The following is a 144,179-nucleotide window of genomic DNA, read 5'->3' as shown; positions in this document are numbered from 1 at the left end:
GGCAGAAAGTGCCTAGGCCACCTAAGCCCCTTGCACTGGCTCTGCTTCCCCCTATTGTGAAGGCTTATTACTTAATGTCTCAGTCTTCCTGGGTAGCAGGGAAATTGCTTTCACCCTCTCCGGTATTAGAGCCTTTGTGAAATTAAGCAGTCAAAAACAATCCTTATGATTGCATTTGTTTCAGAATCCAGTAAGAACTGGGTGGCACATCTATTCTTTCTAAACTTCTCCAAGAATTTCACAAGTATGAAAATTAAACTATTCCTTGACTCATGATGAACAAACATTATGTCATAGTGCTCTGGTGTATGAAAATGGGTGTTTTTCTTGTCTTTAGTGCCTGGAGATTTCAAAATATATTCCTGCTCCCTGGCTAAAATTTGTATGGGTGAATCATTGCCTGCACAAAATTTAGTTGGGTAAAAGGAGGCAGTGTGGGGGGTGTGGCCGGAGAGGGTTAAACTTTAGCTAGCGAGTGATGATATATTCAGCACTCCCTGATTAATGTTGGCTGGGTAAGTCAGTGGTCAGAAAAATTATCTGCCCTAATGTCACTCAAGTAAGTTTCACAAGATAATTTTAGCCTCATATATTCAATGGAATATTTATACAGGCATGCTCCACTGAAGATCCAGGTAACTTTCCCATTCACCGGTCACTGAATACCAACTTCTCAGTCTTTGAGTGAAATTAGTTCTAAGGTTGATATTCAGCAGGCCAGAAAGTGGGAGCAATGAGATGACAGGTGGGGGAGAGAGACTGGTTTGGTTGGTGATTGGTGAGAGAGAGTCAGCCTGATGTGTGTTGGGGGTGACTTGTGAGATAGTAAGTGAATGGGGTGAATGCATGAAATGACAGGTGGAAGAAAGACTGGTTAGGGTGGTGACTGGTGAGAGAAAGGCAGCCTTGTGTGTGTGTAATGTAACCTGTCATCCCATACAGTCGTCCCCCCATCACACACACACACACATACCAGGCTGTCTCTCTCTCTCTCCCTCACCAGTCACCAGCTCAACCAGTCTCTCTCGTTGCCCCCCCCCCCCCATATAGTCACCCCAGTAACTTTCCCTCTCACCAGTCACCCCCATACATATTAGGATGCGTCTCTCACCAATCACCACTCCAACCAGTCACTCTCCCACTTGTCACCCTATACAGTCACCCCAGTCACTCCCCCTCTCACCAGTCACTCTCCCCCCCCCCCCCCCCCACACACACACACCAGGCTACCTCTCACCAATCTCCACTCCTCTCATCAGTCACCCCCATAAATACTAGGCTGCCTCTCTCACCACCCCAACCAGTTTCTCTCTCACATATCAACTCATACAGTCACCCCAGTCACTCTCCTTCTCACCATTCACACCCCACACACACACACACACACACACACACACACACACATACACACACTCCAGACTGTCTGTCTCTCACGAATCTCCATCCTAATTTGTCTCTCCCACCTATCAACCCATACAGTCACCCCAGTCACTCACCCTCTCACCATCCCCTCGCCCCCCCCCCCCCCCCCCCATACACACACACACAGCAGGGGAATTCAAAGTATGCATATCCCAAAATGCCAGGGCCTCTTTCCTAAAATATAAAGGATTTGGCAAATTCAAAATATGCATTTGCATTATATGCTTTTGCTGACTAAAACTTGATGCCATCATTACATCATTTGTTTGTTTACACTTGTTTCTAGGGATGTGAATCGGGTGCCCAATCGTTCCCACTTTCAGGATCATCTGGCCGCAGGAAAAAATCGTTTTCCTGTGTTTCCCGTTTTTTTTGTGAAAAATCATTTTTCGTGTTAGTGCATGCTAACGGGAGTTAATGTGCACTAACTCCCCATTAGTGCACGCTAACTCATGTTAGCACGCACTAACAAAAAATAACAAAAAGTAACAAAAATAAACAGTTTTTTGTTAGTGTGCGCACTAACCCAAAAAACGATTTTTATGAAAAATCAGGGGTAAAATTGATCGTTTCTTTCTTTTAACCGATTTCTAATTAATTTAGAAATATCGTACGATATTTCAATTCGTTAGAAAAACGATTCACATCCCTACTTGTTACCAGGCACTGGACCTTCCCCAACAAACACCAAAGGAGACAGCCAATAGGAATGCAGAGCCATGCCTCTAGCTAACAAATTGTTCCCCCAATTGACACTTTTTAACTTATAGGTAACATTTTCAGTTAATGTGCACTATCTATAGTTAATGCATGCTAACACCTAGTTGGTGCGCACTAACATGAAATACCACATTTTATACAATTTCGGCAATTGTCTATTTCATTTAAAATGATTCTACACCCCTACCGAATAGCACTGCTCACCAGCTAAAGTTTAGGCCTTCCCCAAAACATGCCCAGCACGGCTTTTTTACCCAGCTGAATTTTATATGGGCAAGGAGTTAGCTAGACAAAATTTGACCATGAAGTTGGGAGGAAATTTTGTTTTTTTCTCCAGATAACTCCAAATGTTTCCTGGGCAAAGCTTTTGAATATCAAACTTACTATTTCTGCAGACTTGCCTAGAAATTGGAGAATTTTCTTGGGGATTTGGTTTCTTTTTTCTTTCCTTTGTTGATTTCTTGTGAGAGATAATGCTTGGCGGATATCACTTTCTTTTGGGTTTTTGTATTTAATATTAACATTTTGCTTTTTTTCTACTTCCTCTCTTATTTATGGATGTCTTTTTAAAACTCCAGTTTATACATTTGCTAAATTTTATTACATGTTTTTTAAATTGTAGATTTATGTATATATGCCTGTTGTTCATCTGACTATAAAAATTTAATAAATGGAAGGTTTTTAAAAAATGGCAAAATGGTGCCCATGAGCATAAAACAAGAACTTCCAACCAGAACTAAAGGAGCCTACATCCCAGGATGTGCACTAATATAGGCTAAAGAGATTTCATTTTATAAAGGGAGAATATGGAACTCTCACAAAAGCTCAGGATCAAGATCCCATAATATTCTACTGCCGTCAATAAGATGATCTTGAAAGGAAACATCCTTTCTTCAACAAGAACCAAATAATAAGCAGGAGTAATACAGTTTGCACTATGCTGATTTCTTGTGCTTTTCCTACTGAGATATATGTTTTCTTTCACAAAACATCATAGCTATCATACAAAATATGCATTTTTACATTCTCATCATAAATGGCCCAAGCTATATAAAACACAAAAGCACAGTGCTAAAGAATTCAAATCAGCTATTTCAGAACTGCATTCCACTACCTGTTAAAACATATTTCCCACCTTTCCGAAGCAGTGACCTTAATTGTAAATTGCTTCATCTTTTTTCAAAGTGAAAGCATTTCAACTGATATGGCAATAAAAATATTATCAAGCAAGCACCAAGTGACAGAGGAGTAAAGAATAGGTCTATTGGTTTCCTATCTACTGATAATAATGTAATGAAAAGATCCATCTAAAATGCTTAGGTTGTATGATTTCACTTCAAAAATACTGTTGTTCCTTTATGCATCATCTTTAAAAAGCTTAATTTGAGTGTCAATGGTCCATAGACATGATTGTGATACTTTTTTTTTTAAATCCATAAGTAACTGTCTGCCTAACTTCTATTACAAACCATAAATATGATTGCTATTAAATCAGTGCAACTTAGCTCAGATAGGCAAGAAAGTGATATATTAGAAAAAAGCCTTGAAAAAAATTGTTGAGGTAGTTTGAAATGTGTTTAAATCAAGCTTGTCAATGGATTTCATTTCATCCATTTAGTATATTTAATTAAGAGCATTTTTATTGGATTGTCAAATGTCTTTTTGAGAAACTAAACATTTAAGTCTACTTTATAATTAGATGTCATCTCATGAAAACTCTGATGGCATATGCATTAGCAGATTTCAAAATTAACACTGCAGAATTTAATAGAAAATGCTAAATAATCGTTAATGCAATCTAAAAAATATGATCAAAGTTGCTAAATAAAATATTTTTGGCTTAAAAAGTTATGTATAGTGGTTACTGATAGATCATGGCCCCAATTCTTGCACAAAATGCTTTTTCCTTGATTTTGTGACCTAAAATTGAAATTCTAAGATTCTAAATTAAAAACAAAAAATATTGTTTTAAGGATTAGATTCCTTTTTTTTAAGAGTATAGTACAGAAGGATTTAGGGAACAGGTAGCAGCAATTTATGTATTAATTGTACTTATATTCTGCAATATCTAAGATACTTGTTCAACGAGGTTAAAACTATAATACTTTATAATTCATACTGCTGCTGGTAAATGTTATTAATTGTTGGCAGTCGTCATTATTAGCTGTGCTAGGAGCTATTGGTAGTCTTGTTGCACCCTAATAAACCTTGCTGGCAGCTCAGTCTAGTTGACAGCTGTTTATAGCCCTGCAAATATCTGTTGGATGCTATTACTCTTGCTGAGAACTAGTGTTGGCCATGCTGGCGGCCCGTGGTAGGAAATGCAAAGCAAGAAGCTCAGCATGTCCCCATCACCTTGTAACCATGCAAACAATTTGCATCTCTGCAAGGTCTTGCAACTGTGCTAAGTAACATCCACAATCACTGGACAGTGCCAGGACAGCTGTAAATCAAAAGTGCACTTATTCAGCTAGCAGCAGTGGAGCGAAAGATGGAGGCAGGGAAATGCTGACTGCCTGGGTGCATTCAAGATTAACTTTTTCAATAGCTGGCAAAGAGGAGCTTAGGTGACTTTGAGGTAACTTGGGTGACCTCCTCCTCTTCAGCATGAACAGCAGCTGCTGCTGCCATGGCAACTCTGCGTGCATCTCCTCCAACTCTTACACTGGCCTATAGGTGAGGAAAGGGAATTCTGTACTGGGCTGCCTGGGAGAAGAGATTCTGTGAGGGAGAGGATTTCTGCAGGAGAACCATAAATTACAGACCCACATTGTTTTTTCTGGACCTTCACGTAGTAACATAGAAGGTAACAGCAGATAAAAACCAAGAGGCCGATCCAGTCTACCCAATATATTCTGACCACACTGCTAAGGATGTATTCTATCTGTCTTACATATCATGTGACCACCTGTAGGTATTACTCCTTATTCAAGAAACCTTTTGTCATTTTCTTCCACTGGGCCAAGCTGAGCATGCAAGATTCTCTTTTCAGTCCAATATTCCCATTTCAGTTAGTGTAGCTGGGTTTCAAAAAGGTTTGGATAAGTTCTTGAAGGAGAAGTCCATTAACTGCTATTAAGCAAGTTAACTTAGGGAATGGTCTCTGCTATTAATTGCATCAGTAGCATGGGATCTACTTAGTGTTTGGGTACTTGTCAGGTTCTTGTAGCCTGGTTTGGCCACTATTGGAAACAGGATGCTGGGCTTGATAGGCCCTTGGTCTGACTGAGTATGGAAAAATTTGGTTTCGAGTTAGTGCGCACTAACCCCAAATTCAGGTCCCCCCGAATTTCAAAGGCCCGAACAGCGGGAAATAAGATATTTCCCACGGTGGGCCAAACACGAAGCCTGAACCAAAAGGTTTGGGCTTTGCACATCCCTAATTTCTTATGTTATTATGTACTCTGCACCCTTCCTCTCCCATGTTCAATCACAAAGTCCCACTAAAGATTCAACAGCCACAAACCCCAATGCAGCTATTATCGAAACCTCTATCTTCCCAGGTCCCAATGGAATTTCCAGTTAGTGACCCACTATCAACCAAACCATACCAGCCAATATGAGGAGCATGCAGGCTGCCAAACAGATGTGGCTACTTGAGCATCTGCATTTCCACTAGAACTTCTAGATTTTCCTATAATTGCTTCCTATCAGACAGATCTTGCTGCTAATTAATTCTGTTTGCTCAGTGTGTTTTCTTTTCATTATCTCTATTATCCCTACATAATTAAACATTAAACATCTCTTCTACCATATTAAAATAAATGCTGTCAGTTTGCTATGAGGGTCATTTTATAACAACCCACATATTTATGGATTTCAAAACTGCATAAGTTGCACCAATATTCAAAGCAAACTTATATGCATAAGTTCCCTTTGAAAATTATCTAAAACAATGCTCCCAAACTAACCTGTTCAAAAGTTACAATTGCAGTTTGCAGAACATAAATTGCATGGGTTTATTTATGCACATCCTTTAAAACTAAAAATTGTGCATGTAACTCCCTACTTTACCCCAACTCCAACCATTCCCTCCTCTCAGAATGTCTATGTTGTATGCATAGAAAAAGAATGTGCAAAATTGGATTACACGCACAAGTTGAGTATTTGTAGGCAGAATATAAGTAGATTTGTTTGAGTGTAGTCCCCCATTTAGGAGGATTCAATGGTGGAGTCCTAATCCTATAAAAACTAGTGCCACCATGTCAAAGTGTGGATTTTTAGGTATCCCTTAGAGGAGGCAAGATGTCCTTGCTCCTTCTCCTCTGTTTTGATTTTGGAAAAAGAACTTTGGGTTTCATAGAGTGAATCATGAGAATGTTATTCCTGTCTTTTTTTGTTTATCCACTCTTCCATCCTCATGTTTCACTATATTTTGAATCAGATTTTTATTTTTTTTTTGCCTGAGTTCCCTCGGATCCATGTGTAATGCAGTGTTTCCCAGTCCTATCCTGCAGGCATACCTAACTGGTCTGGTTTTCAGGATATCTGTAATGGGGAAGAGGGAATTTCAACCATTGCTCAATGGTGACGCCCATTGGCTGGATGTAGGGGTTCATGCATCCCGGGATCTGGAAGGAATCACTATCTGTAGCTCCAGGCCAAAGACACACCCTGCAACAGCTGGGCTAGGGAAGGTTCTAAAAATAGGAGAAATATCCAAGGTAGCTTTGCAAGAAGGCTTATCACACCTTTGCCCAACAGAGGCCAGTTCTGATTCAAAGGAGCAGGAATGTACTGTAGCAGGACTATTGTTCATATTGTTCAGATCTCAGCATCAGTGAAGCAGGACTGAGAAGCCCTGCCTCCTTCCTCCAACCTGCTTTAAGACGACCTCTGAAGGGGTGGTGGACCATGGAATGGATTGAGGCTGTGGATACCTTGGAGAGGGGGGCTTCTCCTAAGCTTCCAGCACTTGATTTGGGGTTTTGGAGGGGTGAGGGACTCACTAAATCTTCTATTACTGTGGCCAACAATGGGCTTGCTCATAGGTGTGTTTATGGAAGAAATGTTTGCTTGTGTTATTATGCCATTTCATTTCAGTTTTATGACATATGTATTATTTTGTTTGCCCATGTTTATTGTTGATTATATTCTAGTCTTCATTATATTTTTACAATGCATGTACAGTGTACACTGAAATGCATTGTAAAAATATTCTGGTCTTTATTATATTTTTACAATGCATGTACAGAGTATGCTGAAATGCATTGTAAAAATATTCTAGTGTTCATTATATTTTTACAATGCATGTATAGTGTATCCTGAAATGCTTTACCATGTGCTGAAACAACATAAACAAAGGCAATATTTTGCTAGTTTTTATCTTGTTTGGGATAGAAAATGACACAAAACAATATAATACATATAAATATTTTCATGTCTTAAAATATATCCCAACCTTGCGATAGCCTCCTAAGGCTGCCATTACAACTCAACTACACCGCCTGAGGTGTAGTTTGGTGTTAGCTGGTGGGTTAACACAAATCATGTTGTTTAATGTGATTTGTAGAAACATGCTTTAATATTAATGAGCTAATGAGCTGATTGTCATGAATTTGCCCACAGCACAGCTCATTAAGATATGTTTTGCAGTGGTTTGCATTAACTCTACAGTAATGTTAATGCAGACTAATGCACTAAAATGTATTAAACAATATAGGCATTAGCACTTGTTATAGCACAATAACATGTGTCAGCAGGTGTTTAACACATCTTATTCTTGCTTTAGCATTAGTGTGCTTTAGTAAGTGGTAATGTAGAAAGCACTCTTTGATTAGTTTACTTGGCATTCATTGCTAGATTTGTCTTTTCTTTGCATGTGTGATTATAGAGTGAAAGAAAAAAAATCTGCTCTCGCTTATTCTTTCTCAAAGGTTCGCAGTGGCTTGGAGGAAAACCTGCAAGTCCTGCATTGTAATGATGAGGGATGGATTAGGATAATAAAAATAACCCCTCAATTTGTTATAGATAGAGGTAAAGTTTAAGACCCGCACTTGGGCGCACATGGACGCGGCAATTTTAAAATATATGCACATATACATGTGTGAGTTTTTAAAATTGGTGTGTACATGTGCGCGTGATTTCATATTGATGCACACATGTGCGCGCAAATGCCACCTCGCTAGAATAAGTGGGAGGGGATTTTACTAGGCACACACGCTGACACAATTACCTCTTTTTCCAGTTCGGCACAGTATAGGAGAGGACTTCCTAACCCACCCCCAGCTAACTCACCTCCCTTTTACCCTATTAACCCTGACCCTTAAAATCCCGCTGGCTACCCTATTTGTTTTTTATTTCACAACTTACAAGCCGTCTATAGGAGAAGTAAAGTTATGCGGTGGGGCCCCCGCTTGTGTGCATAATGACTTCATGGTAGAGAACTGGCCCACCCATGCCCCTACCATGCCCCACCCAAACTACGCCCATGCCCTGGCCCTTTTTCTGAAAAATTTGTTTTGCGTTCCTACCAGGAGGTACGCGCGTACTTGCATGGTTTTCAAAATCCGCGCGGCTCGCGCCGGACTGAGTCGCGTGCACATGTCCCGGCTTCGGCACACATGGGGATTTTAAAATCGACCAGATAGAGCACTGTACTCCTAATACAGGGGCTGCATGTGAAAAGCACGGGCGAGAGGTCAGATCGTGAGCAGCACTAAGTCATGCTTAGCACAGAGCCACAGAACAAGAGAGAGAAGGAAAAAAGGAATAGTCACCCGGGTTTGAACCATGTAGAAATTTGGTTAGGAAAAAAACCTATGCAAATTTATTGATAGCAGTAAGACTTTTGAAATGTAAATAAAGTCCAGCCCCTAATAGCAGGTTGTGTATTTTCCTCTACCCATCAAATTATATGGTAAAGTAATCTTTGCAACTGAAATGCTTGCATAGTAATACCTGACTGGTAGTGTGCAGCTAATGTGGTAATTGGGTGAGTCATTGTGCGCCATGAAAGCTTCAATAGTACATTCTAGTTCTGAATGTTAGTACACCTAGGGTAAATGTCACATTGCTTCTTTATTATAAATACTGATGAGTCCTTAGAAATTCCAAAAAATAAGAGCATACATTTATGTTGTAGATTTAATCTACTGAGGTGCAAATAAAAGCTCAGGAGTTGGTGAAATGCCATGATTTCTCCAGATAATTGATAATGGCATAAATCTGCCTCAGGGCTTGTGGCCATGAATTTGAGGGGGGAATCAAATCCGTAGATTTGTTTTTAACAATCCAAAATCTGCACATGAGATGTTACATCCAAGTGACACAATTAAAGAAAACCTGCAACTTCAGCCTTTCTGTAGAACTTAGTCTGGATTCCCCTTGCTCCCATCTTCTCTCTTTCAAAATACCTTTCACTCTCTGTGGTTAATTGTTGAAGAAACACTAAATTGTCCCAAAAGAACTGACAAATTACTTAAGAAGAATTTTCAAAGCCATTTACTCAGGTAAAGAGCCATTTGTGTGAAAATTACCCTCAGAATAGCTGCAAAGTGCACACAGGTTCACAAGGCATGTACTTCAACTACATTAAAAAGGGGCATTCCTGGAGATATAATTATTTATTATTTATTTCATTACCTTTGATATTCTGCATTTCCATTGAACAGCACAAGGTAGATTCCATGAAAATAAATATAAGGAGGCCGATATTCAAAGCGCATTTAGCACTACTTAGCCAGATAAGTATATCAGCAGGCGTCACATAGCAGGATAAATGATTTATCCAGTTGTTATAGCCGAATAGTGGGTGGGCAGTTGGCAGGCATGCAGTGGGCGGATCTGGACAGCACTACTTATTTGGTGAGCTTAACCAGTTAAGTGGCGATATTCGCAACCTAACCAGTTAAATCACATGGATACGATAGACCTGCCATAGAGCAAGATATAACCAACTAAGCTGCGACTTTTACATGGATATTCAGCAGCTTAGTTGTGCCAGACAGATTTAAATATTGGGCTCAGGGAGCTTAACTTTCAAACCTGTCCATGGTACAGCATTTGCATGCATAAGTGGATGCACGGAAATTACGCTTTGTATTTTATAAACTGTGCGGCGGAAGCTGCACATTATATAAAATACATATTTCTGTTTCGAAAGTACATACATATGTTTCAGCACGTTTGATCATTACCAAAGCAAGAAAATGCATACTTTCTCTACCTATTTTATAAACACATTTGCATATATCTTTGTGTGTGAAAAAACCAAATTGCACGTGTAATAACCCTGATTTATACATGGAGGCAAGTATTTTATAAAGTGCATGTATAATATATACTGTTTTCAAAATACTTTCTTGCATACATATTTGGAATTACTAGTTCGCCGATACTTCTATCAGTTCACCCAGACCTTCTCTAATACACCTAGCCTTTGGGCAGGCGTTAATCTCTGAGAGTAAAATGTGCGGCTTGGCTGCACATTTTACTTTCTGTATCGAGCGGGACTAACTAATAGGCTCATCAACATGCATTATCATGTTGAGCGCGCTATTAGTTTCAGGGGGGGGGGGGGTTGGATGCGCATTTTCCACGCACTATTACCCCTTACTGTAATACACCTGGACACCTGGACACTCTCACTCACTCTCTCTCTCATGCAAAAATGCACACATGCACACACACACACACACACACACACACAGGCACTTTCCCACACAGGCAATCTCTCTGTCTCTTACACATACACACACACAGACATGCAGGCACTCTCTCTCTCTCACACACGCATACATACACACACACATGCACACACAATGGCCTTTTACAAAATTGTCCTTCATATTGTGTAGTAAACCTATGCATATAAATAATGCATACTTGTAAGTTTACCCAGTACAAGTAGAGGCATTCTAGGGGCGGGGGAAGGAGAGTAGTATAGATTTACATGCATACTTTTGGATTTTTTTTTATAAAAGCTCATGCATAAATATTCACAGAAAATTTGTGTGGATGTGTTAATAGGTGTAATTTGTGCAGGTAGATTTGGTGGGATAATTTTCAAAGCGGACACAGTCGGGCGGATTTTAAATGCCCTGCTCACGTAAATCCGCCCGGATTTATGCGAGCAGGGCCCTCGCGCGCCGGTGCACCTATTTTGCATAGGCCGCCGGCACGCGCAGAGCCCTGGGACGCGCGTAAGTCCCGGGGTTTTTTTAAGGGGGCTTGTTGGGGGTGGAGCCGAACGGCGCGGCATTTCGGGGGCGGGATGCGGCGTTTCGGGGGCGGGACTAGGAGCGTGGCGCCGGCCCGGGGGTGTGGTCGAGGCCTCCGGACCAGCCCCCGGGTCGGATGACGGCGCGCCAGCAGTCCGCTTCTAGCAGGCGTAAATCGAGGGACAAAGGTAAGGGGGGGGTTTAGATAGGGCCGGGGGGGTGGGTTAGGTAGGGGAAAAGAGGGGAAGGGAGGGGAAGGTGAGGGGAGGGCGAAAGAAAGTTCCCTCCGATTTCGGTACAGCCTCGGAGGGAACGGAGGGAACGGAGGAAGGCTGCGCGGCTCGGCGCACGCAGGCTGCCCAAAATCGGCAGCCTTGCGCGCGCCGATCCAGGATTTTATAAGATATGCGCGTATCTTATAAAATCCAGCGTACTTTTGTTTGCGCCTGCTGCGCGAACAAAAGTACGCAATCGCGCTCTTTTTTAAAATCTACCCCAGTATGTACAGAAGTCCACTTTGAAAATAGGTGTAACTTAAGCACATTTTTGCTGACTTGTTTATGCACAAGTGTTACAAAATTACCCCCTTAATGTTCTATGTATGTATCACTGTTATAACTAAAAGTAATGTCACAACCAAGGTAATTAAAATGCAAAACTTGTCATGAGCATAGCTGTAAATGATAAAGGTGAGTTACAAGATACACATGTGGTTTGTACTTTGCTTCTATAGTACTATAGACAAGAGCACCTGCTTTCTGAGGTGGTCCCCATTGAAGGACTAGCCAAGCTTGGCTCTTCTTAGATCTAACAGGACAAATTCTCATAGGGAAATTGCTGAACAAATAGCAATGACTCATCAAAATAGACTTTTTTCACCTAAATATTTTGTGAATTTATTGGGGGTTTAGTTTGTGTGACTAAATCAAGGGAACATTTCACCATGTACAGTGTGTTTTACTCTAATAGCCACATGCCTTAAGTGCTTTATGAAATATAACTAAAATTTAATTATTGCACCTGGGTCCACAAATCCTGATATACCTTACTATGCTTGTAAATTACAGGAAACTGATAGGACCATAAAAAATGTGGACGGGATTCTCACCTTCAGGGCCAACTTACATCTTCCATATAGAGAAAGAGAATTTATATGCTAAAAAAAAAGGTCAAATTACTTAATCAGATTAGTTGATTAATTCTTTCCCAGCATATAAATATACTCTGTGAGGGAGACAGGTACTGGCCTTGAACATTTGGAAAAGTTCTGAGGATTATGCTGTGAATACTAACGGCTAGTGGTAAGAATTTGTTTTTCTACAGCATTCTCTCCTGAACTGGAGTTTATAAGCACGCCATCAGTTCTGACCCAGAAGACCTAGCACCTGGTTTGAATACTTGAACAATGTATGAGCGGTTCTAAGACAAGAAGTAAGAAAAGAAATCACATAATGGTGCATTTAAATAATAGCTGAATGGTGCAAATGGAAATGGGAAAAAGTTTGGACATCCGTCGATCATGTGTTGTTGGATAAGACGAAGTGTCTGAAAAGATGCGGTTTGCCCTTGTTGTCAGTGGAACTGAATGCTGATGCATTATATTTATTGCCTTTGGCCCTCCGTGATTCAGTGGCCGTGGGAAGGGTTGCAAGGTCCAGTCCTTGCTACAGAATTGTCATTCTCTGCAATATCACCTTGGAAGACCAGGAACTGAGCTGGGGAGGGGAGGCAACTGCACACCCATTTTGTAAGTCCTTTGCTTTCCCACCCTCTTCACCAGTCAATGCTCCGTTCTCTCACCGGTCAGCAGTGAGAAGAGGTGATCAGTGGCACCTCGGGGCGTGTCCTCCTCTCCTGCTGTCTGGGGCCTGACTGCCACTGAGAGACAAATTTTCAAAGCCATTTACGCTTGAAAATAGTGATTTATGTGTATAAGTTGGATGTCGGAAAATTGCCCTCCCTCAAAATTGCTAAACATGCTTCTCCTTTAAAGAAGGCATTCCTGGAAGTGTATTTTAGTCAGGGGAGGAAAATAAAACACATAGGGCCTGGTTTTCAAATGCATTTACACGCTTAAAAATACATTTTACATATGTAAATGCACTTTGCACATGTAAGTGGACTTTTGAAAATTGCTATAATATATGCCATTGAAATGTCCATAGAATTTACCCTCGTAAGTGCACTTTATGCACTTAAATGGCTTTTGAAAATTGCTACAGTGGCATATTTAAACACACAACTCCTTTGAAAATTCATCTGATAGAGTGTATTTTCAACTCTACTCACCTTGGCGTTCACATCTGAAATGATTTGTCCAGGTATTTTTTCAGTTACCTGGAGTAAAGCATTCCCCCGTTCTCAACAGCAACATTTTACCTGGTTAATATTTTACCTGGGTAAAACTGAGTTTGGTAAAACGAGGGTGGGCAGGGGGTTTTGGGGGTGCAGCTTAATTTTATTGGGTAGCGCTGATATTAATAAGCACTACCTGGGTAAGCTTAGGCGGGCAAGTCTGGTAGTAAAACATGGTGTCGTCGAGTTACCTAGGTAATGTCAGCTGAGCGTATTCACTTGGGTATGTCCCACTGCATTTCTTTCCTAAAGTTACCGAGTTAACCATCGCCGTGCTGCTGAATAAGGACCTCATTCTTTTCCATGAATAAACATACCCACACAGAAAGCAGATGAAAAAGTTCCGCAGAAAGTTTCAACCTTAAAATGCACAGGGATTTTCTTTTTGAAAATGGGCGCAGAGCCGGTGGGAAGAAAGTACCCGCAGATCTTATCCAAAGTGGACAGTTGGAAAATTGCCCCTTTAAATGTTGTGGCCCTATGTCTGCTCACCTTCTCCAACTGGCAGCGGATCTGTGCAGGGAAACGGAAGGATGGGAAATGGGGAATTAATGGCCTTTGAAAAGGGGTGGAGGGATATTCGGGCTGTTTGGAAGAGGAGATGGGGTTGGGATGAAAGCCGACTGGGAAATGGCTGTGTGAAAGGAGGGATGGGGTTGAGTGAAAGAGGGCCTGAACTGAGCATGGGAAAGTAGGAGTGGGGGAAAGTGTGAAAAAGAGGCTGGGGAGTGTAGGAGAAGGACTTGAGGAGGGGTTGAGAGAAAAGGCACCTGGAAGGGGAGAGGAAGGGAGAAAAAATGCATAGCTGGGGACAGGTGAGGAGAGGAGAGAAAGATGTAAAGGGATGGGAAGAGGAAGGGATGGGAAAGAGGACTAGAGTGTGGATAGAAGGGAGGTCCAGATCGGGGGAGGAGGAGAAGAATGAGAGGGTAAGGATACAAAGGAGAGAAAGAATGGAGTTGGGGAAGAAACACTTCCCTTCAGATCCCCCAAGCTCCAAAACCTCCCCCCCCCCCCCCCCCCATATTCATATTCTTCTCCCCAACTCTATTTTTAAAACAAAACCTTTACTGACTAACCTCATAGTAAAAAGCTATTCATTTACTTATTTATTTAACTTCATTTCTAGTTTGCTAGTCTACAAGTCTTAGCAGTTTACAGTGATGCACTCATAATAGTTACATAGATAAACAAACTCAGTTCCACAAGTTGCACAAACAGAGCCAAGCATCCAAAACATTATCATTGCTTCCTTTACTCTGCAACCCAAAGCTTCCTGAACTGGAGTAAATCAGTTTCTGCTCTTAACCCCTCTGGTAGCTCATTCTCAAAGCATGGGAGCTGCTGCTGTGTTAAACACAACAGTCTTTCCTGAATTGTGGAAAGCTTAGTTAATCTGAGGGGTGGCACCTCCGGAAGGTTTTGAGACGCTGAACATAGAGGGCATAATGGGTGGTGCCTCTGAACAGCAGATGCAAGACAGCAAGGGGTCAAATTATTAAGTGCTTTGAAAACCAGGCAGAGAATTTGAAACCGCACTTGAAAGCTGATGGGAAGCCAGTGCAGCTTGAACAACACTGGGGGGGATATGATCGTGCAGTGCCATAGCAGATACTTGTCGGACAGCTGAGTTTTAGATTAGATGTACAGACCGAAGTGATCAGGCTGTTAATACTAGAAACAAGGCATTGCAGTAATCTAACATATGGGGATATGTTTAATGCCCGAGTTAAAGCATGAAACTCAACTGTACTGAGAAAAGGTTTAACTGAGCATGACATTCGCATTTTGTAATAAGAGAACTGAACTAAGGAATTACAATGAGGACATAAGGAGAGTGAGGAATCAACAAGTACTCCCAAATTCCTAGTCTTTTGGGATATGGGGATGGACGCTTTCAAATCAGTAAGAAGTCAGACATCTCATTCCATGTCATAGCTAAGATCTCCATTTTTTTTAACATTCAGTTAAAAGGTTATATTGAGCACCAAAGCCAACAAACAGGTGAGGTACAGTATATCTAAGACATACTGTACTGTATTGTTTCTTATCTAAATGACAACAGTACTCAAGAAAAGCATAAATACCCGTGACAGACACAGTCATATGTGGACAAGAGGCCCAGAGAGAAAGGGTGGGGTGGCACGGAAAATGAAATGAAGGCTGTGGGTGCCAACAGTGCCATATATTTCACCCAATCTGTCAGTTCAGGTGGCCCAGGGAGGAAGAGTGCCTGGTAGCCCACTGCTCGCTGCCGCAAACAGCTGACAACCCATGGTAACGATAAGAGGCAAAGTCAGTATGGTACATGTGAGGGTGCCATGTGCTCACAGACCTTATGGTGGCTTTGACCCCCCTCCTCTTTTAAGAAACTTGAGTTCTCAAGGAGACACATGAACATCAGGAATGCTGCTGGAGCTGTGAGCAGGCTTCCTCTGAAAGACCCCCAGCTTGACTTTTCCTTGCTGCCAGGCCAGGCCCTGGACCAGCCAAAAGACGTACGGAGAGGGAAGGACTGGAGATGGAGGTGGGGGAGCATACTGAGGATCTGGGAAGGGGGCAATGGAGGAGGTAGGAGAGAGGTGACCCAGGAAGGAGCCATGGAGGCACAGACCTGAAGGATAAGAAGACTCGTGAAATGGCCATGGCGGAGGGGAAAGAGGAAGAAGATCCATGAAGGGGATTGTGAGGGAAAGAGGACCAGAGAAGTGAAAGGGACCATGGTGGGGTGGGGGGTGGGGGAGCAGGAGAGAAATCCCACAGCCCACAGCTAGGACCTTAAACCCCGTCTGGACCCATTAAATCACAGTCCAGGTCTTTCATGACCCAACTGAGTCAAATAATGACCACAATTTGTGGATTTCCCTTTACTGGTCTACTGCTGAGCCCAAATTCTGGTGTAAAATCTGCATTTTTATTAGTTGAAGTGTGAACTGTAATAACTGAGAACTGTAATTTTAATAATTGAATCTGTGATTTGTAACATGCTTGTCCATCGGTAACTTCTGCTTATACTTGCTGAATTCTGGTGATCACTCTACCCTCTACACTTTGTAATGACCGGTCCTGTAGTGATATGCTTTGAACTCTGTTGCTGGAAAAGCATGATATAAATAAGTGATGATGACGGTGATAAAAGATTTGTGTAGGCAGGAGGGAGAGAAATCAGGAAGATGCTATTGGGGAGCAAGAAAGAGAGCGAGAACTGGAGAGGTGGCCATGGTGGGGTCGGGAGGAAATGGCCATTGGAAGGGGCGGGAAAGAGAGATAGGACCCAGGAAGGGGCCAAGATGACAACAGGAGAAAGAAGATCTGGGAAGAGGCCATAGGTGACAGGAGATGAATCTTTGGAGGACAGAAGGGAAAGGACTGCTTTTGTTTCACTTGCAGCTTACTTTTGTTTTTGGTTACTATCGATACCGGCAAAAATTGTTTTACTTTATTAAATTGCTTGTTTTATTTTTGAAACTTGTTTTATTATTTTACGGTTTGCTTTATTAATGTCCATTCCTTTGATTTCAATACAAGGAAAGCGATCCATCAAGTTTAATTATCTAACTAAGGACTTGGGAAGGGGCTGTTGTGGGAAGGAGGAGCCTTTTGTCCTTACCTGCTCTCTTTTCTTCTCTCCCACTCACTTCTACCTTCATGATCTTAATATACCAGTCATGACTTCTCCTCTCACGATCATTCCACCTTTCTCCTTCAGCTCACCACTCACCTTCCTAACCACACTCTCAGCACTCATGCTCCCAGCACAGTGTTTCCAACCCTTTCCTGGAGGCACACCCAGCCAGTTTTCAGGATGTCTATAATGAATACGCATGAGACAGATTTGCATATTCTGGAGACCCAGGGACTGCAAATCTCTCTCATGCATATTCATTGTAGCAATCCTGAAAATCTGACTGGCTAGGTGTGCCTCCAGGAGAGGGTTGGGAAACTGTCCTAGCACGCCCATGCTCTCTGACTGTTGCACGCCTCCTGCCTTATTCCATTCTTTTCACTCTCATCTAGTCGCTCTTGCCATGCAAACCTAACACAAAGTAAGACAGAGACCTGCAGAGAGACACTTGTCCTTACAAAAACAGCAGAAGACAAGAACTAAAGAATATAGAGGGAAACAGAAAAGAAACCAAAAGCACAGGATACTCCCCGCAGAACTCTTGCAAAATATCCTTCACTTTCACCTGATTCTAAGCCCTCATGCCTGAGTCCACTTATACTCCTTTAGTCCACACAGCACTTATGGCCAGAGTATATGCTAGCCTCCATTTTATATATTTTTGGAAGGAGAAGGTAGAGCACTGTGCTGCACTAAATAGCATGCAGCCACTAAAAACAAAGAGGTAGATATTCAAAAGCATTTTAGACGAATAACTGAAAGTTATCCATTTAAATGGAAAATGTTTGTATAGTCGGTTATCTGGCTAAAATCTATCTGGATAGAAAAGGGGCCTTCTGGGGGCATAACTAGGAGGAGTTACTTATCCATCTTATTGGGTTATTCATCAAAGTGCATTAGGGTCCGAACATGCATCAAATGGGGTCTAATGCGATAAATAGTGCAATGCAAGCTAGCATGCAAATTTTAAATGTAGTATGCATGTGAGAAGAGTTAATGCAAATTAAGGTGTCCTACCACGTTCTGCGATAGCTTAACGCACACTAACGCAGGATTGAATGTCAGAAATAACTACACCTTTTTTTGCAGTACAAGGGGAAAAATCTTTTTTTCACGCACTCTTGGCCGTTATCGTGGATTGCAGCTATTATCACGCGCGATGAAAAGTGGTCTTCTACCAGACCCTCCTGGGCCAATCAAAACACCTGTTATTACCTGGCCTGTCTTCCTAAACCCATAATGTTTGTGGCAAGTTCACTTGTTGGGGGATTCGTGATGTTTCAGGAGGCTCGCCACAGACAACAACAAGAGGAACAACAACAAACACAAGAACAGGCAAGGGAAGTTCCAACCCCTCCTAGGGAAGTCCTTACACCAGAGCCTGACCCACTGGGCCCACAGGGAGGGGCAGGGCCCATGGCAACACCTGGCATACAGGCGGGCATGGCGGACGAGATACAGGGAGCACATCTTTCCTCCACGAGCCTCATTGCTGGGCATGTCAGAGAATTGTGTGGTTAGCAGGTATTGCCTCAGCTCTCAGCTATCCTGGAATTATCTGAACAAATTAGAGGGGATTTGGATCCAGTCACGGAAAGGTCCCACGCTGTTCTGAGCCTCACCAAATTATTGGCCACCCTGCATTTCTTGGCAAGCGGAACCTTCCAAATGACAGTAGGGATCATGGGGGGTATCTCCCAAACCACTTTTTCCCACTGTCTGGACCAGGTCATAACATCTGTATCTGACTGCATGAATCACTACATAGCATTTCTCAGGACAGGCAGGACTTGATGGAATTGAAGAGAGGCTTTTATGCCATAGATAACTTTCCCAATGTTCTGGGAGTTATCGACTGCACTCACATAGCCATCATCCCACCCCATTGACAGGGAGGAGATCATCCACAACAGAAAGTTCTTCCACTCCATCAATGTGCAAGTGGTCTGTGACGCTTGAATATGCATCTTTGACGTGGTGGCCAGGTACTCAGGAGCTGTGCACGATTCCTTTATACTTAGGCCTATATGAACATTTTGAGGAAGGTGATGGTTGACTTGTAGGTAAAAGTGATGGTTGGCTTGTAGGTAAAAGAGATGCTTCTTTTTCTATTCCATCTCTGGCTATGTGTTTGCAGCAAATGGCACGACATGTGGGTAAGCTGTAATAGCATAATTGACATGACAAGTGGCTTGTGAAGTTAGGTCTGCACGCCATTCCACCAGGGCCTGGCTTTGTTTCCCCATGTTCCAGAGGCTTGTCAGTCTTATGAGGCCAAACAATGCACTTGCCATAAAGCTTGGTGTATGAGCAGGGACTACACACTTTCAATGGCTTCACTAGAAAAAGTGGCCTTTTCCAATCCTCCCATTTTAGAGCAGTTGAAATCTCTCAGGTCAATCATAACCTTTAAGTGTCTGCACTGCTGGTACTTGCAGATCAGGTGTGGCCTGTTAATGATGGATCAGCACTATTTCTGCTATATTTATAGCATTTTCATGAAGCATGGCCTTAGACAGATAAGTAGCGATATTCAAACTTATCCAGCTAAGGTATCCGTCTAACTTTAGACCTACTATTTAGCTAACCTACTTAGCCAGCTATGTCTGAATATTGACCTCAAAGTTATTTTACATCCTTGCTTGTGTCTGTATAATTTATTTTCTTTTTACTAGTTGGGAAAATGGGATCTCAAATATCAGTACAGTGAGAAGATCTCAGGGATGGAGAGAGGATAAGGGAGATAATGAAAGGGCCAGGGATGAGGAGAAAGAAGGAGGTTCAAGAATGGTGTGAGGAGGAGAAGACTGGAGATGGGATGCAGCAGTATGAGATGGAAAGAGGACTGGGAATGGGGGAAGAGAGAAGATGAACAAGAATGGGAGATGGGAAGATTGAGGAAAGGGGGAAAAAGGAATTTGGAAAATGAAGGAAAGGAAAGTTCTGGGATTGAGGAAGGGGATGAGGTTGAAGAAAGTGTTTTAGAAACTGGGGAGAAGGGAGACGAAGGAAGGAAGAGAAGTTCCAGGATCTGAGAGATAGAATCTGAAATCAAGGGAGAGAGGATCTGAATTGTGCTGGGAGAAGTAGGAGGCAAGTGTCCATCTGGTTCCAGTCTCCTTGCATCCCCTCTTTAACCTCCCACCCAATCTGGCATACGCACACATATACACACTCACTAGATTAGGAAGCAGAGAACTGTTCTTTGCTAAGTGAGATTCAGCACAGCTGGAAGGCAACAGCTTGCTGCCGCCAGATTTTTGCCATCCTAGACACAGGCCTAGTGTGTCTATTGGCAAATCCAGGGTTGCTGGTCAGATCAAAAAAGAACTTCTAAGAGCACCACAATATATTTTCTGTATGCATTATGCCTCATGTGCTCCAAAAGGAAGCTTCTTTGACTCACTGTAAGTATTAAGAAGAGTACAAACAGTAAGTTTGAGACTGAGATCACACCCAACTAGAGATATGAATTGGAACAAGGGTCTGTGGGAAATGCATTTATTGTAGAGAAGTAGCAAGGTTTTAAAAGCAGCCTCAAAAAAGTGAATTTTTTTAACTGGACTTGAATGTGTCCAAATCAGGAAGTTAATTCTAGGCATACGGCGCGGCAAGGTGGAAAGCATAGAGCCAGGAGTTGGCCATAGAGGAGACGGGCATAGACAAAAGCAACTTGCCCAGTGAACAAAGTTCACGAGAAAGGAAATAGGGAGAGAGAAGATAAATAATGAGGAGCTACAGAGTGAATAATAAAATGTGCCTTCTGGAAGATAGAAGAGATAGATGGTTAAGGGATAAATGTTCAAATAGCTACTGGGTTTCAGTAAAGTACATGAAGGTAGCATTTTCCATTGAAAAAGAAACTCAGGTACATGCAATCATGATAAACTGGTAGAAGGACAATTAGAGGAAATATGGGGAGTGAGGTGGCACAAATGGGTGGAGCCAATGACCCTTTGCTGCTGATATCATCTACCTTTGTATGGATACCTGGAATAGCTTGCCAGCATATGCAATATAGCATTAAACAAAAGAGAATTCAGGAAGCTTGGGACAGATACAGAAGCAAAACTGAGGAGTGAAAGAAAATGCTTTTTGGAATTTATATGGAGGTAATATAAGGGATTGGAATGTTTTTATTCATTTTGTATTTATATGTTTTTGTGATATTGGTTTATTTTTACGATGTGATGCAAATTGTACTATATGGACTGAAAGGGAGTGTTTTATTTTAATTATGCCCTGTGCTCCATTGTTTCCATATTGAGCTCCTGTTATTATGGATGCATTTTTTCTTCTGGCATAAACCACCTTGAGTCTTTATGTGGAATAAGGTGATATATAAGCATAAAAATATAATAGAAATGACCAGAGATTGATTAGAGTCTGTGGTCACTCAGTCGTCAGGGGCAGCTGGGCAGACAAAATGAGCTAAATTAATATTATCTGTCAATACCTACTGTGCCACTGTATGATTATATTTATGCAGCTCTCATTTGCCTTCTAATTTTTAGTGCATTTCCAATAGGAAATGGTGAATGTATGCACGTCCTGTTTATCTCTCGGAGTCGAAGGCATTTTCTTCACATAATTTATGCAAGAGGCAATGACTTTGGTAATTCACAAAGGGAAATCTCTTACGTTGAGCAGATTTGCAAGTCATGCAAGTGTAACAAAATAATGAACGCCTCCACTCTTGTGTGGAAAAGGGAAAATATGCAGATAGCGAATTGGTGCAAAAAAAGATTAGGAGATCCATGTTTAAACCTGTTCAGTTTTGGCCCCCTCATAAATGACTACTCCTTTGAGAGCCAAAGAAATCAATCTATGCAAGAGTATTTTCCAAGGGTAATTGGTGCAAACATAATAAACAGCAAGCTCACAGACCAGTGCATAAGTTGAATGGTTTTGTTTCTCTTTGGAGGGATTTAATTTCTTTTTAGTATCACAGGTGAATTCAGGCAAGCTGCAAGCGTGTCTTTCCTTAGTCTAATCCATATTCTTTCGCTGCTCAAAAAATTCATTTCTCTCTTAAACTGGAAGTCGTACTTTATTTTGTTCGATGTCTGTTTTACAAATACAAAGAATGATGTCGAAAACTGGTTAAATATTTCTCTGGATTATTTTTTTCCTTTGTTTGGGTATTTAGTGAATACACCTATTAGGAATCTGTCAGTTCCCCCTTTCAGTTACAGGAGTTATTTTTGGTTCCCTTGTTATGAAGAAATAAATAGGCTCTTGTTTGAAAGATGTATGAGGTTTTTAAATATGTTGTCCTCTGTTAGACAACAGAATAATGTGTGGGTGTCCATGTGTTTGCTCTCCAGTGTTTCATATTTCTACTAGAAAACAACTCTGGAGAAATTCCAAAAGCAGTAGTGACTCTTTACTATTGCGTGAAACATCATTTAGAGATTCCGACATCATTATGAGGATAATTTTCAAAGCATTTCTGGAGGTAAATAGCGATTTATCTAACAAGGCAGTTTGAAAATCACAGTCTATAATATGTATGTTTGCTGTAACCTGCCAAGTACATTAGATTGTGCAGACTAAAAAGCAGTTTAAATTAAAAAATGATTAAATATATATTATATATATTGTTCCATGAGTGGCGCGATAGCTTAGTGGTTAGAGCAGCAGGCTGCAAACCAGGAAAGTCAGGGGTCAAATCTTGGTGCTGCTCTTAGTGAGTTCTGGCAAGTTACTTCGCCCTCTATTGCCTCAGGTACTTACCTAGGCCTAGATGCATTAAACAGCAATGTTTTTTTCATGGGCAGGTCCTACCACAATAGTGGGGCCCCACCCTCAAAAAATCATTGCGGTTCTATGCCACATTCTTTTGTCTTGCGGCCAAACACTGTGGGACAAATAAACATGGTGAGCAGCATTTTGACATGATGGTGGCCTCAAACTCAAGGGACTGACATCGCCTTAAAGGGCCACTACCAAAAAGAAAACCTTCCCACAGCTCAAGAATAGGTTGAGCAAGGTCAGGGTTGACCCCCAGCTCAACCTGGGGCTGCTTCTTGAGGTGGCTCTGACTCACCAAAAGAAAAAATTACAAGAATGTGCCCATGCGTTGATGGGTCCCCCCAACCCACTTCCCCAAAGGAAAATTTACTCCATGGGGTTCGGGGGTCCCTAATCCTTCATCTCTCCCCCTCCCCCCTAAAAGGTGCATCATAAAAAATACCTGGTCCAAGTCCAGGCCCCCCCACACCTTCAGGAAGCTCCCTAACCACCACCCCCCTCACACACACACACACACACAGAAACACATCCCCCAAAGCTTACAAAACTGCTTCTGATCCCTCATTGTGGCCGAAGCGCCCGCTTGCAACCGGCCTGGCCAGCACCATTTTTCAAAATGGTGCCAACCTGACCTTGCCCCAGTCACATGATAGGGACAAGGTCTCTACTTTTGGGGAGTTGGGGGGTTGCCTTGAGTAGCAGCCCCAGGTTGAGTCAGCCCTGATCCCCACTCAACCTTTTCTTCAGCTGTGAGACTTTATTCTTTTTTTTACCGGCACTTTAAATGCCAGGTGGGAGCCTTGGGCTTCTGCCTCCCATTTACTGCATTTCAAAGAAGGTTATTATTTTATCGCAGCTGACTACTTTCTCAGTCAGCCTCAATAAAATATAAAATGTGGCTTGATGTATCAACCAGCTAGAATGTGCATCCTCTGGGGATTGGGAAATACCTACAATATCTAAATGTAAATATAGAAACATAGAAACAAATAAATGACGGTAAAAAAGGACCAATGGTCCATCTAATCTGCCCAGCAAGCTTCCCATCTGCCATGCCGTGCAGGTTCCCCCATGCATCAGTCAGTTTTGCTTGGTGTGCTTTGCTTACGGACTTGACCATAGAAGCAGGCCCGTGTGTAAGAACATAAGAACATAAGAAATTGCCATGCTGGGTCAGACCAAGGGTCCATCAAGCCCAGCATCCTGTTTCCAACAGAGGCACAAACCAGGCTACAAGAACCTGGCAATTACCCAAACACTAAGAAGATCCCATGCTACTGATGCAATTAATAGCAGTGGCTATTCCCTAAGTAAAATTGATTAATAGCCATTAATGGACTTCTCCTCCAAGAACTTATCCAAACATTTTTTGAACCCAGCTACACTAACTGCACTAACCACATCCTCTGGCAACAAATTCCAGAGCTTTATAGTGCGTTGAGTGAAAAAGAATTTTCTCCGATTAGTCTTAAATGTGTTACTTGCTAGCTTCATGGAATGCCCCCAAGTCCTTCTATTATTCAAAAGTGTAAATAACTGAGTCACATCTACTCGTTCAAGACCTCTCATGATCTTAAAAACCTCTATCATATCCCTCCTCAGTCGTCTCTTCTCCAAGCTGAACAGCCCTAACCTCTTCAGCCTTTCCTCATAGGGGAGCTGTTCCATCCCCTTTATCATTTTGGTTGCCCTTCTCTGTACCTTCTCCATTGCAACTATATCTTTTTTGAAATGCGGCGACCAGAATTGTACACAGTATTCAAGGTGTGGTCTCACCATGGAGCGATACAGAGGCATTATGGCATTTTCCGTTCTATTAACCATTCCCTTCCTAATAATTATTAACATTCTATTTGCTTTTTTGACTGCTGCAGCACACTGAGCCGACAATTTTAAAGTATTATCCACTATGATGCCTAGATCTTTTTCCTGGGTGGTAGCTCCTAATATGGAACCTAACATCGTGTAACTACAGCAAGGGTTATTTTTCCCTATATGCAACACCTTGCACTTGTCCACATTGAATTTCATCTGCCATTTGGATGCCCAATCTTCCAGTCTAGCAAGGTCCTCCTGTAATGTATCACAGTCTGCTTTTGATTTAACTACTCTGAATAATTTTGTATCATCCGCAAATTTGATAACCTCACTCATCGTATTCCTTTCCAGATCATTTATATATATATTGAAAAGCACCGGTCCAAGTACAGATCCCTGAGGCACTCCACTGTTTACCCTTTTCCACTTAGAAAATTGACCATTTAATCCTACTCTCTGTTTCCTGTCTTTTAACCAGTTTGTAATCCACGAAAGGACATCGCCTCCTATCCCATGACTTTTTAGTTTTCATAGAAGCCTCTCATGAGGGACTTTGTCAAACGCCTTCTGAAAATCCAAATACACTACATCTACCGGTTCACCTTTATCCACATGTTTATTAACCCCTTCAAAAAAATGAAGCAGATTTGTTAGGCAAGACTTCCCTTGGGTAAATCCATGTTGACTGTGTCCCATTAAATCATGTCTTTCTATATGCTCTACGATTTTGATCTTGAGAATAGTTTCTACTATTTTTCCCGGGACTGAAGTCAGGCTCACTGGTCTATAGTTACCCGGTTCGCCCCTGGATCCTTTTTTAAATATTGGGATTACATTGGCTACCCTCCAGTCTTCAGGTACAATGGATGATTTTACTGCCAGTTTAGCAGTGTGTTCTTTTCAAGGAATATACTTTGATTTATAACATTCTTTATAGCAAGGACTTTCGTTGCTTTGCCATCCTGGTAAAGATGGACGTTAATACCAGCATGGCAATTGCATTCAGCAGATAAATATCAGTTGGTGATTCCTTCTATGTGAGACTCCAAGAAACACAAGTCAGATTCTTCTTAGCTGCTGCTCCATTCTTATGAATTCCCTTCCCACATACTTGTGGAGTGAGTGTGATTATTTGACTTTTAGAAAATTGTTGAAGACAGGGACAGCATAAAAGGAAGTCTTTCCTTCCTGGTTTTCCCCCTAACATCTGGGAACCAGCTGCCATTGCTGGATGACATCACCATGAGCACCAGGGTTCCGCTGATAAAAAATCGTAGTGCGCACCAAAGCCACATACCCCTACTATATCTGTGCATCAGTACCCCAGACTGTAAAAACTCATGGCTCATGTTGGTTGTTTCTGAAACCAAATTCCTCTTTCTTTTCACCCCCACCCCCTTCCTTTGAAGCAGAGAGCGATGTTGCAGTTGCATCAAAAGCATCAAAAGTATTGGTTAAGGTTAGTAATCCCATGCCTTCTCTTAAGGGTAATAACTGCTGATCTGTGCTGGTTACCCCATGCTTATCAATTCCCTAGACCATAAGAGTCAGGGCCCTCATTGGTTGCTGTTTAAATCCAATTCCTCTTTTCCCCTGCTGTTGAAGCAGAGAGCAATGTTGGAGTTGCATCAAAAGTATCAAAGCTTATTGGTTAAGGGTACTAACCACCACACCAGCAAATTACCCCCATATATGTTTTCTTCATTTCCATTAGGACTTGGACAAAGAAGCAGTCATGTGCTTTTTCCCTTACGTCTGCATATCAGTATCCCAAACCATGGAAGTCGGTGTCCTTGTTTGTCGTCTGAATCCACTTCCTCTTTTCTCCCTGTCATCTAAGATAGGAAAAATGTGTTGCCTTAAAAGTATCAAAGCTTATTAGTTAAGTGTATTAATTTCCATGCCTTCTTCTAAGGGTAGTAACCACCATACCAGCAAATTACCCACCTGCACACTTATCTCATTTCCGTCCTCTAGCCTTTAGAGATCCACAGTGTTTATCCTATGTCCCTTGGAATTCTTTGACTGTTTTCTTCTTTACCACCTTCTCCAGAAGGGCATTTCAGGACTCAACCACCCTCTTCGTAAAGAAATATTTCCTATTGTTGGTTCTGAGTCGTCCCTGACTTCTTCTCACCTGGTTTAGGGAATCACTGCTGTATCTCCCTATTGTTTCATTTCATGACCACCTAGTTCTATTGTTTTCTTTCCAACAGAAAAGGTTTGAAGTCCATACATCATTGAAACTTTTAGGTAACTGAAGGTCTTTATCATATCTCCCATGCATCTCCTCTATTCCAGAGTATACTTATTCAGATCCTTCAGCCTCTCCTTATGGTCTTCCGAATCAGACCCCACACCATTTTTGTCGCCCTCTTCTGGACAGTCTCCATCCTATCTCTATCCTTTTTGAGATACTGGCTCCAGAACTGAAGACAGTACACCAGTGAGACCTCAACAAGGACCTGTACAAGGGCATTATCACCTCCTTTTCCTTACTGGTTATTCCTCTCTCTATGCAGATTAGCATTCTTCTGGCTTTAGTTATCGCCTTGTTTCATTGCTTCACCATCTTCAGATCCCCAGATAGTATCACCCCAAGGTCCCTCTCTTGGTCCATGCACATCAGTCTTTCACCTCCCATCACATACAGCTCTTTTGGATTACCGCATCCCAGATTCATGACTCTGCACTTCTTGGCATTGAATCCCAGCTGCCAAATACTTGACCATTCTTCCAGCTTTCTTAAATAACATTTCATCCTTTCTACTCCTTCAGATGTGTATACTTTACCTTCTATCTCTTCCACATTGGCACTTTGAAGTGCCTGAAAAAGCAAAATATAAAAATATAAGCGTGTACTTTTAACTTCATTTAGGGGATTTGTTCCCAGTGGACATATTTCAGGAAGAACTGGAAAATAATGCTTGTATATTTCATTTTCACTTTTGCACATGTTTCGTCCATAGAAAATCTACTGGTAGAAAAAAAGCAGACTCAAATGTGCACAGGCATTTTGTATTGCTGACAAGTTTCAAAGTAAAAACATGCACATATTTTTTTTTCTTTGAAAACTGGTGTGAAATGTACCCACAGTGTTTGTCCCAATGCAGTTTGAAAATTGTCCCCTTAAAGCCAAAACACATTTGTAACTCAATATTTATCCAAGTAAATTTTTCAAAAATGGCTATATTGTAAGTTGATGGGATAAAAAAATCCAGGTGTTATTTCCATGGTGATATACTACTATATCAAATACATTGGGGAAAATACACTTATTGGAAAAAAATTTGACATGCCCACAGCTTATAACTAAATTCTGTTGAAATTAAGTAGAAATAATTTGAAGCTGATTCTATTCCTTGATGGCATCATTATAGAATATGAGGCCCTAATGCATAGAACATATGTGCTTCAAATTATCAGTGTTGATTTTATCTTGTTTTTCATCAGGATTTAGTACCCTCTGTGCTAACATAATGATTTCCAAAGTATGTGCTGAAATAGCCATGTTAAAGAAAGCTTAATTCTTTGAGTGTACACACCTTTTACATATCCTTTGAGCTTTCCCACACTAACCAGCCCAGTGCTAAAGAATTGATTAACTGGGGGAAACTTCCCACCAATGGTTAACACAAATGTCCACCACAGATCACCCGCAGCCAACATATACCCTAACTCCCAGGCCAATCTAGAAGGTGAATAGTGCCTTATCTCCTCCTATTTGGCCTTTATTATTGTTTGGATGCCCAATAGACGCCCCAAGTCTGTCAGCTAATTTCCTATGCACCCTTTACATTCTGCATTAAAAGATGTACTTGTCATCCCCACTGTCAAAATGATAAGCCTGGCCCAATCCTGTGAGCAATGTTCACCATCGTGGGTTTTCAGTTGTGGAATGAGCTCCCTGCCTTCCTCAAGGCAGAGAAGGACCTTCTATGCTTCAGGAAACATCTAAGAACCTACCTGCTCCAAGCTGCATTTCTACCCTAGTCACTGCGCTATATGGGGTTGTGATATTTCAAGTTAAATGAAAAGCTTTCCTATATTTTCACCGTGTATTGTTTTGTTATGTTGTTGTATTTGAATTGTTTTAATTGTAATTATTTTATTTTACATATCTATTATGGATGTTTACTGTAACCCGCTGAGCACTGTGGATCAGCGGGCTATAAATTTTATAAAAAAAATAAATATAGCAACACTGGAGGCTGAGCCAGTTGGTGTTAAGAAGCTGTTCTTCAGTTGGCCAGCCTGGGAGGTGGGAGGATCATAAGAACATAAGAATATAAGATAATGCCATACTGGGTCCATCAAGCCCAGCATCCTGGGTCCAACAGTGACCAATCCAAGTTACAAGTACCTGGCAAGTACTCAAACATTAAATAGATCCCAAGCTACTATTCCTTATTTATTAATAATAGTTTATGGATTTTTCCTCTAGGGGCTTTTCCAAATCTTTTTTTAACCCAGTTACACTAACATCCATAACCACATCCTCTGGAAATGAATTCCAGAGTTTAGCTATGCATTGAGTGAAAAATAATTTTCTCCATTTTGTTTTAAATGAACTATTCACTAACTTCATTGAGTGCCCCCTAGACCTTCTATTATCTGAGAGAGTAAGGTAACTGATTTACTTTAACCTGTTCAAGTCCTTTCATGATTTTGTAAACCTCTATCATATCCCCCCTCAGCCGTCTCTTCTCCAAACTGAACATTCCTAACCTCTTGAGCCTTTCCTTATAGGGGAGCCATTCCGTGCCCTTATTTTAGTCGCCCTTATATCTTTTTTGAGATGAGTCGACAAGAATTGCACACAGTATTCAAGTTGGGGGTCTCATCATGGAGCGATAGAGGCATTAAGACATCCACATTTATTTGCCATTTCCTTCCTAATAATTCCTAAAATTCTGTTTGCTTTTTTGACTGCCTCAGCACACTGAGCCAACAATTTCAATGTATTATCCACTATGATGCCTAGATCTCTCTTTCCTAGATGGTAACTCCTAAGATGGAACCTGACATCGTGTAACTACGCAAGGGTTATTTTTCCCCGATATGCATCACCTTGCACTTGTACACATTAAATTTCATATGCCATTTGGAAGCCCAATCTTCCAGTCTCACAAGGTCCTCATGCAATCTAACACAATCCGCTTGAGATTTAACTACTCTACATAATTTTGTGTCATCCGCAAATTTGATAACTTTACTCATCGCACCCCTTTCCAGATCATTTATAAATATATCAAAAAGCACCAGTTCTAGTACAGATCCCTGAGGCACTCCACTGTTTACCTTTTACTACTGTGAAAACAGACTAGTTAATCCTACTCTCCGTTTCCTGTCTTTTAACCAGTTTGCAAACCACAAAAGGACATTGCCTCCTATCCCATGACTTTTTAGCTTTCTTAGAAGCCTCTCATGATGGACTTTGTCAAACGCCTTCTGAAAATCCAAATACACCACATTTACCAGTTCTCCTTTGTCCACATATTTATTCACCTCTTCAAGAAAATGTAGGAGATATGTGAGGCAAGACTTCCCTTAGGTAAATCCATGTTAGCTGTGTCCCATCAAACCCATGTCTATCTAAATGTTTTGTGATTTTATTCTTTATAACAGTTTCCACAATTTTTCCCAACACTGAAGTCAGGCTCACCGGTCTATAGTTTCCCAGATCACCCCTGGATCCCTTTTTAAATATCGGGGTTACATTGGTCACCTTCCAGTCGTCAGGTACAATGGATGATTTTAATGATAGGTTACAAATTAATTGTAAGGGAGGTATGTGTTAGCTATAGGGAGATTTCCAGCATGCTGACTGCTATGCCAGGTTAGCACCCCAGTTTATTACAGCCTCAGACCAGAAGTTAAATCAAAGATGGATTTTTCAAACTTCAAACACTTAAAAAACTCAAACCTCTCCTCCATCCGCATGATTTCCGCACAGTACTGCAATCAATTATTTTCTCAAAACTCGACTACTGCAACTCCCTCCTCCTTGGACTTCCGGAAATCCACATCAAGCCTCTCCAAGTCCTACAAAACGCCGCCGCCAGAATCATCACCAACCACAGTAAATCCTCACACATCACTCCCACTCTCAAAGACCTCCACTGGCTGCCCATCACACAAAGAATCCAGTATAAAACACTCACCCTTATACACAAAAAAATAAACAATAACAAAATGGTCTGGCTAAACAACACCATCCAACCATATATCACACAAAGAACTCTCAGATCCTCCAACTCAGGTCTCCTCTCCATCCCAAATCTCAAAAATGCTCACCTCAATGCAACACGCAAACGAGCCATTTCAACTGCTGGCCCTATCCTGTGGAACTCCCTCCCCACACTTCTCAGAAACGAACCCTCACCCCAAGCCTTTAAAAAACAGCTCAAAACATGGCTGTTCTTAAAAGCCTTCCCTCCTGAACCCCAACATCCTAAAATACATGTTCTTGAAAGCCTCTCCACTTGACTACTACCCTGCACTAACGCATAACCCCCCCTCCCCACTTCACCTCCCCTCCCCCCTCCTTTCCCTCCCTCTCCCCCTCCCTGCACTCCCTCCTCCCTGTCCCCCCTCTACTCGTAACCAAATCATATTGTACATTTTGTATATAGGCTATAGGCCATTTCTCTATACCCACATTTAAGTATATTCAGCTGTTACAATGTTTCTTGTATTAATTGTTTAATTAATTATCTTGTTACAATGTAAAATAGGGCAGTTCTCGCCCTATTCAACCTGTTATCTGGAAACCGATGTGATATTTCGATCGAATGTCGGTATACAAAAGAAATAAATAAATAAATAAAATAAATATGCTAGGTAGGAGCATGAAATATAACTTCTGGTACTAAAGGCTTTGGTGCTGCAGGCTTTGTATATAGGATGATAACTAATAAAGTCATTTCTACACTATATAAGTGTTTGGAATTTGCCAGCATATTAATTTTTAACACACTCATGTATTCGCTAAATAACACAGATGGGTGTCTTAGTAAATAACTTACCATGAGCTCTAAAAAGAGCTTGGATTAAGTACATAGGCCTCAGTGCACTTTAATAGAGTTGCTTGTGTCTAAATAATTACTGTGTGTGCACACAGGTACCCACTAGAACACGAGCAATTTATTGTATGTGGCTAAATATATACATAATTTTATCCACTTTCAAATTATAGTATATATAATATTACATGTAAGTTACATGCCCACTGGCTATGTATATACTTTTTGAAAATTAAAATTACATGCATAGAATAATAAAATGCCCCCCAAATGCCTGTTTTTTATGTAACAAAGTTTCTGCACTTTAAGGTGAATTTTTAAAGCCTGATATGTGTCGAAATTAGAGGATGCACTAACATGTCAGGCCTTCACTTGCTGAGCAGATTTTAAAAGCCAGCTGGGTACACGTGTATTTACCACTGCACGCACAAGCGAAAAGTTCCAAAAAAGAGACAGGGTATGGGTGTGGTCTAGGTGAGGCATATGCATTCCTGGATTTTAAATAGAAATTAGCGCGTAACTACTTACGTGCACTAGCGCTATGAAGGACATGTAAGTAATAAAATAAAGATAAATTGCTAGATTGGTGGGTTTTAAAGCTTGGGGCTAACGGGGGGAACGGTGGCTATAAAATTAGGTGGCTTTGGAAGTCCTATCCTTTAATTGGGTGAACTGGGAACGAACTGGAAATGTGGCCAATGGCATCAGCACGCGTGGCTATTAAAATTCCTCCATTTACATGGTAGAAGTGGCATTTGCGCCAACAGGCATTCATCTACTTAAAACTGTGTGCACATGTGCGTACGGTCAGGCTATTTTATAACACGCGTGCAAAGATACATGTATATTATAAAATGGCCACGTCCCTGAGTGCACTATGATGATCGTGCACACATGTGCGCCTGTGCGCTGGTTTAAAAGTTATCATCCCTATTAACATATGCACATGTAGTTAGTATTGAGGAGCGTGGGGAGGAGGAAGAAGGTATATTCAGCAGGACTTAACTCTGTAATTCTCTTGCTGAATATACCCCCTCTGGAGAGACCATACCACTAGGGTAAGAGGGTAACTTTACCAGGTTAGCTTTAGGACAGCATTTGAAAGAACTGGGTAATGCTCAATACTGGCATTACCCCACTAAATTTAAGCCCTGCTGCCTGAACCATCCTGACACCACATTCTTTTGTCCAAGTAAGTATTAGCTAGGTAATGACTTACCCCTATAAAATCCAGTTATGTCTTGAACTTGGCTAACAAACCTCTTGGAGTATCAACTTCATAGTTTTAAGCAGCTGAAAATCTACTTAAGCGCATTCAGTCAATCTAACTGTGCACTTCCTTATTTTACGCCTGTATGTTCCAACTTAGCTTTGGACGATTCTGTTTTGGGTAGCAGTTACACTGCCACTTTGCTTCAACAATGCTCTGGAGAGACTTTGCCACTAAGGTGAGAGGGTAATTTATTTTTCATGTTTCTTTAATAAGTGGCCTTTCTACACAGTCTAGCAACTTAGGTTCCAATTAGTGCATGTTTGATTGCACTATTAATAATATGGAAATATGTCTGCTGGGAACTGAACTAGGACCATCAGCTCATCAAGCAGAAACAAGAAGATAATGAATTTCAGTTGCTCTTTCTCTAGATTCAAACAAGTGACCTAATATGAAAGGTTCTGTATTCTTGCATTAATGAATTAAGCTCTTTCATCAACTTTGGAATTCTGTCTCCGCTGTTGTATTAAATTTCTTTTGGACCATTTTCATTTTTATGCTTTAGGATTTTCTTGCGATTTTCTCTCAGTGTTATTCATTATGATACTCATAGCATTGTGTTTAGTCTAAATGACATTTTTCTTGCAGCTTGCATTTATTTGTTAGATTCTGTGTGAAAAGAATTATTGTAACATGAATATAAGCTGCATTGTCTTGTAGCTCAGTAGAAATAATAACATGGGCAGCTTGGGCTATACCTCATTTACAAAATCAAACCCCTTTACTCACTCACCCTACAATGAAAACAGAAACAGAACTTGGAAATAAAGGGTCAGAATTGTAGTACCATTGACCATTTCCACCTAGGAATAATACAGGACCAGCAAATGCTGGAATTAGACAAACACTTCATAAGCATGGACAAGTACTTCCTAATAGCATTGATGAACTATTGGCAAGACTACTCGTTCAGGTTACTGCCACCCAAGCATACAATAAAGCTGAGCGGGTGAGCCAGCAACCAAGTCTTCTGCCAAACTAAAGGAGGCAACTGTTCCAAGTGCATTCCCTTATGACTGAATGACTGTGCAGACATGCTTTGATCAGTCAAGTCCAGATGACAGCCATACGGTCTCTGGTATGCTTGCCAATGTGCAAAAAAAAAAGCCTGATAATCCAGGCAGTTCACCCTCCGAGCTGGATATCTACAAAAACAAAAATATTACACAAACTCCTTCTGCCTGCCATGCAATGACATAGGAAGCAATATTCCCTCATGGCATCATTAATTAAACCCCCAACTAAGTAGCATTAGGGGCCACCTCAATTTAGAAGGAGTAGTTCCCAAATAGTCACAAATTAAGGTGGATTAGAGAAGTGATGAAACGTAGAAACATAGAAATGTGACAGCAGCAAAAGACCATATCGCCCATCTAGTCTGCCTATCCACTAACTAATTTAGCATTACAATTCCCATCACTCCCAAAACCATGTATCAAGAACTGGTGACCCCACCGTCAAAGATTTCCTTGCATTCTAGTTGAGGAAATTGCCAACACTATGAGATAAGGATCTAAATATGTATACTCTAGAGGAGAAGAGGTATGATAGAGACATTCAAATATCTGAAAAAGTATTAATGATGCACAGGATGTGAGCCATTTTCAATGCAGAAAAGTTCTAGAACAAGGGGGTCATGATATGAGGCTCTGAGAAATTGGACTAAGGATCAATGTCAGGATATATTTTTTCACAGAAAGGGTGGAGGATGCATGGAATACCCTCCTACTACTACAACTTAACATTTCTATAGCTCTGCTCGACATGTGCAGCTATACAAACAACAACACACAAAACATTCCCTGCTCAACAGAGCTTACAATCTATTCAAGACAAACATACAAGTCAACTGATAGTTGTTATAATTAGTTAATGAGGCTGAAGGCGAACCGAGAGGCTTAAGATTTAAAAGCAGCCTCAAAATGATGGTTTAATGGAATTTAAACAAGGTGAGAGAGGGAGTATGATGCACCAGCTCAGGAAGTCTATTCCAAGCACATGGTGCAACGAAATGGAAAGCACGGAGTCAGGAATTGGCATTATAGGAGAAGGACAGATAGGAGGGCCTTGTCTGATGAGCAGAGTGAACAAGGAGAGATAAGAGATGTCAGGTAGTGAGGAGCTGCAGAGTGAAGGCACTTATAGGTGAGTCAGAGGAGCTTGAACTGTATGCGGAAGTGAATAGAGAGCCAATGCAGTATCAGAAGAGGAGTTATATGGGTGTAGCAACTTTGGTAAACAATAAGTCATGTAACTGGTTTTAGGATGGAGTGTAGTGGAGAGAGATAGCTTGCTGGGAGACCTGTGACAAGCAGGTTGCAAATAGTCTAAGTGGAAGAAGATGAGAAAGTGTATAAGGGTTCTTGTAGTGTATTCAGAAAGAAGGGTTGGATTTGAACAATGTGATAGAGAAAGAAATGGCAAGTTTTAGTAGCATTTTGGATATGTGTAGAAAAGAGAGAGAGGAGTCAAAAATGACTCCTAGGTTATAGGCTGAGGAGACCGAGAGGATGACTGTGTTATCCACAAATATAAAGAAAAGAGAAATTAGGCTTAGGGGAAAAGATAAGGAGCTCAATCTTAGCCACGTTGAGTTTAAAGTGATGGTGGGAGTCACAGTGAAGGAAACTGCCTATCTTCTCTCTTCCTCCAAACTCACTACTTGTTCCTCTGACCCTATTTCCACCTAGTTCTTCAGCTCTATATCTACTGTAGTTTATCCCTTCTTCTATCACATCCTCAATCTATCTCTCTCCACTGCTATTGTTCCTGCTTCTTTCAAACATGCTGTGACCATATCACTCTTCAAAAAACCCTCATCAGGCCCTACCTTTCTGCCAACTATCATCCTATCTTCCTCCTCCCTTTTGCCTCCAAACTATTTGAACATGTATTCACTGCCACAGTCTTGACTTTCTTGCATCTCAAACCACACTTGATTCATTCCAGCATGGTTTTTGCTCTCTACATTCAAATGAAATAGTCCTTGCCAAAGTATCAAATGACCTATTTATGGCTAAAGCCAAAAGCTTTTACTCAGTCTTTATGCTTCTTGACCTATCTGCGGGTTTTGACTCTGTTGATCACCACCTATTTCTTGATACCCTGTCCTTACTTGGAGTAAGTACAGAGAAGGACAACCAAAATGATAAAGAGTATGGAAAGATTCCCCTATGAGGAAAGGCTAAGGAAGTTAGGGCTGTTCAGTTTGGAGAAGAGACAAATGAGGGGAGATGTGATAGAACAAGTTAATGTAAATTGGTTATTTACTCTCTCAGATAATAGAAGGACTAGGGGGCATGAAGTTAGCAAGTAGCGCATTTAAAACAAATAAAAAATTATTTCGCTCTTGAATTCATTGCCAGAGGATGTGGTTACAGCAGTTAGTGTAACTTAGTTGAAATAAGGTTTGGATAAGTACCTTGAAATGTATTTTATATTTGGGTACTAGCTGTACCCGGCCACGCGTTGCAGTGGCAGAGCCAGGTTAAGTGGAAAAGAAAGAAAAGAGAATGGGGATAACCGCCCCCTGTCCCCCCCGAACATGGACGCAAGAACATCCCCACGCCCCCCCCCCTGCAGGCCCGCCGATACCTGTCAAAAATGGTAGTCGGTGGAGCGGGCATTCATTCCGGCGTGGAAGTATTGGCGCCGGGCCCTCGGCAGCCAGCACTGAAACTGTCTCCGACGGCTGTTAGAACTTACTCTGTCAGTGGGGTGGAGCAATGGGAGTGGTCGTCTCGCTCAGATAGTAAGGGCGAAGGTGCGCCGGTTGCCAGTCCAGAAAATGGCGTCGACGGGCCCTCGCCCTTACTATGTCACATGGGCTACTGCCGCCATTGGCGTTCCCAAGTGTCCTAGTAAGGGACAGAGCTGTCAGTGCCATTTTGATTGCTGGCAGCCGATGGCCGTAGTGTATGCGATGTGACACGGAGCGGTGTTGACCCCCCCCCCCCCCCCCCCCCCCGCTGGAGCAGCCCGAACTATTCTGCAGTTTTGCGTGCGTTCGGAGGGTGTGGGCAGTAAGTAGAAAAGTCATGTGCGTGGGGGGTGTGAGGAGGATGTTTTTGTGTGAGTTCGTAGGGTGTGGGAATTGCAAACATGTGGCATGTGAGTGGCCTCCCAGTGTAGCATGCTGGAATTTTGTGGGTTTTTTTGTGTTTTGGGAGGGTGTGTGAAGTAAGTACAATTGGCATGTGTGCGGGGGTGTGTGAAGAGGGTGGATTTGTGTCTGGTCGGAGGGTGTGTGAATCCCAAACATTGGTCACGTGTGTGTGGGGTGTGAGCGTTTGTGCAAGGTGTAAGAGCTTGCGCTTACGTCCAGCAGATGTCGCTGTTTTGTGGAACCAAATTTTAAAACTTTTTTACCAGCCCCCGCTGTGACATATATGTAATGTAAGTATAGAAGAACCTTGCCGTATGTGAGGTGAAGCTTGTGTCCAAATTTGAAAGCAATCGGTTCAGTGGTTGCTGAGATTAGCGATTTCGTAGAAACTATTTAACATTTTTATTTATATAGATTTGCAGGTACTTGTGATTTGGATTGGCAACTGTTGGAAACAGGATACTGGGCTTGATGAACCCTTGGTCTGACCCACTGTGGCATAACTTATGTTCTTATGACTTTTACCAGATCTTGAAAATGAGGCTAGACTTTTACCAGATCTTGAAAATGAGGCTAGAAAAAATACATGAGCCACCATTGAGAGAGGAGCAGAGCAGTGATTGTCGTAGTTGCATTGATTAGAGCCCCTTCCATGCCAATATGAACTCCAATGCTTAAATTGAGGCAGTATTGGCTTGCATGTCTCTGTCTTTTATAACTGGCTTTAAACTCTATTGCTGTCAGCCAGGACCGGGGGTTTGCTAATGAGGCTGCTGTTTCCAGAAGGTGGAATCTCAACTTGGGTTGCCTTAAAAGGGGCAATCCAGAGGGAGTTGTACTTTGAAGAGCTCCTTACAGAGCATCAGAAGGGGAGGGGAAGAGTGTTTTTTTTATGGAAATGGGGTGGATGGGTCTGATTATTTTTAGAGGGTTTGGGCTTGCCAGTTTGCTAATTTGTTATTTATTTAATTGGATTGAGTTGGAGTTAGCATGGAAACAGGAGGAGGAGATGTCCTACCCTGCCCTTCAGTGAGAGGGGAGGCAGATTGGGGACATTTTGGATTGTGGAGATAATCATTGTATTTATATGCCTGTAACCCTTTGCCAGGGGGCTTGCTATTTCCCCTAGGGCCATAAAAGTATTTGTTCTATGGGGCTACTCTTTCCATACTATTATCTCTTGTTTCAGATCCCGGTTGGGGGAAAGGAAATCCTTCTTGGCCCAGGTGATTGAGTGTTTCTCCATAAGTGTGTGTACCTCTCTAGTAAGGAATTTTCCTCAGGGGCAGAAAGGCTGACACAGACTGGATTTTCAAATAGAATTTACTGATTAGACTTCTGGTGATGCCACACAGCTGAGAAGTTGCAGGAGTGAGAAGTTCTGTTCAGTTCTACTATAATTTTTCACCTAGATTCATCAAAATGCTTTGTTTATCGCACACCTATAGCGTGCACGATAAACAAAAGGGGGGTGTTTATCCAAATTGGCAGCTTACCGCAGTGCACCTCGAGGTAATGCATGCGGCGGTGCGTTAACATACGCGGCGATGCATCATCGTGGCACCTGGTGCGTCATCGCACACCGCAATATTTTTTCCTAGTGTAAATGCTCACTTCCTGCTCCTCCTTCTTTGAGGGCATATCGGGTATTGGAGTGAAAGGAGAGTAGGTTAGTGGTATTAGAAGAGTTCTGGTGGTGTAGTTTTGTGATTTCTGATTGAGTTGTGATGTTTTTTGTTGTCATTTCTTTCCCTTTCCCTTTGTCTTTTGTGATATTTGTTGGAGTGAAAGATAGTTAGTCCAGTTTGTCATTTTCTGTGGCATGGAGGAGGAGTGTGAGGAGCAGAGGAGTGTGAGGCTACTGCCAGCAACACCCACACCGCCACTATCAGGGCCACTAATAGCAGCAACAGCACCTGCAGCAGGTGCTGTTGCTGCTATTGCCGCAACTGCAACTGCTATTGCCGCTCCCTGCAACTGCCGGACGTCAAGAGACGTCCGGCAGTTGCAGGGAGAAATAAGGATCCTGCGAAGAAGTGTACAGCATCAAAACAGGATCCTGCAGCAAAGTATGGAAGCCAGCACACAAAACACCAACACGATAGCTGCAGCCATCAGCAACCTAACAAATGTGATGACACAAATACTTCAGCTGATACCAGACGAGCCATCTGAATCGTCAGCTACATCCCTTGGCTCGACATCCTGCAGCAGTCTGGGAGAATCACAATGCCGCAGGGGTCAGCCCCCCTAAAAAATGCCCTCCCCCCAAGCGGAAAGTCACAGCGTGGCAAGGGGCCTTGAAAAAAGAAAAGACATGGCAAGTAAGGGCCAAGAAGTCAATTTTGGAAAAAAGACATAGGCTCTTAACAGACTTGCTGTGCCATCTAGATGCAAGAAACCAGCTCAGTGTGTACACACAATAGAGTTGCTGTGCTGTCTAGATGCAAGAAACCGGCTCAGCGTATGCTCACTAGAGATGTGCATTCTTTTATCACGAATTACGCAATTTCAATGAAATTGCCTAATTTGTCCTGGTTCGGGGGACCCGAGCCCCAAAACGAATTTTCCCTGAACTTCGGGGAAAATTCGTTTTTCAGGTTAGTGCGGGGGGGAGGGGGCACATTTATTTAAAAAAGAAAAAAAACACCCCAACCCTTCAATTTTAGTTTATTACAACCCCCCCCCCCCCCACCACCACCATCCCGATCCCTGCCCCAAGACTTACTAAAAGCCCTGGTAGTCCAGCAGGGTCCCGCAAGCGATGTCTCCCTCTCGGGCCGTCTGGCCGTTAGGCCTACCATGAATCAAAATGGCGCCAGTGCCCTTTGCCCTTACGATGTGACAGGGGCTACCGGTGCCATTGGTCGGCCCCTGTCACGGGGGCTACCGGTGCCATTGGTCGGCCCCTGTCACATGGTAGGAGCAATGGACCGCCGGCACTATCTTAGAAAATGGCGCAGGTTGTCCATTGCTCCTACCATGTGACAAGGGCCGACCAATGGCACTGGTAGCCCCTGTCTCATCATAAGGGCAAAGGGCACCGGCGCCATTTTGATTCGTGGTAGGCCCTACAGACCGAGAGGGAGGCATCGCTCGTGGGACCCTGCTGGACCACCAGGGCTTTTAGTAAGTCTTGGGGAGGGATCAGGATGGTGGGGGGGTTGTAATAAAGTAAAATTGAAGGGTTGGGGGTGGTTTTTTTCCGATTCATTTTTTTTTTTATTCGTTTTCCGCCTCGTTTTTCCCGATCCATGCCGCCAAAAAACGATCCACGGGAAAACAGAATTTTTCAATGAAGCGCCCGAACTGAAATCCGACCCACCACAGAAAAACTAAACTCATCTCTAATGCTCACTACAGAGGTGCTGTGCCATCAAGCATATTGGATGCTGTTTTGTCAACCATTTTCAAGCAGCACAGTCACTAACAAGCCATCCTTCAGCCTCTGGGTCTATTATGGCCTACTTTAAGTAGCCTACAATATCTTCGTAGATGCTGTCTCTTGTGGGGCTGTCCCGTCTCCTGCTCCATGCTGTGGGGTGTCATCTCTTCTTATCTCCTGCAAGTGCTGGCTCCATGCTGCAGCATCTCGACATCTCTTCTCATCTCCTGCAAGTGCTGGCTTCATGCTGCGGGATGTCATCTCTTCTCATCTCCTGCAAGTGCTGGCTCCATGCTGCAGGGTGTCATCTCTTCTCATCTCCAGCAAGATCTGGCTCCATGCTGCAGCATCCTGAAATCTCTTCTCATCTTCTGCAAGTGCTGGCTCCATGCTGCAGGATCCTGACATCTCTTCTCATCTCCTGCAAGTGCTGGCTCCATGCTGCACGGTGTCATCTCTTCTCATCTCCAGCAAGATCTGGCTCCATGCTGCAGCATCCTGAAATCTCTTCTCATCTCCTGCAAGTGCTGGCTCCATGCTGCAGGATCCTGACATCTCTTCTCATCTCTTGCAAGTGCTGGCTCCATGCTGCTATGTCTTGTCCTGGGCCTACTGCTTCCATGCTGCTGGGTCTCTGCTGCTCCTCCGGTGGTGATACATCACTCTGAAGTCCTACTCCTGCTGCCTACATGCTGAACTGTTTGCTCGTTCTCCTGCTGCCTTCATGCTGACTTGTGCTGCCCTGGCCCTTAGGTTGTCCTCTTTGAGTGCACTCTTTCAACATGCCCTGTCTGGGGCCTTAGTATTTACACACATTGTTGTGCTTTTTGTAGCTGTTACTTCAAAGCAGTACTCTAGCTTTTGGGGTGCCACTTCTTTCTGGGGCATATTTACTAAAGGGTTTTTCCCATTCTGTGTCTATAGGAAAAATGCTTAGTAAATGACCCCCTATGTTCTTTGTTGTAATCTTGATTCTGCATTACCTGTATATATCATGATGCTGTTTGCATATTTTACTGTGGTTTACACTGAATGTGCCATTCATGAAATGGTCATTGTTGTGTGCTATTAGCTATCTTATCCTAAGAAATTAGCTTAATTTCAAACAGTGCACTACATGTGTTTGACGTACTCACTGTTTGGAAAGATGAACTTTTTGGTGGTGTTGTTTCACTGTGTGGTTTTTGTGTTTATGGTAGCAGTGCTTAAAGGTTTGCTCTCAACATGACCTTGCACGCTCCAGTGCCCTGCCACATTCCAAATGTGCATTCATGGAGCAAGCAAGACTAGAGATGTGAACCGGAACCGGAATCGGTTCTGATTCCGGTTCCGATTCACATCGTGGGGGTTTTTTCGTCCGGCCCGATCGCGGTTTTGTTTATCGGCTGCGCCCGAACCGATAAACAAAAAACCCACCCCGACCCTTTAAAACTAATCCCTTAGCTTCCCCCACCCTCCCCACCTTCGGGCGATTTTCAATCGCCCGAAGCCCGATTCACATCCCTAAGCCAGACCTTATGGGCTATGCAATACAGTGAAAGCTCCATGTATGCTGGTTAACAAGACATCCAGAGGCAAATAAGAAGACCTTTACTGTGGCCCTTCACTATTGCCTCTTGTTGCCTTTTTCACATACCATACTGTTTGCTAACTCCTCCTTACATGGACTTGTATGTGACCTGCCCTGAACCTTAAAGGCCAACACATGATATAGTGTGCATGTACAGGCTGGGTGGTATAAAGGGTGAACTTAGAGTGTTCAGGACCCAACATTTTCTTTTCTGTCCCCTTACTTCAGTCAGGGTATGTGACTGAAGTAAGATTAGACCAGTGCTGTTAACTTGGCTATTTCTCTGTAAGTGGAACAATGCAAAGCCATATGCTATGGAATTGATAGAATTAGAAGGAGATCTATGTTTTACTCCAGGCTTAAGTAATTTGGTGTTTCATAAATGAAGAAGGAATGGTTTGATAAATATAGCAAATTTTTATTGTATAAGCCATTTTCTCCTTTGAACAGTTACAAAGCAAATATGATGTGACACATAGTCAGTTTTATATGTACTTACATGCTAAACATTACATTAAGGGGTCAATTTTAAGACCCGCGTGTGCGTGTCCATGTGTGCGTGGTTCCCGGCGCACATACATGGATGTGCAGATTTTATAACATGTGCGTGTCGGCGTGTGCATGTTATAAAATACGGGTCCTGTGCGCGCATGTGCACCGGATTTTCACGTCCCCGTGCACATGTGCAGGTGAGAGTCCAGCTCCGCACGCAGGTAGAGAGTCCATCAAGCTAGGTTGAGAGAACATTGTACTAATCTCATCTTTGTGTGAGTTTCCTCACGCCGAAGGGCATCAAATCTTCACAAGAGTGTACTGTTCTTTTCCTACATCTCATGCTGCATGTCAAAGTGGCCCCTAACCCCTACACTATTACCTAAACTTCAACTCGAGTTACTATGTAGGCCTCCTATAGAGATATAAATAGCTAACTACTAAAAGGGCCTTATAGCTAGTCTCTCTCTCTCTCTGTCTCCTGCAATAATTGTGGAATTACTGCAAAGTGTAAAATGCTTATTGCAGTAATACCTATGTGAGGCACACATTGCAATAAACAGGCTATTATCATAAAACATGCCCTTCTTCCTTTCCCATGCAATAGTTTGATGAATCTAGCCCTATGTCTTACTCCTTAATGAATAAAAATTATTAGCTGTCAAGACAATACCTGAAGTGGTGGTTCCTAAACCTGTCCTGGGGGATATCCAGTGAAATAAATTTGCATACATATTTATTCACTGCAGAAATCCTGACAATCCAAATGGCTGGTGGTCCGCCAAGTCAGGTTTGGGAACTACTGATATAGAATATTTTACAGTCACTCTCTTTCTCTTTAGCCAAGTAATTAATATGCACAAAATTAAAAAGAAATATAGATTATTTGGATTAATACATTTGAAAAATGACTTTGAATAACCAAAGTGTTCCGCTTTATAATCAGTCCTATTGTTTTAAAATCAATTGTCTCTTTGTTATTTGCTTCCTGTGGCTCTCCTTTGGCCTTCTTTTGGGTTGATTCTTGAATAAACAAAACTATTTCAACCAAAATATAAAGGATAATAAAAGCTGGGAAAGCCTACAAATAGTACACATTAATTGGGGACCCTGCCTTTAAGGAGGAAAGCTAGTTCTTAAGTATTCGTACCCTCTGGCCAATACACTCTCCTGATGTATGAACTCAGAAGCATAATTATTTATCCTGAGCCAAAGGTCACTTTATCCAAGCCATTCTCACTTTCAGGTTCAATGAAGCAGATTGTAGTAAATTCCATCAAATCTGAATCAATTTAGAAAAAAGCCAAAGGTGGAACCACCTCATTTAAAAATGATCTAAATTCAGGATAGACAGTCTCCTTCTGAAGTAAGGAATGTATGGGCAACAGTTCTCTTCATAAAACAAATGTGCAGCTGAAGAATTAGAGAGGACAGGTTGGGTGCTTTTAACAGTGAGTGGTAATCTTGGCTGTTCCAGAATCACATGATTATCACTTGACTCAGGTTGTCCACCTGTAACATCCTTAGCCTCATGGGGCTTGATTCACCCCAGAAGGGTTGGGGCCTCCACCAAATGAACAAGAGCAAAATATCAGGTCTTTTTGAATATCTGCAGCCCAAAGCACTTCATGCTTTTTAGAAAGTCTCCAAAAGTTATCCTGAAGGAAACTCAAAAAACATATTATTAGCACATAAGAGAAGTATCCAGCCTATAATCTCTAGGGTTGTGTACTGACATTTTTAGGTTTTTGTTGTTGTTGTTTCACTTGTTGTTTCTTTTTGCTTCTTTAAAATGAAAAAAAAAAAAACACACCCTAAAAAATGTCATCCACAGCCAACGAAAAAATCCTAGATCACCTCCCTCCCCATCCCCCTAGATTCTCTTAGTTGAACATTTCTTCACAGGGCAGAAGGGATCTGTGCTCTCTCCTTCCCTACTGCTGCTACTATTGGAAATGGGGCTGACAGACCAAGACCAGTGTCATTGCTAATTATGAATTCAAAGGGGCCAATGCAATAAATTTGCATAGAAAGCGGGTGCTGAACAGTCAGCGCCCACTTTCTTAACCTGCCCCAGGCGCCCACAAGGGGGTCGCCATGCAATTTTTAAATTAGGGGTTGCATTAGCAAGGAGGCGTGCCCCTAGCATCTCCTTGCTAATGGGAACCCGCTCGGCGTCAGCAGTCCGCCGGTTAGGAAAACCGACGCCGAGTTTATTGGCGTCGGTTTTCCTAAACGCCGCACAGCCACACAGTCAGGGGATTGAAATTCAAGTGTCTGTTTCCTGCACCTGACTGCCAATGTTTTATTTTTTTTTCTATTTTTTAACTTTATTTAATTTTGTTTTTCCTCCTACTTAATATCGCAAGGATATTAAGTAGGAGGCAGATGTTAATTTCTGAGCGCTAAATGTGCGTCCTAGATGCACATTTTTTTTTCCATCTGGAGTGAATGCTAATAGCCTCAGTCACATGCATTTGCATTTGATTAGCTCTATTAGACTCACTCCACATCGGATGCGTGTTGAATAGGCGCTAATCCCCTTATTGCATTAGGGGATTCATTAGCACCTATTCAACTGGCCTGGGACTGCAGGTTATACAGTGTGCTTGGGTGAGCACACTGTATTGCATTGGCCCCAAAATGTCACTGACCAGGATCAGGCCAATGCCATTTTGCATGGCAAAAATAACCAATACCTCTAGTTTCAATCTGCCATCTGGAACAACTGGGTATCGTTCCTGCGTCATGAAGACATTTTCAACAACACGGTAACGAAGATCTAGAGATGGCAGGAGGGCAGGGGGAGGGTTTTTTCATTTCCGTTGCAGTGATAGCTTTATTAAAAAAAAAAAATTTTGTTCATTTTGCTTTTATTTCATTTAAAAAATAACCTGGGTAACCATGACCAACTCATTGCGAGGAGAGGTGGCACCCGCATCAAACACTCCTGACTACATGCAGCAAGGAGAAAAACCGCATATTGGTGTAAAATGGCTGCAACTTTATTAAAAGCAAACAGATAACAATAAAACCTACGTACCCGAGCCATAACAAAAGGTTATCCTAACCAAACACCCTTGCGGTAGGCAGTGCTTCACCTCAGAACCCAGACCAGCCAAAGGCAAGCAAGGTGATTGCCCAACTGACAGGGGCATTCGATCTGCCGCCGCACCGGGGCCGACCAGCTCTGGAGGCAGACAACCCCGCCCCCAATGGATTGCATGATGGCCCAACCAATGAACCATGCACTGCCTCTGGTCGGAAATCCCCCATCCCATCACCCAGCTCAGGTACCACCGCCCCCAGCTGTTACATGACAGTCACATGACAAAGAAAATGTAATTAACTAACAGTCAAATCTGACTAGCAAAGAGTGTAAATGCTCTAGGTCTGGGAGGGTGGGCGACATGCCGAGACTGCGGCAGCGCAGGAAGCAAGTGCAAAAGGGATGGGTTGCCTGCAACGCCCCAGCGTTAAATCTCCTCACGCTGCAGAGTTATGCCCCGGTCTGCCCCCAAATTCTAAACTGGCCCATGGGATCGAGGGATAGAAGGACCCACCCCGGGATTGTGCTGTCCCCTCCCCCACTTAGAGTGCGCTGGATTTGCATGGTCTAGCTCTCTCCCTATACACCCCGCGGTTGGCTTGCCTGTTCCTGTCCACCGCACATGCCCTAGACTGGCTGTCACATCCAGGAGATGGCGACTCAGGACCGATGTCATCTGGGTGCGACACCACTGCTCCGGTGACGTCACCCATCACATCGATACCTCTGCGCTACTCCCCATGCTACTACGACACTGCTGGATGCCGGCCCCCGTGAGTGCCTCTCATACCTCCCCCTCTCCTGCTCCAGGTGTGGCGCCAGGTTACCAGCAGCGTCCGTGCATGAGCTCAGCATCGCTTCTGTTATAACAAAATGGGAAATTAACATTTCCAGTTTCATGTCAAACAAATGCAAAAACTTAATAGTCTCCTTTTATCAGTAGCGATAGTAGTATTTTTGTTCCCACTCCTGAAGAGTTAAGTCAACCGTGTAGATGCACAGCTTTTATTCAGCTCCCCAATGTCTTTATCCTCAACACATTTACTCCTCAAATCAAGAGTAAGTCTAGGCAGGCCTCATTGGTCACTCAGATATCATTATTTCCAGAGGGAAGTTAATGTACATTTTCTTTTCCTTTTGCAATGAAATGAGAAAAAAGTCAGGAAAAAGCTCAGCAGTCCTATTTCAGAGACATTTCTTGATGCTTTTAAAAAAAACAGTTCTGTGATTCTTTTTTTTCTTAAGTAGCTTTGGCAATCACTACATACCTGATAAGGCTTGGTCCTTTCAGTAATGCCTAGGCATGGGCCTAGAACTGAGTCCCGGTCGCCAAGGTCTAGGCCCAGACCCAACACCAGAGCCCAGCCAAGGCCGGATCCTGTTGCCAAAACCAGGGACTAGGCCCAGCCCTAAGCCCTGGCTTGATGCTGGGGCCAAGGCCAGGTCCTGAAGCTAGAGCCCAGCTAAAGACAGGTCTCATCACCAAGACCTGGACCTAGGCCAAGAACTAGGTCCAAGCCTGACCCTATGGCCCAGCTGAGGCCAGGTCCCATCACTGGAGCCTAATAGATCCAGGCCCAAGGCTTAGGTCCGGAGGCACAGAAACAGGCTTTCCAGCATCTTCTTTCTTGATCCAGTGACTAAAAATGATATCCCTCATCCAGACAATGAGCCATAGTGATGTTATTGTGGCACCTTCCTCCAGAGTGAATGGTGCTATTTTGTTGTACAGCCATAACTGTGCCTACTTTCACTTTGAAAATGATACCAGGAATAGTAGTTGCACACATTTGCATATTTGTAATTAAATGCATATGTTTTAAATTTTTTAAGTAATCGTCTAAGTGCAAATCCCTTGCACACCTTTCTAAGGAATGCTTCTTCATGCTATGGTAAAAGTATATGTATAGAGGCCCTTCATACACACTTTTAAGTACATATAACAATATAGTAACATAGTAGATGTTGGCAGAAAAGACCCAAATGGTCCATCCAGTCTGCCCAGCACAATATTCTTTTTAATTACTCTTATTCTTAGGGTAAATGCTGCACTGTGCAGGTTATTCCAGTCAACATAGGTTATCTCTTTTCTTCATCTCTACCCTTTAGCCACTGGGTTCCCCATATGTGTTTGAAGTCCTTTACCATCTTTTTCCTCACTGCCACTTCCAGGAAAAAATACTTCCTGACATTGGTCCTGACTCTATCCCTTTGGAGCTTCACATTATGACCCCTTGTTCTATAGTTTTCTTACATTGAAAAAGATGTGATTCCTGCACATTATTTTATTTTTTTTTAACTTTCTATTTATTAAATATTTTCAAATAATTACAAAAATAAGAACGTTGCACAGAAACCGTAAGAAATCTGCACTATTACAATCATAAAATAAAGTAAATAAGCTTGCGTTCTTATAGAATATCAACAAAACAGTGAGAGGGAGCAGGAAATGACACAGGAGAATATTAAAAGCAAGTGAAACAAGAAAAGGCATTAACATAAGAACAATCCACCCTCTAAATGTATCATGGATAAGGCTTAAGAAGATGGAAGATTAGGAGAAGAAATCCCAGCCCTATTATTCAAAAATTCTCTCAACTGATCAGGCATAAAGAAAATAAAAGTCTTAGCGTTCCACTTGAGAACACATTTGCAAGAATGTTGAAGAAGAAAGGAAGCACCAAAGGGAAGCACCTCTTGGTGAATAGCAAGAAAACTTTTATGCAGCTCTTGTGTTACCTTAGCTAAGTCAGGGTAAAAGGATATCAAACACTGAAAGCTAATGAGATTAGAAAGAGGGACCAGACAGCTTCCAGAAACCAGCCCTGCTCATAGTCAACTGGCCACCGGCAACCACCTTGAATACTGTGTACAATTCTGGTCGCCGCATCTCAAAAAAGATATAATTGGGATGGAGAAGGTACAGAGAAGGGCGACCAAAATGATAAGGCGAATGGAACAGCTCCCCTATGAGGAAAGACTAAAGAGGTTAGGGCTGTTCAGCTTGGAGAAGAGACGACTGAGGGGGGAATATGATAGAGGTGTTTAAAATCATGAGAGGTCTAGAACGGGTAGATGTGAATCGGTTATTTACTCTTTCGGATAGTAGAAAGACTAGGAGGCACTCCATGAAGTTAGCATGGGGCACATTTAAAACTAATCAGAGATAGTTATTTTTTACTCAACGCACAATTAAACTCTGGAATTTGTTGCCAGAGGATGTGGTTAGTGCAGTTAGTATAGCTGGGTTTAAAAAAGGATTGGATAAGTTCTTGGAGGAGAAGTCCATTACCTGCTATTAATTAAGTTGACTTAGAAAATAGCCACTGCTATTACTAGCAATTGTAACATGGAATAGACTTAGTTTTTGGGTACTTGCAGGTTCTTATGGCCTGGATTGGCCTCTGTTGGAAACAGGATGCTGGGCTTGATGGATCCTTGGTCTGACCCAGTATGGCATTTTCTTATGTTCTTATGTTCTTAACCAGCTGCTGGACTTGCAGAATTCAGACCTAGGAGGACCCAGCTTCCTTGATTAGGGGTGTGGAGCCAATCACAATATGGCATGGGCAAAAATGGGTAAAAGTCATATACAGTACATCTTGTCAATTCTTACTGCTTTATCATTTCAAACCCAGTAGAGGGGTGTGAGACTGGGAAGTACCAGCTTGGGGCTTGCTTTACAGGGTACGACATTTCCACAAAAGTTTTGCACTTGCCTTTTGTGGATGCTTATCTCATGGAAGATGACAGATATAAATTTGCGAATGCCATCTGTGCATGAACTTGGCTAAAGAAGGCAAACCTTACATAAATTTCCTTGTTTGTGAATTTTCAATTTTTTTATCAGCATACTCTATCATAGACACAGTGACGGTAACTTTTAAAGCAGCTGCGTGGGCGCGCATGTACACGCGTATGCCGGCTCACGCCAAAGGACGCGGCCATTTTGTAACATATGCGCCTATATGCGCGCATGGTATTAAATAGGCCGTACGCACGTACATTCGTGCACAATTTTATATGGACGCACGCAAGTGCAGGCAAATGCCGCCTCTACCGCATAAGTGGGGGGATTTTAGTAGCCACGCGTGCCGATGCAATTCCCAGTTTCTCCAATTTGTTCCCAGTTCGCCCGGGTAAAGGATAGAACTTCCTAACCCTCTTAGTTAATTAGCCTCCCTTTTATCCTGTTAGGCCCTAACCTTAAAACCCCGCTGACTAGCCTAAATCTTTTTGTTTTAGGACTTACACACCAACCAAAGCAGAAGTAAAGTTACACGGTAAGGAACCCTTGGCGCAGGCTGTACGTAAGTACGCGGTGGTTTCATTCACAAATCCTGGAACATCCATCCCCCGCCCCTTTTTTGGAAACCCCCCCCCCCCCCCCACACACACATTTTGTGCGTGTACCGGGGGAGGTACGGGCATCTGTGGGCGCCTTTTAAAATCCGCCCGGACACGCCGGCCCGATTCCAGGGCGTATCTCCCGGCTTTGGCCCGTGCAGGGCTTTTAAAATCCACCCCGCTGATATCATGGTTTCTCGAGATCTGCAGAGGTGCAAAGCCAAAGAAACTGTGGAATAAAGGGTCCTGGAGGAAGGTAGGCTCAGAGGTACGGGAAGGAAGCAATTTTTCACAGAAAGGGAGGTAGAAGCCTGGGACATCACCCCAGTGAAATCTGCTGAGGCAAAAACTGGTGACAGAATTCAAGAGAGCCCGAAGCAATTGCAGGGCAGCCTTACTTGTTGGTAAACAAGTGTAAAGTCAGGGGTCAAATAGGGTCTGCAGTATTGCACTAGGAAGAGAGAATGAACAAATGATCGTACAGTCATTATTTCGGTATGTCAGCGTACTACCTTTATTCCTAAGTATAATTCTGTAATATATCACATTGTTGCTAATTGTAATTATCCTATATAATTTGCTAAAATGCAGCAAGGCACTGTCCCTTTCTTAATGACTTACACCCTGGAATTTTAAATATGAATGACCCGAATACTGAAATAAGACACCAATTTCTTCCTGTTAGCAGATAATAATGAAAAGTCACAATGATTTATGTGCTCTGCTGTTTATTGAGTGCTGCATTGCTTGTAACAAAGTACAAAGTTGAGACCTTTGTTCTGCCTCATTAAATTGGTTAATTATATAAGTCAGATGTAAAATCATTTCTGGACAATGTGGGTAGAGGTTAAACAGCAAATAAGCATTTTTTCTGTTTGGAACATTTAAACACTTAGGCGTCATAAACTAATGTTGATATTTAGACGTGGAATAAAAGATGCAGATAAAATTAAAGGAAAAAAAATTTTTTTAAAGCAATTAAGAACCATATGTTTAAGTTTAAAATGTAAGAACCCAGGTAATACATCAAGCTTCACAATTACGATGAGTATTTTGGAAATTTGAGGTATTCTGAAACCCCTGGATGAAATAGGGTTAGAATTTAAAAAAAAAAAATGTTGTGCCCATCTCTAATACTACTAAATCAGGTTTAAGGAAATTGCCCAAAAATAAAACATGAACATGTAAACAAACTGAAAATAATAAAAGACCCTAACTTAAACTGAGTTTCATGCATGGTTGAAAAGTATGCAGTCAAAAACAGAGCCAACTAAACTGTGTGAATGCTAATGAAAGGGCAAATTTTAAAAGCCCTACGCGCGACAAATCTGAGTGATATGTGCATGACTGAGCCGCGCGCGGGTGACGTGGATTTTAGAGGCCTACAGCCACGCGCATATCTCCCAGTACGTGGATAAGGATGAGGGTGGGATCTGGGCGGGGCGTGGGCAGGCTGGGACTGCACTCATGAAGTCAGTTACATGCACTAGCGTGCGCCAGGATCCCACAACCGCATCACTTGCTTCTGCTATGGACAGAGTGAAAGTAGTTAAATAAAAAAAAAAAAGGGTAGATAGCGGGGTTTTAGGGATCGGGGCTAGTAGGATAAAAGGGAGGCAAATTAGGCAGGGGGTTTAGGAAGTCCGGTCCTTTATTGGGATGAACTGGGAGGGAACTGGGGAAATAGGCCTATTGCGTCGTCGCTTATACCTACTAAAATCCCCCCCCCCTTACGCGCTTGAGATGGGATTTGCGCGCACATGCATGCGTCGTTATAAAATTGTGCACTCATGCGTGCGCGGGTAGCCAATTTTATATCATGCACGCTTGAACACGCTCATGTTATAAAATCAGTGTGGCAGTTGAAAGTTACCATCATAGGGGTTAACATGCCTTAAATGACTATGTTATGACTTGATGTGAATTAAAGCATTATTAATATTCATTAAGTTTGTATTAACAGTAGCAAATTTCTTTTGCATTAATACAGATTTTTGCATCACAATTTAAATGAGCTGATTAATAAACAAGCAGGATAACTGCTCATTTAAATGTAATGCAAATCCCACTAATATCTCCTTTAATGCAAAACTAACTATACCAGTAGATGTATAAAGTTTTGGCATTAAACACATTCAGTAATGCACATTTATTCACATTATTGCTGCACTTTAAGATGTTATTTTCTAAAAGGGCATAAAGCTTTTACTAAATATAGTGCTAAACATGGGACCATAATAATACATTTTAGTAAATAGACTCCTGAGACCCACATCGAGTAAAACTATTTTCTATGCATTTAAATGGGTGTTAGAAATTAGCCCAGGCCTCCATTTGTATAAAAGTACATGTATAGCCTGGTTTAGCTCATTCTTTTATGCAAACTAAGGAGAAGTGTTCCACTGGGCAGAGTTGGAACTTATGCGCATAGATTTTGATTTTGATAAGTATGAGTGTTAGTTAACTCACACAAGTTATAGCCTCCGAAGAAAAGATGTAGCTTTGTGCAAATTATTCTGTGCACATATCAAGTCAATTACCCGCAAATTTTCAAAGCAAACTTATGTGCATAAATTTGTTTTGAAAATTTGGCGTAAAGTCTACGTGTAAAAGTTACACGTAGACTTTATTTGACTGCGGACACATAAGCCTAGGAAGGGGCATATAAAATAAAAACTGTCTGATGCTGGGTTTTTGGGGTCCTGGCACAAGCTCTGTGGGTTCAAAAGGTAATCAAAGTTCAGTCAGATGGTGAATTAGACCTAGTTCAGAAAGTTAAGGTAAGTAAAACATTAAATACTTGCATGGAAATGGGGAAAAAAGGGCAATACTAATGCTAATAATATGGGAAATAAAGTCCTGGATCTAGAGGCAGCCATGGAAGAAGCTGATTTAGATGCAGTGGCTATTCAGAGACTTGGTACATAGAAAATCATGACTGGGATATAGGTATACAAGGCTACAATCTATTCAGGAAGGACTGGGTGGGATGGAAAGGAGAAGGTGTGGCATTACATATAAAAAAAATTAAAGCAACAGAATTGCATGGCTTATGACATAAGGAGAAGGCATTGTGCATTAATTTGAAAAGAGGGAATAGAACATCTATTTATTAGGGATGTGAATTGTTTTTTGACGATTTAAAATATCGTCCGATATATTTTAAATCATCAAAAATCGTAAATCGGGGGAAGGGGGAGGGCAGGAAAACTGGCACACTAAAACAACCCTAAAACCCACCCCGACCCTTTAAAATAAATCCCCCACCCTCCCAAACCCCCCCCCAAATGTCTTAAATTACCTGGGGTCCAGTTGGGGGGTCCCGGTGTGATCTTCCACTCTCGGGCCACGGGTGCGTTGATATGACAGGGCAAAGGTAGCGCCAGCGCCATTTTGGTTCCTGTCCCCCGACGTCACGAAAGTAGGAGATCGCTCCCGGACCCCTGCTGGACCCCCAGGGACTTTTGGCCAGCTTGGGGGGGCCTCCTGACCCCCACAAGACTTGCCAAAAGTCCAGCGGGGGTCCGGGAACGACCTCCTGCACTCGAATCGTGTGGCCGTATTGCAAAATGGCCATACGGCCGGCGCCATTTTGCAAATCGGCCCGAGTATTGCACTGGACCCCAGGTAATTTAAGACATTTTGGGGGGGGTTCAGGAGGGTGGGGGATTTATTTTAAAGGGTCGGGATGGGTTTTAGGGTTGTTTTAGTGTGCCGGTTTTCCCGCCCTCCCCCAATTTACGATTTACATGATATTTAAAAAAACAAAACTGCGACGATCCGATTCCCTCCCCCCCCCCAGCCAAAATCGATTGTTAAGACGATCGATGACACGATTCACATCTCTACTATTTATATTGGTGTATTATACAAATCTCCATTACAAACAGAGGAGATGGATAGAGATTTAATGGAGGATATTCACAAAATTGCTATGAAAGTGGAGGTGCTATTGTTAGGAGATTACAACCTGCTGGATGTTGATTGGGACATCCCACCTGCAGTGTCTTCTAGATGCAAGGAGAACTGTTCTGTCAACTGGTAACGGAACTCACATGGGAGAGAGCGATACTGGACTTGGTGTTTACCAACGGGGCCACTATCTCTGATGTTCCAGTAGATGATCCATTGATCATTGGATGGTGTGGTTCAATTTTAGAGCACAAGAACTTATGGTTCATTCAAAGACAAGGTTCCTAGACTTCAGGAAAACTAATTTTGTTAAGATGAGGGAGTATGTCAGGAAGAGGCTAGCTGGTTGGGAAAATCTAGGAAAAGTAGAAGAGCAGTGAGCAAAACTAAAAGGATATATTATAAAGGTAACTAACCTTTTTTTTATTTTTTTTTAGGAAAGTAAATAAAAGAAAGAGGAAAAAGAGACCACTATGTTTTTCTAAAGAAATAGCTGAAAAGCTAAGGGAGATCTGAAAAACTACAAGAGATCAAGACAGGCAATAGTATCTGAAAAAGCTAAGAGAAGCTGGAAAAGTAGTCAGGAATGCAGAAATTCAAATGGAAGAAAAAATAGCAAACATGGTAAAAGGGAGGGGTAAGACTTTTTTTTTTTTTTAGATGTGTTAGTTATAGAATGAAGTACATAAATGGCATTGTGAGACTCAGAGGTGAAGGGAAGAAATATATAGAGGCTGATGAGGAAAAGCAAAAATGCTTAACAAATATTTCTGTTCAATGTTCACTGTGGAAGAGCCTGGAGCAGGACCAAATACAGTAAAATAAACACAAAAAATGAGGCAAAAAAACCCTCAATTTTCAGAACAGTTTATTCATGAGGATCTAATTAACTTAAAGTAGGTAAGGTAATGGGGCCAGATGAGATACATCCGAGGGTATTGAGAGAACTTAGAGAAGACCTGACATCTCTACTGGCTGAACTTTTCGATGCTTCTTTAGAGTTGGTAGTAGTTCCAGAGGACTGGAGAGGGACAGATATAGTTCCTATTCATAAAAATGGAAGTAAGGAGGCTGTTAGTCTGACCTCTGTTGTGAAAAAATGAATGGAATTACTATTAAACAGAGGGTAGTGCACTTTCTGGAATCCAGTGGCTTGTATGATCTGAGGCAGCATGGTTTTACTAGAGGTAAATCTTCTGAGATGAATCTGATCAATTTGATTGGGTGACCAGAGAGTTGGTTCAAGGGAGAACATTAGACATAGTGTTCTTGTATTCCAGTAAGGCCTTTGATACAGTTCTGCACAGAACCATGCACCCTTGGTATGGAACCTAGAGTGACTGACAGGGTAAGAAACTGGCTGAGTGGGAGGTGACAAATGGTAGTGGTAAATGGAGTTTACTCTGAGGAGGGGGCATTACTAGTGATGTGCTTCAGGGATCAACCCTGGGACTGGTTCTTTTCAACATTTTTGTGAGGATTGTTGGGAAAGTTTTGTTTTTATGCCGATGATACCAAAATCTGTAGCAGAGAGGAGGGATCTAGCGGAGTCTAGAGACTGGCAACTAAGATTTAAAGCTAAAAAATGCAGAGTAATGCATTTAGATTGCAAAAATCCCAAGGGAGAGGTACAATATTGGATGCAAAATTCCTCTAAGCACCAAAGAACAGCAGGATCTGGGGGTAATTGTATCTGATGATCTTAAGCTGGACAAACAAGTGGATAAAGTGATGGTAAAATACAGAAAGATGCTAGGCTGCATAGGAATGGTCAGCGGAGAAAGGAGGTAATATTGCGGCTTGCCCCTTTATAGGTCCCTGGTGAGACCTGATTTGGAATAATGTGTACAATTCTGGAGACCGCACCTTCAAAAGGATATAAACAGGATGGAGTCGGTCCAGAGGGTGACTACTAAGATGATAAGTAGCCCTCATTCTAAAGCACATGGAGAGAGACTTAAAGATCTAAATATGTATATCCCAGAGGAAAGGCAAGATAGTGGAGATATGATAGAGACATTTAACTATCTCAAAGTTTTCATGCACAAGAGGCTAGCCTCTTTCAATGGAGGCTCTAGAACAAGGAATCATGGAATGAGAGTGAAAGGGGTTAGACTCAGGAGTAATCTTAGGAAATATTTCTTTACAGAGAGAGTAGTGGATGTGTGGAACTGCCTCCCAGTGGAGGTAGTGGTGGAAAAAGTGGTATCTGATTTCAAGAAAGCATGGGATAAATACAGGGGATCTCTGAGGGAATAATAGCAATTGTGAGGGTAGATAAACTGGCTGGATGGGGGACTAGATGAGCCTTCTGCTCTTTTTCAGCCATTTTGTTTCTATGTATTGCTAGACAGGGAAATTAACAAAGTCAGCCTTTTCCCCTTTGTAAACATCAGACTGCTCTCAAGAACAAAATCTTCTATCTTTATCTGCTTTATCTGCAGATAAAGATAATCTTTATCTTTATCTGCTTTTATAAGCTCCAAGTGCTGAAAAGAATACGACCCCTCTTCCACACACATGACTTCAGAACAATCCTACAATCAATCATTTTCGCAAAGCTGGACTATTGTAACACCATCATGCTTGGTCTCCCTTCATCACACAGCAAACCATTACAAATGGTCCAAAACGCCTCCGCCCGTATACTCACCAACACCAGGAGAAGAGAACACATAACACCTATCTTGATGGACCTCCATTGGCTGCCCATCCACTTCAGAATAATCTACAAGGCCATTCTCACCATTTTCAAAAACATCCATCAATTAGCCCCAATCGATCTACATATCCCCCTCCGATTACACCATTCCACAAGACCGACAAGAGATGCTTACAAAGGATCACTTCAAGTACCTCCAGCCAAGACTACCAGACACATCACGCTCAGAGATCGGGCATTCTCCACAGCCGGTCCAACATTATGGAACTCTATTCCCCCGGATCTTAGAATGGAACCCAACATCTCAACATTCAAGAAAAGACTCAAGACGTGGCTGTTCACGCAGGCCTTTCCTAACTCCAATTCCATCTAACTTCCTTCTTTCAACACGCTCCGCTAGCATTAGCGTTAATAGCCACCTCTTACAATGTTATTTATACTTATATATAACTATCTGATCTTCATTTCCCTTCTCATTCCAAGTTATTGTTTTCCTTGTTATTTGTAACTGCTTTTCTGCACTATTGTTTAAATGGTAAAGTTTATTATAATTACACCCCTGTTTCTTGTGAACCAGCATGATGGGACCACCGTCTTGAATGTTGGTATATTAAAAAGTTAAATAAATAAATAAAAATAAATCTTCTCTTTTGCAATGCATTAGTAAACCCAATACCTCAAATTCATAACCCTGGGATATCTCAATTAGAGTCTCACACAATGGCTTATAAAACTTTTATTCTTCTGGGGTACCAGAAGTCAATCAACAATCACAATTACAGATTCTAGGGCTGAAATAGCAGTAATAAAATAAACACACTTTACTCTTTCTCTTCCTTTAGCGGTGCATTGAGATTCCTATCTCTTCTTCTTACATCCCTTGTGCATTAGTCATTCTTCCTACATAATCTCATTACTTCTCATATCAATCACTGTACTTTTCAAAGGAGAAACTTTCCAAAGAAGGTCACAGGATCTCCCATAATGTAGTTAGGGTCCATATCTCCTCCCATGTGCCTTTTGGCAAATGCTTAGGAGCACTTTCTTGGCACTTCAGCATCTATGGTAGCAGAGGGCCTTCTAGGCTGGAAGAAGCAGCAGGCCTCTGAATCATATTGCAAAGAACCCACTTCCACTATGAACAGGTTTATTTGTACACAGGAAACAGTCCCCCTAGAAGTCATGTTTCCATACATTTAATTACAGATATAGCCAAATAACAGTGGCAACCTCATCTTTAACACCATAATCCCAACACAATCAAAAGTATAGTTTAAGTGAGAAATTGAGAGAAAAGGTAAGGATATATTACTAGTAGCATAGATGCAGAATTCAGGGCCTGGGCCATACATAGTTATAAAATTATCCTTCCCTCCCATCTCCCCACATGACTTTTACCCAGTATAACATACTCCAGCATTGACTTCTGGCACCTGTGAGAGTTCTGGCACAGTCTTTGGCCTCTGGCCTCTGACCTCTTCCCCTTGTCTGCTTCCTGGTTGGCTTTAGCCTCTCTTCACTTCCTAGTTTTATAGGCCCAGCACCCTGGATTTTCTGTGTCTCGTCCTGAAGATGTCATCACTCTTCCTGCATATAAACTTGCTCATTCAGTTGGGTGATTTCTGAGCAACTGGCTCTATACCGGCGTGTCCTGAGTCTGAGTGTTGGATCCTTGCCTTGCTTCCTTAACCTTTGCCTGTTCAGGATGTGAATCGTTTTAGGACGATTAAAATTATCGTCCGATAATTTTAATATCGTCTTAAACCGTTATGGAACACAATACAATAGAGATTCTATCGTTATAAATCGTTAGAATCGTGAGCCGGCACACTAAAACCCCCTAAAACCCACCCCCGACCCTTTAAATTAAATCCCCCACCCTCCCGAACCCCCCCCCAATGAGTTAAATAACCTGCGGGTCCAGCGGCGGTCCGGAACGGCAGCGGTCCGGAACGGGCTCCTGCTCCTGAATCTTGTTGTCTTCAGCCGGCGCCATTTTCCAAAATGGCGCCGAAAAATGGTGGCGGCCATAGACGAACATGATTGGACGGCAGGAGGTCCTTCCGGACCCCCGCTGGACTTTTGGCAAGTCTCGTGGGGGTCAGGAGGCCCCCCACAAGCTGGCCAAAAGTTCCTGGAGGTCCAGCGGGGGTCAGGGAGCGATTTCCCGCCGCGAATCGTTTTCGTACGGAAAATGGCGCCGGCAGGAGATCGACTGCAGGAGGTTGTTCAGCGAGGCGCCGGAACCCTCGCTGAACGACCTCCTGCAGTCGATCTCCTGCCGGCGCCATTTTCCATACGGAAAATGGCGCCGGCCATACGCGTATGGCCGGCGCCATTTTCCGTACGAAAACGATTCACGGCGGGAAATCGCTCCCTGACCCCCGCTGGACCTCCAGGAACTTTTGGCCAGCTTGTGGGGGGCCTCCTGACCCCCACGAGACTTGCCAAAAGTCCAGCGGGGGTCCGGAAGGACCTCCTGCTGTCCAATCGTGTTCGTCTATGGCCGCCGCCATTTTTCGGCGCCATTTTCCAAAATGGCGCCGGCTGAAGACAACAAGATTCAGGAGCAGGAGCCCGTTCCGGACCGCTGCCGTTCCAGACCGCCGCTGGACCCACAGGTTATTTAACTCATTTGGGGGGGGTTCGGGAGGGTGGGGGATTTAATTTAAAGGGTCGGGGGTGGGTTTTAGGGGGTTTTAATGTGCCGGTTTTGCGATTTTTAGATTTTTAGATTTTTCACGATTTTTCACGATTTTTCACGATATTTTACCCCCCCAAACGGCAACAATACGATTCCCTCCCCCTCCCAGCCGAAATCGATCGTTAAGACGATCGAGGACACGATTCACATCCCTACTGGACCTTGCCTTGCCTTGTCTGCTGCCTGTCTCAACCCCTGCCTGTTCTTCAGATTTTACCTCCTCTGTCCTAGTGGTCTGTCACTGGTCAGCTGACAGATGCTGGTCTGTTCACAAACTCGACCTTCTCCTCCCAGAGCCAGCCTCAAAGGTTCACATGTCTACTTCTGACCAGTCTGAAAGGGCTCATGGAGTGTTTGGAGGGCCTCCCCCATTATACTCAATACTCTATCAAATAAACTTTAATATAAATAATATCAGTATTAAAAGTGCAAAACATGTTTCAATTGAAAATTGAAATCTGAAAGAGAGTAACAGCTTTTGCAATTTCATGGGATTAGTATTACTACTACTACTACTAATTTCCTTTTGGGGGCAGAAGGGAAACCTGGCAGTTTCCTCTTTTTCTTTTTTGCTTCTAGCTGAGTCAAAGCTGGGCTCCTGAATTGTGAGCCTTCATCCACAACTACCAAATGATTTTTCCTTTATATTATTTCTCCTGCCAACTCACTTAGCCTAGCTGGACAGTGAAGCTCCGAGGACATGGGCCATACACCAGGAATCCTTCTAAAAGTGTGCAATTATGGGCCTGAAATGTAACCTCTAAATGTTACTCTTGCATGGTGATTGGGACTCCCAGGGACTTTGAATACCTGTCTCCACAGCATCCTTAGCTCCAGCTGGTCAAGGAAGGGGAGGACCTAACCCTGGAATCAAACCCTCATGTCATCTGCAGGGAAGTGATGAGCACGACCACCAAGACACGCAGCAATATACTCTTTATCATTTCTAAAGCAGAGAGACACAAGAGACAGTCAATGCTCCACGATACTTTGGTCCTAAGACCCAGATGAGACCAATAAGAGGCTTCATAAAAAATGTATTTATCATAGTAAACCAAAAAGGCTCTGACCAGGGACAGCCGGGTTTTAAAAACCTCAAAAAGTTGGAGTTTCAGACAGGATATCACTATTGCTCGAGAGGGAGCACAATGCAGAAATTCATGTAGGCTATCCCGGGCATACAGTGCAGCAAGATGGAAAGCACAGAGGTGGGAGCTGGCAAAGGAGGAGGTCACAGATAAGAGCAGCCTGCTCAGTGGAAGGTGGTCACAAGGAGGAATGTGGGGAGAGATAAGAGAGGAAAGCTAATGAGCAAATGAGCGAATTGACTTGTAGGGAAATAGGAAAAGCTTGGGCAGCCAAGGTGAGATGAGGTGATTAGAATCCCGAATTGTTCCAGACACACGGAAATGGCTTACATCAGAGTGAAGTGTGATGAAGCCAACGTGAAAATAGACATGCATCAATACAGTAACGGTATATTCTTTGCCATTCCCCGTGTACAACAATATCTTTACTGTGAGATTAAAAAAAAATCCAGAAAACGCTTTCAAGACAGACCAAAAAACAGGAAGCTGGGGGACGGCAGCAAACGGCATACCTTCCAATGTTATGTTTTTTTAAGCTGTTCTACAATGTGGCAGCCGTAAGATGCCTTTAAGGCACTCTGCCCTCAATTTAGTAAAACTGTATGCCTACCAAGGCATTCTACAGACTGTTGCATATCAATACCATTCCTCCATGATCCAAAATTACATCTCTAAGTGCCAAGAGTATTCATGTATCAATTACTACATCATGTTGAAGGGCCAAACAACCTTTCATTTAAGGAGTCAAAAGCCATTCAATTATCATTTACCTTTAGTTCAGTATGTTTTTTCTCAGGTCAGAAAATAAACTAGTATGTGTTAACTTAAAACACAAACAAGACTTGGACATTCACGGAGCTTTATTTTTAAATGTCTGTGTTTTCCACTTTGACAAAATCCAGAATACTAGAGAAAAATGGGAACTGAGACTGCCCCAAGCTATATGATCTCAACACCTGCAGTCAAGGATGTTGGACAGAGAAAAGCTGTTTTTTTCCCCCAACCTTGACTATTATCCAGTTTTAGCCTGGAAGGCTTATTTGCACCTGCAGCAAATGCATTCAGATCAATGAAACATCTTTGGTAACATTTCAAACAGAAGGAACGGTCTCTCTCCAGCACTGAGCTCTTGATCAAGATGTTTCTATCATTGGAGACTGAGGGCTTGATTCATTCCACATCAGTTTGGCCTCCGGAGGTTGAATTGCAGGAAATATTCATGTTTTGCAGAATAGACTGTCATAAATGAGTTATTCATCAGATATTCAGTCAAGAATAAAAGATATTAAGAATGACCTGAAAAAAAGATATTTGGAGTGCACAGGAGGAAGATCCACAATAAAAGCTTCATTAACATCCTCTATGCCATCCACAAAGATATCCATAAATACTCTCCCAAATACATATTCCCCTTCATTTCTGACAGCCCTAAGATCTGACTATACTGAGTCCAGAGAGAGCACTACCCCATATCCATGACTTCCTACTGGAGAGAGATTGGATACCAGCTGATTAGTTAGAGATACACAATTATCTATATAATTATGCGTGTTGCTATATTTTATGTTACTATGGGTTGGTGGTAGATGAACTTTCTATTTAGTTTTTCACATATTAACTTCTGATTTCAGTAAATCCATTTCTGTTCAAGTGTTCAGTAATGCTCGACTATGGCTACCCAAAATAGAAAAAGTTAGATGGCTAAATATTTCGAAATTCATTTTTATAGAAGTAAAAAAAAATTGTTAAATTAGGGGTCAGCGTACTAAAGTGTGTGTGGGATAAAAGACTGCCTGAGGTCAGTTGCCACCATTTTACATGTCAATGTCATTGGGTCATCATCTATTTCCCAACCTGGATAGAAAAGGCTGGTGTGTGGGCAACTAGCAAGGAAGAAGGGTGGAGTGGGGAAGGTGGAGAGCAAGGTGGATGGGCTGACAAGGACCTTCCTCTGGAGAATCATAAGGGAGCCCCCCCCCCCCCCCCCAAAAAAAAGGAGGTGGAGAAGGAAAGAACTGCGAGTCAGAGTACATCCGGGGTTCCCCACACTCAGGCTTGGCTTTGCCAATAGTCATACTAGGCCTCTGCCTAGGGTGGCAACAATGTGGGGGGGCAGGAGGCCAGCTGAAGATTTTCTGCCTCCCAACTGTGCTGAATTTCACTCCGCAGAGAGAAGGCTTCTATTTCCTGCTCCAGCCTCTCCCCTCCCTCCAGAACAGGAGGAGAGGGCTGAGGCTGGAAGAGATAAAGCAAAGGAAAAACTGCTCTACTCGCTATTCCAGCCTTAATTCCTCCACAGCTTTCCACCCCATGAGAGATGGGGCCAGGAACCTTCTCTGCCCCTGCTTGCCATTTCCATGGGTATCTTGCAAGCAGAAATGGGCAGGAGTAATCTACATTTGCTCGTGCCCTGCCACATTTCTTTAAAAGTGATGTAGGCCAGCACTGAGGCTGGTACTAAAGTGATGCTACTTTGGTGCCAGTCTCAGGGCCAGCTGAGCAAGATTACTTAAAAATGAACTTCCAATCCCATACATGGTTTTCAAAATTACCTTCTTCATATCATAGATGCACAAAGTTCATTCCAGTGGTTGCCTAGCACACATCTAACACTTTGAAAATTAAATTCTATTTTATGTTCTTAAATTGTTGTGTACCTATATGGTGTACTTTTGTCATCAAGATTAAATGCCTAGTGTTTTTAGAAAATTCACTCAAAATTGTAGGGACTTAACATCAGACACTTCACATCGGACTAAGGTATCCATGGGAAGTGATTAGATTTGTTATAGACTATTTTAGAGGCTAGACCTCAGTGCGGGGCCTAAACCTGGTCTAAGCCTTGGCACTGTAAACAGGCCTCAGTGCCTGGCCCAAGGCCATGTCTAGACTTTGGTGCTCAAACCAGGCATTGACTCCTGGCCCCAGTGCCAAGCCTTAGCACTGGGCCCCAGAACCTGGCCTAGCTCTTGGCCCAGACCAGGCCAAGGCCTTGGTGCTGAAACCAGGCTTTGGCACTAGGCATAGGGTTATCGCACCAGGCCCATCGGTGCTGGGCCTTTATCAGACCAAGGCCTCAAAACCAAGACTAAGCCTCACTGCCAGGCTTATGCCTCCGCACCAGACCCAGGTTAGGACGTAGACCTCAGCAGCAGGCATGGCCCATTTTTAATTTTCCATTGACATCAATGGGGAAGCAATCTCTAGGCCAGTACAGAGTCTAGCCCTTGCTTAGGACTCAGTCTTAATACAGATGCCTAGCCTGGGCCTGACAGGGCCATGAGATTGCTTCCCCTATTGACTTCAATGGAAAACAAAAAACAAATGGAAAAAATAAATAATGTTTTTTGTGTTTGAAATGAACCAAACAAACTGGGATGACCTAAGAAATTAACTAACAAACGAAAATGAAAATTTTGCCTTTGCCCATTTTAATTCTGACTCCTGTTTTCTTGTGCAAAAGTGGCTGTCTCAACTGATGCATCAAGTCTATCTCCCACTTCTATCGACTACTATAGCTCTCTTTCCTGATGCATATCCCTCCCAAAACTGTATATTTCTCTCCCACTGTAAATTTTGTAGTCTCATTCACCAGATTGACACTGCAGCTACCCTGACAAATACCAAGTTGTGCACTAGGACAGAACAATGGTCAAATGTCCAAAAGGACAGGACAATTGCATCCGTCGTTTAGCCAGTCGATCATAGACAGATGGAAATGACTTATCCATAAGGTAGTGTTTCCCAACTCTCTCCGGGAAGCACACCTAACCAGTCAGTTTTTTCAGGATATACTGTTCATAATGAATATGCATGAGATAGATTTGCATACTTTGGAGACTCTGGTATACAAATCTATTTCATGCATATTCATTGTGGCAATCCTGAAAACCTGACTGGATAGGTGTGCCTCCAGGAGAGGTTTGGGAAACACTACCATAAGGCATTCTCTTTCTACTTTGTACAAGAATGCCTAAAAAATATTATCTCTGATGAAAGAAAATAATTGCCCAATTAAAAAAAAGAAAGTTTAAAATTGTGTATGTTACTAAGCTGAATCCTGATGAAGTTCTATTAGAAGAAATACTTCTCTCTTACAGGGAATCCCTGAATTTGAAAGTAGGGAGAGTGTCAAGGAATGTGCCTTTGCATCAGTAGTAGGGGAAAAAAAAGCAACATATATGTTTATCTTGTTTAAAAAATCCTCAAACCTCAAATTGATTTCTCAAGCACCAGATACTAAAGGGAGTAGTTACAAATGTTGCTTCTCTGGGTTCCAAAAAAAATATTTTTTGGAAATATATGTGCCCCAATTGTGGATTTCCCAGAATGTTGATTTGCAAAATGGTGATTACTTTTTCAGGGGATATAGTTAGTATTATAAGAGAGGCTTCTTCCAACTGCCAGATCTGGTTTCTGAGAAGCACTCTAAATGTAAAGGTAAACAAACAAAATCTCGAAAAGGAGATTAAATCACTGATGAGTGAGGGAGGACTTTTAGATCCATGGAGAATCTTGTATCCTACAGGTAAGATTCTATGTTTTACTTCTTTCCTCTAAGCTATTATAGAATAGAGTTTTCATATATCTAAGATGTTTATGACTTGGGTTGTTCAGGCAGAGATCTAAAGTCTTATCATGCTGTATTCTTTTTAACACAGGGACGGAATCTTTGATACCGGCATGCAACACACATGTATGCACATATACCAGCTCATGCCAAGGGGCGCAGCCATTTTATAACATACATACATACATATATGCGCACATGGTATAAAATAGACTGTACGCATGAACATGTGTGCATAATTTTATATGGACGTGCACATGCGTGAGCAAATGCCGTCTCTACCATGTAATTGGGGGGAATTTAGTAGACAAGCGCGCCAACACAATTACGATTTTCCCTAGTTCATTCCCAGTTTCGCCAGGTAAGGGATAGGACTTCCTAAGACTCCTAATTAATTAGCTTCCCTTTTACCCTGTTAGCATCAGCCCTTAAAAGCCCGCTGACTAGCCTAGATTTTTTTATTTTATTACTTACGCGCCATCCATAGCAGAGGTAAAGTTACACAGCAGGGGACCCCGGCACATGTTTGTATGCATGCATACTTAATGTTAAAGGCCTGGAATGCCCATGTCCCACCCAGACCATGACCTTCCCCTTTTTTGCAACTTTGGGTGTGTACTGTGAGATGTGCGCATAGACAGGAAGCTTTAAATATCCCTTCGGTGCACTCCGGCTGGACATGCTTGTGTATCTCCCTTTTTTGGTGCACACTGGGCTTTAAAATTTACCCCAAAGCTGGGAGAATAGAACTCTTGCCAATCCATTCTGGCCAGGAGAATTCATATGTGGTAGAGCAGGTTAACAAGGCTATTGTAGAATGTTTCTCACTTACGGGCCGATTCAGTATAAACGCGGGAGAGCGGACGAACGCCCACTCTCCCGGCGCACGCACCGGCCACTCGCCGGTGCGCACGATTCAGTATGTAAATTAGGTGGTGCGGTAGAAACGGGCAAAAGGAAGCGCCTCCTTTTGACCCGGAGCGGCGACTGTCAGCGGGTTTGACAGCCGATGCTCAATTTTGGGTTTGACAGCCGATGCTCAATTTTGCCAGTGTCGGTTCTCGAGCCCGCTGACAGCCACGGGCTCGGAAACCGGATGCCGGCAAAATTGAGCATCTGGTTTTCGGCCCGACAGCCACCGGCCCATTTACTGCTTTTCTGTGCACTTTCCCGGTGCCGGCAGAAACTAGCACCTACCTTTGGGTAATTTCTTAAAGTAAAATGTGTGGCTTGGCTGCACATTTTACTTACTGTATCGCGTGGGCATACCTACTAGGGCCATCAACATGCATTTGCATGTTGAGGGCGCTATTAGATGCCGCGGGTTGGACGTGCGTTTTCCGCCCCTTACTGAATAAGGGGTAAGGGAAAACACGCGTCCAAGGGCAGCTGTATCGGCCTGTTAATGAGACATGTGAGGTTTTGCCCACCATTAAATGGAATGGTACTTTTCACTGAGGAGTTTGCATCGCTTCTGAAAGGGAAAGTAAATGCATACTTTCTTTTTCTTTGAAAATTGCCTAGGAAAAAAGATACTCACACATCTTCAGTCCAAATGCATAGTTAGTCACAATGAACATAATCATGAAGTGTCATCAAAGTTATGAGGCATGTTTTGGCATTTCCATCATTGGGTGATGCTGATATTCAAATGGTTATATGGCTATTAGATGCTTTGTGTGTTTAGAAAATTCACTCAGGAAAATAACTCTTCCCTCTAATGGTTATAGTACAGGAAGTCTTTGACTTAAAGCATTTCGAGTTACAATGATTCACAATTATAGTGTTTCTAAGTTGACACCCATTACCCAGCTTAAAGAACCTGTGTTGATTTTAAGACATGCAAATGTTTCCCAACAGGCACACATTGGTGTGCTGATGACCATGAACCCTGGTGAGGTGACTTTAGAAGGCTTAGTACCAGGGACTTCCTCCACTCAAATATGTATCAGTGCAATGTCCTGTAGGCATGTCTTGCCATTTTCTTTTCAGACAAAAATAAAAATAATTCTTTAAAATGTGATTTTATTTTTTACAGTACCATATATTACTACATTCTGAGTTAATTTGATGAAAATAGGGTAGTGGACCCTATTGCTTGAGGTAATCGCCTCTTTTATAGCATTGTTCTTATGGGGCAACTGACCTCAACTTACAACGTTTCGACTTAAGACAAGGATTTTCAGGAATTGTACAAGAAGTATGATGAGGACTTCCTGTACTGTGAATACAGATAAAGTACTGCCATCAAGTGGCCAAACACTATAATAATAGCAATGATATAATTATACAATTATTATGTATATGAAACTGAAAAAAGAGAAAAGAATAATCATCTTTGTCTGATAGAAGAAAGATGCTTACAATTGTAATCCTCTTTCAGTCTAGCTGGCAGCAAAGAATTCAATGAATGTATCCACATAGCTTCTGTTTGTTTCAATAACAGGTGTGCTACGTGGTCAGTGGCCATACAATGTAAAGACGGCACAGAATTATTACAAACTTCAAAGTGTTTAGCTATATGCATACCCTAGCTACAATTATTCTAACTGAACTTTTATGTTCGCATACTTTTATCCAGAATGAGCACGTTTTTTCTCCCACATAAATTTTATGAACATGAACAGATTAATATCTAAATCACAAAATCTGAATCATATGTTAAATGATCACGAATTTTATATCCCTTGCCAGAAAATGTGTAACGTGGTTGCAATGAGCACATATACTGTATAAAAAAGAAATCACTCTCTCTCTAAATTGAGGAGGTGTAACTTTGGGCACATAAAATTCTTTTTGAAAATGCTTGTTAAAATCTGTGTGTACAAGTAACAAGCAGACTTTAACCCCATATGCACAATTATAAAGTTACCTTTTCGTGTTTAAGTTTCTTAGGGCAGAATATTGTTTGGAATACCAAGCCTAGGCTTTATGGAAGCAAAATCAATCATTAAACCTCACAAAAAATGCAGCATAAATACGTTTTTTGGAGCCTGACACAGAGCAAGCCAACACACACACACGTCGCAAATTCTTATAGAGCTATGATGACAGAACTATTCTATAAGGAAGAACAAACATTTTGCGATAGGTTAGGACATATAGGTAGAATAATTTAAGACACCATTTTGTGTGTACAAACATCTGACCCAGCTTTTCAACAGTTCAAATATGTGCTCGATGATGAGTAGATGTATCTCATTTAACTTTTTCTCTGCTGTCACCCTTAGGATGACTATAGGAGTGAGCCAAAGCTGTCAGACATATCCTATAGCACTCTGAAAGGATATTGGGAGCCTTTGTATTTAAGGTTCTTTAAGGTTATTCTGCATGCTGACCACCATAAGTGCATGCGTAAAAAAAAGTCCAATGCATAAATCACTTAATGAGGGGCAAAATTAGTGCTATTTCATACATATGTGGACATGCTAAAATGTAACATGCCCAGAGATGGAAACATTAAAATAACATGTCAATAACCTAATTAGTCATTACTATGCAATGATTTAAACTCAAGATAACAGCACTTAAATTTAACATGGGTTTCTAGTATGTGAAATTTAAGTCCTGGTCTTGAGCTGCAAAGTTCTAGAATGTGGAACCAGGATGACCAAGTTGGTCCACTAATAGATAACCAGGGCCAAAGCCTTCCCCTCATGAAGAACTGTCCATGGCAACTCCTCTTAAATAACCTTTGAGAACGCTTCCTTCCATCAAGCCTCCCTACCTGTTAGGTTTGGCAGCTCGCGGGACATCCTGAGAACCACCTCACTCACCCCAGTGCCGCCAGCAATTCCCCATGGCCTGGAAGCTGCCAGAAACATGACCCAGCTAAGCACGTCACAGAATGCTGCCAATCCGCTACTCCCCTTTCCTCCATTAGGCATGTGCACGGCCGACGGCCTGAACCTTAAAGGTCCTGCAATGCCCCCTGATGATGTCACTAGCCTCTCTCTAATAAAGGGTCCTTCGGGGGAGCAACATACACCTCAGTAACAGGCCTCCTGATGTTATGCCTCAGTGTGTGTTGCCTTCGTTCCTTTGTTCCAATGTTCCTGTTCCTGTGTTCCTGTCTTGCTCTTGCCTTCCTGCCATGCCGTGCCTTTCCCTTGCCTTGCTCCATCCTTGTCCATCAGGACCAGTGTCTCTGCCATTATCCTTGCCCTTGTCATGGTCCTTGTCTTTGTCTTGTCTTGTCTTTCCTTGTCTTCCCTCGGCTAGCCTTACCAGATTTTGACCTCTTCATGGACCTTGACCATTCCTTGATTGCCACCTGGAACTGACCTTTGCCTTGGAACTGACTACATTCTGTCTGTTACCTGCCCCGACCTCTGGCCTGTCTCAGTAGATTCTGTCTGCTTCCTGCCCTGAGCTCTGGCCTGCCTTTGGTATCTCCTGTCTGCCACCAGCCCTGACCTCAGTCTATCTCTGGACCCTTGTCTGCCTGACCACCCCAGAGACCCACCTAAGTCCTGCTGGCTGCCAGAACCAAGGGGCTCAATCTGTGGGGAAGGCGGCTGGTATAGATAAAGCTCTAGTTTGTCCTGCTGCAGGGTGTGTCTGCCAGCTGTCAGTTTGGGCCTAGTAGGCTCGCCTGCTAGGTTTCACCAAGCATGTCACAGCATTAAGGACCCACCAATATCGAACTCCTTACACTACCTGTCACAAGACAAATCCCTGATGGGAATTCTATTCCACCAAACCACTCTATCCAAAACCCCTCCCCATCACATACACACAACCAGTTGGTAGTAGGACATAAGAACATAAGAATTACCATGCTGGGTCAGACCAAGGTCTGACCCAGCATGGTAATTCTTTTCCAGTATCCTTTTCCAACAGTGACCTATCCAGGTTGCAGGTACCTGGCAGGTTCCATAAAGTAGATCTAATTCCTGTTACTCACTCCCAGGGATGGTAATAGCTTTCCTTAGTCTACCTGGCTAATAATGAGTTATGGACGTTATGGACCCATGTTCTTATTGAAAAGCTAGAGTGTAGGATATGGTGTGTATGTGTGGGCATATGTGATATATTCTTACTAGCTTAAAAGCATACAATCCTTTCAGTATCTTCATATACATATGTATACAGTAGTAAGATAGTAAATGACAGCAGATAAAACTGAAATGGTCCATCCAGTCTGCCCAGCAAGCTGATCAGGATTATAACTGCTGTTCTATGCAGGTCACCCGCTCGCCTTCCTGTTCAGGATTATAACTGTCACTCCACGCAGCTCATCCCCTTGCCTTATTGTTCAGGATTGTAACTGCCATTTGATGCAGGTAACCCCCCCATACAGAAAAAGGTTACCAATTCCAGCCTCCTTCCACCTGTGCCCTGTGGAATTCCATCAGCATTTTTTTCTTCAGCACCTCCTTCAGTTGGGACCTTCAAGCATCCATTTCGCCGATGTTGTTCTTGAGTCTACCCTCTTTGAATTTCATATCATGACCCCTAATGCTACAGCTTCCTTCCCATTGGAAAAGGTAAGTCTCTTGTGCATTTTCAATACCTTTCAGGTAATGTCAGTATTATTACATACCCCTTCCCCCTCCTCCAATCTCTCCTCTACTCCAGGACATACAGATTTAGATCCTTGAGTCTCATCTCAGACCCCACATCATGATAGTCATTGAACATGAAATAGGACATTTTAATAATTTGTCCTGTTTTGCTTCATTTTACTTTTAAAACATCATTAAAGAAAAAAGAACACAATTTCATTCATTTTTGTTTGTTTCATTTAAAAAATAATAATAATAAAAAAGACCGTCACTATCGTCAACCCCGTCCTCCCCTCCTCCAATCCTCCCCAGGCCTGCCCCCCCCCCCCAAACCAATTATTCTTTTATTGAAATTTTCATCACAGGGCAGGAGTAATCCCCAGTCACTACTGCCCACAGCTCCCCGCAATTGTAAATGACATCAACAGACTGAGGCTGGAGCCATTATACATGTCTGCCATATAAAATTATGCCAAAGTAGAATGACAGGTTTAACTATAATCACTGGTTCTCAATCTACCCAGCTATCAAGGTATCAACTGAGAATAGGCACAGAATATATTTACATGGGCTACCTCCATTTAGGTGTATCCCCCTGTCCATTGAGGCTCCCCTTCTCTATCTTGGGGAGCCTGGGGTAAGGGTTAGGGTTATCCCAAAGCGAGGGATTAAGCACATCACAAAACCCAATGTCCACAACCAAATTGGTGCTCCAAAAAGAATAGACAGTTTATCGAGGTAGCTTCAGTTACTGTAGCCAAAGTACAACTTTCAACTTCATAGAAACTCCAGACAGACTCTTCCATTTGCTTCCTAGAAGACTTCATACACTTTAAATTACAGTCCATGTACACCTCTATGCAACGTGAGTAAGGCCACACTGTAAAGATCTCTTCTCCCCTTTTGTAAATCGCACGTGCATGTTATAAATTTGGGGGTCAGTGCACGCAGGGGGGTGCACACTTGTGTATCCTGCGCGTGCTGAGGCCCGCGGCCTTCCTCAGTTCCCTCCCAGTCCGTTCCTGGGGCATTCCGGGGCTTTACACGCATGGCTGGGCCTTTGAAAATAGGCCTGGCGCACGTGGGTCTTTTAAAATCTACTCCTAAATCTCTGGGATGGCTTCAAGCTACTCTCTTCCCTTGCAGTAAGAGGAAATGGGAGACTCTCCACCCTGTTTCCAAGATTCATCTAGCCACAGGAGTTTCTTTCTGGTCCCAACTGGTCCCTTCATAGTTCCTTTACTCTTTCAGTACTCTTAAATCCAGCTCCAGTTATTTTATACCGGCTCCCCTGTTGGAGGATCTTTGCCAGTTTCTCCTCCTTTCCCCTTGAAACCCCCTGGAGAGTGTTCAGACTGCTGCCTTTCCTTTGCTGAAAGACACTGAAGAAGGGGGCCCCACCCTTGCTTTAGGCAGGGTTATATTCCCTACTCATAAAACCCAAGCAAATATGTCAGTCAAGTGTTACCATACACTCCCTCTGACCACTGAATAACCTTGTGGTAGCTGGAATCTTCCTGCTCTTTTGTCCTTTATAACACTTCCCTGAGGGGGAAATCAAAGTCCTACGTGTGCCAAAGTTGGGAGATCCGTGCATATCGCAGGCCAGCATGTGCCACACGGATTTTAAGAAGCGCCCGAGTATATGCATTTCTTCTGGTATGTGCTCAATTCAAAAATTAAAAAAAATAGGTTGTCAGGGGGCGTGGTCAGGGTGGAGCATGGGCATTCCAGGAAGGTCAATTGAAATGTGCATGTAATTATTTTACATGCACAAGCTCGCACCAGGGTCCCCTACTGCATAACTTTACTTCCGCTCTGGATGGTATGTAAGTTTTTTAAAATTAAAAAATCAAGACTAGTCAGCGGGGTTTGAAGGGTCAGGGCTAATAGGGTAAAGGGAGGCCATTTAGCTAGGGAGGTTAGGAAGTCCTATCCTTTACTGGGGCAAACTGGGAATGAACTGGAGAAATGGGTATTTGCGTCGGCGCATTTATCTACTGAAATCCCCCCCACTTATACAGTAGCGGCGGCATTTGCACGCACATCTGTGCATCCATATAAAATTGCGTGCACGTGTACGTGTGTACTCCCGATTTTATAACATACGCGCATACATGTATGCCCATGCGGCTATTTAAAAGTTACCATCTCTGTGCCCAAATATATCTCATGTATGTTCATTATGGATATTCTGAAAACCAGAATGGCCAAGTGTCCTCAAAGATTGGGATAAAACCACTGATCAATATTAGTTATGGAAAAATATGCATCTAGCTGTTCTGGTGAATAGATAAGAGGAGAAGGTTTACTATACATAGAGTACTGTGTTCATTATACTATAGTCATTTCTGGTATAATTATCATTTTCTATTTTCTCATCTTCACTTTCTAAACAGATCTGATCAAATCATATAAACAGAATATAGGATGCAAAAACAGTTTTACATACTACTAATACATCAGGCTTCTAAGCTCCGGAAATAAAGTGATTTGTATCTTTGCACATTTCTTAATGGATGCACTCTCATCTCAGCTAAAACAGAGATTTGCACATATTTTAGGCAAACTGAAGATGAGAAAGAACATCAATATTTATTTTCACTCCCTGGTTAATAAAGTTGCTGCTGCGGTATTGATTTGCTGCCTTTAAATTATATCTTTGTAAATTTGTGCTTATAAATCAGACTTACTGAAGCTAATACAAACCTTGGAAAAGAAAAGGCTCAAAGCACCTGGAAAAACCTCATAAAAGTACTCTGACTATTGAAGGCACATTTATATCCCCAATTTAAAACATAACCGAGTTAGTGTGCAGTAGAATAAGTACAGTATATAGTTGCTCTTTTTATCATAACTACTATAGTACTTAAGGAAAATCATCTATCAATATTGTTCATGCTTTTTTTGCCTTACATATACTATTTGTTTTCCCACAAAGTATTCCATTGGTAAAAATAATTACGGTACTGATAGATATAGATTCGTTTATATATAGTATCTATTGAAAAGAAGGTATGGAGTTTCAGGTGTAAGTGCAATAGTCAAAAACAATTAACAGTTGCCAGACTTGCTCGGCCTGAGATTAATGTAAGCGTTGGGCAAGAAGAATATTCAAATACTGGTTTCTACAACATGTAAATGACAGTGCCAGAAATCAACCTGTAAGCACTGATGCATCTAACATACACATGCAGAACCAATCCTGTCATTTCATCTCTCCCTGCCCCCCAACGTCTCATGCAAAAGTACAAAAACTTTCAGAAGTGAAGGGAGGCAGGTTTAAGAGCTAAGCATGAACGTACAATTTGATCCCAAGCCAAACCTAGGGTATTTCCTTACACTGCTCACTTAGGGCCGGATTTTCAGAACTGTGCGCGGGCGTAGATTTGTGCGTGCAACCCGGCGCGCACAAATGTACGCCTGATTTTATAACATGCGCGCGCAGTCGCGCACATGTTATAAAATTCGGGGTCGGCGCGCGCAAGGCTGCGCAAAATCGGCAGCCTGGGCGCGCTGAGCCGCGCAGCCTGCCTCCGTGCCCTCTGAGGCCGCTCTGAAATCGGAGCAGCCTCGGAGGGAACTTTCCTTCCACGTCCCCCCACCTTCCCCCCCCCCCACCCTTTTGTTGTGCAAGTTACACCTGCTTGAAGCAGGCGTAACCTGCACACGCCGCCTCGGCATCTGCCGGGGGACTCGGGACCGCCCTCCCGGCCCACCTCCGAACCATCGCCACGCCCCCAGACCCCCCCCGGACCACCCCCTGACCCCCGGACACACCCCCTCCCGCCCAATTTACAAAGCCCCGGGACTTATGCGCATCCCGGGGCTTTGCGCGCGCCGGCGGCCTATGCAAAATAGGCGCGCCGGCGTGCGAGTGCCCTGTGCGCGTAAATCTGGCAGGATTTACACATGCAGGGCTTTTAAAATCTAGCCCAAGGGGTGCACAATTGTGCAACTTGTTCATGCTGAGTCACGCAGCCTTTCTCCATTCCCTCCGAGGCCGCTATGAAATCGGAGCAGCCTCGGAGGGAACTTTACTTCCGCTCCCCCACCTTCCCCTCCCTTTTCCTCCCTTCCCCTACCTAACCCGCCCCCCAGCCCTACCTAAACCCCCCCTTACCTTTAACTTCTAAGTTGCGCCTGCCTCTGGGCAGGCGTAGGTTGCACATGCCAGCCAATGGCTGGCCTGCGATCCCGGGCACAGCAGCAAATGGCTGCTGTGCCTGGAGGCTCCGGCCCTGCCCCCCCCCCCCGGACTGCCCCGCCCCCACCCCGCCCACTCCCCGCCCCCTTTTTCAATCCCCGGGACATACGCGCGTCACCGGGATGCAAAATAGCCTCGGCGTGTGCAGGAGGCTTTTAAAAGGGTTACGTGCGTATCCCTTTTAAAATCAGCCCCTTAATCTTTTATGTTGACTGTATGATAAAACTTCCAGAAGCTAAGCAGATTTCATTAGAGGGCTTTGTTAGGGGGCTTTTATAGTAGGTCAGATATAAAAACTGGAATGGACTGGCACTCACTATTCTGATCAAAACATATATCTCCCTGCACTGGGTTCACTAAACGTATCCTATATTATAGAATTATACACAATATACCCATATTTCCACATTAAATGTATTTAAATGCTTTATTACAATATTCATTAAAAAAAACATACATAACACACCCTAAATTACCATTCACCCTCTCATTCATTCATCTAAACAACATGTAATAAATACACCCTAAAACCTCTCCTTAACATCATATATATAATATGCACTTAATTACAATTGATATACAATGTAAACATATCCCTCCAATTACATATTTTTCAATCACGTATCTCGGCTTGTTTGTCACAGAAGTTTTTCACACATACTAAATTTCAGTACAGGTCTGAACTTGTTCTTCACAAAATATTTTCCCTTTATTTCATCACAAAAATCTTTCACAAATGTTTCTTTAATTTCATATCCTCTCAATTATTTTTTCGTCCCTTTCAATTGCTGTCCCGACAGGAAGCTCCTGTTTCACCCTTCGGTTTCTTCAGGGGATTAATCTTAGCTCAAACTTGAAAACTCCTGGAGAACATTCAGTAAATCTGTATCGCCAATCACCTCATGCATCAAACTTTTATTGCCGATCCTAATGAAATCAAAGACACCTTAAATGAAAATCAACCCATTATAATTCCAATTTTACCTTCACCATATACCTTTATAAATTCATCCCATACTCCCTATGTTGTCCAATAATTTTAACCAATTTGACTATTTTAAATATTTTTTAAAAAACTACTTTCCTAGTCATTGTTTTTGCGTCACCACACTCACCTTTCTTCCACTCGCTAGATCAATTCTCAATCATCTTCCATTTCCTCATTGTTTCAAACAAACTTATTTACTTGACCTCTGCATTGCTTCTCCACTATATTGTTTCAAAAAACAAGATAGGGTAGAAGAGCACAATAAATGATTACCACATACCCAATCCCAAAAGGCACTCAGTATTCACTCCATGGTAAACCCATCTACTGACCTGAAATCACTTTTTACTACTTCCCGAGCCGTAATGCTTCATCTGTTCAGAGCGTTAACATCTTCCAACCTTTCTCCACCTCACTATTTCACACAGAAAATACAGTAAAAATTCAATGAGAGGCTTCCAACATCCCCATTCAAAACTTACCACAACTGCCCTCATATCTCAAATGCAGACAACTGCTAATTCCAACATACCTCTCCTTCTACCGGCAAAAAACGCCGCAGCTGCACATAAACTCAAACTACCCTACCTCTTTTAAATGTCCACACGTAACCACGTCATTTAGCGTCTTCAACGTGACTCTTTGTTAGAGCACCATTCAACTCCCTATTACATAGTCCTTTTCTTAAATGAATACGCTCCATTCTATATCTTGTTTCAATCCCCCTGGTTCCACTGTTCCCCAACTATATATGAATCGCTGTTCTTTTTGTGTCAAAATTTTTGAAATATTCCCACCTCTCTTCAAAGTCATTTGGTACAATACACAAAATCTCAAATGTTCTATTTTATGACCCTTCTTTTGCCAATGATTAACTAATGGCGCATTTTCCTTCTTTTTGCGAATATTGCTAAGATGTTCCAATATTCTCACCTTAATATTTCTCTTAGTTTGTCCTATGTAAAATAGTCCACAGGGGCACATAATCAAGTAAACTACTTGTTTAGATTTACAATCAAAACGTCTAGACAAATAATATATTTCACCTGTCAATGGAATTTATAAGGATTTAATCTCCTGTTCATATGGGTACGCTGCACAACCTCCACAAGTATACTGACCTATCCCCTCTATATCTTCACTTACACCTGGCAATACCGTGGATGTCAACATGTCTCTCAAAGACCTGTTTTTTCTAAATGCAAAGATTGGGGGTTCCCGGAACACCCCATCATCTTGCAATACTGATCAGCATTGATTTACAATTGTCTTGATATTAAATCCAAGGTGAGAAAATGGAAGAGTACAAACTGTTCTTGTTAAAGGTACCTTTTGTCCTGTAACTAATAAATTTTCTCTATTAGCATACAACGCCTGTTTAAATGCTCTCTTAATGATTTTTTTCGCGTACCCATGATCCCAAAATCTAGCTGTCATCTCCTGTGCTCTATCCCTGAATTCATTAACAGTAGTACATAAACTCCTGAGTCGCAAGAATTGACCCACCGGTATGTTTTCCTTCAATCGTTTCGGATGGAAACTAGAAAACTCCAATGTTGCATTTCTGTCTGTTTTCTTCCTGTAAATTGTAGTATACAATTTATCCTCAGCTTTATACACCCTCATATCCAAAAACAAAATACTTTGTTTATCCTCATTGAACTCAAATTTTAGATTACTATCTTTAGAGTTAATCCAAGCTTTCAACTGCTCTAATCTTTGATCTGTCCCCTTAAAAATAAAGAAGACATCATCAATAAATCTTCTCCATGCCACTATCTCACCCCAAAACTGAGACTGGTATATAAATGCATTTTCAAAGGCTGCTACATACAGGCAGGCTACCGATGGGGCCATAGAAGACCCCATCGGTATACCCTTAATTTGATGAAAATACTGGTCTTCAAATTGGAAAAAACTTTTCTTAAGTACTATTGTTGATAATTGGGTCAACAGATCTTTTTTCTTATCAGACATCTCCATTGTCTCCAATACCTCATGCACTATTCGTACCGCAGAATCTTGAGGTATATTTGTGTATAAAGAGGAGATATCAGCTGTCACTAACCACCATTCTTGTTTTATCCCTTCCAGTTGATTCAAAATATTTATAAAATCCACAGAATCTTTAATATACGATCTTATTTGTTGTACTGAAGGTTGCAACAAAGAGTCCAAGTATTTGGATATAGGCTCAAACAATGAGCCTATACCCGATACTATTGGTCTCCCTGGTGGAGTCATTAAATTTTTATGCACTTTCGGCACTATATAAAAAACTGGATTTACTGGGCACTCCTCATACAAATAATCACCCAATTTTTTGTCAATGATTTTATATTTCAATGCCCACTGTATCAAAAGATAGATTTCCATCTGGATCCCTTCTGTAGGGTCCCTATCCAATAAATGATAGCAATTAATATCATTCAACTGTCTATACACTTCCTCTATATAAGTGCCCCTGTCCATAATTACCGGGGCTCCCCCCTTGTCAGTGGGTTTTATGATAATATTTTTATCACCTTGTAAATTACGCAGAGCCACTTTCTGCTCTCTTGTAATGTTACTGTGAACCCTAAAACTCGATAACTCCAACTTCTCCAAATTCTTCAACACCAGTTTTTCAAACACTATTATAAATGGATCCTGTGGATCAGGTGGTACCCATTTGGACCGTCTCACAAATCTTGATCTATCTCCCTGTTCCCCCTCTTGTTGGCTGCCAGAAAAAAAATTTTAAGTTTCAACCTACGAAAGAACTTATACAGTTCCACTCTAGTGTCAAAAGAATCATATTCAGCCATGGGAACAAATGATAATCCCTTATTTAAGATATTCACTTCCTCCTGGGATAAACTCCGGGAAGATAGATTTATCACAGATCCCTGAATCACCTGTTGTGTCTCTGATACCGACCCCTGTATCTGTATCCCGTGCTTGTTTGTGGTATCCAATTTCTCCTCCCCCCTCAATTCTGTGATCTTAAAAAATGCTGATTCTCATCATTTGCATAATCATTGTGTTCACTCAAACTATCAGATGAAGTGTTCACCAATGGTTGGGCAAAAGCAACAGATCTCTTTTTAACAGGTTCAACCCTCTCAATTTCCTCATCCGATGAATCTGATGAGGATGAGAACGTTTTTCCTCCACCACTCTTTTTATTCTGTTTATTCATCCACGGGTAAACATAACCCTTAGTGTAATCTGTTTGATCCCGTAGAAATTTATTTACTTTTGCTTCTCTCGTTTCCCTTTTAAATTTATCTAGTTGTTCCTGTACTTCTTCCAACTGCTTATCTAATACCTCTTTCTGTGAACACTCCTGCAATGCTTTTAATTGTATATCCAATTCACCTTGCATGGCATCTAAGACCTGTTGTGTCCGCTCTATTATCAATACCATGAGGTCGTATGAGCACTTGTTTAGAACCGCATTCCACTTCTGAATAAAATCCTCTTGATCTGCGTATAACAATGGTTCTTTTATTATACGCAGTCCTCGTGGGATTCTCTTCATTTTACAGTATTCAGATAGGAATGCGGCATGTAATTCCATTCGAATATATTTTTTCTTCCTACCAACATAATCATCTAAACTTCCCGTTGGTACTACTGTGTTTTCCTTCCCAAATAAACTAAAATTAGATATAATGGAAGAAGCTGTTTGTTCAGAGAAACTAAAAAAATCGTCTATTTTAGCTGATTGTTCCACCATATTACAGTATTATACTATTTCCTCAAGGTGATCGCTATACAATGACTAGATCCAACCCTTAATCTCTAAGGTAACCACTATGGTCAAAACATATATCTCCCTGCACTGGGTTCACTACAGGTATCCTATATTATAGAATTATACACAATATACCCGTATTTCCACATTAAATGTATTTAAATGCTTTATTACAATATTCATTAAAAAAACATACATAACACACCCTAAATTACCATTCACCCTCTCATTCATTCATCTAAACAACATGTAATAAATACACCCTAAAACCTCTCCTTAACATCATATACATAATATGCACTTAATTACAATTGATATAGATACAATGTAAACATATCCCTCCAATTACATATTTTTCAATCACGTTTCTCGGCTTGTTTGTCACAGAAGTTTTTCACACATACTGAATTTCAGTAAATGTCTGAACTTGTTCTTCACAAAATATTTTCCCTTTATTTCATCACAAAAATCTTTCACAAACTTTTCTTTTATTTCATATCCTCTCAATTATTTTTTCGTCCCTTTCAATTGCTGTCCCGACAGGAAGCTCCTGTTTCACCCTTCGGTTTCTTCAGGGGATTAACCTTATACTCAAACTTGAAAACTCCTGGAGAACATTCAGTAAATCTGTATCGCCAATCACCTCATGTATCAAACTTTTATTGCCGATCCTAATGTAATCAAAGACACCTTAAATGAAAATCAACTAAATTTCTAAAATATCAGAGTCTTGTGTCTGGTCTATTAGGGCTAAAACCATACAAGTAGGGGGAAGGAGAAGAGGATATACACAAACTTCCTCCTTCCTCTCTCATATACACACACATTCATTCACACACACATACAGTCATGCACCGTTCTACCCTCTCTTCTTCTCATTCCCATCTTCTACATCCTCCCTCCCTTTTACCTTCCCTCTCACTCACCTTCAGTCATTCACCCTCCTTCCATCTCAGTCACTTAGCACCCTCACCCTCTTCCCTTCCCTCTGTCACTTTCTCCATCACTTCATTTAAGGTGTCTTTGATTACATTAGTAGTATATTTGGATTTTCAGAAGGCGTTTGATAAAGTTCCTCATGAGAGGCTTCTAGGAAAAGTAAAAAGTCATGGGATAGGTGGTGATATCCTTTCTTGGATTACAAACTGGCTAAAAGACAGGAAACAGAAAGTAGGATTAAATGGTCAATTTTCTCAGTGGAAAAGTGTTAACTAATAGATCAGAAATTTCATTTTTTAGTTCCTTCAGTACCCTAGGATGCATACCATCTGGTCCAGGTGATTTGTTACTCTTTAGTTTGTCAATCTGGCCTACTACATCTTCCAGGTTCACAGTCCTCCAATAACTTATCCAATCCTTTTTTAAACACAGCTAAACTAACTGCACTAACCACATCCTCTGGCTGGCAACAAATTCCAGAGTTTAATTGTGCATTGAGTGAAAAAGAACTTTCTCCGATTAATTTTAAATGTGCCACATGCTAACTTCATGGAGTGCACCCTAGTCTTTCTATAATCTGAAAAAGTAAATAACTGATTCACATTAACCCGTTCTAGCCCTCTCATGATTTTAAACACCTCTAGCATATCCCACCTCAGCCGTCTCTTCTCCAAGCTGAAAAGTCCGAATCTCTTTAGTCTTTCCTCATAAGGGAGCTGTTCCATTCCCTTTATCATTTTGGTCGCCCTTCTCTGTACTTTCTCCATCGCAACTATATCTTTTTTGAGATGCGGCGACCAGAATTGTACACAGTATTCAAGGTACGGTCTCACCATGGAGCGATATAGAGGGATTTTGACATTTTCCGTTTTATTCACCATTCCCTTTCTAATAATTTCCAACATTATGTTTGCTTTTTTGACTGCCACAGCACACTGAACCAATGATTTCAATGTGTTATCTACTATGACACCTAGATCTCTTTCTTGGGTTGTAGCACCTAATATGGAACCTAACATTGAGTAACTATGGCATGGGTTCTTTTTCCCTATATGTATCACCTTGCACTTATCCACATTAAATTTCCTCTGCCATTTGGATGCCCAATTTTCCAGTCTCAGGAGGTCTTCCTGCAGTTTATCACAATCTGCTTGTTATTTAACTTCTCTGAACAATTTTGTATCATCTGCAAATTTGATTACCTCACTTGTCGTATTTTTTTCCAGATCACTTATAAATATATTGAAAAGTAAGGGTCCCAATACAGATCCCTGAGGCACTCCACTGCCCACTCCCTTCCACTGAGAAAATTGTCCATTTAATCCTACTCTCTGTTGCCTGTCTTTTAGCCAGTTTGTAATCCATGAAAGGACATCGGCCACCTATCCCATGACTTTTTACTTTTCCTAGAAGCCTCTCATGAGGAACTTTGTCAAACGCCTTCTGAAAATCCAAGTATACTATATCTACCGGTTCACCTTTATCCACATGTTTATTAACTCCTTCAAAAAAGTGAAGCAGATTTGTGAGCCAAGACTTGCCTTAGGTAAAGCCATGCTGACTTTATTCCATTAAACCATGTCTTTCTATATGTTCTGTGATTTTGATATTTAGAACACTTTCCACTATTTTTCCTGGTACTGAAGTCAGGCTAACTGGTCATAGAACAGATATTTTCTAATGGAAGTACAGACTAAGTAGCATGCACGTGACATTGCAACAAGATAGAGTAGAAAGGAAAATCCATTTCAAACAGTTCACGAATAGTGCATTAAAAGAAATACATATCTTGTTGCATTGTTATGTTACTTAAACAGGAAACAGATTGAGACAAAGAGCTTGAGACACATTTAATGAATGTATTCTGATGCTTGCAGACCTGCAGGCCAGATGGTCTTATTTCTTCAATGCCCAGGGATGGAAAAAGCACAAAAGCTGCCAGGTGTCTATTGTACATTTCAATCTGTGGTAATATTCAGAAAAAGACACATCTGATAAATTAGGCCTCCCAATGAAACTAAAATAAAAAACAAAGAATATATGCATAGTTTAAGTCACGCACAGCCCTATTTAGAAAAAATAAAAAATAGATATTGGAAGGTTTCTATCACATCCCACCATTCCCTTCCTTCTTGTAGACAGAGAGTACACTCTGAATTTCTGAAAAGGGTTTGTGTGGTAGACCCTGCACCATTTTAGGCTGCCTTTTTTGAAGTGGTTCCAGTCTCTCAATGCAGTTACTGATGTCTGGTCTCCAAAAGTGAGCTCTGTATTTAAAGTGGGGATTTAACTAGTAACAAAGGATACTTTGCAAGGAATCCACTTGATCTGTACACTGGGCATTAATCCCATAGAAATGCTGTTTCACTGGTGTAACCCCTCAGAATGTTTGTCTCTTCTTTAAAAAAAAAAACAAAAAAAAACCAAAAACATGGGAAGGAGACCCAAACTCTTCCCCTAAAATGATAAAATGTATCTTTTAGTGGCATTAAATCCCTCTAGGCAGGCACATATTTGAGGCAATATGGCCTATGTCACAAAACATCTAACTGTGAATGCAAGTTCTATTTTAAGACAGCGCATTTATTAGGGCAGAAGAGTTTTTCCTATTTTGTGTCTATGGAGAAAATGCTTAGTGCCCCATGGCTAATTATTGTGAGTTATTGCTCTGTCTAGCTTAAAGAATTCAGGAGAAACCCCTTGAGTCTTCAGCACCAGTGCATAGGGCATTAAACGACTATAAATGCCCTTTCAGGGACTATTGCTTAATTAAAAACCTATAATACAAAATTATAACATGATCTTTCTTAAAAGAATTATAAATGCTTTTTGCTCTATGCATTCTGTTACCAGCTAAATTGTGGTAAAGCTCAACCAAATCTTCAGATATGTGTGGTAATTTGGGAACAACTCCAAGGAACACCTTGAGTATTTTGCATAGAAAGTTGTATAATCTTATAACATATTAACAATCTACAAAGTGGTCATATTTTCAGCTAATGCAGTATCCAGATTTGTATTGTTGCATCCATCAAATAAGAATTACAAGACTATTTTTACAACAGTCATATAAGAATAATGAGACATACATTAGCGGTTTATAAACGATAATATGTCATGCAAATGTGATATTATGCTTTTACTCTTTAAACTTATTACTAAATGTTCATTGGTTATGCAAATTTTCATTCATGCATTTCCTAATGTTCTCTAGTCTTCCACCAGCATAGAGAAGACACATTATCAACAATTCTATTTAATGTTATAGCCATCATTTATGGCCTGATTCACCCAAATCTGGGCCTCGGAAAATTTATAGCATAAAGAAATACAGTGACACAAGAACATAAAAATAAAAATAATTGCATTCTATGTTTTAAAAAATGTGGCTCAGAGGCCCTTGCGTATTTTAGGAAAACTGAATAAACCCCCTATATGCAAGTTTTTAGACTGGATCTTGCTTGATCATTATAATATGCATTGCCTTCACTGCAATGCAGAAAGACTCTCCTGACACCACCAAGAACCTGGAACCAGGCAGAGAATGCTCATTGAACATGCGCTTTCTTTGAGGCCAGCTTGAAAGAAAAAAAAAAGCAGGGGTGACCAACTCCAATCCCCGAGAGCCACACACAGGCCTGGTTTTCAGGATATATTGTTATATTATATTATATTGTTATATTGTTTCATTGTATCTCCCACCTGAGTTCTTTGTAAACCGGCATGATGTGCTTCACGAATGTCGGTAAATAAAAGTTAATAAATAAAAGTTAATAAAGTTAATAAATAAAAAGTTAATAAATAAATATCCACAATGAATGAATATGCTTGAGATGGATTTGCATGCACTGTCTCCATAGTATGCAAATCTATCTCATGTATATTCATTTTGGATATCCTGAAAACTTGGCTTGTTTGTGGCTGTTGAGGATCGGAGCTAGCCACCCCTGAACTCAGGCGAAGAAGCTAAATCAAGGCTTCCCAGACCTTTTCTGGAGAACCCACAGTCAGTCGGGATTTCAGGATATCCCCAATGAATATGCATGAGAGACATTTGCATATCATGGAGACAGTATATACAAATGTATCACATACATATTCATTGGGGATATCCTGAAAACCCAGCTGGCTGTGGTGTCCTATAGTTCCATATTTAGCAGTGCAGGGAGTGGGAATTTACTCAGGTCACGTTACCCTGGTAATTTTAGGTGAGAAATTCAGAGGAACTAAACCACATTTTCTTCCCACCAGACTTACCTGAGTAAGTTCAACTCAATATCAGCACTTCCTGATTAAAATTAGTTCCCACTCCAGAACACCTCCTGCCCTCTCTCTTTTATCCAGCTAAATTTTATCCAAGCAAAAAAAAAAAAAAAAAAAAGCTTATCTGGGCAAAATTTAAGTTGCCCGGGCAAAAATGTAGTTGTCTGGGCAAAAACAGACTCAGCCAGGTAAAAATTAAAGTTGGCTGGGTTAAAATAGATTTGGCAGGGTAAAAAATAAAGTTGCCCATGTAGAAATCAAGTTAGCCAGGTAAAACTAAAGGCACCCAGGTAAAAATACAGTTGTCCAGGTAAAATTTAGCCAGGGAAAGGGGGAGAATGTTTAATTAACGGTTTTAGTGTGGATAAGTGAAAGGTTACCTGGACAAGCCCCTTTGAATGTGGACCTCTTAAAACACTTAGAAACATAGAAATGAAACATAGAAATGACGGCAGAAGAAGACCAAACGGCCCATCCAGTCTGCCCAGCAAGCTACGCACTTTATCCATTTTTTTCCCCCTTTTTTTCTCTCCCACCTGTTACTATTGGCTTCCAGTACCCTCCAGCCCTAATTCCCCTCCACCCCACCACCAATTTAGAGAGCAGCGCCGTATCTGCATCCAAGTGCTCATACTTCAATGATTTCACGGTTTCATTTAAATAAATCTGAAAGTATTTATATGGCAATACAGGATAGGAAGCACTGGGAAGAAAGAGCAATTGAAAGAAACACAAATGTATCCGTTTTGGATGCCAAAACCATGTCATAAGTACATCAGAGTCAGCAAGATGGAAGGGAATAGCTCCATCAATTGACCAGATAAGCTTTACCAAGTAATGATTTTCCTTCGCTAAAAGTTATCTTGATAACAAAAAAAAAAGGGTAATGCGGGGACTTTTCTGGGGCAGGTAGAGCTACTCTGTCAGAGCAATACTGGATGCCACTGGGAGCAGTAAGATTCTCTCGTGACCTTGATGGCCTTGGTGGTTTTGTGAGTTACAGATGAGGCAAAAGGGTGACCCCGAGTCAGGCCTGCAATATTCAAATTGGGGAAGTAACCTTGGACCATTAAGACATGCAACTTGTTTTAATTCTTTAAGAGGATGGAGATGAAACCAGAGCTTTACTCCATTATTTTATATTAATATTGTGGGGCAGAGGGGTCAGAACTACTGGCCTGGCAGATATATATATATATATATATATATATATTTATTTTTTTAATTTTATTTAATTTTATTTTACTTAACTAGCTATATCTTGAATATTGCCTGTTAATATTAAAGTTGCCCAGGTAAACTTTAGAGATATGCAGCTCCCAAATTTTTAATTTGGTTTGTTTTTTCATTTTAGAATTTTTATCTTCATTTTTTATTTGTTTAATGTTTTGGGGGTTTTTTGTTTAGCTTGTTTGCCATACCAAAACAAAATTAAACAAGAAACAACCCTCCTACTCCCAAAAAGCTCCAGAACTAATTTTAAAAAAATAGCTTCCAGTGGCTTTGCCTTTCTGGGCCAAAAGTCTACCTGCCAGCACCAAGGCCCCAGCATCGAGGCCTAGGCCTGGGCCAAGCCTGGCATTAATGGAGGTTTTGGCTTGGGAATGGCCTGGCTGCACAGCCCAGGCCTGTGCAGGGACCTGCCCTGGCCATGTGCAGTGCTGCGGTCTAGTAATGGGCTGGGCCTGGCTCTGAGAAGTAGGCTTGGGCTGGGCCCAGTATCGAGACCTGGGCCTGGTGCCAAGACCTAGGCCTATGCCAGACCCAATGCTAAGGATTAGACCTTGGATGTGGCCATAACCAGGGCAGGGCAGGGGGCCTCCTCTGTGTAAAACTGCAGAGGCTGAAGAGATCCCATCATGACCCCCCACTTATCCCCTAGCTGTACAATGAATGGCCCAAATCAAGTGCAGAGGGAGAAGTTTGGGCTCTACCCTTTTCCTGTGCCAGAGCCCTTCAGCCAGCTTGTGGTAGAAGGATACTATCTGCAGATACTGGATTCAATCTATTTTATACTGCCAGAAATGTTTGAGAGGTCTTTGGGGTTGGACCAAGAACCTATTCTGTTTTCTGAGGAGCTTGTGTCACCTCCTATTCTAGGTTTAGGACCACATCAGTCATTTGACCAGATATCAAGTTTGGTGAAGTTTTTCTTTGCCTCTCTGACCATGAAAACTCATGGAGCTATTCATCCTGTTCTCTCCAGCATATCTTCAGTGATTCCACAATGGAGTGTCCCAACCTTGCCCATCACAACCCATCTTCGGAAATATGGTAATATTGGGCCCCATTAGGGTTGTCAACTGACTCCAGATTTTCCGGACAGGTTGATTCAGTCCTGGTTTTATCCCATTGCATGCTGGGACTTATTCTGATTTCCCTATTGCATTCCCTAACAAAAGTAAAACTACAAGTACCTGAATACAGGGGAGTAATACCAGGACTGGATTAACCCGTCCTGAAAATCTGGAGCCAGTTGGAAACCCTAGGCCCCATGTCGGTGGCTATTCTTGTGATCCTGCTAATATGTCTCCACATTTTTCATCTACAGTGGGGTCTACGAGGCCAGTGGGACCAACTGTTTCAATCTCTAGACACGATGGTTTTAATTATTGAAAATATGAAATGGGTTCTGACCTGATGGTTGACCCTCCGGGCAATTCAAGTTGGTTCTCCGCTTTAATTGCTGCCTTATCAAGTGATGTTAAAAAAGTTACCTCCACAAGGGAATGGGCCACCCATACTGGATATCTTCAAACACAGAGGGTGTTTTCCCTTGAAGAAAGACACAACGAGATAAATCTGCTGTAGCTGAGAGCAATATGCTTTGTTCTTATAGCCTTTGCAACAGGTCTTCCAAAGGAAATAGATTTTGATTCAAACAGACAATTATGTGGCCATGTTCTAGGGATGTACAGAAGGAAAAAAATTGTTGCTATTCGGTATTCGTTGCACCGGGACCCAAATCAATTGCATCCATTTTCATAGGGGGAAACCCGATTCGTCCATTAGTTGCATTCGCTATTTGTTTTCCATTAAAGTTGGAAAAAAAACCAAAACATCCCAACCCTTTAAATTTAATTAACTACAACCCCCCACTCTCCTGCCCCCCCCCAAAAAAAACTTGCCAAAAGTCCCTGGTGGTCCAGCGGGGGTCCTGGAGTGATCTCCTGCACTCGGGCCGTCGGCTTCCTGTATTCAAAATAGCACCGATAGCCTTTACCCTTACTATGTCACAGGGGCAACCGGTGCTATTGGTCGGCCCCTATCACATGGTAGGAGAAAAGGATGGCTGGTGCTTCCCTTTTGAGGATAGATGACTACTGTCCATCTGCATCGGTTCCTCCTCCTCAGTGCCTTGTGTTGCAGTGGTCTGAGTGGACGACATTGGGTGACTGCGTGGAGCACCTGAAGCCATCCTCTTGGATCCTCGGGCCTCATGCGAACACTCTCAAAGATGGCGGTCAATGCGCCCGGCGAGGTCTATAAGATAATCCAATGCCTCAGGGAGCTCTCGTGCTGCTAATTCGTCCTTGATATGTGGGCTCAGACCTTCGAGGAATATAGCACGCAGGCAGCCCAAGTCCCAGTACAATTCTGATGAGAGTCCTAAATTTGATGACTTAGTCAGTGATCTGGAACCTTGTTGAGTATGCAGGAGATGGTTTTTCGGCCTGGGTCATCAAATATGGAGTGAAACAGGACAAGGAAGCCCGACAGGTCCTGGAGGATCAGATCCATTTGCTCCCAAAGGGGTGACACCCAGGCCAACGCTTTTCCATCCAGAAGGGACAGGATGTATGTAGTCTTGGAAACTACGTCAGGGAAATATGCAGGTTGTAAATAAAAGTGCATGTTGAACTGGTTCAAGAAGCCCCTACTCAACAAGGGGTCACCTGCGAAACGAGGGGGTGCCGGCTAAGGCACTGTAGGCCGGAATGGTGATGCATGTGAAGCGGGGCTTGGCTTGGCAGGCATCAAGGCGGAGTCCAGACAATTGCTTAATTGATTTATGGCATTAGCCAGAGTCTCCAGAATCTTTTGCTGTTCTGTAACTCCCTGGGTCAGGCCAGGGAAGGCCTGGAGCGCCGAGACCTGTGCCGGGTCATGGACTTGGCAATCTGTTAGGGTTTGTGGGTATGTGGACCCTGAGCCGAGGTGAGAGGTGGTACCGCCCACGTGGAGGAGCCCCGTGAGCCTCACTGTCGGGTCGCAAGGTCGCAGCTGATGGGTATACAAGGCAGCAGGAACTAGAGAGAGAGAGAGCAACACTGCCTGCAGAGCGGGAAGTGTAGTAGAAAGTCACACAGACACAGAGGTAACATAGTAACATAGTAATGACAGGAGAAAAAGACCAAAATGGTCCAGCCAATCTGCCTATCAAGCTTCGCAAGTTAGTAATCACTGCTCCGTGCAGGTTACCCCCATGTTTCTCTTAATGGGTAGTAGCTGCCGCTCCATATACAGGTTGTACCCATGTTTCTCTGTGAAGTGGGGTATACCCAAAAAGGGATTCCTTGTAGAGATGATCCTGCAATGATCCGCAGAGTGGAGTATACCGGTGAGGGTCCTCTGTAGAGATGATACGGCAGTGGTCCACAGAGCGGGGTATACCGATGAGGGTTCCTCAGTAGAGATGATACGGTAGTGGACCGCAGAGCGGGGTACTCACAGTAGAGATGCGATGGTTCCAGAGGAAGCCCCAGGGAGCGGGGCAAGCAGCGGTCCTAGGCTCAAGGCCCTCCAAGGAGCGGTTAGCCAGAGACTAGGAAAGGGCCCTCCAAGGAGTGGACAGCCAGAGACGAGGAAAGGGCCCCCGAGGAGCGGGTACCCAAGACATCTCTCGCCGAGGAAGCAGGAGCTGGAACAGGAAGTCCATAGTGAGTGAAGCGGATTCAGCAATGAGGGAACTCTTTGCCAAGTCATAGGCAGACAGGGCCAGCTAGCTTAAGAGTCCATGGAGAATGACATCATTCGGGGGGAGACGCCCTCGAGGTTCCCGCCATGGCATGCATAAGACTGGCCCAGAAGCGTGCGCACCTAAGGAACTCCAAGGGCAAGATAGGGGTCAGCAGCGTCCATGCCGACAAGGGAGGCCCAGGAACAGGAGCGGGCAGGCCGGTGAAAGCTGGCGGAGGCCGCAAGTCTACCCCATGGAGTAAGTGCAGTGAAGCAAGAGGTGAGCAACAGCGGTTGCAGCTGTCTGCGACAGACGGGCGTAACACAAGCTGATTCTCATAGAATCAGTGTGGCCCAGACAAATGTCATATACATATCTCGTACAACTTTCCAGCAGCCCTCCATTTTCACTGGGGGCAGAACCTGTATTGTTGACTCAGGATGAAGGCACTCTGTTCCATCCCAGCCTTCAGTTCCTCCACCTGACAGCTTGGATGTTGAATGCACAGTGATCTCCAACCATTCATTACCCAGAAAGACTGAAGACATCAAAATGTTGTCCAAAAAAGAAATCCATCTACCAGAAAAGACTATGGGAGCAATATTTCAGCTGCTGAGTGGCTCGGCTAGTTAACCGGATAAATGTATCCAGCTAACTAGGAGGCTATATTTAGTGGCCTGGTCACACTGCTGAATATACCCAATAATTTTAAAGTTAACCGGTTATGTATATTTTTCAGGCCATGTTTTTCTATATATTATTTATTGTTTTTCCAATAGAATGTACACATTAACAACATCTTCTAATGCAAAGAGAAAAGCTGATAACAAGTGTCATCACAATGCTAATCATTTTTCCCTTACTAATTATTCTCAAAGTACAAAGTTCAGAACTGTCCTTCTTAATATCTTTCTCAGCCAACAAACTCAGTGATTGAGGATAAATGAAAATTACAATACACCACATCATCTCCCTTTCACTTTATGCTGTATATTATGTGCCCGATTTATTACAGTTATTCTCCTATTCTGGCCTAATGTAATAAAATATGAGTAAAAAACAGGTGGTGAACATCAGCGCACATTTTCTTTACTCAGGTACTAAAAAAAAGAGTTATCTCCCAATGTTTAAGCTAAAGGATAGCTAATGGATCAGGAGTTTAAAAAAAAGCCCCAAAATGTGCATACAAAGACATGCTGAGCACACATAAAACATGATTTATGCATACAAACCATGTTTTCAAACCCACAAAATAAAACACATTTTTTTGTTCATAACACAAGTTTTTAGGCAGAAAACAATTTGTGCACCTAAAGCTGTATGGGAGGCTGGAGAGGAGGTTTCATTGTGCAGGATGAGAAAGAATATGGTGGCCTTGTATATCTTCCCTTTGGAGGAAGCTGAGCAGGATGACCTACTCCCCTGCTAAGTCTGCCATTCATTAGTATGATCTTTATCAAGTGGATCAATATCAGATTAAGAATATTATAGGGACATTCAGCATTTCCACCAGCTCTTTCTGCCCTTGTTCAACCTAGCTAATCAGTGTTGGCAAGTTAACTGTAAGACATTGATAAGACAGGCTAAGAGAGAATTTGAAAAGAAGTTGGCCGTAGAGGCAAAAACTCACAGTAAAATCTTTTTCAAATATATACGAAGCAGAAAGCCTGTTATGGTTTAGCGGTGTTTGGGTGGATTCTTGGGTGCAGTGGCAGATGACCATGCCCATGGGGAGAAGCCCCGTGAGGTGCCACAGCATTTGGCTAAACGCGGATGCAAAAACACAGAATTGGTTCTTTTATTAGACAGCTTGAAGTGAGCCACCAGAGGTGGCAGTAGTGAGGTAGTCTGGAAGTAGCAGTCTCAGGACCCTCGGCAGAGGGAGCCCATCTCACCCCGATGGTATAGGTGAAGTCCAGTGTAGGTTTCCCAGCAATGCAGTACTGTGGATGAGATAGACTGAGAGTTAGATTACTCACTAGATGGTTGCTTTAGGTATGCGATTCCACCAGGTCGAAGAAGTTGGTACTTGGCACGAGGCAGGGAGAGCAGGCCCTCGAGGAGCGAGTACCTGATCCCTGTAAGGCACCTGAAATAAAGCAGAGGGCCCCCGAGGAGCAGAGAGAGAGCTTCCAGCGGCAGCAGAAAGCGGCAGAGTAGCTAAGACCGGCCGAGACCAATCTGTTGCTAACTCAACGAGCTATCAAATGAGTTCAGGCTAAATACCTGATGGCGTGACATCAGTAGAGGGGAACGCCACAAGGTTCGCACCATTGCTGGAATAAAGACGTGGGTGGCATGCGCACACGCACCCTAGTAGGCCCTTGGGAAGAGCATGCTGGGAGGCAGCACCATAGCTGTTCCGGGGATGCCGGAGAGGTCGGCTTGCAGACGCAGTGATAGCCATTTTCCCCAAGGCAGCGGGAGGAGATGTGAACAAGGTGAGGCAAACAGGGCGAAGCCGTCTAGCACCGACGGATGCAACAAAGCCTGTGAAGGAGTCAGTTGGACTGTTAGATGATCGAGGGGTTAAAGGGGCACTTAGAGAAGATAAGGCCATCGTGGAAAGATTAAACTATTTCTTTGCTTCTGTATTTACTGAAGAGGATGTTGGGGAAATACCCATACTGGAGAAGGTTTTCATGGGTAATGATTCAAATGGACTGAACCAAATCACGGTGAACCTAGAAGATGTGGTAGGCCTGATTGACAAACCAAAGAGTAGTAAATCACTTGGACCAGATGGTATACACCCCAGGGTTCTGAAGAAACTAAAAAATGAAATTTCAGACCTATTAGTAAAAATTTGTAACCTATCATTAAAATTATCCATTGTACCTGAGGACTGGAGGGTGGCTAATGTAACCCCAATATTTAAAAAGGGCTCCAGGGGCGATCCAGGAAACTACCATAGCCTGACTTCAGTGCCAGGAAAAATCAAAATCACAGAACATACAGAAAAGCATGGTTTAATGGAACAAAGTCAGCATGGCTTTACCCAAGGCAAGTCTTGCCTCACAAATCTGCTTTACTTTTTTGAAGGAGTTAATAAACATGTAGATAAAGGTGAACTGGTAGATGTAGTGTTTTTGGATTTTCAGAAGGCATTTGACAAAGTTCCTCATGAGAGGCTTCTAGGAAAAGTAAAAAGTCATGGGATAAGTGGTGATGTCCTTTCGTGGATTGCAAACTGGATAAAAGACAGGAAACAGATAGTAGGATTAAATGGACAATTTCTCAGTGGAAGGGAGTGGGCAGTGGAGTGCCTTAGGGATCTGTATTGGGACCCATACTTTTCAATATATATATATATATATATATATATATATATAAATGATCTGGAAAGAAATACGACAAGTGAGGTAATCAGATTTGCAGATGCTACAAAATTATTCAGAGTAGTTAAATCACAAGCAGATTGTGATAAATTGCAGGAAGACCTTGTGAGACTGGAAAACTGGGCATCCAAATGGCAGATGAAAGTTAATGTGGATAAGTGCAAGGTGATGCATATAGGGAAAAATAACCCATGCTATAGTTACATAATATTAGGTTCCATATTATGAGGTACCATCCAAGAAAGAGATCTAGGCATCATAGTGGATAACACATTGAAATCGTCGATTCAGTGTGCTACAGCAGTCAAAAAAGCAAACAATGTTGGGAATTATTAGAAAGGGAATGGTGAATAAAACTGAAAATGTCATAATGCCTCTGTTTCGCTCCATGGTGAGACCACACCTTGAATACTGTGTGCAGTTCTGGTCACCGCATCTCAAAAAAGATATAGTTGCGATGGAGAAGGTACAGAGAAGGGTGACCAAAATGATAAAGGGGATGGAACAGCTCCCCTTTGAGGAAAGATTAAAGAGGTTAGGACTTTTCAGCTTGGAGAAGAGATGGCTGAGGGAGGATATGATAAAGGTGTTTAAAATCATGAGAGGTCTAGAATGGGTAGATGTGAATCGGTTATTTACTCTTTTGGATAATAGAAGGACTAGGGAGCACTCCATGAAATGAGCATGTGGCACATTTAAAACTAATCAGAGAAAGTTCTTTTTCACTCAACGCACAATTAAACTCTGGAATTTGTTGCCAGGAGATGTGGTTAGTGCAGTTAGTGTAGCTGGGTGTAAAAAAGGATTCGATAAGTTCTTGGAGGAGAAGTTCATTACTTGCTATTAATTAAGTTGACTTAAAAAATGGACTGGAGAAATTACTTACCTGATAATTTCGTTTTTCTTAGTGTGGACAGATGGACAGTACCATTGGGTTATGTTCACTTCTGCTAGCAGATGGGAGACGGAGTCAGATTTAAAAGCTGACGTCACCCTAGATATACCCCTGCAGTGACCTCAGCTCTCCAGTATTGTCTTTGAAAATCCATAACTTGATTAAATCTGATTAAACTTGATTGAACTGATTCAACTGATTTCAAAAACTGGAGACCACCAGTGCACTCAACCAATCAACGCTGACACCAGGCAAACTATGGGTGTTTTGAACTAGGGGTAGGCAACAGCTTACCCATATTTGCTTAATCTCAAGGATCGCTTTCCGAGGTCCTCTTTCTCTGGGGCAGCCGTGGGTGGGATGCTAAGTCCATCTGTCTACACTAAGGAAAACGAAATTATCAGGAAAGTAAATTCTCCATTTCCTAGCATATAGCCAGATGGACTCAGGACCAGTGGGATGTACAAAAGCTACTCCCGTGGCCCACTTAGTACTGCTCTTGCGAAGGCTGCATCTTCTCGGGCCTGAACATCCAGGCTGTAGAACCTGGAGAAAGTATGTAAGGAGGAGCACGTCGCTGCTTGACAGATCTCGACGGGCGACAGCAGCTTTGTTTCTGCCCAAGATACTGCCTGGGCCCTGTAGTGGTAAGGGCTTTCCTGCCACTATGTAGGCTGCCTTGATTACTTCCTTGATCCAGCAAGCTATGGTCACCCGCAAGGCCGCTTTTCCTTGATTCTTCCCACTGTGGAGAACAAACAAGCGATTCGTTTTGCGCACCGGTTCCGACATTTTCAGGTATTGCATCAGGAGTCTGCCTATATTTAGATGGCGAAGAAGGCATGAGTCTTCCAAGTCCTTATGTTCCTCTGGAGATGGTAGGGAGATAGCTTGGTTCAAAAGAAACTCAGAAATCACTTTTGGTAGGAAGGAGGTGACAGTACGCAGCTGTATCATTCCAGGAATGAATCTAAGGAATGGTTCCCGACAGGATAGTGTCTGTAGTTCAGAGACGTGATGAGCTGAACATATTGCCACCAGGAATACCATCTTCAATGTTAAGAGGCGTAGAGACAGACCGTGCATTGGTCTGAAGGAAGCCCCCGCTAGGAAGTCTAGTACCAGATTGAGGTTCCATAGGGACACTGACCACTTTAGGGATGGCAGAAGTTGCTTAACCCCTTTTAGGAAACAGGCCAAGTCCAGATGAGCTGATAGACGGATTCCATTCACTTCGGCTCTGAAGCAGGAGAGAGCTGCTACTTGGACCTTGAGGGAGTTGAGTGACAACCCTTTCTTCATACCATCCTGTAGAAACTCCAGAATCATGGGGATCTTGGCCGTCTGCGGGAATATCCTTCTGTCCTCGCACCAGGCTTCGACTATTCTCCAGATCCGTATGTATGCTAGAAATGTTAAGAACTTGCACTCGTGGAGCAGTGTGTCAATCGTGGCCTTCGAATAACCGAGCTTCTTCAGGCGAGACCTCTCAAGGGCCAGAACATAAGAAAGAATTGTGATGGATCTTCGTGAAGAATCGGGCCCAGCTGGAGAAGGTCCCTGTGTAGATGTAGGCACAGAGGGCTCCCCGCCAGGAGACTTTGCATGTCTGTGTACCATGGGCATCTTGGCCAATCCAGGGCCACTAGTAGAACTAGTCCCCTGTGGTGTTCTATCTTGCAGATGATCTTGCCCAATAGTGGCCATGGTGGGAAGGTGTACAGTAAGTCTTCCTTTAGCCAGGTCTAGACAAGAGCGTTGATCCCTTGGGAGTGTGGCTCATATCTGCAACTGAAGAACCTGGGGACTTGGCACTAAGAGAGATGGCCATCAGGTCCATGGCTGGGAGGTCCCAGCGATTTACTATCAGTTGGAAGGCTGTGGTCGACAGCGTCCATTCCCCTGGGTCCAGGCTCTCTCTGCTGAGGAAGTCTGCTGAGACATTGTCTTTTCCTGCAATGTGGAAGGCCGAGATCCCTTGGACCTCCGCCCATGCCATGAGAGGGTCTATCTCCAGAGACACCTGCCGGCTCTTGGTTCCTCCCTGGCAGTTGATGTATGCTACCATTGTAGCGCTGTCTGACATTACTCAAATCACTTTGCCTCGGAGTCTGTGGCTGAATCGCAGGCACACTAGTCTGACTGCTCGAGCTTCCAGGTGGTTTATGTTCTATCCTGCCTTTTCCTTGCTCCATTGTCCCTGGGCCATTGGTTCCTGACAGTGGGCTCCCCACCCTCATAGTTTCACATCTGTGGTGAGCACAATCCAGTCCGGTGGGGATAGGCTTACTCCTCTGCTTAGGTGGTCTTCCTGTAGCCACCACTGAAGCTAAGAACGTACCTGTGCTGGTAGCTGGAGGTGAATTGAGTAGTCCTGGGACAGTGGATTCCAGGTAATAGTAAGGAGCACTGGAGTGGTCGCATGTGAGCCCTTGCCCAAGGAATGACCTCCAGGGTTGATGCCATGAGCCCGAGGACTTGAAAGTAATCCCATACCTTGGGGCGTCATTGGTCATCAACCGTCGTAATTGTTCCATCAGCTTCCTTCTCCTCGGGGGAGGGAAAAAGACTTTGTTTTGTTTGGAGTCGAAACAGGCCCCCAGGTACTCTAGAGACTGAGGGCTGTAGACTGCTCTTGACCGTGTTCACAACCCAACCAAGTTCCTTCAATAGGTTCTTGACTCTGCTGATCAACTGCCAGCTCTCTTCCGAAGACTTTGCCCCGATCAGCTAATATCCAAATAAGGGTGTACCAAGATACCTTCCTTCCTTAGTGTTGCCGCCGTAGAGTTTCCATGCAGAGGTGTAGTACCCGCAGATGACGGTTGACATTCTTGAGGTCCAAGATGGGTCGGAATGATCCTTCTTTCTTGGGAACGATAAAATAGATGGAATAATGCCTCATATTTTTCTGGGGCGTAGGTACCAAAGTTATAGCCTTCAGACTGAGTAGCCTTGTCAGAGTGGATTCCACTGCCAGTCTCTTGGTGTGGGATTGGCAGGGTGATATCATAAATTTGTCCCAAGGGATGCTGTGAAACTCCAGAGAGTAACCTTCTCGAATGATGTTTAGTACCCATTTGTCCGACGTGATTTCGACCCTTCGTTGGTAGAAGAGGGAAAGCCAACCCCCGATTCCTCTTCCTGTGGATGGGTTGGCCCATTCTCATTGGGAAGTACAGTTCGAGCCTGCCCCCAGGCCTGTTCCTCTCTTGGTTTGTCAGTTCCAAAAGGGCTGGAATGATGAGTTCCTGTAGGGTCAAAAACATTGGGAGCCTCTGCCCCTAGTTCTTCTAGGGGCAGAGGGGCTTTGGGATCTTTTACCCCTGTCTTCCGGTAGTTGAGGCACTGGGGATTCACCCCACTTGCTGGCTAACTTCTCTAATTCGCTTCTGAATAGGAGAGATCCCTATAAAGGCATTCTTGTGAGATTTGCCTTAGAAGTCGCGTCTGCCGACCAGTTCCGCAACCATTACTGCCTTCTAGCTGCCACTACCGAGGTTACTTCTCTGGCTTAGGTACGCACCAGGTCTGAGCTTGTGTCCATCAAGAAGGCTGCTGCAGGTTCAATCATTTCACCAGCATACGTTCCGGAATTATCTGCCTCCCTCGATAGAAGCAAGCAGGAACGTGCCACCAGCGCGCAGCAGGAAGCTATCCGTAGTGTCATATGCGTCAAATGCTTGCTTAAGGATGGATTCTAATCATGTATCCTGAGTATCCTTCAATGCCACCCCTCCCTCCACAGGAATGGTTGTTCGCTTCGAGATGGCGCAAACCATGGCATCCACTTTCGGGAAACGCAGGCGTTCCTTGATCACTGGTTCCAGGGGGTACAAGGCTTCCAAGGCCCGACCTCCTTTAAAGCTTGCCTCCGGGGCATCCCACTCCAGGTCAATCAGTTCCTGGATGGCTTCCATCATCAGGAAATAGCATGAGGCCTTACGAAGGGACACCAAGATGGGGTTCTTCTTTGGTTCCACCATAGAGTCTGTGCCTGGGATCCCCAGAGTCCTCAGGATCTGTGAAACAAGGGCTGGTAATTCATCCCTGTGGAAAAAGTGAAGCATTGTTCTGTATGGTTCCAGGCCTGGAGGGATTTCCCCTTCTCCCAGTGAGGCACCATCATCTTCTGATGTGCTTACCTGGTCTCGGCGCTTACCGGTTGCGTGCTGGGACAGTCTCCAGCTGTGAGGGGAGACGGCTTTACCTTCATTGCCACGCTTGGTTGTGCACCTGCTGCATTTCAGCCAATCTGGGGGCTAAGTCCACGCCGGGAACTGGCTACCAGATCAAGGTATACCTCTGAGGGATATAGAAAATCACCTCAGGAATTCTGAACTGGGGGAGCGACCCTTAGGTCGACCGAGCCCTGCAGGAGATCAGGGCTCGGTTTTCTTAAGGTAAAAAATGTTTCTTCTTTGTTGTTCTTAACACTGTTCTAGTGTGTGGGATGTTTCCGCATCTGCTAGGAGATGGAGAGATACTGGAGAGCTGAGGTCACTGCAGGGGTATATCTAGGGTGACGTCAGCTTTGAAATCTGACTCCGTCTCCCATCTGCTAGCAGAAGAGCACATAACCCACTGGCCCTGAGTCCATCTGACTTCACGCTAGGAAAACTGCTATTACTAGCAACAGTAACATGGGATAGACTTAGTTTTTGGGAACTTGCCAGGCTTTATGGCCTGGATTGGCCACTGTTGGAGACAGGATGCTGGGTTTAATGGACCCTAGGTCTGACCCAGTATGGCATGTTCTTATGTTCTTATGTAGAACTGCAAAGGAGAAATAATAGAGAAGGCCATGTCTTTTCTTTTACTAGATTGTCTAAATGAAGTTAAATGTTTTGATCCATACCAGCCAGGGTTTTAGGAAGAGGCATGAGACTGAGACCACCTTGGTGCATTTCTGGATGACCTGCAATTGGGACTGGATAAGCGTGACAACTTTTTGTTGGTCTAGCTTGAAGTTTTATCTGCCTTTGATATGATCGAGCATTCAGTTTTGCTTGATGATCAGTTGTCTGAATTTAGAATTGGTGATAATGTTTTCAAATGGTTTACTTCTTATTTGACTGATAGATGTCAATTTGTAATATTAGGAAATTATCATTCAGAAGTATTACCCATGGGGTATTGTGTCAATTCTCTCACCTGCTCTTTTCAACTTGCATTTACTCCTGTTAGGATCCATTATCCCCAGCTTTGATATTAGTTATTTTATATAAGCGAATGAATTGCAACCTTATTTTCCTCTTGGACCCAGTTGTGAATTTCTATTACACAGAACAGGGTTCTCAACCCAGTCCTCATGAAATACCTAGCCCAGTCTGGTTTTCAGGATATCTAGAATGAATATGCATGAAAGAGATTTGCATGCACTGTCTCCTGTATGCAAATGTATCTCATGCACATTCGTTGTAGATATCCTGAAAACCACACTGGCTAGGTATGTCCTGAGCACTGGGTTGAGAACATCTGACACAGACTTTCGGATTGCTTAAATGCAATTAGTGTTTGATTTCAAGCACATTTTTGGCATTTAAACATTAAGTACAAAAACATGCACACAACCGTGTGTTAACGTGCACACAACTGAGCATACCTTGCTACATCCTGGCTTCTGTGACTATTGAAAAACTTTTGGTGAAGCAGGCCTTATACTGTTTGAATCACAATATACTAGGAATATTTTTTGCCAAATATCTTTCAAACCTCTGCCATTATGATGTTGTTGATGTTCATTTTCTTTCAATATTTACCCTCCAAATGAATTGATTATTTTCCTATTTTTCCTCAGCTAACAATATCACCGCATTTAGGTCTTTGATCAGTGCCCAGAATATGACAGTACAATCTTTCTGGAGGCAATAGATCATTTAATGCCATATTAAATCACATAATCAAATTCAGAAAGGCACATGATAGTATTTAATTCTTGACTTCTGAAGTTATATATAATATATTGTTAACAAACATAGATTATTCACATTTGTAACAAGTCTTTCCAGAAATAGAAATCTTTTTGATCATTTTTACCGAGGAAAACATAGGAGCACAACATTGCACTCATGAATTTTGCACGGAGATGTTCAAAATCTGCATAATCTTTATGAATGCTGTCACCCTGAGTTGGCAATCAAAATTACATTAGCAACCCAAGACATTTCTGAAATGTAAGTATCAGTACATTTAACCTTAACCCAAGAACAATGTTGCTTTGGTAACAATCATGAAATTTGCACACTAGCCTAGAAACTAGAAAATCGTCAGAACCCTGCATGAAAACAGGGTAAATTAACATTTCAAGATGAGACTGACGTCTTGTATGCAGGTTATCAGTTTCTGTACTAGCCTTCTCTTACAAAAGATTTGGAAAGCACTTTTCAAAGGTATTTTACCTTGGTGAAATGGCCTAACTAAATCTTTTTCTCCTCAAGTGCAGCTGGCACAGCACCGGCACTTTTAGTTGGGAGGAAAAGAGATGGGCGTGTTTAGGTCAGGGAGAACTACACATGCATTTAATTTTCAAATATACATTTGTGCGGTTTTGCCCCTTCTTCCTGCCACCCCCTTCACTCCCCTCCACGCAAATAGCAGCTGGAAAATATGTGGACACTTTTAAAGTGCACACTTTGTACTTGCTAATTTTCAGTGGAAGTTACTTTTAAAATTTTCCCATACGCATACTAAAACCATTCGTTTAGATTGAAACTACGTGGGCTATTTGAAAAATGTCCTTTTGACTCTTAATGAATGCTGCTTGCTAACTGGCCTTGCCCTGCCTCTTTTCAAAGAAATAAAAAAGTCAAATTTATTATGATTTCTTTCACTTTCTCCCTCCCCCAAGACAAATTCTTGGGCAGCAAAGGTACATTTTTACCACACGGAGAAATCTTAAAACTGACCAGGTAAAGACAAAGCTAGTAGATGAGCACAACTGCACATGGATAAAGCGCCTGGACTGTGCCAACGGCCTTATTGTGTGATTCAGCAAAGGAGAAAGGATGTTCCTCTTTCTTACTGGAAACAAGCTTAGAATACATTTCATTCGTGGAAGCCATTCCTTACCTCTTTTCCTTGGGTGATTCCTGCTACACATATTCACCTGACTGCTATTATGACCTGTGTCTCACGTCACGGTGTTACTCCTTGAAGGCTGCTATTCCCCTCTTCCCAGAAGACTAAAGCACATTCATCCTTATGCTGAAGAAAATGCCTGGTGCAAACAGGACCTAGAAACCTTTGCTTAATATATAGTGTGCTCTTCTGTTTGAATAGTCATTTTAGATATTCTTTCATGTTTACACTAAGGTGATACATGCATATATGACCTCTAAATTACAAGAAGGAAAAGTCAATCTTTTACATATGATATTCCTAATTCCTATAACACCAGTATAGAGGGACAGTAAAACAAATTGTCTAGAAGGCAAATCTATACCCGCATATTTAATATATCTTTATGGTTGTCAGCAAGCCGGGAGTATCTGCAAAACTTCTCAACCCAAAAGAGAAGTGTCCCAGATCTCTCAATCATTCACCTATATGGCCCATAGAAGGATACCGAACATAATCTATTTTTCTTTTCAATTTTTCAATTGCATGTAAAACAAAATATGGCATATAAACTGTATAAATTCATCTCCAAGTCACAAAGAGCACGTGTTTATGAGCAAACGTTTTAAAGAGACAGAGCATCCAAAATTCAGAAAATGTTTTAAAGCAATAGCACATAACAAAATTTAAAACATAAAACCTTCCGAATGGCTGCGTAGAAGGGCTGTGCACTGCCATATGGGAATCTCAGGGTCAGTTCCTAAGCTCAGATTCTTTTCTTTGTTCCAGCCAGGGCACGGGATCCTGCAGAAGCAGCACATACAGGCTCCAAGGAAGGGAGCCTCAGCCACCAGACAACAGTGATGGCTAGTGGCTGGGCTCAGGGTCCATGTTTGCCAGGCTGTGCAGGGAGCCTCAATCTGTGGCCTCTGCTTGAGGATATACAATGGGAGAAAAAAGTTCTAGTGGATTTGAAAAAAAAAACGATCATGGCTCTGTAGCTCAATGGAGATTGATTAAGAACATAAGAAAATCAGAAGCTGCCATATTAGATGCCCAAAGGAAAACGAAGAAACTACCAGGCAAGCAACCCCACTCCACCTCAAGAAACCAAACTAACAATAAACAGAAAACAGATTAGATTAGAATGATTAATGTCCTATGCAACAAAATAAAATAAAGTAATAAACTATCCTTATAATCATGAAATAAATAAAACAATATTCTATGTTGTACTTCATACAGTTCATTACTTTAAGCATATAGCCTTAGTTTTACATGCACCAAGTAGGACATTATGCATATAAGTACAATTTTATGCACATCAAAACATATGCGCATATAAAAATGAAACAAATGAATGGCTGCACACCCCCATTAAAAATACCGAACATCTTACATAAAGCTTGCCATATTTGCCTCTTCAAAAGAATAATACGGCTGTATTCTGCCATACTTCAAAGGTCATCAGCATCTACAGGATCCACTGCTGCAAGTCTTCCTGACCCTAGGGAACAGGAGTCTCGAGGTCATTTGATCATCCAAATCTCCTGTACGGCGGCACATCATACAGCTAGCTGCCAGCTGCTTTACGGGGACAGACTGCAAATGGCAATAAAGAGTGCAAAATTATACCTCTGACCAATTTCTGCAACAACGAAAGCATATTCAGTCAGCTCGGTCAGGAAAGCACTAGTAGCAAGGGAGAGGTTTATGCCATGCAGGAAAAACAACTTTAAGGGCCTGATTTTCAAAAGCATTTATGCACAGGGAGGCTAACTTTCATACCGGCACATGGATACACACGTACACGCGTCTACCAGCTCGCATGAATGGATGCCGCCATTTTATAACATAAGCGCGTATATAGGCGCATGTTATAAAATCAGCTGTTCCTATGTACATGTGCACAATTTTATATGGACGCATGCATGTGAACGCAAATGCAGGCTCTACTGCGTAACTGGGTGGGGGTGGGATTTTAAAAACAATGCACACCGACGCAATAACCCTTTTTCCCCAGTTCAGTCTCAGTTCGTCCAGCTAACAGATCAAACTTCCTAACCCCCCTGTTATTTGTCCTCCCTTTTACCTTTTTCACTCCAACCCTTAAAACCCTGCCCACTTGCCAATTTTTTTTTTTTTTTTTTTTTACACATAGCAAAAGTAAAGTTAGGCGGCAGGGGACCCCGGCGCGCGCTTGTGCGCATTTCAAGCTAATTTCCCAGAATGCCCGTGTGCCGCCAATGCTCTGCTCAGACCACGCCCCCTCCCCTTTTTTTTTTACTTTTTGATTTGCGCACGTACGGGGAGATACGCCCATACTCGTGTGCTTTTTAAAACCTGGGCAGCGTGCGTCGGCCCGAGAGACACGTGCATCTCCCGGCTTTGGCGCGCGGCGAGCTTATAAAAAGAATTCAGCGGATAAAGCGTGATTTTATGCGCGTAAATTTGCTTTTGGAAAATTGCCGTGGGGGGTTCTGCTTGCAAACGTATGCAGGGAAGGAGTTTTGAACATGCTTTTACACATACTTTGAAGAGCAGAGGTGGGGTGGGGGAAAACCATTTACATATTTCTGATTTTTGAAAATTTGCATGTAAATGTCCACGTGCACATGTACTCCTGCTCACAAGCAGGTGTAAAGGATCTTACACCATGAAGGGTCCCGCGTGCACCTGCCAATATTCAAAGTGGACCTAATTGCCATCGGTCCACTTTGAAAATTTGGGCTGAAGCCTGCACCTGCTTTTTGCCCATGGACTCAGGCAGTTATAAAATTATACTCTCAGATTTTGAAAGAAAAGTTGTAGCAAGCAGTAGTGCTAAACATAGTAGAAGACAGAAATTAATCATTTCCCTTAGCCTTTTTTTGCCTGAACAATGGAATTTCTTAATTCAGAGGTATTTATATCTCGTTTGAGATATAAAGGTAGATTTTAAAAGCACCATGCATGTGCCCATAAACACACTATTTTATAACCTACACATGTAGTTTATAAGATGCTCTCCATGCGTGCAAGTCTGCAGCTGAACACACATACGTACGTGCACCACTTTGTTGTTAGGCGCGCATTGGGCAGGGGAGAGAAGAAGGGAAAGAGAGAGAGAACCTCTTTATAAGGAGCAGTCTGATACTCTCTATATGGACCATTGTAAGGGGGCACTTTGATTCGGGGTGAGTTTTTGGGAGGGGGGTTGTTACAGATACATTCAGAGGTATCCACTGCAGTGACCAAATCAACTCCATTTCATCACTTACAAGGTCTAAACTTCTTTAATGAGGTCAGTTTTACAATGGATACCTCTGAATGTGTCTGTAACACTAACCCCTAACCCCAACCCACCTCCCGAAAACTCACCCCGAATCAAAGTACCTCGCCCCCTTCCCGGCTATTTAAAATTCGTGTAGCTCCCGCTCGGCACTTACACGCATAAATGGCCATTTATGCACGTGCAAGGCTTTTAAAATCTACTTTAAAGAGGGTCATTTTCAAAGGCATTTTCATGAGTAAAACAGAGCTCCACCCACAAAAATGGATTTTTACAAAACTGCCAGCCTAACATACATGTAAACAAGTGCACACACTCTTCATGGACAAGTTTGCCTGGACTGAGCAGAGGCATTCTGGGGCTGGAGCTGGGGAGGGTTTGGACTTGCAGGAATATTTTTAGATTTTCAAAAGTATGCAAGTAAAGATCCCTGACAGTTTTCCAATGCACAAAATAACAGGAGAAACTGTGTGCAGGTAAAGTTAGTGGAATCATTTTCAAGATTGACTCATGCGTGTAAGTCCACTTTGAAAACTAGTGTCGTGCATCTATTTTCTACATAATTTAGATAGACTGTTATAAAATGACTCCCATAGAAGTTATTATGGAAAAGTAGAATCCATTTGGTTCAAAATGTTTTGTTATTTATTTTTCTGGTCATCTCCTATGACATTATGTTCTGGTTGCTCCGACTGTAAAGTCATAATCTGACTCCTGCATAGGTGCCCACGAAGAACAGTGCATCGGCTCTGTAGTAAATCCTAGCTTCCGGAAAATCACACACATTATCTGAAGTCAAAATGGTTATAAACCTGCACTGGTTGTATTTTAACTAATTCAGTCAGGTACAGATAATTACACAGTCTTGGAGCATCCTGCATTTGTATTAGTTAATCAATTTCCAAACCAATGATGTGAAGCTGTAACAGCACCATCACTCAGTTGGCAGGCTTTCATTGCATTTCTTCTGATGCATGAAAGAAATACTTGATGGCATCAAAATGGTACATTACCTCACTCTAAAGCCAATTAGTAATGAGATAGTACCAACAGAACAATCTTAAACCGTATTGAGTCAAACAAGGCAAGAGTAATTAGTAACAATTCTACAATATCTATTATATTACATACACACCAAAGTATATGTTGATTTAGTTGATAAGACTACATATATTTAGAAGGATAATTATAGCTTTTGATTCTTAAATATTATTATTTTTGTTGAGATATATGTGTAGGTCTTTCATCCAGTATGGTACAATTTAGTAATGCATACTTACAATAGAGAACCAGCAATGTTTTCTCCAGGGAAAAATCCATAAACCAGATTATATAAAATGTATTGGAGGATTTTTTGCAACAGAACTGTGAAGGGGCCAATTGGAATCAGAAAAGATAAAAGTGTGCCAGTTGGATCTTGGAAACAGGGTTGAGAGCCTCCCGTTTCCTCCTGCAACAATGAGAAGTGAGTAGCCTGAAGTCATCCAAGATCTAAAGTGAGTACATTGAGATTTGCTGGGTTTGAGAAGAGGTTTTAAACAGTGTGGCCTAGTACAGGTTGAAGAGTGGTGTATAAAGACTGTAACATAAGTTGTTTGAGACTGAGAAAAAAGTCTTACTGGATTTGCTGTGAAGTTGAAAGTTATGTTCTTCTATAGTAACTGAAGATACTTCTAATAAACTATCTTTTCATTTGGAGCACAATTTGTGATATGGACGTGGACGGTGGCTTTTTGGAAGTTCATGCGTATGTGTTCTGTTTGGCACCTAGTTTGACATTGCAGTTTAGCTGCCCTCATCCTATGACCCAGCTGATATTTCTTGCCTCACTTTGGGTGAGTTACGCAGGATCCCCGAAGCAGAGAAGATGACCCTTTATGAATGGGGGGTTAATTGTACTTTTAGGAAAAAAAAATATTAGAATGTCTAAAGTCTATAGAGTTGAATGGACTTTATAAAACTCTTTCATTTAAGTAAAGCTTTCAGCAGCATTGCTTCACCTATCATCATCATCACACCATGGCATTAGTTGAGCTCAGGCAAGCATGTCTTAAAGTGCAGCTTTGGTAGCATTCAAGGCTCCTTGGAGGTTCCCATGAAAGTACTGGTCAGAGTCAAACCAAACTTAGGGGGTTAGACTCTTAGGGGGTTTGAATTTTCTAAAGGGTTCGCATGCAAAAAGTCCCTTTTCGCGTGCGATAGCTAAATCAGGGCGGAGTCGGGGGGAGTCCGCACCAGAAGGGGAGGAGTTGGGGTGGCGTCGGGGCGGACTCCGCGACGACTTCACTGACGGCAAAAAGGTATAGGACACCTTATCGCTGCCAGTAGCACACCCAATAGCCTCACCGCGGAGGTGTGATCACTGCCGGCTTTCGCAGGCCCGCCCCCCGCTTTGACCCCCCACCCCCCGGTACCACCGAATACACAGAGTCGCAATATTTTAGAAAATCCAGCCCTTAGCATGAGGTTTTCCAAGATAGGAGCCTAAGCCTCATCCCTCGCTTCTGAGTGCAATATCATAACCACACCTTCTCTTCCATCTAAATGTAATTACTTAAATGAGTCTATATATGGACAAAGTTATGAAAACAATAAAATACAATAAAACAAATTGGCCTTTTAGAAAATTCCAGTAGAAATGAAAATCTGAGTTAAATATTTTAGTAACCTACAGTGAGCAAATCCATAGACCATTAAGGATAGTATGACATTTTTAGTACATGAGTGGTGAACATTTTACTTTTTATTAGATAAATGTATAATTCAAGATTTTATCTCTACTTGGCATTTTCAGTTACTGATGACTTTACAACCACACATAATCTGTTTAAACAAGAACCTGAAAAAGAAAGATATGCACATTGGGGCGGATTTTCATACTCCACGAATAGGCCTACTTTTGTTTGCGCTCCAGGCGCAAACAAAAGTACGCTGGATTTTAGTAGATACGCGCGGAGCCGCGCGTATCTGCTAAAAACCTGGATCAGCGCGCGCAAGGCTATCGATTTTGTATAGCCGGCGCTCGCCGAGCCGCGCAGCCTACCCCCGTTCCCTCCGAGGCCGCTCCGAAATCGGAGCGGCCTCGGAGGGAACTTCCTTTTGCCCTCCCCTCACCTTCCCCTCCCTTCCCCTACCTAACCCACCCACCCGGCCCTGTCTAAGCCCCCACCTTACCTTTGTTGGGGGATTTACGCCTCCCTCCGGGAGGCGTAAATCCCCGCGCGCCAGCGGGCCTCTTGCGCGCCGGGCCGCGACCTGGGGGCGGGTACGGAGGGCGCGGCCACGCCCCCGGACCGCCCCGGGCCGTAGCCACGCCCCCGTACCTGCCCCCAAAACGCTGCCGACACGCCCCGAAAACGCCGCGACAACCGGGACCGCCCCCCGAAACGCCCCCGACACGCCCCCCTCGGAGAACCCTGGGACTTACGCGAGTCCCGGGGCTCTGCGCGCGCCAGTAGGCCTATGTAAAATAGGCGCACCGGCGCGCAGGGCCCTGCTCGCGTAAATCCGGGCGGATTTACGCGAGCAGGGCTCTTAAAATCCACCCCATTATCTGGCTAATTTTAAAACAAACGCGCGTGCACCCATACATGCACTATGGGTGCATGAGCTAAGATACACTGGAATTTTAAATCGTGCGCATGTTTTAACATACACCAACCGCATGTACGTATGCTTCTAATTTCAAGAGGTTACTCGAGCACAGCTAGAGCACGTGTCTTCCATAGGACTTTGTTGGCTTTTACGTGCATATGTAGACAGATTTTAAAACCCACGTAAGGGACAACCCAGGTTTTTCTAATTAGCCCACCAGTTTGCCCTGTTAATATAGAGGTCTTCCAGACCCCCTCTGGTTCTTCATCCTGCACATCTCCCACTTCCCCCAGACTCCTCACTCTGTCCTGTAAGCCCTAAAACTTCAGAGCTCCAGATTTGCTTCTCATCTGGAGCAGCAGTAAAGTTAACATGGATAACAAGCCAATTCATGACATGGTCTCCAGTTTTAAAATACGGAGTTATGTGCCTAACTGTTGGCCCTGCTCCACTCATGCCCTGCCCCTTCTCCGCCCTCATATTTGTAACACATGAACTGGTATATACACGCATGTGTGGGCATTCTTAAAATCTTCGTTGCTCATGAGTGGCCCACATCCGCAAATATGTGGCCTTTTTTTGCGTGGGCAACACTTTTAAAATCTACCTCCATATTTGTACACTTGACATTTCAAGTTGTACTGAAGTTTTACATGTTTTAGAAAATTCATTAATATCTAGCTAATGAACAGAACTCTTCAATTATGATATGTTAAACAGCTTGTGAAGATTATTACATTTCTTAGCAAAAGCAACATTTTCTACAGAAATTATAAAAAGGTAATATTTTATTTTTAAATTTATGGTAACTACTGATACCACAGCAAAACACCTATAGAAAGCTATGACAGACACATGGATACCAAAATAGTTCACTGAAGTACAATACTGTGCAGGGGTCCTCTCCCTCCTGGGGTTTTGGGCAAACAGCGACTGAGTAGCAACATTTGCTGAGTATCATCTGTTATAAAAGGGGAGGAGATGAAATGATCAAGGACAAAGGACACTCAGAAAAAGCAGAACACGTCTGTCAAAAGCAAGGCTAAGAAACAGAGGGGCCTCAATGTGGGTGGGGAGTGTTTTCAGGTTAAAATAGTTTATTTCACTGTCATATTGCGTAAGTGATTATTAGTTACCATAGGCTCACAGGCATTCTCTGTATGGTTTAAACCTATATAATACAGCTCTTACAAGATACTGGGAGAGACAGGCTGCAGTGCTTTCCCCTGTGTTGAAGGTTTGGCTGTCTGTGTCTCCCAAGGATATGCAATAATAAATTTATATTTGCTCCAACTAAATTCTTTGTAATATGCTTGTGTCCAAATATCTGCAGAGAAGCGCTATTTACAAAGTCAGGTAATATATACAATAGCTGTCCGTTATTCAGTGTATTCTGAAACTTTCCAAAAGATATTTTGCAGGTCCTGAAAAAAGATATTTATAGCTCACTGAAAGCTGAGCCCACCCATACTTGCCATTTTGAGGATTTGCTCTGTCCTCAGCCTTGCCCTCAACTAGTGATTCATCCCCTAGAAACATGACTTTTACTTACCCACCCAAGGCCTCTGCTCAGAATAAATTCATTCCAACTCAGATCAATAATAAATATGAGTAGCCTCCCATTTCCCTGAATAGATTACATTATGTCCTAAGGAGTTTTTAAAATATTTTCTTCCAATGGAAAAGTATGGAAACCAGCCCCGTCACACACGCCTTTTATTCTATACCTTTCTACTTCAAGAAAAGCCAAAAATGGCATAGGGGAAAAGTTGTTAAAAAGTCCAGCTTCAGTATGAATAAAAAATGCAAAGGTGAGATGTACAGACTAAAGAAATGTAATAAGTAAACAAGACAGAGAAAGACTAGCTCCAAAATAGACACTAATTAGGGAAGACAGAAACAGCATGTGCCTTTCTAATGCAGGCAACAAGACCACATTCAAAACACATAAGGGAAACAATGATATATTACACACACACAGATGGGAGAGACCAGATACTGTGTTAAAGTAGGACCAAATTAGACAGATAAATAAGGCATGGGAACATAGCAGGTATTGTAACAGCATCTCAGGCGGAGACAGACACCTCATGAAAAAAAGACTTGCAGACACCCTCCCCCCCCCCCCCCCCCCCCCCCCCACACACACACACACACACTATAAAGAACAATGATAGAACTATTCAATACTCACATGATAGATCGCTACAGTCACCACTGATCCTCTGATTTCTTGAACTCTTCTGGGTCCTCCTGGAGCCACTGGAGCACTCTTGCCTCTATTATCTCATACAGCCTAGTATACAAAAAGATCTGAGTTCCCAAGAACTTGACTCAGCAGAAAAGATTAAAATTCTTTGTAAAACTGTTTAGGAATATTAGATAATAGAATATATGTAGATGGGAACAAATGGTTTTGTTTATTTTTACTACTTTAAAAAACACTAATGAGTTGAAGAATATACTACACACCTAAAAAACCAACTCAATATCCAACCAGGATCACCAGAGACAAACTGTACATCTCCACAGCTAAAATGCTGTGGGGAAACACTATCATCATCAGTGTCTGTATAATAGTTCAACATTCAAAGTTCTGTATATTTTTTCAATTTTAAATCTTTGCACATATAAACTTTCCAATTATAATGAAAATATGAAAACTTAGCTTTAAATTTAACTTTTGATCCAGGACATATATGAGCCAAAATTAGATCAGTCATCCGACACCAATCAGCGTTTTGAGACTGAGGGAAAGAGAAAAAGAGGATTTATATTCAGGTAACAACCAAATAGGACTGACTTACATAGTCTGGGTAAACAAATAAGTATGGGTGTAGCTTGCTTGTTACGGCGGTTGCTATCCCAAATCAATTAAGCCTGATACTTCATTTGAAATACATATCTAGCACAGCTCACTGCTTCAACAGCAGGGGGAATAAAGAAAAGAGGATTTATATTCAGACAACAACCAACAAGGACTGAATTGCATAGGCTGGGTAAACAAATAAGTATGGGAGTAGCTTGCTTATTGCAGGAGTTTCTACCCCTAACCAATTAAGCTAGATACTTCACTTACATGCAGCTCCAGCACTGCTCTTTACATCAATGGTGGGGGTGGAAGGTAACTAGAATCAAATAGTTACTAATAAGGGCCAAGAGTAAAAGATAAGTATGAGAAAAAAAAATAAGTGTGAAAGCTTGCTGGGCAGACTGGATGGGCCGTTTAATCTTTTTCTGCCATCATTTCTATGTTTCTATAACTCTCTGCATCAGGGAAACTTGCTGCCATCATAAAAGGGATCCTTCTTTCTACAACGAAAAATAGGTGGGCCCGGACCGAATGGGCAGAGCCCACCAATAACCGATGCGCCGCCCTTCACCCAGAGGGAACGGCGTCCCCTCAAAGGGGGAAGGAGAGGATGTGCTGGGGCGGCAGCCCCGGCGCGCGATCGGGCCATTGCCCGCCCCTTCCCTGTGCGCCCAAAGGAACGGAGCTAGGCCACGCCCACCACGGCCGGCGCACAGGCAACGAAGAGGTGGTGCGGGCAGATGACGTCAACGGCCCTTTAAAGGGCCGCGAAGAGGACAGGACCACCCTTTTTGAATCCAGCGCGCGCACAGAAATGGTGAGCTCTGCGGTTTCGCCCAGCGGGGAATGCGGGGCTGGCGGTGCATAGCTGGTCAGAAGGGGAGCTCGGTGGGCCACCTGTTCCTGCGCGTGACCAGGGGGCTTGAGCAGCGCGGCTGGAGCAAGGGGCGTTGTCAGGTCCCTCGACATTGTTCGACGGCACCCTGGCCAGCGGGGGGGTGGGTGCTTTCCTTTCCCGCACGCGAGGGCCTGTTCGATGGAGAGCGGTTTGAGCTCCCTCGGAGTCCACGTGCGCACGAAAGTTTAACAGCGGTTTGCGTCCAGAGGGGCCCCGTTCGTGTGTTCTACCACGCGGCGCAGGGTTTCCTTCACCGCCGCTAGCGGGGGGCGTGGGGTCTTGCTGCCGGAGCAATAGGCGATGCCCTCGCCCTGTGCAACCACGACCAGGCACGACCAGGCTCGCCGGCCGCCTCTGGCGGAGCATGGGGGGTGGCAGAGGACCTGGGCCAGGTCGGGAGGACCCCAGAGTGGGCTGTGGATCGGGTTGGCACTGCGCGTTCGCGGGCAGCAGAATTTACTGGGGAGGATGCCGTCTCCCGCTGTTCGTGGCGGCGGGGAACGGCTGGGGCCTGTCGTTTTTCCCTGACACTCCAACGAAGTATGGGGTAGACGGGGGAGAGGGGAGGGAGAGCGTGCCGGCTCTGGAAGACACTGCCCCCTTTTTTTTTTTTTTTTTTTTCCCCCGGGCGGCTTGCAGGCCTGCGGTGTGCGCTTTCAGAGGGGTTTTCCCGGTCGAGAGCGCTTGGAAAGGGGACGTCCCGTTCCCGGGTCGGAGAGAGGGGGGCTGGTCGTTTCGCTCCCTCATGCAGGAAGCAGAGGTTTGCGACAGGGGAACGTTGGACTATTTTGTCGTTGTTGTTGCGAGGGAGTCGTGCGGGGCACGTGGTCGGTGGGGGTTTTGCCCGGTGGGCCAGGCGCTTGTAGGGGAGAGGTCCCGCGGGATAGTAGAAGGACTAAGGAGCACCCCATGAAGTTAGCATGGGGCACATTTAAATCAATCGGAGAAAGTTCTTTTTACTCAGTGCACAATTAAACTCTGGAATTTGTAGCCTGAGGATGCGGTTACTGAAGTTTATATAGCTGTGTTTAAAAAGGATTGGTTAAGTCCTTGTAGTACATTACCTGCTATTAAGTTCACTTAGAGAAGAGACACTGCAATTAGCAATGGATACAGGGAACAGACTTAGTTTTGCGTACTTGCCAGCTTCTTATGGCCTGGATTGGCCACCATTGGAAAAAGGATACTGGGCTTGATGGACCCTTGGTCTGACCCAGACGGGCGTTTTCTTTTGTTGTTATGCTTGAACGGACGCTGTTGGCAGGGTTTTCCGGGGTAGGACAAAGCTTGAGGAGGAGATGGCCCGTTCATGGGTGGGGAAGGGCGTAGTGCGAAGAGCGGGGCACATGCAACCCCGTCACGGACCTGAGACTGCGACAGCGCTATGCGAGTATGCAGTTGGGTGTACGAGCTTTGAGACTAGGAAGGCGCGGCTTTTGGGGGGGGGACGGACAGTTCCCCCCTTAAGAATTTAGCTATGCTAGCGGGTGGTGGAGTTCTACTTCTCCGGGCGAGCAAGCAGTTCTAGAGAAAATACGATGGGGATCGTAGAGGGGAACAGGGGGGAGCTGCCACCCGGAAGGGAAGTGCGCTTTAAAAAAAAAAAAAAAAAAAAAACTTGGGGAGAATAATGGCGAATGGGGCATGGCATAGGTCGGGGTTCCTATGTATCACGCCATGGTGGAGAACCGCCTGGAATACGGCGCATTTCTAGTCACCATATCTCTTAAAAGATACAGTTGCAATGGAGAAAGTACAGGAAGGGCAACAAAAGGGAGGAGAACCGCTACCCTAATAATAAAAAAAAAAAAAAAAAAAAATTTATAAGAGGTTAAGGATGTGCTGCTTGAAGGGCTTTATGGTGGAGTTGTTTGAAGTCTCGAGAGGGCTGGAATGGAGGGACGTGAGTCAGTGATTGATTCGGTCAGATAAGGGATGTTGATAAGTGGCACAATTAAAACCAAGCAGACGAGCGCTTGGCTCTCGACGTACTATGGTGCTCTGGAATCTTTGGTCAGAGAAGGTGGTTGGTGCGGGACTGTGGATGGGTACCAAGGTGGTCCGGACGAGTTCTTCAAGGAGCAGTCATAGAATTGCCACTGCTAGTAAGCGTTTCACTGGCTGGGAATCTGCTGGGCGTTCGGACGGCTGCCGGGTGCTGGCGACCTGTTTTGGCCGCGGTTGGAAACAGGAGGCTGGTTTTCATGGATCCTGGCTCTGACCCAACATGACAATACAGGTTATTAATTATAGGAACTAAGCCTCGCACTGCGCTGAATTTTGTGCGATGCTGCTTCCCCAAGGGGAGGAGCTCACAATTTGGCCGAATTTCTTAGGCCGAACGCAGAAGACAGCACCCTCAAGAGGAGATCCCGAGAGGGACCACCCGCATAGGCGTGAGTAGGGAGATACACACAGACAGTACTATATTACACTGGAAGCAGAATCGCCAGAGATGGAAGTACTGAGTTGTTGTGCCCGGCAGGGCTGCAGTCCTGCAGGGCAAAACTTCATGGGGCATAGCGATTGCTTATGCATCTATAAAAAGGGTTATTAATTAAAATGTTTGCTCAATTGGGTCCACCAGGGGGATAAGAGGCTGAATATCATCAGCATTGGTGTTGAAGTTCAATCACTATCTGCAATAGAACTCATAGGGTCAATGTCGGCACTCAAGTCTTCCTCGGTAGCCTAGTGGCTACAGCAGCTGGCTATAAAGAAGGGAGACAACTGGGCGAGGCTCACGCCACTCCACGTCATTCGCCACCAGGCAGGAATATAGGCCCTCGAGGAGCGAACACGGGATCCCGTTCAGCAGGCTGGAACCAAGAGGAGCGAGAAGGGAGCCCCCGAGGAGTGATACTCCATTTAAGCTTAGGGAGGCAGATTAACGCTGGGGCCATAACAGCACAAGGAAACCCAGACAGCTACGAAGTTATGAAGCAGGAATAATTTAAAAGAAAAAAAAAAAAAAACAAAAAACAAAAAACAACAAACCTAAATCATTGAATATCAGGATGGTTCCAGCCGAATCAGAAATTTAAGAGGGTGGCAGGAGGCGAAAAAATGCGCAGGAACGCAATAACTGATCGGGCACGCACAGGCAGATGCCCAAGGGAATATGATTAAAACCTATGCAGATGCTTCTCCCGGCTGTCACTGACGGTTTACATCAGGCGACCGAGGGAATGCAAGTGATGAATCGCTATGACGGCCGAATTGCTACGACGGAGAGCGAGACGACGCTAGCCAGCGAGCGGGGTCACCCCAGAGCCCAACACCAGCAAGACGGATCCAGATAGAGCTGACAGCGGTCCGCAGCTAGATAGATCCGACAATGGTACGCATCTAGATAGATCCGAAGGCGGTCGGCAGAGCGGTTAACATGATAATCTGGTAGGGTGCGACGATGGAGAGTGGATGTACCCACAGAGAAAAAAGGGAGAGGCCGGACGGCAGAGGCAGCATAGCAGCAGTAGTTGACGGCATTACTCCAACGCGAGTAGAGGAACTCGAAGACCCGAGAAAAAAGAACCCGAAGACCTATATGCAAGAGGGGAGGTTCCTGAGGAACACAGCTAGGGACAGCGGGCACCCCCCACCCCCCAAGGAGTGGGCATACTGAGTGGTTAAAGAGAAGAAAACCCCGGAGGGTTGAGAGATGCAGAAGGGACCTGAGGAGCGATCCCACAGTGGCCCGCAGAGCGGTTTAATGGAATAATCTGTTAGGATGACGCTGGGAGAGAAGAGGGAGGGCGGATGTACCCACAGAGAGAAAGGGAGAGGCTGGACGGCGGAGGCAGCATAGTAGCAGTAGCTGACGGCATTACTCCCACTGTAGAAAGCAACCCGAGTAGAAGCATCCGAAGACCCGAGTAAAGGAACCCGAAGACCCAGACCCCAAGAGGGTAGGCCTGCGAGGAGCACCTTCGGGGACAGCGGGCACCTCCCAATGAGCCAGCATACCGAGTGGTAAAGCGAGGAAAACCCCGAAGGGTTGGTATACGCAGAAGGGACCCGCGGAGCAGGTACGTGGGCATGCTGATATCCGCAAAGTACCAGGTAAGGCTTGAGTAGGTCTTACAAGCAGGTGAAGAGCGAGCGCCCCGGCTTTCTGATACCTGCGACGTACACAGGCGGGAGGAGGTCTCCCAAGTGGGAGACTTAGAAGTGGGAAGAGGTAATGAGACCTAATCCTGGCTACCCTGTCGGGCGACAGTAGATGACGGGGAGACCTAATCCCGGCTACCCAGTCGGGCGACAGTAGCTGAAGGGGACATTAAGAAGTTACAGCCAGGATTTAACACATCCACAACCTTATTACGAGGGACCCAATAGGCCGAGGGTGAGTAGACATGGTGCGTCGTTAATTGGTATTGCCGGATACCAAGGTCGGCACTTGATAAAGTTACATAACTAACAAAGACTAATTATTTCTTCCAGACACACCATGCATTAAGTGTTTAGATTGGTCCTCGAAAACGGTTCGTATTTATTTATTTATTTTTAATTTTTATATACCGGAATTCCTGTATGCAATACAAATCAATCCGGTTTACAAGTAACAAAAAGGTTGCCCTGGTCTGGGAGGTTAGACCAGGGTTTATTACATAGAACATTGAACAATAACAATCAACCAATGAACATTATTACAAGGAACAGTGAAATATCAATAATATTTAACAAATAATAAATAACCTTGTTCGTGTTTTGAATAGTATGTGTGTGTTCCCCTTTTTACAATGGACTTTAGTAGCGTATATCGACTGCAACGGTTATATAATATGTCCTCTGTTAGATGACTGTTAAGTAGGCAATTTTAAATAGTTAAATGTTAAATAGGCATTGCGAATAAGCAAGTACGAGTAAGAAGTTAAGTGTCAAGCTATTCGTGACACCCTACAAGGGTTGGATCTGAAAGGCAGGAGGAGGTGCTTAGTTACACTCTGGGAATTGGAATGCTTGCCTGAAGAGCCAGGTTTTTAACCTTTTTTGAATTCTGGTAGATTACGACTACGACTACGGCGCCCTAGAGACTTGGGGGTTGCTGCACAGGTAATAGCAACAATGATATATCAGGATAAGGACACCTGATAGCAACAATGATATATCGGGATAAGGACCCGCAACACTGGTAATAATAATCAGCATACTTCAACTACACAGGTAATTATAATAAAGACTTACGACTAGACGGTTCCCACGCAGCACCGTCACCGTAAAAGTGAGGAACTCACAGCTGCGTGAAGGAAGGTTCGAGAGTTGTCAAGGGAGGCAATATTCATGGGCTGGTCAAAGTTTACCAACGGGATATAAAAATGAAGGACCGGAACTTTTGAGGATGGAAACATCCGCTAAGGGATACCATGGTGGGGAGTGCATTTTACAATGTTCTACGGGATTCCAGGCCGCAGCTTATTTAGGAAGTGGGGGACACGAGGCAAGGGTGCACCCTACCTCGTGTTTTGGCGGTTACCCGGGCCGGTAGGGCATATTGCAAGTGATGCCGGTGACATCACAGGATGGCTTGGAAGCCGGTCAGCGCCTTGGGTGGCGCAAAACGGTTGGGGCACGGAACGTGCCGATGGTCAGGGCCCCCTGGCTGGCGGACAAGGCGGGGGGCCCAGGGAGCACGACTGCCTTGCTTGGTACTTACGGCGGGCAGCGGTGGAGACATAATACCGGTTCGGGTACCCAGGGAAGTTTTATTGATCTGTTAAATAAAAGCTGCGGCCTTTATTATACCAACAACAGTTCTCTGTGTGGTTAATGAGTATAAAATGAATGTTTACAGGAATTGAAGAGAGTAAAGTAACAAAGGTGGGGACGACGGACACGGGGGAAAAGTGGCGGCTGCTAGAGTTAATGGAATTCACAATAATGGATTGCTGAAAAAACAATCAAATCAATGAGTGCCACATCATATAATTGTCATTCAAATGCTACATCACTCAATAGATTTGTTAAACCATTAGGTGCCACTGAATTCAATTAGAAAATCCTCTTTTGCTCCTTTAACAATAAACTCTTCAAATGATCATCACCCCTAATCTGTGCTGGTACAAGTTCAATAATGGTCCATATAATTTGATGGAACAAATTTTGTGCCTCCAAAAAGTGAGAAACCATAGGCTCTGATTTTCCCGATATTAAAACAACTTTAATGTTCAATCAAATGTTTTTTTTTTTACCATCCGGGTAGTACAGCCAATATAAATGAGATTACAGGGACACACGAAGAGATACACAACAAAGGATGACAAATAGTTGGTATTGCCTGTCCATTTAATAGTGACATTAGAATCAGCTATGTACAAATCAACTCCAACAATAATTGAAGTACAAAATTCACAAGACCCACAGGTGGCATGTCCGACTAATGTTTCATTCAAAATCATTTGTGGTAAAGATGTATGAACCAAAATGTCCTTTAAATTTCTGCCCCAAGAAAAAGCAAAATATGTTCTTTCTTTTAATACCTGATATACATAGATAACACATCCCAATGTTGTAAAATACTCATGATGTATTTAGTACAATAAGTATACGATAAAATACACATTAATTGGGATTCAGAATGTTTATTTCTATATTGAAACAATGATTCTCTATCTGAGAAAAGTGCTTGCAGATAAACTTGTCTGATATTTTTTAATAGATACCCATATTCCAGTAACCAATCCCTCAATATCAGATTGTTGTTTGAACTCATCCATATTAGAACAAATTCTCTTTAATCTAAAAAACTGACCCACAGGTAATCTATTCTTCAATGACCTAGGATGATGACTGAGATACTGTAGTAAATTATTACAATCACTAGGTTTCTTGAGAAGGTCATTTTGATGTGCCCATCTTCTAAAATAATTGAAACATCCAGAAAAGAGACACTTTTCTGATCAGCTGTCATAGTAAATGATAAATTAGTATCCATAGAATTTATCAACTAAAAAAAATATATTATGCCCATCGGTCGCAGACAGCTGCGACCGTGTCTACTCACATCCTGCACCATCCTATTTCCCTCTCCAGGCCTGCTCCCAGCATGGGCTAGTCTCTGCCACCGCGTTCCCCATGGCTCCTCATAGCGGTCAAGACGCCGCCACTCTCCATGCCGACTCTGGGTCTTCCTAGGTACGCGCACATGCCACGAGAGCCTCTTCGGCGGAGCCTCTTCGGTGGGAACCTCGGGGGCATCCTGGATTGATGTCATCATTGCATCAGAATACTTAAGCTCCACCTTCACCCTCAGCTAGCCGACTAAGCAATGAGTTCCATTACTACTCTATGAGCTCCTGTGACTACCGTTCCTGTGGTGATGCTATCGGACCTCTTGGACTCTGGACCATGCCTGGTACCTGCTCCTCGGGGGCCAGCGTGCACACTGTACGGGGACTTGGTCTCCTGGCTTCCCCCGCTCCTCGGGCTGGCCCTGCACCTTCCAGTAAGTCCTATCCTACTGGTTCCCCGCTCCTCAGGGCCGCCACTGGGAAGACCTTCACTACTTGGGAATTCTACCTCTGTGCTTCCTCGCTCCTTAGGGCAATGCCAACGTTCTATACTGTGACTGTCAGGGCTTCCCCGCTCCTCAGGGAAGTGACCACATTCTATACTGTGACTGTCAACACTTCCCCGCTCCTCGGGGTAGTGCCTACTTTCTACACTTGGGACTACCGGTGCTTCCCCACTCCTTGGAGCAGCACCCTTGATTCTACCACCGGTCACTGCCAGTGTCTCCCGCTCCTTGTCATCATCTGGAGACCTAACTCAGGTGGGTTGGCCTACGTCATCTCATCAGTACCTCCTTCGCTGTGCAGCTCCACCCCTTGGGGTTGCCTTCCTGGAATACCTCCTGTACATCCTATGTCACGCTCCTCACTCTGTGAGCCTGCCTAGCGCCATCTCCTCCGGAGGCCTCTGGCCAGGTACTGATTCCCAGATTGCCTACATACTGTGGGGATCCCTCCTTGCTGTTTCTCTTGCCCTGCTCCTAGGGACCTTTCCACAGTTTCTACTAGAATTCTCCTCTGTGCCTGACCTTGCCTTCTGATGGTGTAGACCTGTGGGGCCCCTCCCCACAGGTGGTAATAATGCTCACCTCAGGCAAAGGGTCCACAAACCCACCAACCATTACAAAATGAAATCCAAATGAAAAATGTCATCCTTAAATCTTACCCAGCAACAGGGACTATATACATATACAGTCTAAAATTGGCCCATGTACAACATGGCCAAATTTTGAGCAATGGCTGAAACCATTGCCAAACTGAATGTTTGCAAAAAATGTTCCCCATCAAACATAAAATTAGAAAATAAGATCAATCTGCTTAATTCCAACAAAAATTCAGTGGGGATACGAGTGGGTTTGGATCTTCTAGTAAATACTTTTTCCACAATATCCATGGTAGTCTGTTCTGGGACATTCGTGTACAGAGCAACAGTATCCAAAGAAAATAGCCAACAATTCTGAGGGAGAGACTCCAATCTCTGTAACGTCCTTCAAAAATCAGAATGTACGATGGTAAACAAACTGCTTCATCTTTGAAAAAATGATCTAAAGATTTTGCTAAGGGTTCAAGAGCAGAATGCGTCCTGACAAAATAGGATGCAATGGTGGATTATCATAGATTTGTGTACTTTGGATATGCCATATAATACTGATGTCAGATATTTCACTTCTAAATAAGATCTCTCTCTTTTTGTAAAGAAGCTTAAACCATTTGCAATATTTAGTATCCCATTAATCTTCTCCAAAGTAGAAGCCATAGGATTAACTTCTAACTTCAAATAAAATTGAGAGTCTTGTAATTGAGCGTGGATGCTGGAAATATAGGGGTAGATTTTAAACCGCCTACGTGCGTAAATAGATGGGGTTACGTGCCCTGGGCCTATTTTAGAAAGGCCCGGTGACGTGCGTAAAGCCCCAGGATGTGCATATGTCCCAGGGCTTCAAAAAAGGGGCAGGGAGGAGGCAGGGTGGGGTGGTCCTGGGGCAGGGCCAGAGGCCTCAGGCACAGCGGCTATTTTCTGCTGTGTCGGAGGATCGCATGCCGGCAGGCTGCCAGTACACGCAAATTGCGCCTGCCTGGAGGCAGAAGCAACAAGTAAAATAAAGGTTGGGGGGGTTAGGATAGGGCTAGGGGGTAGGAAGGTTAGGGGAAGGAGAAGAGAGGTTAGGTTAGGGGGTTGAGAAGTTCCCTCCAAGGCCACTCTGATTTCGGAGCGGCCTGGGAGGGAACAGGGAATCCGCAGGTGTTGGCGCACACAAGTTGCACAATTGGGCACCCCCTTGCACATGCTGACTCCAGATTTTATAATATGTGTGCACCTGTGCACGTATGTTATAAAATAGGACATCCATGTGCATGCACTAGGTAGTGCATGCACATGGACGCGTGCGCGCAACCTTTTAAAATCTACCCTATATTGTGTTCTATCTTGCAACACTATAGCACCTCCTTCATCAGTGACTCAGGATTATTAGCCAATTTCATAACACCCTTCCGTGCTTACTGAGAAAAATTACAATATCTTCTCTTATGACTCTGTTCCATAATGGCTGTATCACATAATAACAAATCTTGGAACATATGACTATAACAAGCCATAGGACCTGAAGGTCACCAATTAGGAGGACCTTTCATAATAGAAATGTGCTTGACTTCAGAATTTTGAAAATGAACTTTAAGTTGTTTACTTTTAGATACATGCTGGCCTAGCATTCTAGCACATGGTTCTATCCCCCAGAATGCCACACACATTTATTTTCTAACTATGATAAGTTTTCTATCTATATATTGTATGTGTGTGTGTTAGTGTTTTCCCCATTGATTCCAAAGGAGCCAGGGTGAATAAGTGTTTTACATTGTATACATATGAAGCTTGTGGAAATTGACATGTGTGCATATGTTTTTGACATCTTGATATTGGTTTTTCACCTTCTTTAATAGAAAATCAACACTATGGGGCAGATTTTAAAATCTACGCACGCGGCCTACATTTGTGCACGCTACCCGGCACACACAAATGTACACCCGATTTTATAACATGCTCGCGCAGCTGTGCGCATGTTATAAAATCCGGGGTCAGCGCACGCAAGGGGGTGCACACTAGTGCACCTGGTGCGCGCCGAGCCCTAGGGGAACCCCAATGGCTTATGGCTTTCCCCATTCCCTCCAACGCTGCTCCGAAATCAAACTTTCCTTCAGCCCCCCCCACCTTCCCCTCCCTTCCCCTACCTGTCCCGCCTCCAGCCCAAAAAAAAATAGCCCTGTACCTTTATCCTTTTGAAAATAGGCCCGGTATGCGTAACCCCCCCCCCCCCCCCAAACCGCATAAATCCACCTCAATTTACGCACCTAGGCTTCTAAAATATGCCCCTATATGAGCAGCTTTGCATGATTTTCATACATAGCGAAAGGAGGCAGCTAATACATGGTTCAGAATGGGATGTGCCCAAAAGGATTCATTATATGCTCATTTGCAATCAATTCATCTCTGTTCATCCTAATTAGAGATGTGAATCGTTTTTTGTGTTCGTGTCATTCTTCGTTTTTCGGCCGCCGTGGGAAATGTCGGGTTTTTTTGCGGTTCGGGGTTTTTTTTCACGAAAAATCATTTTTTGGGTTTTTGTTAGCGCGCACTAATCTAAAAAACAAATTTTCGCAAAAAAACGGGTAAATCCCAATCGTTTTTCGGGCTCCCCGAAACATGCCGAATTGGACAATTTTGTTGAAATTTTCCAATTTGGCAAAAATGAATGCACATCTCTAATCCTAATAAACAGTCCCTGCTTTGAATTTAGATAGCAAATATTTTTGTTTGCAGGCTGCCTGAATAGCTGCTCACCATGGACATTTCTGGCTTCTAAATGGGTGAATCAACCTCCAAATTACCTCCCCATGATGAGCCATTTTAAAGCATCAACAGCATTAAAGCAATTCAACAGATGGTTTTGTAACTACTGAGATTATTTTCTTGGCTTATTAGGAGTTTTTTGTAATTTTTAACAAATCTATTTATTTATTTATTTATTTATTTATTTAAATACTTACTTATATGGAGATTTTAACACCCCTCAGCTATAGTCTGAAGCACCTCTGGCATCATGCAGCATTTCAGAAACATGATTGAACTTCCTGCAGTTCCTGAGCCCTTGTTAAAGGTCCTGCTGTTTGGACTTCCTTTAACATGCCCTGATGACTTCACATCCTGCCTAGTCTAAAGGAAGCTCAGAACTATAACTTAATGCCTTTGCAACTGGTCTTCGGCTTGCTCAGTAGTGTTACTTGCTACTGTTCCTGCCTTGTTCCTTTGTGTTCCTGCCTTGATCCTGGTTTTCTTTCTGTGTGTCCTTGTCCTGCCTTGCCTGCGCCTGTCTGTCCTGTTGTGTTCCTCCCCCTGGTCTGATTAATTGCCTTGACCTCAGCTTGGATCTGGACTTTGCTTTGCTCTCCACCTGCCTTGACCTCAACCTAGACCTTGAATTTGTTTTGCTCTCTGCCTGCCCTGACCTCAGACTACATTGACCTTGCTTACTTCTCTTCCTCATACCCATCCTAGAATGCCCTGCAGAACCTGGCTGATCAGGCAGAAGGTCTAGTCTTGTGGCATATCAGCTGCTGCACAAGATAGGCTGTATAAACTTAAGAGCAGCCCCCTGCTTCATGACCGAGATTACATATGCACTGTATTTTCAGTTCAATAAAGAATTCTGCTATGAAAAGAAGAGCTTGTGTCATACACAGTGACCGTCATATAGCGTCACTTGCTACTTGTGGCTTTTGTAAATTAAAGCCCTGTAAAAGTGTAAAGCGCTATAGCTTTATAATCATTGGTCACTTGTATATAAAGTTCATGGATTCTTCATATAGAAGCCATCAGGTGCACTTATCTGAGAAACCATCCACGATGCAATGAAGTCTCTTGTAGTCTGTAGTCCGTTCAACACTGCAATGTTTCGGAGTCTCCTTCTTCAGGGTAACTCGGGTTTTAAAATATAAACTTGTGGTGGATTGATCTGTGCTACAAAATGAAAAAGTGCCCTTTGAAATTCAATGAAGCATATAGATTGAATATGGAAAGAACACTTACTTGGTCTTAGTAGTGCGGTCAGTTTGCTAACAGGTTCAAACAACTGTACATGCTGCAATACAAGCCGTTAAGAATATTTCCATGATTGAGTATGTTAAACAGCAAATCATACCTCGAGGCTTGCGTATGAATAAGGAACCACTCGTGTTTACAGAACGCTCTGATTTTCTTTCCAAGTGGGCAGCGATACTGAACAAATGCTCAAATTTGGATTTAATGCTCCTCATCATAGAGAGTATACCAAGATAGTAACAGAAGAAATAAAAGCAGAGATAGTTGTCATTGATGATGAGTACAAATCAAGCACTGAGATAGATACACTTGACAACTTTGGAAGATTTACAGCAATCTATAGACAAATTCAAAGCAGACATTAAACGCAATAAGTTCTCTAAATTTAAAAGAGATAAAAATGATTATGCCAATGCCAAAGTTTACTTGTGGTTAAACAAACAGGAAGATAATATTCAAAAACCGAAGAAAGTCACCTTTGCCGCATCAGATGATTCTTCAAGTGGATCTGATGAGCAACAAGACCCCCGACCACAGTTGCCATCTTTTTTAGACCGTCGTCGGTACACACCACGACCACTTCAATATTACGGCAAAAAAAAAGCCAACCAGCAACAGACACATGAAGAAAATTCTCAATAGCACAAACCATTCACTCATTCACAAACCCAAAGCAATCATTGGTAATTAATTTGTCCAATTACAATCTCAACAAAGATGAGGAACATGTTTTAAATAGAGGACTTTCCTTTGTTCCCACAAACCAACACAATTTGTTTTTTTGTTGGATTGCATTACATAGGTTCTTCTGACTTTTGATGAGTACATTATATTTTTCTATGATACTAGAGGCTCCACAAGATACATCTATCATCAAAATTAAATCTCAATGGATAACTCCGGGAGCAGTTGACGAACAGATCAAAGCTTTTCAAATGGTTCTCCAAGATGTTGCTAAAGTCGAAGTTAGCACACATCATACTTTCTTCAACTTGTCCACTGGAGAAAATCAGGCAATAAAAACACTGGCTAACAATAGAAACATTGTCATCAAGCCGGCAGACAAGGGGGAAGCAGTAATCATTATGAACCATAGCGACTATCAGACAGAGATTCTTCTTCAATTGAGAGATCAAGTTTATTATACATCACTTCAATCTGACCCCACTCCAGAGTTATAAGTTAAAATTCAACAGCTATTGCAGCAGACACAAACAGATGTTTTTTTTAACCACCAAAGATTACAATTTTTTAAATGTCCCTTTTCCATGAACTCCCATTATATGTGGGGTTCCCAAAATTCATAAAACACTACAGAAACCCCCATGCAGACCTATTGTCTCAGCTAATGGATCTGTTCTGGAACCACTAGCTAAATTTGTCGATCTGTTTCTTCAACCAGCTGTACGGAATGCTACATCCTATATACAAGACACCTCTGACATATTAAAGAAACTTGCACTTCTAGACCGAGTATCAGAGGAAGCCTTTCTAGTCAGTTTGGACATAGAAATGTTATACACTAACGTACCTCAAATGGATGCTTTAGATCTAGTTAAATAAATTCTATCACAAAGAGATACACAGCGCATTCCATCAGAATTCTTGGTATCTCTCACAGAATTGATTTTGTTTAATAACTTATTTTTCTCACGAGCAAAAATTCTATTTACAAATCCATGTGGTAGCCATGGGGTCCCCATGTAGCCCCAGAGGTGGCAAACCTCTTTGTAACCAAATTTGAAGAAAATTAGGTCTATAAGTCTCCATTTTTTCAACATGTCAAGCAATGGTCACGCTACATAGATGATATATTTTTCATATGGACCCATACAGAAGAACAATTGATGTCCTTTCATACTTGGTTAAATCAAGCCAATCCTCATCTGAGATTTACACTTACCTATCATCGGGACCAGTTATCATTCCTTGATATTCAAATCAGAAAAAATGCACAAGCTATCAGCACTACTCTTTTTAGGAAAACTACAGATAGAAACAACTTTCCTCGACTTGAGAGTCATCATCCACGTCGTTTTAAGGACGCTTACCTGTAGGTCAATTCTTTCATATTCATAGGATTTGCTCTGACAATAAAGAGTTCCACCATCAAGCATCATTACTAGGAGAAAGATTCCATGAAAGAGGTTATCCCAAATGCGTGATCCATCAAGCATATAAAAGGGCAATGTACTCTGATAGAGAACAATTGCTACAATATAGACAACATACTTCAGTCCCCAATTTAATTTGTGATTTACAGCACACTGAACTGACTCAACAAATCAAGAAAGTAATTCTTAAATACTGGCATGTTCTAAGCACACATCCCATTTTCCAGGATCCACCCATGTTCACCTATACAAAGGGCACAAACATCAAACAATACGTGGTCAGAGCAGCCCCCTCGGCTAAATCCACAGCAAACAAGGGCACAGAATGGCAGGACCCAAATATCGGCATTAAAATAATCAGAAAATATGATGTTAATTGTAATACAGACCACATTGTAATACAGACCACATCTCCAATATCCATGTCAGTAGATATATGTTGGTCGCATGAAATGTAAAATCCGCACATGTTTTACAGAACACCGAAGTCAGATCAATAATAAAGACATCAAAGCGCCAACTGTACAGCATTGTATAAGTGAAGGACATACATTTGAGGATTTCAAATGGATTATATTGGAACACATTCCCCCATCTTGGCAAGGAGGAGACAGAGCATCCATATTGAATCTCAAAGAGAACCAATGGATTTACCGTTTGCGATCAATTGAACCAATCGGTCTTAATGAAAAAAAAGAGTGTTATTCCTTAGTATAAAACACATGGGCTTTCCCGAGTTCAGCATTTTTTTCAAAGATGGCTTCCACCAGACGCGTCACATACCCTTAATTGGTATTTTCTAACATACATCACTTCCGGATGTCAATCGGCTCAGCTGGTGGAATTCCCCTTTAAAAATGGTGGCTAGAGAGTGGCCATTTGTCAGTAATGGGTACACATTCTAGCAGGCAGTTCGCAGCACCGCATATGTAAGTACAACGCTTTTCCCACTGGTTGGACACTCTTAAAAATTTAATAAAATCCTCCATTTATAATATTCTTAATGGCTTGTATTGCAGCATGTACAGTTGTTCTTTCCACATTGATGCCATATTCAATCTATATGCTTCATTGCATTTCTGTTATGCTCGGTTTGTGAACCCTTGGACCGACGGGAGGATGGTATACCTTAGGAGAAGAGCCATAGGTTCTCCCGTTGGGTGGCGAGGCAGAGCAGGAGACGTGACCAGCTGACCCTTGGCACTGGAGACTGAGGCGACTGTGAAGGCGGATGCAGAGACGAGAAGAGAGGAGCTGTGTCTTCACCACTGGAAGTCTGTGGTCCCCCCAGGAGGAGCCCATAGGGACCCAGACCGCTGGGACTTAGGTGGACCTTTGCGAGGTCAAGGAACTTGGTGCAAGGGCTGACTGGAGCTTCACCCCTGGAGGCCCGCGGTCCCCCCGGGAGGAGCCCGTAGGGACCCGGGCCGCTGGGACTTAGGTGGGCCCTTGAAGACGGTGGTCAAGAAGGAGTCCAAGGTCAAGTGCCAGAGGGAAGTCCCTTACCAGTCCGAGGTCACACACCGAGGGATCACCACTTGCCAGTCCAAAGTCACACACCAGAGAATCACCGCTTGCCAATCCGAAGTCAATACCAGGAATCACTGCTAGCTGATCCAAAGTCAGGAACCAGGAACACCAAGACAAGACAGGAACGGATCCAAAGCACAGGAAGACTCACCGAAGCAAGCAGACCTGATGAACGAAGGACGTTGCCAAGTCAAGGAATGAGCAGAGGAAGCTGGCTTTTATACTTCCCCTGCTCTGGCTGATAGGGACCAGCTGCAGCTGGTTAAAGGTATCAGGTCCCTTTAAATCAGCCAAGGAGGCATGGCCTCGCGCCTAAAGATGGTGGCGGCCATCTTGGATTTCCTCCGCGGAGGAAAATGCTGCTGGACGCAGTGAGGGGGGAGCAGCGTGGGGCTCCCCCCTGCGGCGAGCAGCACGGGGACCCGTGCCGGAGCAACAGGCCTCAAGTCAGGACCTTCCCCCGGGACTCCCGCAGCGGTTCGCCGTCACAGGCAAGGAAGGGGGACCGTGGTTGTGGCCTATCACGGCCGCGGAACACAACAATTTCAAAGGGTACTTTTTCATTTTGTTGCACAGATCAATCCACCACAAATTTATTTATTAAAACCCGAGTTACCCTGAAGAAGGAGTGGTTTACTCTGAAACATTGCAGTGTCGGACGGACTACAGACTACAAGAGACTTCATTGCATCGTGGATGATTTCTCAGATAAGTGCACCTGATAGCTTCTATATGAAGAATCCATGAACTTTATATACAAGTGACCAATGATTATAAAGCCCTAGCACTTTACAGGGCTTTATTTTCAAAAGCCACAAGCAACAAGTGGTGCTGTATGGCAGTCACTGTATATGACGCAAGCTCTTCTTTTCATAGAAAAATTCTTTATTGAATGTATGGTTCATTTTTTATGCTATTCTTTTGGGTATTGATTCATCAGCATTTTCAGTTGGCAGTTTATGGATTGGGTTAGCAACAGGTCAGTCAGAAAAGAACTTCAAATTATAGACGAGAAAAAATTATCAAATCAAGCATTTCTAGTTTGGAAAGATGTAGATAAAATCTGTTATAAATGTGTGAATCTATGTGATGACATTTCCTGATAGCTAGGATCATCTTTAGGCTGTGGCAAATAGGGGTGACTGCCCTGGGCTCCACACTAGCTTGGTAGTGCAGTCCCCAGCACTATAATTTCAGAGTTTCAGGGCTCTGTTCTGGTTGCTTCGCCCTGTGACCTGCACCCTCCTGAGGGCAGCCCTGGTGACAGCAGAGAAGTTTTTATTCTCAGCACTAAGTTATGATTCCTCAAATCTTTTAAATAAGGGTTTCTTTCAGCTTCTTTATGACTGAAAAGATTTAACGCATTGGAAAATGTAAACATGCAAAGATAACAGATAGCTGAACACTGTCCATAATGAACAAAGCTGTTTTATTATTTTTGAACTAGCGTAAACAAAAATCAGATAAGCTCTGGAAAAAAAAATCAGTAGAACCAAAAAAACCTCTCCAATTTATTAGTTCCTTTAGCAAGAACATTAGAATGATCTAAATAGTAGAGTGTTTCTCTGCAGGCCCACTCCATAAAACGCTCACATAATAAAATCTGCAAATGATAACGAAAAGTGCCATGACAAGTTGCTGAATGTTTCTGCGGGCTGGATGAATACAGACTTATATTTTTCAGAAATGATATGAATCAAATTGGTCATTCTGCTGTGTGCTAAAGGAGTCTAAGTTATGGCTCTATTCTAAGCAATCTGAGTCATAATCTTCATCTTGAAAATTAGGACATGTGCTTTGCATCAGAAGCAATGCTATATCGACTGTTTATTTTGTCGTTTGAATGTAATACGCAATGTGATCTAATGAGATTTTAGTAAACTGGAAACATTCCCTTCAACATCTTGAATAAATGACTGAGTTCAGTTGAATTTTCAGAACTATTGGAAATAATATTATTTTTTCTCCTGGGCTTCAAGGCATAACTCAGCATACTAAAGAATAGATTTAAAATAATGGTGCTTAAATTTATGTGAAAAATATATTTTTGCTGGGTACCATGGTTGGGTGTGTGTGTGTGTGGGGGGGGGGGGTGTTCATAAAAATTAATTGAGTTCAGGTCATTGCCCTTATTAAAAACTGTCAGTGGGAGGGCAATTTTAAAACAATATAGCCATGTAACAACAGATCTAGATTAACACTCCTGGAATGCCTTATCTCAAAATTGCCCTCCTCTGGCTAAGGTAAAAGGTATGCACGGTTTTCTACAGCATCTGTACTTTTACACAGATTGGGCCTGATTTTAAAAAGTATGTACACGCTTAAAATTGGAGAGAGGGACGCCGACCCTGCCGCAGCAGCAGCGAAAGAGAGAAAAGAGCGCCCCAACGAGAGTGAGAAGGGAAGAAAACCACAGAAAAAAAAAACCACTTAACAAAGTAAGACTGACCCCTACAGCGACGCCTTACTCCGCCCACTCCCTCCCTGAGCTCCACAGCCTCCAATCCGGAAGCGGGAGCTGCGTCCACGTGGGTGCCTGGGAGGAAGGCCAAGAAGCCTTTTAAATCTGGGCGTGCTGAAACCAAGTTCCCTTTCGGCTTTTGCTGCTGCCCGGAGTTGGGCTTGTGGCCCCCCCATTTCGTCTACCGTCAATTTCACTGCGCTGGGTGGGAGATCCGCTGAGAGAGAGAGGCAGATCCAGTAAGAGAGGGACGCCGACCCTGCCGCAGCAGCAGCGAAAGAGAGAAAAGAGCACCCCAACGAGAGTGAGAAGGGAAGAAAACCACAGAAAAAAAAACACCAAACAAAGTAAGACTGACCCCTACAGTGACGCCTTACTCCGCCCACTCCCTCCCTGAGCTCCACAGCCTCTAATCCGGGAGCTCCACAGCCTCTAATCCGGGAGCGGGAGCTGCGTCCACGTGGGTGCCTGGGAGGAAGGCCAAGCAGCCTTTTAAATCTGGGCGTGCAGCTGCAGCGCCGTGCGCCGGGCATCGTGCGCACGAAGGAGCGCGAACTAAGGGGCCTGCCCCTTAGTGCGCCCCTTCGTGCGTCCAATTTCGGCCCTATTCACTACCATCCCAGACAGCAACATCTCACCTGCTTTTACCTGCCCGGACCCATCATAGGAAAGCGCTCCACAACCTCTCCACCTTCTCCACCATTCAGCGGTACTAAGAACAACACTTTCCACTGCGCCTTTGAGAACAACCCACCTTTAACTTTAAGTATAACCTTTCTTGCATTTTGTTATTTTACCTCTTAAGCCATTCTCAGTCACCTCCCCCCCTGCTTCCCCCCACTCGCTGGGAATCACCCATCTCCCACCACACCCACTCCATCCCGTTATCTAAAGTTATTCTTCTTACATTTCCCTTTTTGCTCCATTTCCCCTGCCCCCTGCCTCCTAGCTGCTGCCCCTTTCTTTTAAGATAGCTTGTATTTATCATGCACACTTTCCTTATCCCTACCATTAAGCACCATACTAGGGTTCCCCTTATTTCCTCCCCCCCCCCTCAAAGTCCCACTGGTAAGACACAGAAACCTGCTACCCATCATGACCACTCCAGTTACACAATTTATCGGTTTCACCACATTCACAATCTTCCTACTGAATGCACAGTCCATCTCCAAAAACCCCCCATTAATCCATGACATACTCACAGATGACAAACCTGACATACTCGCCATCATGGAAACATGGCTAAAGAAGTCCGACACCGCCCTTATCAACCAAATACCTGTTCAGACATACAACATATTCTCTATTCCCAGACCCAAAAAAAAAGGAGGTGGTCTCCTACTAGCTGCCAAAAAGACCTTTAAAATCCTGCACAAATCTATTACCCCTCCACAAAACCTAGAAATCAGCCTTTTCACAGCTCCCAATCTACAACTTTGCCTTGCATATGCTCCACCAGGTCTTCTTGAAAAGAACCCATCCATCCTAATTGAATACATCTCAAAGCACATAAACATTCACCTCCCAGCAAACATACTTGGAGACTTTAACATCCATGCTGATGCGACACCTATCACACCCTCCTGAGAAGCCATTTTATATGCATTAAATGCCCTAGGCTTTAAACAACTTATCTCTAACCCCACACACAGAGCAGGCCACTCCCTGGACCTTATATTCACCAATTCCCTAATCAAATCCAACTCACCCACATGCTCCACTATCCCATGGTCTGATCACTTCCATATTGACATTTCCTGCTCCATAAACAGCCTCTCCACCCCCACACCACACAAAAAAAACCTTTCAATTCAGACGCAACTGCAAGCAAGAAGACCTAGTAACAGCCCTCACACAGGAACTTAATAAACTCGACTTAACGGACCCTGATACTGCCCTTGAGTCTTGGAATCTCCTTACTAACGCTATTGCTGATGACCTTTGCCCTTTACAATCGCGCCTGATAGACCCAGCTAGAAATAAAAAACAACCTTGGTATACCACCGAGTTAAAAGCCATGAAATGCAGCCTCAAAAAACTTGAGAGAAAATGGCGTAAAAATCCCACCTCATCTCTACTAGCTACCTTCAGAACTCACCTACATACATATAGAGCAGCCATTGACAAAGCAAAGAGAGACTTCTACGCGCATAGAATTCATCACCTGCAATTCAATCCTCGGGCCCTCTTCGAGTTAGTAAACTCTTTAACTAAATCCAGTCCTATCTGCGCACAGGTTACTGACGAACAGGGCAAATGTGATGACCTTGCTTCATTCTTCAATACGAAAATAAGCAATATCATGTCCCGTTTCCCTTCCACTCAAGTCACTGCTATTTGGTTAGCAATGCCGCAAGGCTCCCTGCACTTGATACCATTTCTGCAATGGAAATTGATTCTATCTTAAAAAAAATGAGACCTTGCACACACCCATCAGACACCATACCGACTAAAACTCTCCTCACCATCCCTAGCATCATCGCCAAACCCATCTCTAATATTATCAACAACTCCATCACCCTTGGCATCATCCCCCGGAAGCTTAAACATGCCATTATTAAACCTATCTTGAAAAAACCTACACTGGACCCTTCAGACCTTACCAACTTCCGCCCCATTTCAAACCTGCCATTTATTGCCAAAATCCTTGAAAAGGCAGTCAACCAGCAGCTAATTGACTACCTTGACGAACACAACATTCTCTCACATTCGCAATTCTGTTTTTGGCAACTGCACAGCACGGAAACCTTATTAATTACAATGTCTAACTACATTCTCAAAAGCCTTGACAAAGGCATCTCACATATCCTGATCCTCCTGGACATTTTAGCGGCCTTTGACACTGTCAATCATAAAATAATGGCTCAACGCCTTTCAGATATTGGCATTACAGGTACCGCTCTTCAATGGTTCCAATCCTACCTGCAAGACAGGGAATACAGTGTACAAATTGGCAACTGCACCTCCAAAACTATTCCCTTGCCACAAGGTGTTTCCCAAGGCTCCTCCCTTTCCTCCACTCTGTTCAACATTTACCTCCTACCCTCTGCAAACTTTTATCCAATCTTGGACTCCCGCACTTCATTTATTTATTTATTTATTTGTTTGTTTGTTTATTTATTTATTTAAGGCTTTTCTATACCGGCATTCATGATACAATCATATCATGCCGGTTTACAAATAACAGGGGTGTGTAATAACTTTGTTCTTTTAACCAGTGCAGAAGAGGCAAAAAGTTACAATATAACAAGGTCGTTGAAACTGGGAGATGAAGGAGACAAGAATAGAAAGGAATAAATATAAACTTTACAGAGGTAGATTATTTACATTTTGCAGTAATGTCTCTTTGTGGTAATTATTTACATAGTACCAAAGGTCTCTCAATGGATGGTGGATTCTGTAGGGCTCGCTTGCCGTAGGGTTTCTCCTTGGATATTAGATTCGGGAAAGGCTTGTTTAAATAGCCAAGTCTTAAGCCTTTTTCTGAAAGTTAGCAGGCAAGGTTCAAGTCTGAGATCAGGTGGTAAGGAATTACAAAGAGCGGGGCCCGCTGTAGAGAAGGCCCGGTCTCTGAGTGTAATATGGTGTGTAGATTTAATTGGGGGAACAGTCAGTGATCCTTTGTATGCTTCTCTGATGGGTCTTGATGATGAATGAAGTCTGAGGGGGTTTTGGAGGTTGAGGGGGGGGCTAGGGAGTGGATGGATTTATGGATAATGGTGAAGGACTTGTGTAGGATTCTGTAGTGTATTGGCAGCCAGTGTAGATTTATTAGAATGGGAGAGATGTGGTATCTTCTTCTGGAATTGGTCAAGATTCTGGCTGCCGCATTCTGGAGCATCTGAAGTGGTTTGATGGATGAGAACGGGAGGCCTAGTAAGATAGAGTTGCAATAATCTATCTTGGAGAATATTACTGATTGTAGGACTGTTCTGAAGTCATGAAAGTGTAGGAGTGGTTTCATTCTTTTGATTACCTGCAGCTTGTAGAAGCAGTTCTTGGTTGTATTGTTAATAAATGTTTTTAGATTCAAGTGTTTGTCTATTACTATCCCTAGGTCTCTTGCTTGTGTAACAATGGTGTTAATGGGAGCAATTTGAGGGGAGTTGCTGTTTTCGGATGTGATGAGGAGGAGTTCCATTTTGGCCGAGTTTAGAATCAGATTTAGGTTTGCGAGGAGTCCGTTGATCTCTTGGAGGCAGTTTTCCCAGTATTTGAGGGGTTTTTTGAGAGATTCTTTGATGGGTATCAGAATTTGAACGTCATCAGCATATAAAAAATGTTTTAGTTGCAGGTTGGTTAATAGTTGGCATAGGGGAAGAAGGTATATGTTGAATAGAGTTGGGGATAGTGAGGAGCCTTGAGGAACTCCTTGTGAGGAATTGTAGTGGGGGGATTCTTTATTATTGATTTTAACTTTGTAACCTCTGTTACTAAGGAATGTCTTGAACCATTTGTGAGCAGAGCCTGTTATTCCAATGTCCGAGAGGCGGTTGAGGAGGGTGGCATGGTTGAAAGTGTCGAAAGCTGCCGACAAGTCCAATAGAATTAGTAGGAAAAATTGACCTTTGTCCAAGCCCATGATGAGGTGGTCTGTTAGCGATAGGAGTAGGGTTTCAGTGCTTAAAGCCTTGCGAAATCCGTATTGTGTAGGGTGTAGTATTTCATGATCTTTGAAGTAGTTAGAGAGTTGTGAATTAACCAGTTTTTCCAAAATCTTTGCTACAAAAAGCAGGTTAGAGATTGGGCGGAAGTTGTTTGGATTCTTGGGATCTAAGTCTGGCTTCTTTAGTATTGGTTTGAGAAAGGCAGTTTTTAGGGCATCAGGGAAGATTCCCTGTGTTAAGGAACAGTTTATAATGTCCACTAGTGGTTTGGAGATCGTTTCAGGTATTAGCAAAAGTAGTTTACGCTGATGATGTGCAACTGCTTATACCTGTAAAAGACACGCTTCAAAAAGCTATTGAGACCGGGAATTCCACATTATCACTTATTAATGCACTCCTGACAAGCAACTTTTTGGCACTCAACACGGCCAAAACAGAGCTACTGTACATCACTCCCCAAAGCATTTCCCCTCCCCTGTAGCCAGGCTGCAACACCCACTCCACCACTGTATTCAATAGGGATGTGAATCGTTTTTGAACGATTAAAATTATCGTCAGATAATTTTAAAATCATCCAAAATCGTTAGAGTGCAGATACAATACAAATGCCCCCGATTTATCGTCAGGGGCATTTGTATTGTATCGTTAAATAGGGCGCAAGAAAACCGGCACACCAAAAAAACCCTAAAACCCACCCCGAACCTTTAAAAGAAATCCCCCACCCTCCCGAACCCCCCCAAAATGTTTTAAATTACCTGGGGTCCATTGGGGGTTCCCGACGTGATCTCCCTCTCTCTCTCTCTGGCCACGGCTGCGTTGAGAAATGGCGCCAGTGGCCCTTTGCCCGTATCATGTGACAGGGCAAAGGTAGCGCCAGCGCCATTTTGTTTCCTGGCTCCCGACGTCACGCCTGCTGGAGATTGCCCCCGGACCCCCGCTGGACCCCCAGGGACTTTTGGCCAGCTTGGGGGGGGCCTCCTGACCCCCACAAGACTTGCCAAAAGTCCAGCGGGGGTCTGGGAGTGACCTCCTGCACGCGGGCCGTATTGCCAATCTTCAAAATGGCGCCGGCGCTACCTTTGCCCTCACTATGTCATACGGGCGACGGTCGCCCGTATTTATGATTTTTAACGATTTTTTAAAACAAAAAAACCCGACAATAAGATTTCCCTCCCCCCAGCCAAAATCGATCGTTAAGACGATCGATCACACGATTCACACCTCTAGTATTCAACCAACAGGTTCGCAGTCTTGGCATCACTATTGACAATCATCTTTCTTTCAAAAAATGCATCAATAACACACTCAGAGCCTGTTATTTCAAACTGCACTCCCTCAAAAAAATTAAACCCCTTCTGCACCCCAGTGACTTTTGCACCATTTTACAAGCATTCATTCTATCCAAAATTGACTACTAAAACGCTTTGCTACTAGGTTTACCCAAAAGTACACTCCTGCCTCTTCAATTACTCCAAAATGCTGCCGCACGGATCCTCACTAACACACACAAATGCGACCACATTACCCCTGTTCTAAAAAAACCTGCATTGGTTACCTGTCGCTGAACCCTCACCCTGATCCATAAAGCTCTCCACAACCAAAGCATGCACTGGTTCACGGAGCACCTCACTTTTCACAACTCAAACAGACCTGTAAGACAACAGCACAGAGCTACTCTTCTTATTCCTTCACCTAAACAATCTAAACTTGGATCCACTAAAGCTCGGGCATTCTCTTTAGCTGGTCCCGTCCTTTGGAACAAACTCCCTCCCTTCCTGCGGCAGGAACCTTGCCCAAAAAAATTTAAGCAGAATCTGAAAACCTGCTTCTTCAAACAAGCATTCTCATAACAGCCTTCCTTCCCTCCTTAGGCCTTTGATCCTCATACTTTTTCTGCTTGTAATTTAATTATTTAATTAATTATGTAATTAGACATTCTTCCTGTAAATAGTTTCTTTTTGAGTCCTCTTATCTGTAAATTGCTTATTACTCTCTCATGTTTTAGTTGGCTCCCCTCTTGTAGGTTATATGATCTTGCTCTCTGTTTAGCATTATTATGTGCATTCTTCCATGTTTCAATGTAAAGCTCGTTTAGCTACAATTTTGTTCCATGTTTCACTGTAAAGCTCGTTTAGCTGCAATGTTGTTTAATGTAAACCGATGAGATGTTCCCAACGTTCATCGGTATATAAAATCTTCTAACTAAAAAAATAAATGTAAATGCACCTTACCTTTTTAAGTGAGCTTTTATTTATTTTTTTGTTTATCTATTTATTTATTTACTTACAGGTTTTATATACAGCAATATTACCACACTTGCCTTCACAGCTGTTTACAACATAGACATTATATAATAAGCAGCATCACATTATCCCAAAATTAAAATTCATAATTTTTTGAAAATTGGTAAAACATATGCCATTGAATTGTCCATACAATTTATCTGCGTTATGTTCACTTTACATGAGTAAATGGCACTATAAAATTGCTATGATCTAATGTAACATTTACATGTGTAACTCCTCTTAAAATGACCTCCATTGTGAAGAGGTGTTCCCGGGGGGAGGAGGCAGGGGAGGTGGCAGTGTTAGGAGAAAGAAGAATAAGAGCTTGCAGATATGATATCTTACCTCTCTTGGTCACCTGCATAAAATAACAAGTGCAGAGTACATGGGCATCTTTGGCATGCATACTTTATCCAAATTTTCAAACAGGAACTATCTATGCAGTGTCTTAAAAATTAGCATCACATGGACATCACATCATGAGCCTTCTGTTAGGAACCTGCTAGGGAGTTAGCATTCTGTTAGGAATCTGCTCCTGTGGTAGGAGGAGTTAGCGATCTTGTTATGAGCGAGCTCCTCTGGAGGGAGGAGCTAGCAATCTGTTATGGTTCTACTCCTATGAAGGGGAGGAGCTAGCAAGCTGGTTGTGAATGACACTTCAAGAGGGAGGAGTTAGCAATCTGTTATGAATCTCTGTACGGAGTTAGCAATCTGTTATAATCTATTCCTGAGGAAGGAGAAGTTAGTAAACTGATATGCTCAGCTCCTGTAGAGGAAGTAGTAACAAACTGTAATGAATCTGTTGCTGAAGACTCCTGGTGGGGAAGGAGTAGCCATCTGTTACCAGCGGAGTGCTTGGAGAGGACACTCAGCTGTAGAGGAATGTAGATAGGTGAATCCTTGGGCCGATGGCAGATGACTGTGCCCTCAGAAGGATATCCTGAGAGGGACCACCGGCTAGGCTTGAGTACGGAGACAGACACAGATAATTATTTTATAAGACAGGTTAGTAGACCACTAGAGGTGGCAATAGTGAGCTGATATGCCTGGCAGGGCTGAAGTCCCTCAGGTACTGGAACAGCGATCCCAGGGTTGCTGAGCTGTAGAGAAACTATAGATAGTGAGTAGACAGGGTATGCTGTGTTCATAGCCAGAACTGGATGACAGATCTCACATAAGGTCTTTAGAAAGCTCAGTAGCTGGAAAGGGTTAGGCTCTCGAGGAGCGAGTACCTGGTTCCAGGGAAAGCTCTGAGAGAGCGATGGTAACTCACAATTGTCTATCTGTGATAGCTTCCAGGCAGTAGAGAATCTTCAGAGTGTTCAGGAACATGGGCCCTCGAAGAGCGAGTACCGGTTCCTATCGGCAATCTGAAATAGAAAAAAGAGAGCGAGGCCCCCGAGGAGCGGGTACCCCTGGTAAGTCCAAGGAGGCAGAGTAGCTTTAACGAATCCTTGCTAACTCAATTCTTTAGCAAATACTGAGACCTTTTATATTGGAAGCGGATGACGTCAGTTCAGGGGGACGCCCCTGAGGTTCGCACCCTTACTGGTTCATTATTCGGATCGCGCGCCCTACGTCATCAGGAACATAGCAGATCCACAGCGTCATGCCGCTCTGGGGACACCGGAGGAAGACAGCAAGAAGACTCCGGGGCAGCAAACCATCCATCAGGCCCGGAGGGAGTCGCCACAGTGGTAAGGAGGGCGGAGTGAGGGCATCGAGCAGCGACGGACGCAACACCTTCCTCTGTCTCCTGGCACACTTTTCTCCCTTGCTTCCTCGCAGCTCAAACCCAGACAGTAGCCAACATGCACCTTCTGTTTGTATTCAAGCAGCAAGGGATACACAGGAGATGGAAACATGTGCGTCCTTCAAAACCTCCCCCCCCCCCCCCCCAGGGAGCTGGACCTGGCACTATGTTCATCTCGGCAACCAGAACCCTGCCCAGCAGATGCATGTTATGGCATTATATATATTTAGCAAATTCAATGTATTTATTCAAGTATTTAAATCTGTTGACCAGAAAATTTAAATTAAGAAATAAAGGGTTATTTTCTATTCAAAAATTATTTATTTTTGCAAATAAAAAATTACAGATAAAATAGGAAAACCAGAACTATTTGGTTACATTAATATATAGTAAGAATACAAATGAGAAGATTCATCAGTAACATATTGGTTAAGCAGCGTTATTGAACATCAAGAACTCAAACATTAAAATTAAGAATCCATAGGTTTCCACATTTGTAGCCAGCTTACAAGTCGATTATAAAGCAATAAAGGGTTATTTTCAAATGGCTTCCATTTCAAAAGTGCACAAAACTGATATCAATTAAAATTTTTATTTGCAAGTCATTTTTTGAAAAATATTTTTAAGTAGCTTTATAAACAATTCTTCTGCATTTCTGTGAGCAGCCATGGAAAATCGCAAGTTACAAATACTAACCAAATACAATTTTCTTCTGCTGTAATGGGATTCGGCTACATATGATTATCTAACAGGTAAACTGTTATCTTAGTTCAGTAGTTTAAAGGGAGCAGAAACTTACACCTTTGTGAGGTAGTTAATCATTTTTATTATAGTAGCATAATGGTTTACAAGATTTAATACAGTAGATATAAGTTGTTCTAAGTTTTACAGAGCAAAGCACTTTTGTGACAAGTTTTGCAAACAAAACCGCATTAACTCTGTTGATCTGCATTTCTCAATATGCAATACCAACTTAACTAACCTCAACAAGCCAGTTATCTCACCCTTAGCAATCGGTGGCTCACAATCCTACAGCGATCCAGGACCTGACTAAGCAGGGAAGGATTCTGGTAGGCAATGTCAGGTTATATTATGGTCTCAAGGAAGTAGAACCCAGAGGACTCACAGATGTCTCTGAGGTATGTCAGTAAGAACTGGGTAAAGAAGGACTTGGCTTGCCAAGGTTCCTGAAGAGATAAGGTTGGCAAGTATCTTAAGGCAGATACTCCAAGGTTAATGGAGCAGGCTGTGCTGAGACAGGATTTCATTTTTAAAGCTTGGGTAAGTGAGCTGCAACAATGGAACAGTCCTGCAAAGGTGGCAGTAATGTCAGCAGGGCAAAGCTGGGAAAAGCTCTGGGGAATGATTTCAGGAAAAGATTCCAGGAAAGGTTCCTTGAATCTGGAAAAGGTCCATAGTCTGTATAGTCTTTTCTTTGCTCAGGACTTCATTGCATATTCAGTTCCATAGGTTCCAAACATTGATCTTTGATTGGATATCACCACCATCTATGGAGAAGTGATTGGTTGGCTCCTGACATTACTTCATCTGAGTCAGGATGTACATGCATACTCTCACTGTTAGTAATGAGTTTCATTAGTAGACATTCATGAACAATACCCTTTTCATAGCTGGTTTCATTATGAAAAGTTTCCAAAAGGACATGCTAAGCAGTTCATGTGACTTGGATGTACTACCAAACTGTGAGTTGTAGACAGATGTCTGATAGAAGAACTACAGACAGTAGTTTCCTACAGTCTTTAAAAGTGAAACTGTTGAAGCTATTACATCTTTGCATTGCTCAGGTCTGCACTTTTGTTCAGTCTGTGTGCACATCCTTTTTAGGGTGACTGGCTTATTTCCTACAAAAACAATTACCGTCATGGTTAAAAGGTGAGGTGAAAGAGGCTATTTTAGCCAAAAAATCATTCTTCAAAAATTGGAAGAAGGATCCATCTGAAGAAAATAGGATAAAACATAAGCATTGTCAAGTTAAGTGTAAAACATTGATAAGACTGGCGAAGAGAGAATTTGAAATGAAGTTGGCCATAGAGGCAAAAACTCAGAATAAAAACTTTTTTTAATATATCCAAAGCAAGAAACCTGTGAGGGAGTTGGTTGGACCATTAGATGACCGAGGGATTAAAGGGGCTCATAGGGAAGATAAGGCCATTGCAGAAAGACTAAATGAATTCTGTGCTTCCGTGTTTACTAATGAGGATGTTGGGGAGATACCAGTTCCGGAGATGGTTTTCAGGGGTGATGAGTCAGACGAACTGAACGAAATCACTGTGAACCTGGAAGATATAGTAGGCCATATTGACAAACTAAAGAGTAGCAAATCACCTGGACCAGATGGTATGCATCCTAGGGGTACTAAAGGAACTAAAAAATGAAATTTCTGATCTATTAGTTAAAATTTGTAACCTATCATTAAATCATCCATTGTAGCTGAAGACTGGAGGGTGGCCAATGTAACCCCAATATTTAAAAAAGGCTCCGGGGCAATCCGGGTAACTATAGACCAGTGAGCCTAACTTCAGTGCTGGGAAAAATAGTGGAAACTATTCTCAAGATCAAAATCGTAGAGCAAATAGAAAGTCATGATTTAATGGAACACAGTCAACACGGATTTACGCAAGGGAAGTCTTGCCTAACAAATCTGCTTCATTTTTTTGAAGGGGTTAATAAACATGTGGATAAAGGTGAACCGGTAGATGTAGTGTATTTGGATTTTCAGAAGGCGTTTGACAAAATCCCTCATGAGAGGCTTCTACGAAAACTAAAAAGTCATGGGATAGGAGGTGATGTCCTTTTGTGGATAACTAACTGGTTAAAAGACAGGAAACAGAAAGTAGGATTAAATGGTCAATTTTCTCAGTGGAAAAGGGTAAACAGTGGATTGCCTCAGGGATCTGTACTTGGACTGGTGCTTTTCAATATATATATAAATGATCTGGAAAGGAATACAACGAGTGACATTATCAAATTTGTGGATGATACAAAATTATTCAGAGTAGTTAAATCACAAGCAGACTGTGATACATTATAGGAGGACCTTGCAAGACTAGAAGATTGGGAATCCAAATGGCAGATGAAATTTAATGTGGACAAGTGCAAGGTGTTGCATATAGGGAAAAATAACCCTTGCTGTAGTTATACGATGTTAGGTTCCATATTAGGAGCTACCACCCAGGAAAAAGATCTAGGCATCATAGTGGATAATACTTTAAAATCGTCGGCTCAGTGAGCTGCAGCAGTCAAAAAAGCAAACAGAATGTTAGGAATTATTAGGAAGGGTATGGTTAATAAAACGGAAAATGTCATAATGCCTCTATATCGCTCCATGGTGAGACCACACCTTGAATACTGTGTACAATTCTGGTCACCACATCTCAAAAAAGATATAGTTGAGATGGAGAAGGTACAGAGAAGGGCAACCAAAATGATAAAGGGGATGGAACAGCTCCCCTATGAGGAGGGGCTGAAGAGGTTGGGGCTGTTCAGCTTGGAGAGGAGACGGCTGAGGGGGGATATGATAGAGTAGGGGTGTGCATTCGTTTTCGCCGTATTGGTGATCCACAACGTATATTGCACTATTCGTAGTATTCGCGGGGAAGCAAAACGTATCGCGATTCCCCAAGAATATACGAATCTTCCCCCGAATTATACGGCCACCTAAATAAAAATTTAAACAAACCCCCCACCCTCCTGAACCCCCACCCAAGACTTACCAAAACTCCCTGGTGGTCCAGCGGGGGGTCCGGGAACCATCCCTGCACTCACACCCTCGGTGCCGGTTTCATCATGGCACCGATAGCCTTTGTCACAGGGGCTACCGGTGCCATTGGTCAGCCCCTGTCACATGGCCATCGGCGCCATCTTGTGCTCCTACCATGTGATGGGGCTGACCAATGGCACCGGTAGCCCCTGTGACATAGTATGGGCAAAAGCTATCAGAGCCATTTTGAGTACTGGCATCGGACGGCCGGAGTGCAGGAGGTTGCTCCGGGACCCCCGTTGGACCCCCAGGGACCTTTGGCCAGCTTGGGGGGGGCCTCCTGCCCCCCCCAAGCTGGCCAAAAGTCCCTGGGGGTCTCAGAGAGACCTCCTGCACCCCAGCCATCTGATGCCACTACTCAAAATGGCGCCGATAGCCTTTGCCCATACTATGTCACAGGGGCTACCGGTGCCATTGGTCAGCCCCTGTCACATGGTAGGAGCACAAGATGGCGCCGATGACCATGTGACAGGGGCTGACCAATGGCACCGGTAGCCCCTGTGACAAAGGCTATCGGCGCCATGATGAATCCGGCACCGAGGGTGTGAGTGCAGGGGATGTCTCCCGGACCCCCCGCTGGACCACCAGGGAGTTTTGGTAAGTCTTGGGGGGGTCAGGAGGGTGGGGGGTTGTAGTTAATTTGAATTTTAGCTGGCACACGAATATAAATCGTCGTATTAATGCATCGGGGCGCCATACAGCCGAATGCAATGTATCTGCTCCCCGACGAATCCGAATCACGAATGTAACGTATGGCATCCCTCTGCACATCCCTATGATAGAGGTCTTTAAGATCATGAGAGGTCTTGAATGAGTAGATATGACTCAGTTATGCACACTTTCGAATAATAGAAGGACTAGGGGGCATTCCATGAAGTTAGCAAGTAGCACATTTAAGACTAATCTGAGAAAATTCTTTTTCACTCAATGCACAATAAAGCTCTGGAATTTGTTGCCAGAGGATGTGGTTAGTGCAATTAGTGTAGCTGGGTTCAAAAAAGGTTTGGATAAGTTCTTGGAGGAGAAGTCCTTTAACGGCTATTAATCAAGTTTACTTAGGGAATAGCCACTGCTATTAATTGCATCAGTAGCATGGGATCTTCTTAGTGTTTGGGTAATTGCCAGGTTCTTGTGGCCTGGTTTGGCCTCTGTTGGAAACAGGATGCTGGGCTTGATGGACCCTTGGTCTGACCCAGCATGGCAATTTCTTATGTTCTTAATATTGAACACTGTTCACAAGTGACATCATCCACTACATTTAGGGGGTGGAGAGAAGAGGAGAGGAGAGGGGAAGGGGAAGGGAGGTTACTTACGGGGGTTGGGAAGTTCCCTCCCAGTCCACTCTTTAATTGGAACGGACTGGGAGAGAACCGGGGAAGGCTGGGATGTGTCATCACGCAAAGTTCGCATAATTCATTCCCCTCTTGCGCGCGCTGAACGCACATGCGCACACAGATTATAAATTCCTTCGTGCATGTGTGCGCAGTCCCCAGATTTTATAACATGCTCACGCTGGCGCACACATGTTATAAAATTGGCACGTCCATGTGTGTGCGCCGGGAAGCGTGCATAGCTTGTAAAATCTACCCTAAGACATGAATGGGCAGTAAGATGGACTTTCTATCATATCATTCACTATCCCTAAGTGGAAACAGATATGCTAGTTGCCTGGGCCCTGCTATGAGCATTGTCATTAAATATCAGATTTTATTTTTGTAGCTAAGTCATCCCAATGGGTAAGTGAATTTGATTGGTTGACGTCTAAACTAAAACATGGAAGTCCAATATAATGCAACAATCATGACCTGCATTCCCCTAGGGAAAATGAGCATTCATCAAATTTTATTTAAAACATAACTTTGATATGATAACTTTAAAGTACCCTTTGAAACATTCATGGGGTTGTATTGTCCAAATAGCAGCAAAAAAAAATAATCCTGAAATATTAAAGTCAAGTGTTATACTGTAAATTTAAAAAATTCATCCCTGTAAATAAAAGAAGATGTAGTCTGAAGAAAAGTTAAACATTGTTCTCAAAACATAAACCAGTTGTTTCTGACCCCGGGTATCACCAATGGATTTTCAAGCAGAGATCG

The sequence above is a fragment of the Rhinatrema bivittatum genome, chromosome 6, assembly GCF_901001135.1.
Source record: "Rhinatrema bivittatum chromosome 6, aRhiBiv1.1, whole genome shotgun sequence".
In the NCBI taxonomy this organism is placed as follows: domain Eukaryota; kingdom Metazoa; phylum Chordata; class Amphibia; order Gymnophiona; family Rhinatrematidae; genus Rhinatrema; species Rhinatrema bivittatum.
The sequence above is the reverse complement of the archived record's forward strand: the minus strand, read 5'-3'. Positions refer to the sequence as shown.